At 44.7% G+C, this 141780-nt stretch overlaps 9 protein-coding genes and 2 pseudogenes across 9 annotated transcripts in view; 9 read left to right on the forward strand and 2 right to left on the reverse strand.

Moving 5' to 3' along the window:
* Positions 1–3900: 3900 nt before the first annotated feature.
* Positions 3901–20110, forward strand: LOC136653287 (vomeronasal type-2 receptor 26-like). Its single transcript, XM_066630198.1, has 6 exons — positions 3901–4598; positions 11128–11419; positions 14631–15497; positions 16278–16502; positions 17651–17777; positions 19218–20110. Exons 1-6 carry the CDS (start codon positions 3901–3903, stop codon positions 20108–20110), a joined length of 3102 nt encoding a protein of 1033 aa, XP_066486295.1.
* Positions 20111–21478: 1368 nt separating this feature from the next.
* LOC136653289 (vomeronasal type-2 receptor 26-like) lies at positions 21479–31911 on the forward strand. The gene is made up of 6 exons (XM_066630199.1): positions 21479–21621; positions 24244–24535; positions 24689–25555; positions 27808–28035; positions 29013–29139; positions 31013–31911. The coding sequence occupies exons 1-6, from the start codon at positions 21479–21481 to the stop codon at positions 31909–31911; spliced, it is 2556 nt and encodes an 851-aa protein (XP_066486296.1).
* Positions 31912–33305: 1394 nt separating this feature from the next.
* Positions 33306–43479, forward strand: LOC136653290 (vomeronasal type-2 receptor 26-like). The gene is made up of 7 exons (XM_066630200.1): positions 33306–33422; positions 34583–34776; positions 35776–36067; positions 36642–37529; positions 38044–38268; positions 40915–41041; positions 42581–43479. Exons 1-7 carry the CDS (start codon positions 33306–33308, stop codon positions 43477–43479), a joined length of 2742 nt encoding a protein of 913 aa, XP_066486297.1.
* Positions 43480–47366: 3887 nt separating this feature from the next.
* On the forward strand, positions 47367–58821 carry LOC136653291 (vomeronasal type-2 receptor 26-like). Its single transcript, XM_066630201.1, has 5 exons — positions 47367–47446; positions 48477–48768; positions 50761–50988; positions 55763–55889; positions 57920–58821. The coding sequence occupies exons 1-5, from the start codon at positions 47367–47369 to the stop codon at positions 58819–58821; spliced, it is 1629 nt and encodes a 542-aa protein (XP_066486298.1).
* A 1652-nt stretch (positions 58822–60473) lies between these two features.
* LOC136653292 (vomeronasal type-2 receptor 26-like) lies at positions 60474–73273 on the forward strand. Its single transcript, XM_066630203.1, has 6 exons — positions 60474–60624; positions 62872–63158; positions 63811–64698; positions 66525–66752; positions 68006–68132; positions 72375–73273. The coding sequence occupies exons 1-6, from the start codon at positions 60474–60476 to the stop codon at positions 73271–73273; spliced, it is 2580 nt and encodes an 859-aa protein (XP_066486300.1).
* On the reverse strand, positions 71894–72010 carry LOC136654587 (5S ribosomal RNA; annotated as a pseudogene).
* Positions 73274–80434: 7161 nt separating the features above from the next.
* Positions 80435–91216, forward strand: LOC136653293 (vomeronasal type-2 receptor 26-like). Its single transcript, XM_066630204.1, has 3 exons — positions 80435–80722; positions 89369–89495; positions 90318–91216. The coding sequence occupies exons 1-3, from the start codon at positions 80435–80437 to the stop codon at positions 91214–91216; spliced, it is 1314 nt and encodes a 437-aa protein (XP_066486301.1).
* A 1804-nt stretch (positions 91217–93020) lies between these two features.
* On the forward strand, positions 93021–105242 carry LOC136653294 (vomeronasal type-2 receptor 26-like). The gene is made up of 3 exons (XM_066630205.1): positions 93021–93159; positions 101631–101741; positions 104344–105242. The coding sequence occupies exons 1-3, from the start codon at positions 93021–93023 to the stop codon at positions 105240–105242; spliced, it is 1149 nt and encodes a 382-aa protein (XP_066486302.1).
* On the forward strand, positions 101935–102054 carry LOC136654510 (5S ribosomal RNA; annotated as a pseudogene).
* Positions 105243–129227: 23985 nt separating the features above from the next.
* On the forward strand, positions 129228–133870 carry LOC136653295 (vomeronasal type-2 receptor 26-like). The gene is made up of 3 exons (XM_066630206.1): positions 129228–129305; positions 130933–131059; positions 132972–133870. The coding sequence occupies exons 1-3, from the start codon at positions 129228–129230 to the stop codon at positions 133868–133870; spliced, it is 1104 nt and encodes a 367-aa protein (XP_066486303.1).
* Positions 133871–141329: 7459 nt separating this feature from the next.
* The window catches only part of LOC136653296 (vomeronasal type-2 receptor 26-like), a 900-nt gene continuing 449 nt past the window's right edge, over positions 141330–141780 (reverse strand). Inside the window, exon 1 of the mRNA XM_066630207.1 lies at positions 141330–141780. This exon is cut by the window's right edge and continues 449 nt beyond it. Coding sequence (XP_066486304.1) covers positions 141330–141780 — 451 coding nt within the window.

Consider the following 141780-nt stretch of genomic DNA (forward strand, 5'->3'; position numbering starts at 1 on the left):
CTTCCAGTTCCTGTATAAATATTATCAGAACGGAGTGCTAATCATTGGAGAAATTGCTACTCAGTTTGGCAGCATGATTGATGCAGCGTCTTTCAGGGAACACCCTCGAATAATATATTCTGATGAAATTTTGTAAGGAAGCTAATACCTTCCTCAGTAGGAGACCAGTAATAGTATGCAGTAGGCCAGGTCATAATCATTGCATGCATGGTTAGAAAACAGACTGTATATGACTTTTGTGGGGAGAGATGCATCAGTGCTTATTAACACACTCATTACTATCACATACTACCCTGAAGGTGCCCAATCTCATGTGATCTCAGAAGCTAAGCAGAGTCAGACCTGGTTAGTACTTGGATGGGAAACAGCCAGGGAATACTGGGTGTTTAAAACTTTTGTTTTCTGTTACATGACATTCCTGGTATTTTTCTTTTTTTTATTATTGTATCCTCTACTTGTTCTTCTGTCATAGCTTGTAATTCCACATACTTCATCCCTTCCCCACATTCTCATATCCTAGACTTCTCCATATGAAGCCTCTTACACACAACTAGATTCTCTGTTCTGTATTTCTCCTCAAGATATTTGTATGTTCTTAATCTCTGTCAGTTATCTGCCAGTAGAGGACAGAGCGCAACTACATTATATCCTTTGAACATCATGGGTCAACTTTCAACAACAAAAATTTATGTTCTTGTGATTGTTATTTGTGAGAGTTCCTACTTGATAGGATACTGCAATAGGATAGGTTATCTACTTGATAGACAGAGCTGAACTGCTAGCATGTTCAAGAAGTCAGGAGCAAAGAACTATATTGTTAAAATTTCCTGGGTTTTGCAAGAATCTTCTGAGGATTGTCATAGGCTTTAGTTTAGATGACCCATACATATAAATTTAATTCCTGAGCCATCAGGAGACCCTCATTGTACTTCTCTGACCTTAGAGATTATGATGAGGAATGTTGGGAATTGTTAGTATCTTAAGCTAGGAAAAATTACAGTACTTGAAATAATTTATCTGACTTCACTTCCCTTGTTATCTTTGCCATAGACATTGAGTGTCAGTTTGGTTATGATGTGTGGCTGCAACAATGAATGCTGTGGAATATATTTCAAAGTGCTCCTTTGATGAATGGCTGTCTCATACTGTAAACATGTAACTTTCCCTTTAGTGGAAGGCCAAAAAACTATCAGCATATTCTATCCCTGGTATTTGCTGTCAAGGAGATCAATGAGAATCCTAAGATTCTACCAAACATCAGCCTGGGGTTCCACATTTATGATAGCTTCACAAATGCAAGGACAACTCAGTAGAACACCCTGAAGCTTCTTTCCAGCTGGAAAACCATGGTCCCCTACTTCAATTGTGCAAAGCAAAATAATCTGGTAGCTGTCATCAGGGGAATAGACTCCGAAATCTCACTTCTGATGGCTACCCTGTTAAGCATCTACAAGATTCCACAGGTACAATGTATGGGCTATAAAGCTTACCAAGCCACTACAATGTTCAACTTTGAAAGATATGTTTGGGGTGTTTTTTCATTCTTGTTTAAGGAAGATAGTGATGGGAAAGCGATAGAGACCATAAATGATCGGTTGGTGTTGCTCTGCTCAAGAATGATGCAGGTGTCATTTTCATGATCTCCTTTTAGCAGTCTTGTAGTATATCTGTCTATAATATGGATGATTGATACCAATTGTTGGTTCACAGAAGGCTACCATTAACCCATTTTTGCCCAGCCCACAGGTGTACACATTTGGTCCCTGTTGCATATATGTAATGTTGGGTAGAAATGGCTCAAGTAATGTGATTGTGCCCTGCTATTTCAACACATAGCAATTGACAATGTAGCCACTGAGGAAGAAAGCAAAAGGCCCAATCCTTCTTGCACAATGAAGGATTGCTGGCGCTGGCTACTCTCTATCCGGCAGGGGAATTTTGGCTGCTGGAGGTCTCCTTGGGATAAGGAAATATTATTATTATTATTATTATTATTATTATTATTATTATTATTATTATTATTATTATTATTATACCGCTTTTCAACAGAATTTGACCACTTGTGCCAGGGTTATTCTGTTGTGGGGTTTACCCCTTTGTGGAGCTACTCCCTTACTCCCTTACTCAGGGAAGGGAACAAAAGTCCCCTTCTCCTGAGGTGCCGCCTGTGGCTGCCTTGGGCATGCAATATGTGGCCATGTGCCCTGGGCAGCTCAGGATTGGGCTCTCAGACCTGTGCCAGTGATTTTGCTAGCTCATGTCTGAATTGATCTTTGCAGGTGGATTGGACCGAGGAAGGTTGACAAGATACAGTACACACTGGTGCTGCTGATCCTTCCTTGTCTCCAACACCTGAAGTGCTGTAATGGAAGATCAGAAGATCACTGGGTAGATGATGTGGTGTTGACAGTGATTCCCATGCTTTGACAGCTGGTTGACAGCTCTGGGAAGGGAAGGGCTAATGTCCACAGCTGTAATCAATTAAGGCCAATTGAGACTTTGACTGACATCTGAGCTTCATTTGAATTTGATGGGTCTTTGCATGGACTAAAGAGATGGCTCACACCTGAGCCTGATTTTGGATAATAATGACCTGCAACACACACACACACACACACACACACACACACACAGAGAGAGAGGAGGGGACTGCCAGGACTCTGCTGGAAAGGAACACGGAGGAAGGGACACAGAGGGAGAGGGCATGGGGATGTTGCTGGATTGGACTGGAAAGATTGGACTGTGTTTTGAAGCCGCTGCAGACTTTACTAAGTGAAGTGAAGTTTGGGAGAAAGGAAAGCCTCTGGACAAGAGGAATTGCAGGAAGTGTTTGTATCGCAATAAATTTTGCTATTTGCTCTCAAACTGATAAGGGCATTCAGCAATTCCTTTGCATGCTGCAGCTGCCATTTCTGGAGAAAGGGATGTGTTAATTAGCCAAAAAGTGGGCATTGGAAGGGAGACTGCACTGGCACTGGAAAATTGGATAGGATTGGGCCCTAAGAGTTCTGAGAAAGAGTTCTTCTATACATGGAAATTAGAGCTAACTCATATTCACACCTTATTGGCTCCCTGCTGTGTCATAATACCTCATTAGCTCTCAGAAGAATCAGTCTCATTGGTCATTTTTGCCCAATGTTGCATATACGCAACAGGGATCAAATATGTACATCTGTGGGCTGAGCTTAAAGAAATCTATGCTTTGTTACATAAGGCAGTTTTGTTTTCATTTTCTGGTTATTTGGCTATAAATATAATACAGATATTTCAATATGGTTTGTTTCACTGTATTCTGCATTAAATTACCCATCAAATGATATATAGTTTAGCAAGATACAGGTCCAACCTTGTTATACATGAATTTTTTGTACACAGATTTGACGCAAAATGAATGGCCACTGCAAATGAGAAGGAATGTGCTGATCCCTGGAGAAGGGGAAAAAAATCATCCCTTTAAAAGCACAGTTTTAAAAACTGCTTTTTACTGTTGTAGAGTGATAATCGTGCAAGTGATTACAGGTTTAACTTAATTATCCACAGATTTTTCACGGGGGGTGGTGGTGGAAGAATCCACAGATTTTTCAATCTCAACGAGATGAGAAGTACCCTTTGAATTAAAAGAAAAACAGTCATTTAACAATAGCCTGATTAATGTAAGAGAGGGCTGCCGGCTGACGATCCATCAATCATTCTCTCTCCAGGCACAAGGCAAACCCCTCCCTTCCCCCTAAGCACGTGAACAAAGGCTAAATGGCAGTGCTTATCACCTTCTCCATTCTTTCCCCCTCACTGGGGCTCCTGGTGAAGGGAGGAATTGTTGCCTTCCGTGATGCATGAAAAGAAAAAAAATATAGCTATGTGACTGAGCAATTGACACAGTAACTGGTCTATTTTTCAGACATGGACGACTGCTTCAAATGCCCTGAGTATCAATTTCCAAACTGGAACAAGGATCAATGCCTTCCAAAGAGAACGAACTTCCTATATTTCAGCGAACCTTTGGGGATCATTTTGCTTTTCTTGGCTTTGTCTTTTTCTCTGCTCACAGCTTTGGTACTTGGAATCGTTGTCAAGAACCAGAACACTCCCACTGTGAAAGCCAACAATCGGGACCTCACCTACTCTCTCCTCATCTCTTTACTGCTTTGCTTCCTCTGTTCTCTGTTGTTTATGGGCCGGCCTCAGACTGTGACCTGCTATTTACGACAGGCTGCTTTTGGCATTATCTTCTCAGTGGCTGTTTCTTGTGTCTTGGCCAAAACTGTCACTGTGGTTCTTGCCTTCATGGCCACCAAACCTGGATTCTGGATGAGGAAATGGTTGGGGAAGAGACTAACAAACACCATTCTTCTTGGTTCCTCCCTCATTCAAGCTGCTATTTGTGCTGTGTGGCTCTGCACTGCTCCTCCATTCCCAGATTTAGACATGCATTCACTGGTTAAAGAAATCATAGTGGAATGCAATGAAGGATCTGTCATTATGTTTTATTGTGTTCTGGCCTACCTGGGAATTCTGGCCATTGTCAGATTCACTGTGGCTTTTCTAGCCAGGAAGTTGCCAGACAGTTTCAACGAAGCCAAGTTCATCACTTTTAGCATGTTGGTGTTTTGCAGTGTTTGGCTGCCCTTCATTCCAGCATATCTGAGCACCAAGGGGAAATCCATGGTGGCTGTGGAGATTTTCTCCATCTTGGCCTCTAGTGCTGGTTTACTGGGTTGTATCTTTTTCCCTAAATGCTACATAATAATTCTGAGACCTGATTTGAATAGTAAGGACCAGTTAATCAGGAGGAAGTAGTAAGAATTTAAGTTAGTTAAGTATAGCTAGTTAGTTAAGTATAAACTTATACTTAACTATACCCTATGCTATACCCTAGCATGTATTCACTGCTGAAACAGAGACGCCTGCGTTGGCTCGGTCATGTCGTGAGAATGGATGATGGCCGGATCCCAAAGGATCTCCTCAATGGAGAACTTGTGCAAGGAAAGCGCCCTACAGGTAGACCACAGCTGCGATACAAGGACATCTGCAAGAGGGATCTGAAGGCCTTAGGGATGGACCTCAACAAGTGGGAAACCCTGGCCTCTGAGTGGCCCGCTTGGAGGCAGGCTGTGCAGCATGGCCTTTCCCAGTTTGAAGAGACACTTGGCCAACAATCTGAGGCTAAGAGGCAAAGAAGGAAGGCCCATAGCCAGGGAGACAGACCAAGGACAGACTGCACTTGCTCCCGGTGTGGAAGGGATTGTCACTCCCGGATTGGCCTTTTCAGCCACACTAGACGCTGTGCCAGAACCACCTTTCAGAGCGCGATACCATAGTCTTTCGAGACTGAAGTTTGCCAATACAATAAGTATAAAAGAATAGTTTCCATCTATTGCTTTACTCCAGGTTTTAATTTTATATTTATCTGGAAGATCAACTTACCTTTGGCCTGTAGTGCTTGGATAATAACATCCTTTCTAAACACCCTTCTGCAGGTCCAACAGCACCACCAGCAGACACACTGCAGCCTGCATGGGGGTGGGGTCTCAGAGATCTCCTTCATGTAAGCAGACATGTCTTCCCTTGTTTGGTAAGCCTCCTCTGCCACAATGAGTCCACTTGGACCTGCACCAGGAATTTTGCTGGCACAAGTCTGAGTGGATCAAGGTGGATCAAGGCTGCAAAAGGGGATAGTTTTTGCCAATTAAAGCTCTCACCTGGCAGTCCTGGACTTAGACTCATTTCTTCCTCTGATTCAAAAGAATTTCTAGCCTGACTCAAAAGCCCCGGCTAGCATTTTTTTCCCTTAACACTACAGATTTATTTGGAAGCCTGGCTTGAAATGATGACTATTTCATTCTCTGAAGAACATTGTAATTCCAAAGCCATCTAGGACACAGCTGTTTGGGCACTTAGTTATGACTGAGACTGTTCCAAATAAATTGTTGAGAGTTAAAGCTAGAAGATGATGATGCAGCTGGACCACATGCTAGAATGATCACAGGCTAGGTTGACCGCAGGATGATGTTCCTGCTAGACCACATAGATGTTCAGTCCAAAATGTGGACTTGGAGATACCCAGCAAAAATCAAAACTTCATTCTAGCCTGGTGTTTCTCAACCAGTGGTATGGGTACCACCAGTGACACTTGAGGTGGTATCTGGTGGTACTTGGCTGGGCTCGGGAACACGACACAAATGGTGGTAGGAGGCTCAGCTCAGTGGGCAGAGATTCAAGGCTTGCTTTCCTGCACTCAAAAAGCCTTCCTGCCCACCCTAAGCCTCTTAACCGATGTACGTATGTCCTATTGCATCTGGTCTCCCAATCCAGAAGTAACTGGCAATGATGTCAACACCAATTACTTCCAGAGGTACTTCAAATAGGGGACCATGTGAAGTGGTAAGGCACAGGACAGATGTTGAGAAACACTGTTCTAGCCTTAGATCAAGATGGATTCAATGTTCCACGACAGATGTCAAGAGTAATGGTCCAAACAAAGAGGGTAGGAAAGGAGGTTTAACAGCCAGGGCAAGGCCCAGCACCTGTCCTCCATCTTGTATGCTAGTCTGTGTGTCTCCCAGACCCTGGGAGCTGCCTGCTTTCTTGCTAAGCTGTTCCCAGGGGAAGCAACAAGAACTTGGAGCTGAACCAAGGACCTCGGCCATTGCCCCTACCAATATTATGAAGACTGGATGATAAGAATGGGTGAATCCCCCGCACCCCCAACTCTGCTCAGGTTCCATGTGCGCCGAATACATTGCACCTGCTGGGCAGCCCCCTCTCCCTAATGGTGGGAACATCTTTTTCTGGCATCAGTCTAACTATTGCTAGTTGCACGTGACTTGATGGGAACCCTGGCAATGGCCATTGCCAGGCCATTAAATATATCATTTTAACAGAGAAGGGACACAGGATGGAGCAAAATCAGAGCATTGCCCAGGGGAATCTGAAACAGTGTTTTGCAGTTGCGAGAAAGTAAGGGAAGGAGAGAAGCAGCAGAGGAGGAATGGAGAAAGACCATTAGCACTGTGCGCACTATCGGCCATTGCCCCGCCCCACCTCGTGCGGGTAGGCTGAGGAGGCAGGCTCCCATTGGGTCGCGCAGTTTGGCGCGGTGGGGGCTGAGCTCACATGGGCAATTCCCGCCCGCAGGAGCTCAGTCCGGGCAGCAGCAGCAACCCCACCCGCCCTCCCTTTGCACAGTCTGAGATTAGCTGGTTGCTCTTGCAGGGCCGGGTAGGAATTTTTTGCCGGCACCTTGATTGGCCGTAGGTGTCAGTTTTTTCACCTACCCCAGACTGCTGTATTGAGAGGTGTGGTTCTGACAGGTTCTCTTTCCTCCAGTCACTTGGCGTGATGTGTGCAGGGCAGGTTAGGTAGGGCAACTTGGTGTCCATCCAGGGCAGCAAGGTCAAGGGGGCGAGCCAGAACTGCCCACATGATGCCTAGCCGGCTCAAAGAGGTAGGCTGGCAAACCCCCCTGACTGGTCTGGCTATGCTTGCATGGTTTGCCCAGTAAGCCAGCTGGCCAGCTCCCCTGCCCCCTTTGGGGGTGACGTAGACAGGCTGTACCCAGTCGATCGACTGGTGGCAGTCCGAGTCAGTTGGTTCGCCCTTGAGCCCCAGGGGAGGTAGCCGGCTAGGTCCGTTTCCCCCAATTTTAGGCCCCCACACGCCGGGGGGCCCCACACGCCCCTGGCCCCATCTAGCCCTGCTGCTGTTTTGTGTTGTTGTTGTTAATAAAGTGGCCCTAGTTCAACCCAAAAAACTTCAGCCTGGCGTCTTATTTGGGGGGTCAGGGGTAAAGAAGCAGGAGAATACTGAGATTCCAGCTGCCGGAAAATATAGTGACAGAGATGCAGTTCTCTGATGCCAGAATCAGGACTGCAGATAAGGAGTTGTCATGAATAAGTCCATGTTAGACCTAAGTTGGCATGAGAAGCCTGAACCAAACTAAGAAAGTGTAACTGAAAGTTGCTACCAGTTCCCCGCTGCAGGAATGTTTGTAAATAAACAAAGAGGAAGGAATGTGTTGTCTCTCCTTTGATGGCCAGGAAGGACAGATAACAAGAATTATGACCAACTGGAGTGCTAGCACCTTAGCAGACAGAGTGTTGCCTTATCAGGGGTGATTGAGTGCAGCTGTGGATCTTCAGCTGGGAGGGGTAAGAACTATGAAGGGTTAGCAACCAGGCCAACTTCGAGTAGGTTCTGTTCATCAAGGGTTCTGATTGGACAGTCTAATAATTATGAAGTCACCTCAATGCTATTAGCATAAAAGGTATAATAAGGAGTGCCGGGGGGGGGGGGTGTAGTTGTTCCCTCTTGGACAGCGAGTTGGGTGCAATGCCCTGCACACGTGTAAGCTCCTTTGTCCATCATGGGCACCTGGTCCCATAGGTAGCCCTGGAGCTAAAAGATCAGTAAAGAGTATCTGACCCAGGTGAGAGATAGGTACTAATAGAGATAGCCAGCTAGCTTTATTATTTTATTGCTGATATGTTTCCTTGATGTTTATGCCTCTAGCATTTGCTGCCTTATTGTAGAGTGTGTAACCTTATGTACTTAATAAACTAAAATATCTTTTACTAAGTTGCTTCATTGTCTGTTGGGAACAAAGTTTCAGAATCCTGCCAAGCTGTTCTGCAAGCTACCAAGTGCTCGTTGAGGTCTAGTAACTTGAGGACTGAGATTTTAACTGGAGAAAGAGCTCAGTGCCTGCAAGGGATAGCATTAAGCCTAGAAGGTCTCAGTGCCCCTGGACTGAGGCACTGGCACATACAGGGTGGTGGCAGTACTACCGGGCAAGGAGCCTTGAGGGTTTTAAGCATCAAAACCCAGGAATCCTAAGTCCCCAACCCCCTTTGTTTATGACAGCAGTGAACCTCTTGGGGGGGGCATGAAATCCACTTCACCATTTGCGGTGGGAGGGTCAATCTATCCTGCTGTCCCATCACTCCTAAATGATGCCCTAAGCTGTCACAAGGAGATTAAGTAGCGACAGAGGTATTGAATGATCAGTTCAGGAAATCAGATGCTGTAGTCCTGGCTCTAATGTTGGCATTTCCTCTATAAAAGTTAAATATAGAATAAGTACATAAAAATAGCCCAATCATATTCCCCACCGCAACACCCCTGGCCAACCAGTATGCAGAATGGCAATGTCAATGACATGGATGCTACACTAGTAGTGGTGATTGCCACCGCCCACTTCCACAGTGCCTTGAGAAAGTCCCCAGAATGCCTTGTAGCGCCAATCACAACCTTTTTGTGGCCAGCAAAAATCAGATCATGACTCACTGGTGGGTCACGACCCACAGTTTGGGAACTGCTGCTCTAGTTCTTTACTGTAAGGCAGGGAGACAGGAAATTCATTATCAATATAATTTCTACTAACTTACGAAGGCTTTTGTGGCTGGATGAATTTAAAACACAATTTAACATGTTGCTCAAGTCTTTAAACCACAGATTAAAACACATTATAGAATCTAGTCGCATTATAGAATCTAGTCACATTATGGGACTAGATCCTATAATGTGTCTTAATCTGTGGCTTAAAGACTTGAGCAACATGTTAAATTATGTTTTAAATGTCATTTCTGTCTTAAATATGCCAGTCTCCCCCATCTCTGCCTCCATTCCAAGGCCTTACTGTTGTGTTTGTTTGTATCAATCTGGGGTATACTGAGCCTATACATCATGGACTACAAGTGAGACTCCTCAAACATGTTTGTTTTTCCCCCCTTCTTTATTTTCAAGAGATCTTGCTCACACAATACTCTGGGGAGAAGATTTTCAGCCCCCTAATTTTCTCAAGTACTGCAATTCATCCTTCATATTTCTTAACCCCATGTGGATATTCTAAGGCCATAGTAAATGATAAAGATTGGACGTTTACATAAAAAGATTGTGAAGATAGGGAAGTGTTCCATATTCACGTCTGATCTTGGGCAGTTTCCCTTTACCAAAAAAATCTGGAGTCATTTGAAGGAAGCATGTTATATCAAAGTTGATAGTGGACAATGGACTGAATATTTGGAGTGAAGATGTGCCCAGGGATGGCAGGACTATTTCTTCTGCAGCTATTCTTTCTGCAGCTGCAGATGACTCCAACTGAGAGCCAAACAGATGCTGCTCTGTGTACCGGGACCAATTCCTTTCCGTTCCCATATAAACATCACCAGACCAGGCACCTCATCATTGGAGCAATTGCCACTACATTTGGCTATGTGTCTGATGCAATATCTTTCAGTGAACACCCCAGAACAACATTTGGTGATGAAATTGTGTAAGGGAATGGATGTTTTCCTCTTTAGTGCACAGAAAGCCATGTACAAAGGAGCCAGGAATTCTATTTTAGAATCCCCTGGATTTTTCACCTCCCACCCACCACAAAAAATTAAAAATAAATAACATGCAAATAGGATGATCCAGATGAAACTATCCACTGTTCAGATGCATCAACTTCAATGAGAGTGAAAATCCTATGGTTATGGGTTTCTTAGCGGCGGACCTTCCCAGACCCATGCCCTGGGGCAAAGGTCCGTGATGGCACCCCCTCTTGGGCTGTTTATGCCCCTATGCATAAATCTCCCCCACACACACTCACCTGAGGCTCACGGAGCCTTACAAGACCCAAGGCTGCATCGGGGAAGCCTCTCTAAGGTTCCCTGATGCTATAAACCGTGCTTCTGGAAAATCAGAAGCACAGTTTCCAAGACCGTCGGGAGCCTCAGACAGGCTTCTGCAGGGTCCTACAGTCTTGTGCCCAGGGCATTTGCCCCATAGAATACAATGGTAGGTCCGCAACTGGGGTTTCTCCCCAATGAAGTCAAGAGATTGACATGCTTCATTTTAGCTAAACTGTAAACACAGATTTTATTTCTGAGGCATCAGGAGACCTCATTGTAGTTCTCTAACCTTATATATTCTGATGAGAAAAGACTATGAAGTGTATCTGTTTGCTCCAAGGCTGCAGCACTTGAAATGATTTAATCTGACTTTACTTGTTTTCTTCTACTTTGAAGTTAAATGTCAGTCCTACAGTCAGGTGACTGTGATCATGTCTGCTGTGGCATACATCTTAAGGAGATCCTTCATGAAGAGATGAATATCTGTCTCAGATAAATGTAACTTTTCATTTAGTGCCACACCAAAGAACTTCCAACATATTCTATCCTTGGAATTTGCTGTCAAGGAGATCAACAAGAACCCTAAGATTCTACCAAACATCAGCCTGGGGTTCCACATTTATGACAGCTTCACAGACGCAAGGGTGACTCAGCAGAACACCTTGAAGCTTCTTTCCGGATGGAAAAGGATGGTCCCCAATTTCAACTGTGACCAGCAGAATAATCTGATAGCTGTCATCGGGGGAATAGACTCAGTAATTTCCCTTCAAATGGCTACTATGTTAGGCCTCTACAAGATTCCACAGGTACAATGAAGGGGTGATTTATGAACTTTATCTTTCATTCTCTTTTTAGGAAGAGATGGCTGTGCAAGATAAATAATGTTACTCAGTTCAGGGATGATCATTGCCATGATTCCCTTTTCCCAATTTAGCTGTATTTTTCTCTCTCTTTCTCTCTAATAATATGGATTGTTCATACCTATCAGGCTCAAAGCTGGCAAGCATTATCTGAAGAGAAATGACAACACTTTCAGTGGGGCACAGGGCTTTCTTCCTTTTACAATCACAGTGTTCAATGAAATGCATCCAAAGAAAGTGAATCTATTGAAATCAATGAGAAAGGTTGGTGTGCCTAAGGGTACAATCCTATCCTGTGCTGGAACAGGCAAGCCAAGAGGCTTGTGCTGCATCCAGCGCAGGATAGGGGCGCAGAGTGGCTTAGCCAGAGGTAAGGCACATTTGCAACCCTCCTGGGCTGGCGCAAGGGACTTGAGCCGGCCCAAATACTTCTCTGGATTGTGCCCTAAATGAATATCCATGAATTTCAGTGCCACTAAATAGGCACTGAATATTGATTTCTTTGGATATCAATATTCGTGGATATTCATTTGGATATGACCCACTGAGTTAAGGGCCAGCACTTTATCAAAATGTGTACAAATTTGCCTACCAGCTAAGGTTAGAAATGGGACCTCCTTGGTAGTTTCACCTACTTCCCTCTCCTTTGATTTAAGAACTGCTCCTTGGTTAGAAGACTTTCAACAAGTTGTTTCTTTTTCAACACGTCTTCTGATTTCATTGTAGGGATTGCAGTGTTTGACATATACTGTTGTTTTTATTATTTATATGTATGTATTGGCAACCTTCAGTCTCGAAAGACTATGGTATCGCGCTCTGAAAGGTGGTTCTGGCACAGCGTCTAGTGTGGCTGAAAAGGCCAATCCGGGAGTGACAATCCCTTCCACACCGGGAGCAAGTGCAGTCTGTCCCTGGTCTGTCTCCCTGGCTATGGGCCTTCCTTCTTTGCCTCTTAGCCTCAGACTGTTGGCAAAGTGTCTCTTCAAACTGGGAAAGGCCATGCTGCACAGCCTGCCTCCAAGCGGGCCGCTCAGAGGCCAGGGTTTCCCACTTATTGATCATTATATCTTATGTGCTTCTTGGCCCTATCCTATCCTAGCTCCCTCCCCCCCCCCCCCAAGGATGCAGTGGGACCAAAAGGGTGACCACTGCATCCAATGGTAGGGGTCTTTTATGAAGGTCTCATCTGAGTAAAGGAAAAATCATTCCCTTACCCAGGGGTGAGCGCAGACCTAGGAGGAGAAACTTGGACCTGCACTAGCTAAATAGCTGAGGTTTGGGATGAGGGCTGGGAAGAAGTTTAGATTTGGTGGCCTCCCCAGATCCAATTTTGCCCACTCCTGCCCTTGACCCCACCTCATTTCTCACCCCCCCATCCCCATTCCACCTCTTCCACTGACTTCCCTGCTGCAGTGAGCAGTGGGAGAAGCAATGATATATGCAGGGTGGTGCAGGCTCCCCCACTGGCACTCCTGGCAGTGCTTTGAGTAGTGTGCTCTCAGAATACCTTTTACAAATGATACTGAATGCTTGACATCAGGCAGTGTCAGTGGAGGACCTTTCCGGATATTGCACAGTAAGTAAAATACTTCTCCTATTATTTTTTGCTACTGATTGTTGCTGTTTGGCTTTAACATTTGTATTGGATTGTATATGATGTTTAGTTTTTTTTTTCTTTTTCTTTTTATAGTTTTAAGAATGTATATTGTATGTACTTTTAATAGCTTATTGTGAGCGGGTTTAGGTGCCCTTTTGAAAGAAAATGGGGTAGAAATTGAAAAATGAATAAATAAGAATTTGTGTGAGGGTGCCTTTTCTTTCCCCTACTGACAATGTAGCCATAGGAGAAAGTGGAAAGATGTTTCACTATACCATGGGTCTCTAAACTTTTCAGCTGAAGGGCTGCATCAAATATCTGGCACAGTGTCAATGGCTGGGGAAAAAAATTAAATATAAAATTTAAATAAATACATTAGATATGGAACTTAGATGAATGAATGAATGAATGAATGAATGAATGAATGAATGAATGAATGAATGGGCTCAAATGCCCAGGATTTCTCCAAGCACCTACACACCCCCAAAGTGTAATCACACACTTAATAGACCCCCGTTTCCCCACCCCACAAGCACGGTTGTGTTTGGTCAACTGGGCCAGAGGCTCTCAGGGAATCACAGGCTGGCCGCGGGCCAGATAGAGGCTCTCCACGGGCCACATCTGGCCCCCGGGCTGGGTTTTCGAGACCCCTGCTCTACACATATCAAATGAAAAGGGTTATCAGGGAAAGGTTTGTTGATGGTATACCGTTAGCCATAATGGCATGCTGGGTGAGATAATTTCAACAGTAACAAGCACAAATGACACAAACAAGTGTGACATCACAAGCTTTACTGATGACTTCTGCAGCACTGGAAAACAATGTTGGATGTTTTGCTATCTAATCATCTGCTCTGCTGAACCCACACCCTGGGCAGCATCAGAGCATATTTGCTCTTTTTGTCATGTGACTGAGTGTGACACACTGCCTAAATGTGTCTCTTCTCTTACAGCACTGATGATCCACAGTAACTGCATAAGTTGTCTTTCAAAGTATATCATTTTTTTCACTATAGCACTGGTTCTCAAACAAATTTGAAGACTGGGATAAGTCTTTGCAGGGGCAGAGTAGAAAGCAGCGACATGATCCCCCAAATTGTGCCACTGCATGGGACATAGAGGCTTTATAGTAACTCACCCAAGTTCCTGCCAGCATCCTGGGGGTGCGGGAATCACTACGGAGCCCTCTAAACTCTGGAAAAACACAATTGCAACCCACTTCTGTTTTCATGATCACAACCCGGACGTGGGTCACATTTGCGTTTTCACAGAATTTAGAGGTGTGGGGAGCCCTGCAGGGGGTTCTTCAGGGCTCCCCACACCCACAGGATGCTGGTAGGGACTGGGGTGAGTTACTACAAAGCCCCTATGTCTCCAACAGCAGTATGATCCCAGGGATTGTGTTGCTACCTTCCCCTTTTCCCTCCTCCTTTAGGGGCAACAGCAAGGATTCTCAGGCTGATAGGTAGTAACCCACCAGTTTGAAAACCACTGCACTACAGCATCATTTGCTTTCATAATTTCAACTCCATGTTGTGAACATTAGGTTGTTTTCCATAGATTGCATACTGTATATTTGCTCCAGTGATGAATGTTAAAACTCAGCTGCCTTCCTTTTACCGGATGGTCCCCAATGAATCACACCTGTACAAAGGCATTGCCCAGCTCCTTCTGCATTTCCAGTGGACATGGGTTGGAATTGTCACAGCAGGAGATGACAATGGGGAGAGCTTTGTTCAGACCTTAACAGAAATCCTGTACCATCATGGAATCTGTATTGCCTTCTGCGAAAAAACACCAGTCATATCCCATGCATTAAAAATGTTGCAGTCTTTAGAATCTATTCAGACCAAGGCCAGTTCAATCAACAATTTAACAGTCAAAGTATTTGTTGTAAATGCAGAGACTCAGACCACAGCATGGCTGATATGGTACCTATATTTGCATTTGGTATTTGAAGATACTAGAGAAATATCTATAGGTAAAGTGTGGATCATGACAGCCCAATGGGATTTCTCATCAGAGTCTATGCAGCGGAATATTGACATTCAAGTCTTCGATGGTACCTTGTCTTTCACAATTCATTCAAATGAAGTGCCAGAATTTCCCAAGTTTCTTCAGCTCCTACATCCTAACTCAGAAGAGGGGGACAATTTGATCAGACTTTTTTGGGAAAAGGCATTCAGCTGCTTTTTTTCGGATTCCCATGAGATCAATGAGAGCAACGATGGTTGTTCTGGTCAAGAAAAGCTGAAGAACCTCCCTGGGTTAATATTTGAAATGAACATGACAGGTCAAAGCTACAGCATCTACAATGCAGTCCATGCCATAGCACATGCTTTGCATGAAATACAAACAATGAGGCCAAAAATCAGAAGGATGGTGGACAGAGTTAGATTGGGAACTATAGATTTTCATGCTTGGCAGGTAACCTTTCCCCCCCCCCCCCACTCAGAGTATCTCTATAGTTCTGAAGAGTTAAATGTTTGATAGCTTTTAGTTTATGAAGTATGCCAGAATATACAAATCGCTACGCACATCATTGTGCTTTCTTCCATTTTAGCACTTAAATATCTCCCATGACCCAGAGATATCTCGACAGCAACTGTTACCCTGCACGTGCCTGATCTTGTCTGATCTTGAAAGCTAAGCAGGGTCAGGCCTGGTTAGTACTTGGATGGGAGACCGCCTGGGAATACTGGGTGCTGTAGGCTTATACCATAGTCTTTCGAGACTGAAGGTTGCCAACCAACCATCTCATAGAAGAGCTACGGCCCAATCCTATGGGACATCTGCACCACCAGAAATCATGAGCAGTGCCTCTTGCCCAGTTAGATCCACCATCTCTTTTTTTTCAATGCCCAGTTAGCATAGCCTTGACTTATTTTTACCTCTTCATGTTTATCTTCAGACTTTTATGAAACTTTCTTGTTCACTCCATATATAAATGACAATGTTTTCCGGCTCATGAATTTTATGATGGTAGTGACACCATTGAGGATTCATTCTCTGCAACTTAATCTTATGTATTATAACATCTTGATAAATAAAGAAAACATGAACATTTTTTTAATTGCTTGTCTCTCTGTGTGTTCACAGTTACACATAATACTTCAAGGAAGAGATCACAGTAAAATAGAGTGAGAATGACCAAAGAAAGTATTATTCATCATCTTGTAACCTCTGACTTTCCCTCTTTCTATCTAGCTTCACCCTATCCTGATGAATTTCTCATTTAACAACAGTATTGGGGATATGGTGTTTTTTGACGAAAACAGGGAATTGGCTGCTGGATTTGATATTACCAACTGGGTGACTTTTCCAAATGGATCCTTCTTAAGGGTGAAAGTTGGAATGGTTCCACAGGCCTTACCTGGTCAAGAGTTCATAATTAATGAGGAGGCCATCACGTGGCACAAGAAGTTTAATCAGGTGAGCTCTACTCTTAAGTAGCAGAAACCACTGAAGCAATTTGAGAAGAAAGCCATCCAGTTATTAATTAAAAAAAAAAATCATGCAGGCATGTTTGTGTATGTCTTCTATGATGTGGTTCCTGTACTAGATGCTGTACATGTTAGTGAGAAATACTTTTGCCGTTTTTCAAAGAGACGTTCAAAATCTGTCACCTAGAATATTGCATCAGGCAGTGGGCTTGAATCACAGCCATGCTTCATTGTTAGGCTTACTGCAACAGTGTAAACTTGCAGTTAGTGAAGTTGGTTTCAATGAAGTCTCTGCAAAATCTGGTACCCCAAAGAAGAGCCTACACTGCTTGCTTTGACAATCCAGACCGGCAACACTGATTTTCTCAGTATTAGCTTGCATCGGACAGGTAGCCCAGTCCTAACAGGGCCTTATGCTGGGGATGCCTCAGTTTAAGCCTTGGCCTACCCTTGCCCAAGGTGCTCCAACAGTGAGCAGCTCACTACTGATGATGTGGGAGTGGAAGGTCTGCACCAGCAGCGGTAGACCACTGAATCTCAGTGTGAGCAGGAAGGTTGTTGGAGGGAGTGGTTCAGGGGAGGATCAGGGCAAGGATTAGGCTGGATCAGAACTGCCAGGAGGCAGATCTCCATCACAGCAGGATGATTCACGAGATCTTATGCTCTTTGCCCAGGCCAGACACTGCCCATTGGATCTAGCAAATTTATTCCAGCAAAATAGACAGCAATAAGGAGATAAGGGGACCAGGGAGGAGTAGAGTAGGTAAGTAAAAAGTTTACTTTAATTACCTCTCCACTATTGCCTGGTCCCCAGCCAAGGAATAAAGCAGTGTTAGGATTCCTGCATCATGCAGGCTGGACAAGGATAGGATTGGGCCCTCAGAGAATTACACAGATACATAATGTTGGATCTTGTTTGGTTATTTCTTTTTACCATCTTTAATTAGGTTTTCACATCTTCTTCATTTTTGTAGGCCCTTTGTTCATCTATCCAAACTGAGAAAAAAAAAAAAGAAAACAACTGACATCTGAATTCTTCTCCACTCCAGGAGAACTACTTGGCTGTTAAATGTATGCAGGATAAATTTATTTTTTCCAGATATAAAACCATACATATTCTCTTCCATTTGTGCATAGGTGCGACCCATTGCGGTGTGTAATGACAATTGCCTTCCAGGCTACAGCAGGAAAAAGAAGGAGGGGGAGCCATTTTGTTGCTATGATTGTGCTCCGTGTCCAGATGGGAAGATTTCCAATCAGAAGGGTAGGTGGTGTCATAAGCACTGTTTTATATGATACACCCTGTAATACATTTCATGGGTGACCAAATCGCGACTTTTGCAGCTCTTTGACATATTGTGTGCTGCTCTCTCAATATGTTGACTGAGCTCCATCTCTGCATCACAGTTAATATAAAAAAGTAAATAAGAAATTTTCAAGTTTTATAATGATTTACTGGGTATAAACTGAGAACCACTGGATTCAAACACAAGTTTAATGTTTGTGGCGAGTAAATATATTCAAGAATTTAAATGCTTTTTAAAATATTGCGGTTCTCAAACATATGAAGTTTATAGTATGAAGTCTCCCAACTGGAGACTGCTGTGTTTGGGAAAAACTTTCCCTGTCTTGACTTGCGCTTATTGTTCTGGTGCAGCGTCAAATATTTTTCAACTCGATCCCTGAACAGGGATGCTCTGGGCAGTTGGATCTATTTCCCAGCATCCCAACAGGCTGTGAAGCAGGATGCCTGGGCAGATGAGACCCTGTGCAGTGATTGAGTTGCCAGAACAGTAAGCACCGCTCATGGGGTGAGGGCTTTTTCCAAACCGTAGTGTCGGCTTGTGGGCCGATGTTTGGAGTGCCCTGATCTAGATGCCTTGGAGAGAGAGGTGGGATATGAGGAGATTTTATCATCTAACAAAAAGTGAAGGGGGACTGTAAATTTTGGGAGAAATGAACTGTGTGTGCTAAGAAAAAAGAGCCACACCGTCAAAGTAAATTGATACATGAAAGAGGGGTCAATAGGGATGTGCCTGAGCAATTGGCAGTGCAATCCTAACTTGCACTGGAACAGGCAGACCAGCGGGTTTGTGCTGTATCCACAGCAAGTTTGGGGCTGACTGCGGGCCAGCCCGCGGCAAGGGGAAATAATTTCCCTTACCCCGGATAACACTGCAACAGCCCAATGGGCTATTTGGATATGCGCCACCAATAGAGCTTTTGCAAATCCGAGCAGCCTGGAACTGCCCTAGGATGCCTGGGAATCGGGCTAGAATCCAGCATAAGTGCCGGATCCTGGCCTTGCCTCCGGCTCCCTGCCCACCCACAGGCCCATCCACTGTCTGCCTTTCCTCCACCCCAAAACGCCTCCACCCCACCTCCTTCCTGCACTTCCCACACACTCCCAGACCCCCATGCTGGCCTGGAAAAGCTGGCAAAAACTCACCCATCCCGGAGCCTACAGCGACACAAGGAGGCTGGAGCACATCCTTGCACCAACCTCCTAAATCAAACAGAGGTGCAAACATGCTTTACGGAAAGTTTGCAACCCTCATGAGCCGGCGCAAGGTACTTGAGCCGGCCCAAGTTTGCTTTAGGATTGTACCCTGACTCAGTTTGTCAATTGAAAAACAGAAACAGACCTGCACCAATTCCCTGGACTCTTGAGCAATGGTCACAAAGTAACCGGTTTATTTTTCAGACATAGACGACTGTTTCAAATGCCCAGAACATCAGTTTCCAAACAGGAACAAAGATCGATGCCTTCCAAAGAGTCTAAACTTCCTGTCTTTAGGAGAACCTTTGGGAATCACTCTGACTTTCTTGGCTTTGTTTTTTTCTGTGCTCACAGCTTTAGTGTTTGCAGTTTTCATCAAGAATAAGGACACTCCCATTGTGAAAGCCAACAATCAGGACCTCACCTACTCTCTCCTCATCTCCTTATTATTCTGTTTCCTCTGTTCCCTATTATTTCTGGGACGGCCTCAGATAGTGACCTGCTACCTACGACAAAGTGCCTTTGGCATCATCTTCTCAGTGGCTGTTTCTTGTGTCTTGGCTAAAACCATCATTGTGGTTCTGGCCTTTATGGCCACCAAACCAGGATCCAAAATGAGGAACTGGGTGGGGAAAAGACTGACAAACTCCATTCTTCTTGGTTCCTCCCTCATTCAATCTGTTATTGGTGCTATGTGGCTCTGCACTGCTCCTCCATTCCCAGATGTAGACATGCACTCTCTGGCTCAAGAAATCATAGTGAAATGCAACGAAGGCTCAATGTTCTACTGTGTTTTGGGGTACCTAGGATTTCTGGCTATTGTCAGCTTCACTGTGGCTTTCCAGGCTAGGAAGTTGCCAGACAGTTTCAACGAAGCCAAGTTCATCAGTTTCAGCATGTTGGTCTTTTGCAGTGTCTGGCTGTCCTTCATTCCAGCATATCTGAGCACCAAGGGGAAATCCATGGTGGCCGTGGAGATCTTCTCCATCTTGGCCTCTAGTGCTGGATTACTGGGTTGTATCTTTTTCCCTAAGTGCTATATAATTCTTCTGAAGCCTGATTTGAATACTAAGGACCAACTCATGAGGAGAAAGTAGTAAGAATTAAATGATTCTGCCTATTGCTTTAATCCATTTTCTAAATTGATCTTTATCTGGAAGATCAGCTTATCTTTGGCATCTAGTGCTTGATTACTAACAACCCAATTCTATCTACACTCCCCTTCTACTAGTGCAGCCATACCACTGAAGCATGAGGTCTCCTCCAGGTAAGGGGACATTTGTTTTGTTTCCCAAGGGTAAGCCTCAAAGAGTAAACCTTCCATTGCCTCAATGGGTCCACTTGGACTTGTGCCAGTGATTTTGCAAGTCTAAAGCAGGGGTGGGCACACATTTTGGCAGGATGGCCACATCATCTCTCTGACACTGTGTCAGGGGCCAGGAAAAAATTAATTTACATTTCAAATTTGAATACATTTACATAAATGAATATATTAGAGACGGAACATACGAATGAATGAATTTTACTGAGCTTATTTATAATACACTTGAGAACTATAATACAGATATGCAGAACCACATATGAACTGTTTGCCACACACATCTCTTGCACTGTGAAAACATATAGACCAAACCAGAAACACATGGAGACATAAGTTGTTCAGAGGCAGTGAGGAGGGGTTTAAAATAATGCTCAGGGAAGGGCAGAAAACACATGGAGACTATAAAAGGCCTTGCTCTAATTTGGGCTGCATCTCGCATCTGGTGGTCACAAAGCTTCCTGGATGACCTTGGGCCAGTCACTTTCTCTCAGCCTCACCTATCTCACAGGGTTGTTGTGAGAACAAGGAGGAGCAGCTGTGTAAAACCGCCGTGAGCTCTTCAGAGGAAGGGCAGTATAAAAATGTGAAAAATAAATAAATAAGCCAAGAGCTTTTCTTTCTCCATACTAGGCCCACTTGTTCTCCTGCTATTTCTCTCACTGGGCTGTATTGGGCCTACACGTCATGCCTGTCCTACTATGTTACAGTGATCTCCAACCAACATATTTTTTTCTCTTTTTTCTCCCACCAGTTCCTCTTCTGCAGGTCATGTCTTGCACACATAATACTCCAAAGAGATGACATACAACCCTGTAATTTTCTCAAAGTAGTAGGATTTTACAGCCAGCTTACCAAACCCCATGGGCATATTCTAAGATCACAATCAATAATTAAGATTGGAAGCTTATGAACATTATCCTGATGTAATTCAGTGCTGGGGCGACTGAACAGGCCAGGCTATACTCATCGGCTCTTGGAGAATTTCCTTCAAGCAGGAGAACATACAGCCATTGATGTATCAATGGAAATGGTGGGTCAGGGCCTGAATAATCTTTGTAGCAGGATTATTTCCTTTCTTGCTGCTCTTTCTGAGGTTGCTCAGATGCCTCCAGCTGACAGCAGCACCTACAGTATTATGTGCACCATGACAGATCCCTTCCAAGTTCCATATAAATGTTACAAGACTGGACTTCTAATCATTGGTGTGATTGCCACTCAATTTGGCTGTGTATTTGATGAAATACCTTTCCGTGAGCACCCCAAAACAAATTTTGTTGATGAAATTGGGTAAGGAATTCCTTTATTTTATTTTATTTTTCTAGTATATTCTGCATAATAGACCAGATAACGGTCAGTGTTACCCAAGCTGAATGATGGAAGGTGACAGAATAACCAGGGTAATATGCCATTGGGGCAAAAGCTTAAAAGCCATACTGCTAAAGTGTAAAGGCATACAGAAGAGTAAAAGCTTGGTAGTCTCACAGAAAGGCTGTGTTAATAAGAATTATTTAGAAGCTATTTTGTTAGTTTCACAGAAGCTGAGACCTTGGGGTTTCAAAGGCTGTGTTAATACACTTTGGAATTTAGAAAAGATAGTGCAGCTAAGGCAATGAAGAAGATAGGCTTCATCTTGGCAGAAGCACACATCTTACCAAGGACATCACAATGCTGAGAACACACATATATGGAGACATAGTAGTCATTAGAAGTAAGTTTTAACTGCTTGATTTTAGAAAAGCCTTAAAAGCAGACAAAAGCTTTAACACTGCAGGAAGGCTTATCAGTTGGCAATGTTTCTTGGCAGACTAACAAAGCATCTAGCTAGCTAACTGCAGACACCTGCAAGAGATGAATTCTAGAAGACAGAAGACAACACACATTTTAATTAGAGAAGCAAGAGCATCCTTGAGTATCAGGAAACTTCTGCTTTTAACGTCTCTTTGTTTGAATTGCAACTGAAATGGAGGCAAACCATAGGGGACTGAAAGTTACTTGAAAACTTTAAGAGAGCAAAGAAGCTAGCTGAAGCCTTAGTTCAAAGAGATTACACTTCAGCAAGTACTAGGCAACCACTGAAGAGGGAACAGGTCACTTCTTAGCAAGGATATACACCACTATATCCCTTAATATCAATGTACTCAAGGTAACTGGTCACAATAGTTATAGAGAATTAAGACATAGAATTTTAGTGAAACTGTTAAAGGAAGTTTAAAGGACTTTGCTTCGCAGAGGTTTGCAGAGGACCTCACAGTGTTTTACTGAAACCAGGAGAAGGAATGCAGAAGGGATAAGATAGGTGGCTCAAGCAAGGCCATGCTAAGAGTTTGAAGGGGATGCATGCCAAGAAAAGGGTCTGAAGTTCTGCCAAAAGGGTCAGTCCTGGATAAAATAATATTATAGCATCCCCTGCTAGTTCTTGAAAACTTTGCAATTCAAATTGTTTAATTTGACCTTATTTGGAAACCTGTAACTTGAAGCTCACCTGTCAGGTGTCTCTAAGGCTATCTACAGCCTATTAAGAGTTAGCCCCATCTATGGTGTCAAACTTCAGCCGAAGGGAAGTTCAAACCTTCAAACAAAGAACCCAGAATGGTATAAAGGGTCCGGTTAACACTGATACTGGCTCTCAATGCTTTGGACATTAGTTCCATGAGATGCCTGTTGCTAGCAACAAAATAAAGCTTGCAAACTATCACCCTTGTGTACTGAGTCTTGCTTTTCGAACCTTGCAACACTGAACACTGATAGTGTCCAATCCACCCACCACATTCTTCCTAGCCTGTATCGTTGTTTCCTCATTCAGTCCTGGGCACTGTGCTTCATTTGGTCCATTATATCAGTGGCACCACTAGGGTTAGCATCACTCAGTAGGGGAGGTCAGTGTGTCATCTCCCCCCCAATATATCTCCTCCCATGCAGTGGACATCGCAATGCCCCAAGCGGTGGACGTGGTGATGCACCATCGCCTTGCTTCTGCTGGTTGGCTATAATTTTTGATAGAGTAGAGATATTTCAAAGCAGTTTGTTTCATTGCATCAAATTATATATAGCATGATGGTATTATTTGAAAATAACAAGATTTTAAAATGTTGGCCAGTAGTGGTGTCACAACCCCATGCACATTCCCCCCCCCCGCACCTCCATAGTGATGCCATTGCCATATATCCTTGGATTTTTTATAGGGTCAAGTTTGAATCATATTCATCTTTAAATCCTTTATGAGTCTGAATAAGTTTGAATCATATTCATCTGAAAATCCTTTATGAGTCTTTCTTGGTTGCCCCTAGTGTAGCTTGTTTTCTGATAACTTCCGCAACCTAAAAGCTAAGAACTATATTTTTGCAGGTACCTTCTATTTTGCAAGGCTTTCTATTTCCTCCCTTGATTATAGCCTCTGAATGAAATCATCCATCCAGTGCTGATCAATTCAACACCTGTTTCTGTTGATGGGAAACTTGTATTGGTAATTTATTTGGGGGGGGGGGGAGGTGCAAGTTAATCTTGCCCAGGTCACAAAATAGGCTGGCATTAGCCCTAGCAACAGGAGTGTCATGTACTTCCCTTAGAATGCTAAACCCACTATATTTGTTTGCAAATTTCTTAGGAGAATCTATTCATAAATTGAATCTGAAAGAGCATTGCGTTTATTGAGGTTGGGGGGAACTGAGCAAGGCATTAAAAATGTCCACATAGTCACATGCTATATAGCATGAGTACTGCTTGTCAGATTTTGTCAGATATTTGTCAGTTTTGGGCTTCTGTTTTTTCTTGGACTTTGAAGTCATGTTGACTTAAACTATGACAATATATACAGCCAAGATGATGCATAATGTAGCATGCTCTCAGACAGATGGTTCATGTACAACCAAATCATGCACACTCTTAAATGTAATGCAATTCTTTCCTTAGTGTGGTACTGAAAAAATATCAGCATGTCCTATCCTTGGAATTTGCAGTGAAGGAGGTCAATGAGAACCCCAAGATTTTGCCCAATGTCACCCTTGGGTTTCACATTTATGACAGCTTTGCAAATGCAAGGATGACCCAACAGAACACCCTGAAACTTCTTTCCAGCTGGAAAAGGATTGTCCCCAACTTCAGCTGTGACATGCAAAATGGTCTGATAGCAATCATTGGGGGACTTGACTCTGATATCTCCCTGAACATGGCTGCACTCTTAAGCATCTACAAGATTCCTCAGGTACAATGAATGTGTGAAATTATATTCTCTTTCAATCTTGTGCATGTGCGTGGAGTGGAGCATATTTTACACATCAGCAGATATCCACAGAGAATAATTATGATTCAGTATATGTTCTACTCATTGTAACAATCTTCTACTTCATTTTCTTAGATTGCCTACAGTATTTTTGCTCCAGTGAAGAATCCTAAAATCCAGCTCCCTTCCTTCTACCGAACAGTCCCCAATGAAGAACTTCAGTACACAGGGATTGTGCATCTGTTCCTGCATTTCCTCTGGACATGGGTTGGGATCATAGCAGCCGATGATGATGATGGAGAGAAGTTTGTGCAAGTTTTAAGGAAAATGCTTTATCAGAATGGAGTCTGTACTGCCTTCAGTGAAAAAACACCAGTCTTATCCCATACTTTAGAGATGCTGCAGGCATTTGAATCTATTCAGAGCAAGGGAAGTTTGATAACTAATTCCAAGGTCAAAGTTCTGGTTGTAAATGCAGAGCCTCAGACGACTGCATGTTTGATTTGGTTAATATATTTCTATTCAGTAAGTGAAAATAGTGCAGAGACTTCTATAGGTAAAGTGTGGATTATGACAGCTCATTGGGACTTCTCATCACAATCTGAACACAGGAACTTTAATATACAGGTGTTTGATGGTGCCTTGTCTTTTGCAATTCATTCAAGCCATGTCCCAGAATTTACAAAGTTCCTTCAGATCCTGCACCCAAACCCAAAAAAGAGGGAAGATTTTATTAGGGTCTTCTGGGAGAAGGCATTCAACTGCTCACTTTTGGACTCTTCTGAGCACGGGGAGAGCAACAATATTTGTACTGGTCATGAAAAGCTGGAGAACCTCCCTGGGTTTGTGTTTGAAATGAGCATGACTGATCAAAGCTACAGCATCTACAATGCCGTCCATGCTATAGCACAAACTATGCATAAAATGTACACGTTCAGGCCAAAGCTCAATACAATCATGGACAGAGTTAGAGTGGATCGTCCATTTTTTCAGCCTTGGCAGGTAATTCCCCCCCCCCTCCCCACTGAAATCATCTTTCTAGTCATGAAGAGTTTAATCTTTGATGGCCCTCAGTTCATGGAGTATGAGAAAGCAGAACCACTTCCAGTGAGTACAAACTGCAGGAGAAGAGATTCCAATTGGACATCAGGAAAAAAATTCCTGATGGTAAGGGCAGGTCGGCAGTGGAACAGGTTGCTGAGGGAGGAGGTGAACTCTCCGTCACTGGAGATCTTCAAGAAGAGGCTCAAGAAGCACCTGTTGGAGATGCTCTATGAGGAGGAGCAGAGGGTTGGACTAGATGACCTTGGAGGGACCTTCCCTCTATGATTCTATGAGATGCCAAAAGACCCAAATCTGCAAATGTCATTGTGGAGCCCCCCCTTTACCTATTTTTCCTCCACGTGATTTCTCATCTCCACTTGTTAAGGACTGTACAGAAATGCTAGTGTTGATACGTTCCACTCCATTTGCACATTTGTAGAAGTAGCTATGGAAGCTTCTGCACTTTGGAATATCTTAATTCCAAAGATACTTTGGAATATCTTAATATGTGTGAGAGCTGATGTAGTTACTTTCCACAACTTTATCTCCTCTCTATGTGCTCTCTATGTGCTACTTCCACAAGAAGGAGAGGCATTATGGAATCCTTTCCTTGAGTTTAGAATGTTATGCCACCAAAAAAAAAAAAAAATGATGTTGGAATAACATATTTGCAGACCCACCCTGTGTCTATGCTGTCATCCAGGCTATTGGAGTACAGCTGATGCTCTCCAAAATCTGTAGCGTTTATTTCTCTACAGTTCTGTAAAGTCTAAAAAGCAACACTGCATCAAGCCTAGAATATCAGGTAGACCAGGAATGAACTTGAATAATGCAATCCCCTGCACTGTTATTAAAATACATGGTATATAATACATTTCAGTACTTTTTTGTTCGTTAAACTCTCCAGAACAAAACAGGAATGGTGACAAACAGAACCTTAGCATTATACATAATGGTGCGTGAGACCTCCAGAGCCTCCTTGTGCATTCCAGATGTTGGTCCCTTGCTCGATGATGTGTCAGCCTCTTCTGGCTACCCAATGTTCTAGCTCAACATTCTCTTCCTCTCCATCACCTCTTCCTTTTCCTATCTGCTGAGAGGGAGGAGGAAATGGAGGCAAGTGGGTGGACAGAGATGGGAGTCCCTTAGCATTCTGCTGAGGCAACTGCTTTAGTTGGCCTAATGCCTGGGCCACCCCTGCAACCAATCAAGAGAAACCATCCATCGTGTGGGAGCAGATTTATGCACAGTCCATGAGGGTACAGATTTGTGTCTGAACGTACATGCAAATCATGATGCTCCTGCAAGCTCCCTCTCAAGGTGTTACAATCAGGGGTCATCCAATTACATTGATTTACAGATTTCAGAGGAAGAAAAGGAAGTATTTCTTCATAAAAGTGCATGCAGGCCGTGCCTTGTCATCCACAGGGGTTCCATTCTGGAACCTGTAGTGGGTTAAAAAAAAAAAAAAGTGGATTCCAAATCAGTGGAAAAATAGCTTTAAAGACCCACTTCCAGGTTTCTTGCTCCTCCATTGTCACCCCAGACAGCATTGGTATAGATGCTATGCTGCATTCAGTCCCTGGACGGGGTGAATAATGGAATCCAATGGAATGAAATCATTCAATTATTCACCCCATCTAGTGGCTGAATTTTATAGCATCTATATCAATACACTCTGGTGCGACAATGGAGGATCAAGAAATCTGGAAGTTAGTCTTTAAAGCTAACTTTAACCCCAAGAAGCTTGCAACCAGTGCAGTTGGTAGGCAATTGGATGTTGGTGCTTTTTGCCTTTGCATTTAAAGGTGGACCCCGGTATCAGTGGTGAGTCAAATTGGCGGATGCTAAATCATTGGATACCAAGGTCCCGCCTTGATCATTCATTTGTGTAATTTTCTGCTGAAAGATGAAGCAATATCCACTAGCTGCTGGGGGGCCACTAGCTATGATGGCTTTGAAAGGTGATTGGATGGATCATAGACTGGGTCTAGCAATAGTTTCTAGTCATGACAGCTATACACTGACTATCCTGAGTTTCAAAGGTGGTATGTCCTTGAATGCCAGTTACAGGGGAGCAATGGCAGGAGCTGCTTTTCTGTTTTGTCTGTGGGGTTCCAGCCAGAGGGGAGCTCAGAAGATAACAAGATGTGGACTGAATGTATTTTTGCATCATTTTGTAAGCTCTGCATTTTCCTCTTTCCCTTTAGCTTCATCGTTTCCTGAAGAGCATCTCATTTAACAACAGTGCAGGGGACACGGTGTCTTTTGATGAAAACAAGGAACTACAGGCCGGATTTGATATTATCAACTGGGTGACTTTCCCAAACCGATCCTTCTTAAGAGTAAAAGTAGGAAGGATGGATCCGCAGGCTTCAGCAGGCCAAGTGTTCACCATTAATGATGAAGCCATCACATGGCACAGCATGTTTAATCAGGTGAGATGCAGCAACATGTGGTGCAGGGGCGGAAGATGAGGCAACAACACCCCAACAGGGTTCTTTGTAAAGCTTCACCACTGCTGCTGAAGCTGTGAGTGCGCAAACAATCATAGCCCATGCACTCTGAAGTGCTATTGCAGTGGGAATAGTGGTGGTGGCACTTTTCTTTTCTTTCTTTCTTTCTTTCTTTTTTTTAATAAAAAAGTGGTGGCACTTTCCAAAGAACTCTGGTGGGGTGTCACTGTCTCACCTTCCACCCCCACAATGCACATAGAAGACTGACTGACTTACTGAGGAGAATGGTGTCTCATGGTTAGCACTCCAGCACTCACTTCTGCTTTGCTTTCCCTTCTTTATTGGGTCAGAAGCTGAGCAAGGAGGGAACTTGATAGTTCTATCTGCCGCCACCATCTCAGGCTAAAGAGAACTGGCAGGGGGGAGCGTCTTGGAGAGCACAGAACCCCAGGTGTTCTTGTTGCAATCAAGGAGATGAGGAGATGGTAGACGTGGATCCAAGTAGACCGATAAGGAAGGCTGGGGCTTGACACAGGGTAAAAGAACGAACTTCAGCCTGCCAAATCCCAGTACTGGATACAGCGTGAGCTGTGTGGCCTTGCTGCGCCACCACTGGATAGGATTGGGGTTCAGTCTCAACAGTGGGCTTGAATCAGATGTCCAGGAAAAAATTCAATGCTGAAGCTAGAGATATACCTAATGGATATCTGCCTGACGCACCTCCATAAGGCACAGTGCTTCCCCCAAATGACTGTACTATCATTTTCAATGTATAGGTAATGAGAAACACCTACAATCACTTGCAGCAAATTGACTGGTGTACCGTCAAGCTTATCCTTACCTTCAGCTCATCCTCAGTTACACCAGCTCCAACTCAGAGAGGCAACCTGAGTGTTCATTACTTCTTTTCCCCCCCAGTTAGATTATTCATGCATATTTTCTCTTTCTTTTCTGCATAGGAGCTACCTGTTGCCATGTGCAACAACAAGTGCCATCCAGGCTACAGCAGGAAAAAAAAGGAAGGGGAGCCATTTTGTTGCTATGATTGTGCTCCATGTCCAGATGGGAAGTTTTCAGACCAAATAGGTAGGAGGCCATGACATATTGGTGTCTATCACCTGTTTTCCTTTGCTCTCCAATTTCATTAGGGAAATGCCAATCTAGTCATGACACAGAACTCTATAATGATTCATATCAACCAAGGGCTGGTTTGTACAATGATTGTCCTATCTGATCCCCTTTGCACCATCTCTCAGGGGCAGCATGCCATAAATTTGGAGTCTTCCCTCATGTCTCTCCAACAGCCCAATCCTAAAGGTGTGGCACCCACCTTATTCAAGTCCCTACTCAAGAATTGCACACTGTCCCCTTTTATCCATCTCCCACAGGATGGTGAACATGTTCCTGTTTTTTCCAGGCTAGATGGACCCTAGTGGCTTGGCTTTGATTTCTACTTTTATTATCTTTGATTTTATATTGTGTGTGTGAGTGACATTGTGAGCCACTTTAGATCCACCTTGAGCAAGAAAACACTTTTCTGATAAATAAATATTTTCTCCAATAAATAAATTAAAAAAAATGGACAAGGGTGCAATCCTAACCAGTGCTCCATATGGCCAGGCCGCAGCACAGGTTACGAGGCTGCTGTAGGTCACCATAGGGTAAGGAAATATGTTCCCCTTTACCCCATGTCAAGACCTAGCCTACCTTATTGGGCTACTCTGATCTGCCCCAGCTACTTAGCTGGCACAAACCCAAGTTGCCTGTGTAAGGCTTCCCAACTCGGGAGTGGGGGTTAGGATTCAGCATGTGCTGCCACCACAGACCCTGCTCCCTCAGGGGCTCAAACCTCCCCCACCCAAAACTGCCCCCTCCTCATCCCTGGAATGCCTTCTTGTCACCATCTCTCACCCCATGTGCCACCTGGCACAAGCAAATCTCCTTTGGAATAGTGCAGGGGTTGAATCTGGTCCTGGCCAGCTAGCATGGACCACCTAGCCCAGATAACTCCCAAGTTGGTGAAAACATGACTTATAGAATGTTTGTGGAAGTCAACTCAGAAGCCAGCTCAAGGGGTCTGTGCTGGCTCAACATTTAGTCTGGATTAGGCTGTTAATAAATAACTGCCTTTGGGCGCAATCCAAACCGGCGCTGGAGCAGGTTCGTTGGGTGCAGCAGCTCAGCCACTGGCAAGGGGAAGCTCTTCCCCTTACCCGTGGGTAAGGGCTGTGCACCCCAATGGGTCTCCTCAGACCTGCACCACCTCTGGAGGTGGCACATGTTCGAGGAGTGTGGAGCAGCACAAAGCCACTCCGCTCTCCCTGGGGACAGGGGTTGGGATTGGGCATAACTGCCGGGTCCCAGCCCCGGCCCCAGCTCCCCATGCACCTGCCCCCGGGGCTGCCCTCCCCTCATCCTCCCCCCATCCAGAAACACCTCCCACCCCCTCCCCATGCCCCCCACGCCTTCCTTTGCCGCTTATGTTGGCACGAGAGTGCCAATACAAGCGTCGATGCGGCTCCCAGTCACGGAGGCGCAAACGTGCTTAACGGCACATTTGCAAACCTCCTATGCTGGCCCAAGGGACTTGGGCCAGCATAAGGCGCACTTTGGATTGCGCCCTTCATGTTTTAATGGAGAACAAATGTGATGTACTCTGTTGTACTCCGACTGGGGATACCAGAGTACACATTTCATCGATAAGAAAGCACAGTGGGTGACTTGGAGTCATTCAGTTTGTATATATATATTATATTTATTGCCACCTATTGGAAAACATGACATTGATTTCGGGCAAAACACCATAATCTACAAAGCAACAGAGGAGGAAGTGCGTATTTTGGGAGATAAAAATGTGAGTGATAACAAATAGTAGCATTACTTTGGAAGCAAATTGGTATTTGGTAGGAAAAAAAATGTGCCTTCATGATTGGCATGGCAACTGGTCTGTTTTTTTCAGACATAGACGACTGTTTCAAATGCCCTGAACATCAGTTTCCAAACAGGGACAAAGACCAATGCCTTCCAAAGATTGTAAACTTCCTTACTTTTGGAGAACCTTTGGGAATCATTTTGACTTTCCTGGCTTCATCTTTTTCTCTGCTCACAGCTTTGGTGCTTGGAGTTTTCATCAAGAATAAGGACACTCCCATTGTGAAAGCCAACAATCGGGACCTCACTTACTCTCTCCTTATCTCCCTATTACTCTGCTTCCTCTGTTCTCTGTTATTTATGGGTCGACCCCAGACTGTGACCTGCTTTTTACGACAGACTACTTTTGGTATGATCTTTTCAGTGGCTATTTCTTGTGTCTTGGCAAAAACCATCACTGTGATTATGGCTTTCACAGCCACCAAACCAGGATCCAGGATGCGGAAATGGGTGGGGAAAAGACTGACCAACGCCATTCTTCTTGCTTCCTCCCTCATTCAAGCTGCTGTTTGTGCTGGATGGCTCTGCACCGCTCCCCCATTCCCAGATATTGACATGCACTCTCTGAATGATGAAATCATAGAGGAATGCAATGAAGGCTCAGCCACCATGTTCTACTGTGTTTTGGGGTACTTGGGGTTACTGGCTTTTGTCAGTTTCACTGTGGCTTTCCTTGCCAGGAAGTTACCTGACAGTTTCAACGAAGCCAAGTTCATCACTTTCAGCATGTTGATCTTTTGTATTGTTTGGTTGTCCTTTGTTCCATCTTACCTGAGCACCAAGGGAAAATACATGGTGGCTGTGGAGATTTTCACCATCTTGGTCTCTAGTGCTGGTTTATTGTCTTGTATATTTTTCCCTAAATGCTACATAATTATTTGGAGACCTGCGTTAAACACAAAGGATCAGGTCATAAAGAAAACATAGCAGGACAATGTACCTGCATCGGTGTTTTTGGTTTATTTTTAATTTGATTCTCTTTCTGATGCTCTGAAGGGAAGCACTTGCATTGCTGAAGGTTGAGCTTTTTGTGAATGGATCACTATTTTTCATTATTTTATTAAGTTAAATGGTAACTTTGAGCAGCAAAGCTTATGTCTCAATCATATCTCCATCATCATTAGCCCTCTGTAGGATTGGACTGCCTGTCACACTAGGGGCATAGTCCTAACCCCTTATGTCAGTGCTTTCCAGCACTGACATAAAGGCAATGCAGCTCTGAGGCAAGGGAACAAACATCCCCTCACTTTGAGAGGCCTCTGTGAGCTACACCCAACTGCAGGGTGCAGCACACATCCCATTGGCACCACTATGCCAGTGCTGGAAAGTACTGCCACAAGGGGTTAGGATTGCACCCTAGGTGTCATAATTTTTTCAGTCCTAAATGAAGAAATTCTGCAAAACTTAACTCTAACCTGAGATAGAGACTGGAACAAGGCTGTCCTGCTCCTTCTCCTTGCTCATCTTTTGTTCCCTTTTTCTTTCATTACCCTATAATAAACTTTTGCATATTATTCTGAGACTGCCTTGGTTTGAGAAATCAGTAGTTTGTTACGTGTCCTCACTCTGCAGGTGCTCCTTTGAGAGTGTTTCTGATAGAGATCCATGAGACTTCTTGACTCAGGAAGTGATGGCAGCATGAATGCACTCACAGTGGCGGCTGGGGTGATTTGTTTCCACACTGTCCAATGAACACTCGAGACAACCGATATGGGAGAAAGGGCAACTTTATTTCATGTTACCAAGAGAAGCAGAGGCTGAGACATGCAGCATCCAAGGCAGCGAAAGCCCCTGTGGTGCGGGGAGGGACCTCTGGGCGGTACCAGAAACCTCTGCCCCCAGGCGGGCATGCACCCGACTCCAAGTTGCGCCCCGCTACTGGGACGGCGCGTCTCATCCATGTCTGTCCCTTAAGGGGAAGGCAGCCGGACCGCAGACTGCACCACCTCGAGCCACTGAGCCTCTGAGGTGTGCCCCGCGGTCCCGGCCCAGGGCCCCGTCTACGTCCTTGTGCTGCCAAGCCCCTGAGGACTGAAATAGGGTTCTGCCCTGCCTATGCCGCCTGAAGGTGCATGCCAAAGTCCCATTCACGCCTCCTAACTCGCACCACCTGCCACAAGGAGGGGTCAGCCTAGCGCTTGACCCCCCCCCGCTCCCAAACAGGGGAAGAAGCAACAAGGCCGTCCTGCAGGTCCTTAAGAAAGATGTCTGCGCCTTTATCCGACAAATGAACACCATCTCCCCTGTACAGGTAAGGTAGTGAGAACACAATTGCAGGATGCATTACAACCCTGCCACCAGCGTGAGACATAAAGCCACCAATGCCCTTGGTGATTTTCCTGCGCATCCTTTCAATCTTAGCACAGCAGAAGGCCCCTCGCCATACACGACACTGTAAGAGGTCCAACCAGACCAAGGTGGTACCAGGCAGCCAACGCGTAAGGGTGATGATGCCCTCATGGGCTCTTCTCATCAGAGCCAGACATCAGAGCCAGACATCAGAGCCAGACATCCTGCAAAAGTCATTCTCGCCCAGGTGGAGCACCAACCAAAGGCAATGTTTTTGAAGTATATCTGTTTATACAACCTCCAGCAGGGGGCTCACTCCAGGAGCTTAACTGTGGGTTAAGTCCTACCTGGGACTTAAAAAAAAAGGTAAAAAAAAAAAGCCTGCCTGGGACTGAACTTTGAGGAGTTTTGCAGCCTCAACTGGCCCCCCTTTTGGCAACTGGCAACCAACTTTTATATTTTGCAGCCATGGAGCACCTCCCCACCTAAAAAGAAAAAAAAAATCTTCCTTGTAGGGATTTGAACCCCTAGCCTCTGGCTCAACAGACCAGCACTTTAGCCATTGAGCCATAAGAGCTCTTAGGCTCAAAGTGTTTGTAACTAATACTTGAGGCGCTGATGGCCACCAGCTGGGCTCAACACCTTATATATTAGTTCCGAACACTTTAATTATAGGCTTTCCTATAACCCAATGGAGAGAGTTTCCTATATCCCAATGGAGCCCCTCCCCAACTAAAAAAAATGGGGTGTTTCACTCCAGCTGTGGCAGGAGTGCTTTTGCTATCAGGGAGCTCACACAGGATGGACGTGTGTGTGTGTGTGTGTGTGTGTGTGTGTGTGGTTATTGACTATATCTAGTTGTATCTTATTACTTATTTCTCCGATAAAAAATGTTAAATAAATAAATAAATAAAAGATTAACAAGTTGTGAGTTCCTGCACTTTTTTTTTTTTTTTTTTTACAAAAAAAGCACTGCGTTGAACACACAATACTCTGGGGAGATGATAATCAGTCCTGTAATTTTCTCAACTACTACAGTTGCTCCTCTGTATTTCTATAGTTCCTCCTCCTGTGGCATATTCCAAGGAATCAGTCAATAACAAAGACTGAAGGCTTAAAAAAACACTTCACGAAGGTGGAGATGCTCAATCTCCTGTCTCATCTTTGACAGTTTCCCTTTAGCAAACAAATTTGGAGCTGCTGGAGGAAAATATATAAATGCTGATGGTAGATGATGCACTTGGTATTTGGAGTCCAGATTTGCCCAGGGATGGCAGGGCTATTTCTTTTCTGGTTGTTCTTTATGCAGGTGCAGATGTCTTCACCTGATAGCAAACCAGACTCTGTTATGTGTGCTATGTCCGATTCCTTCCAGTTCCAGAATAAATATTATCAAACTGGGCTACTGATCATTGGAGGGATGGCCAGTCAGTTTGGCTGTATAGTTCATGCAGTAACATTCAGTGAACACCCCAGATGTTTGATGTTTGATGCTGACATTGCGTAAGAAAACTATTTTTTTCCTCTTTATAGCTCAGTAAACCAGATCACAATAATTGGATGAATGTCACACTTGTGTCTTCAGTAAATTGTCAGTACTTTTTTTTTTTTTTTGAAGCTATATAGAGGCTCCTTAATAGGTTTATTAAAATGCATTTCCATTCTTCTGTTTCATGATGTCCTTAATGTTCTCCACATTTTGATTTATTCCACCACTCCCTCTTTTATCATGAACTTCTCACTGTGAGCCTTTTTATGCATTTCTGGATTTCTTTGTCCAGATTTTCTTCACATAATATCTGGATGTTTCTCCTTCAGTTCTCAACCTGTGTCATTTACCATTTTCTGTCAATTGCAGTCAGATTGCAACTAGTTTCTGCTATTTATATTCCTTGTATGTCATGGTTCAACTTCCATTAACAAAAACTTCTGTGCTTTGATTATAATTTGTGAAATTTCCTACTTGATAGATACAGATAATTGTCTGACATCTTTAGTAACAAAGGAACTAGGAACTATATTTTTTAATCTCTCCAGTAGTTTGGGTCTCCTACCCATGGGCAAGAATAAAAATAAAATATATAATAGTCAATAGGATGATCCATACGAAGCTATGTGCTCTTCAGATGCATTGATTTAAATGGGAGAAAGAAAACCCCATGGTTAAGCATTTCCCAACTAGTAAACTATAAGGATTGACAAGAGTTCAGTTTTAAATGACCTGTAGTATTTATGTCTGAGCCATCAGGAGACACTTGTATTTGCCTGACCATAGAGACTGTGAAGAAAAATGTTCATGAAACATATCTGTGTGCTAAGAGAGACTGCTGTGCCTGAAATGATTTATCCCACTTTGCTTCTCTAGCTATCTTTGACTTTGAAGAGATGTTAATCTCAGTCCTGAATGGATCTGTGACTGTGATGATGTCTATACTATTGCATCCATCTCAAGGAGATCATTCATGAGTAGCTGTCTCATAGTACTGGTAATTTTTCCTTTAGTGCAGCACCAAAGAACTACCAACATGTTCGGTCCTTGGTATTTGCTGTCAAGGAGATCAATGAGAACCCTAAGATTCTACCAAATATTACCCTGGGGTGCCACATTTATGACAGCTTCGCAGATGCAAGGGTGACTCAGCAGAATACCCTGAAGATTCTTTCAGGATGGAAAAGGATGGTCCCCAATTTCAGCTGTGAACAGCAGAATAAACTGATAGCTGTCATCGGGGGGATTGAACCTGACTTTTCTCTTCAAATGGCTACTCTGTTTGACCTGTACAAGATTCCACAGGTACCTTTAAACATCTACTTAAGAAATTCTCATTTTAGGAGGAGAGTGATGTGCAAGTGATAGAAAAGAGAAATGATTTTTTGATGGTGCTGTGCTCAGGTGTTATTGTCATGATCTCCATTCAATGTTTTTGAAGTATATCTGTTTATAATAGGGATGATTCATATCTTTTTTTGCCCAAAAGATCTTTGCCTGAGCTCAAAACGGGCATTACCTGAAGAGAAACAGCAACAGTTTCAGTGGAGCATGGTGTCTCCAATGGAATGCATTCAAAGAAAGGGAATCCTGATTAAGTGATATCCTATTCCCCTTCTTGGCCCCAATCCGCCTTTCAGGCCCACTCAGACTTGCACCAGCAATGCAACTGTTGCAGAGCCAAGTAGACCTATGCAAGCAGCGAAGGCTTACCCATGAAGAAGGGAACACATACCCCCTTACCTGGAGGACACCCCTAGGCCTAAATGTCTGCCTGATTAGAGCAGCTGCATAGTCACAGGGAGAGTTAGGTAGGATTAGGCTGTTTCACTTTTTATTTTGCATAATTTCAGGTTCAACATGGACTTGTCTTCCATAGATTGCCTATTGTGCATTTGCTCCTGTGATGAACATTAAAGCTCAGCTGCCTTCGTTCTACTGGATGGCCCCCAGTGAAGCATACCAGTTCGAGGGCATTGTCCAGCTCCTTCTGCGTTTCCAGTGGAAATGGGTTGGAATTGTCACAGCAGATAATGATGTTGGGGAGACATTTGGGCAAACCTTAATGCATATGCTTTACCAGCATGGAATCTGTACTGCCTTCCATGAAAAAACACAGATGACTTCCCATATTTCCGAGATTCTGTACTCATATGAAACCCTCCTGATCAAGGCCACATCCATAAACAATTACAAAGTTAAAGTATTGGTTGTATATGCAGAACTTCAGACGAGAGTATTGCTGATATGGTACATTTATGTCTCTACTTTCTCGGAAGATATTATAAGGATTCCTACTGGTAAAGTGTGGCTCATGACTGCCCAATGGGATTTCTCATCAGAGTCTACACAGCGGAATTTTGACATCCAGGTCTTTGAAGGTGCCTTGTCATTTGCAATTCATTCAAAGGAAGTGCCAGAATTTCCAAAGTTTCTTCAGCTCCTCCATCCTAACTCAGAAGAGGGGGACGATTTTATCAGACTTTTTTGGGAAAAGGCATTTGGCTGCTTCTTTTCTGATGCTCAGATCAGAGAGAGCAATGATTTTCTGATCAATGAGAGCAATGTTTGTTGTACTGGCCAAGAAAAGCTGGAGCAGCTTCCTGGGTTAATGTTTGAAATGAGCATGACTGGCCAAAGCTACAGTATCTACAATGCTGTCCATGCCATAGCACATGCTTTGCATAAAATTCACACATTCAGGTCGAGACTTGGTACAATGATGGAGAGAGTTAGATTTGGTCCTACAAATGTTCATGCTTGGCAGGTAATGTTCAGTCCTCTCCCCCATTCCCAATTCAAAACATCTCTGTAGTCCTGAAGAGTTAAATTTTTGATAGCTCTCATTTCATGAAGTATGTCCGCAGACCAAGATCTAGAAGTACCATTGTGCATTTCTTCCCATTTAAATCTTAAAGGTTTCTCATGCCCAAGATATTTTCTATACAGAAATTAAAGATTTTCCCATGCTGCCTTTCCCTCTGCAAGTATGGAAGTTTTTGCCAGGTGTTGATTAGTAAAGGAAACATGAATATAAGTTTATGGTTTAACAGGCAATATGAGAAATATGATAGTGAGTGCCGGCGACAAAGTAATATGGATGCGCATCATTCACCCTTCAGTAGTTAAGACTCTATGCTGATGCATTGTGTTTTTATTTTCATATTGTCGATTGCAAAACACACAGACACACTCACACACAGAGATCAATGTAAAACACCGAACTGGGAATAAACAAATAAACTTGTTCCTCACTATGTTCCTCACTCCTTCATCTCTAGCTTCACCCTATGCTAAAAAGCTTCTCATTTAACAACAGTGTTGGGGACACAGTGTTTTTTGATGAAAACAGGGAATTAGGTACTGGATTTGATATCACCAACTGGGTGACTTTCCCAAACCGATCTTTCTTAAGGGTGAAAGTGGGAAGGATGGATCCACAGGCCACAAGTCAAGAGTTCACCATTCATGAGGAGACCATCACATGGCACAGTACGTTTAATCAGGTGAGCTCTGACTTCTGTATCTAACAGTGCAATGCTGAGTTACACTTCGGTCGGCGCAAGTCCCTTGTACCGGCCCAGGAGGGTCACAAATGTGCCATAAGGCATGTTTGCACCTCCTCAGGAGTGGGCAAGGCCGGTGCGCAGTGGCATGCTGGCCTGCGGAGTCTCCGAGTCTTGTGTTGGACAAGCTCGGTCAATGCATTACTCTGGGGTGGGCGGGGAGGAGGCAGGAGGGAGGCGTTCCGGGGCAGGGGAGGATGGGCACTGAGTGGCCCCGGAGCAGGCAGGTGGGGAGTGGAAGGCGGGGCTGGGATCTGGCAGTTATGCCGGATCCCAACTCCCGTTCCTGGGGAATTGAGAGTGGCTTCAAGCCACTCCGCTCTCCTCAGACATGTGCTACCTCAGGAGGTGACGCATGTTCTAGGAGACCCATAGGGGCCAGTGTGCCATAGCTCTGTCTGAGCTGCTTTCAGCCCCTCTCCTGCACTAGATACAGCACAAGCTTCTTGGCTAGCCTGTTCCAGCGCAGGATAGGATTGAACCCTAAGATGGAAAATTAGTGAGAAGTGTACTAATCAAGAGTACCCTTGATGACCCCCTCACCATGCCAGATAATTCCATTCAATATTGGCTGAGGATATGCTGCCAACGTATGTAAAATGGCAATCTGGTGGCAATCCCTTCTTTTTAAAACCTCCCTGCCCCTTTTTTCTCCTCAGACTTGTGCCAGGTAAAGGGCTGTTGCAGGTTCAACGAGACCCAGTGTGGAGCAGGAGGCTTATGGAAGGGTAGGGAGAAATCATTCCTCTCCACCTGAAGCCTTCAGATTCTTCTCTTCCTCCTGGATATAGCACACTCCTTTTTGGCATGACTGCATCAGCGGGAAGGGAACGGGATAGGATTGAGCTCGGAGACTTTAAGCTCAATGAAATCTACACTCTAGTAAAATTGTAAAAAGTCCTGTTCTAGGTACTAGAAGTCTTAGTATAAAAGTCCCATTTGTTCATCCTATGTTGAAGAGTCCATGATGTAATGAGAGAAGAAAAAACAGTCAAGTATTATATAGAAATAAATACTGCAAACATGTTTGTACATGCTTCCCAAATTTCCCAATAAATGTCCTATTTCTGAGGCTTCCAGCCTTCATTTCAAATACAGGATGAGGAAAAATATATGTATTTTCATGAATATATATTGATTGATACACAATGTATTTCCAATGTAAGTTTTATGTTGTTTTAAGTGGATTAAAAACAAGCTACAAAATATTATAAAATACACATATTATTATTAACATATTCCTAAGAAAAGCCCACATAACCCCCCAAATCTGCTGTTCTTTGCAAAACGAATGCTTTTCATAGACAAGGTCACAAGTGTACCTGTCACAAGTATAATTTCATTCCCTGTCACAAGTGTAATTCATTCAGGCTCACTCTATATACTCTATATACACAGGTCTATATAGACACACAAAGCTGGTCTTATACGGAGTCCCACCATTGGTGTATATAGTGAATATCCTCTACTCCAGTGTTTCCCAACCTGGGAGTCACAACCTTGCCCTCTCCCAGGGCAACCAAAAACACTGCATTCCTGCTTAATGGAAGTGGCAACCTGCGGTGACAGTGGTATGGAGGTGACAGCACTTCCTGGTTCATGGTGCTGCTGACACAGAAAAAAGGGGTTTTGGACCTCCAGGGAGTGGTGGCAGGAGACACTGCAAAGCTTGGGTTCTCATTGCCACCACCAGGTAAGTCCAAAAACTTGCTTAGTTTCTTTGGGGTCAGTGGCAGTAGCATGAACCCGGAAGTGACGTCACCACCCCTGTCACAACCTGCAAGAACCTAGTGGTTGCCCAACTTTTGAGTAAAAGTTGGGAACCGTTTGTCTGCTCCGAGATCATCTCTTCCAGTCCAGCCATTACAAACTCAGACTCATGTGACTTCAAAGAATGAATGTCACTGTGCTGCGGACCTCTCACAAAATCCCACCTCTCTAATTTGTATCAAATTGCATAAAACTGCTGCTGCCTATCTGCTACCAAGCAGATAGCATAAAAAAAGAAAGAAAGAAAGGAATAAAATAGAAGAATAAAAACGCCACATTCTACCCTGCATCATCCTCCACCTTGCACTCACACTGATGGACTCCAGATTCTGTTGACTTGTTTTAAAAAGAGGTTCAAAATTTGTCACCAAGTATGTCACACCTTACCGGAGGCAGGTTCACCATGTTTCAATTTTAGGCTTACCACAAGAGTGCAAACATACAGATATTAAAGTTGGTTCTCATTCTGTCCTTACCAAAGTGGAACCACCTACACTGCTTATCCAGACCCAGGAACATTGCGTTTCTCAGTACTTGTTGCACAGGACTAAGAGGATTACACTGACACATAATGTTAGAAATAGTTTGATTCTCCATTAGTGCACTTTTTGACACTGAATTTCAACTCTTCACTTCTTTTGGTCCTAAATTCATTAATGCAAAGTGGGGAAAACTCACTTTTGATCCCAACCATACAATGATAGTTCTCACCAATCCCTCTCCACTCCAAGAGAAGCAAAGTGGGTGTTCTAGCTGTGTAGAAAATTCTATTATTTTAAAAGATAGACCATAATTATTTACTTCTCTTTATAATAGGTGCTCCCCATTGCAGTGTGTAATGACAACTGCCTTCCAGGTTACCGCAGGAAAACCAAGGAGGGGGAGCCATTTTGTTGCTATGTTTGTGCTCCATGCCCAGATGGGAAAATTTCAGATCTGAAAGGTAGGTGACATCAGAAGCAGTCTTTTGTATGATACACACTATTGTATAGTATATTAGTTTCCCTTAACTACCAGTTTAGCCCTACAAAACTGTCCTCAGCTGTCTATCATAATGAACACAGGAAGCACCAACTAAGTCAATAATCACCAAACTGTTCCTGTTTGCAGAGCTGCCCTTAGGAGCTGTGGGACCTGAAGTGGTGGCACGTGGAAGTAGGTGGGAGTCATTGCGCTGCCACCAACTGCTTTGGGGGGGGGAGTTGGTCAATCAGATGTAGGAGTGGGCTGAAGGACCGTATGAGGGTCAAGATCCACTTGTCACAGCAGCCTCATGATGCTGGTGTGATGACACATAAGAACATAAGAACAACCCCGCTGGATCAGACCATAGGCCCATCTAGTCCAGCTTCCTGTATCTCACATACATGCATGCGCGCGCGCACACACGCACACACAAAAAAAAACACATATACATGCCCCCAAACACACATCCTTGAGTGATCTGCACAGAGTTGTCCAAGCGGCTTTAAACACAAGGGAGTTTTTTCTTTCCCTCGGAGTGAAATGACATGGTGGATGCGCAGCAGGTGAGAGGTTAAAACACACACACAAACACAGACAGAAACACACACACAAATCCCTCATGGATTTTCAGTGGAGCTCTCAGCAGGGCTTTGAGCAGGAAAGCTGCCCTGCTTCCGCCACAACTTCCTCTCCTGCAACCCAGGAAAGGGGAGGAGACAGCAAGTGAGTCTTTCACCCCCTCCTGAGAGAGAAATATGTGGGCTTTGAGGGTGGGCAATAAGAGCCAGACTGTAAGTGGGTGGGAGAGGAACATGTGCACAAAATGAAGGAGGAAGTGTCTGGAAACACGGTAAGCATATACATTGATAGATTGAACAGTACTGTACATTTTGGAACAGGACTAATTCCATACAGTACTGAACTCTACTGCACTATTGTACCAAGTGTGATGGGAGGCGACGGAGCTCCACAATCCGGATCTGCAGATAACTGAAACCGCAGACACCAGATCCACGTATATGGGGGCACACCTGTGCACCTAAAACATTAACGTATCACCCCTGTACTATCTGTCAGCATTGTGATCATGGGGAAAGCCTGCCCTAAGTATCACATTGTTAGTGTGGGCAATATCAATAGTTTTTTACAGAGGGGGATGTTTGATAGAGATGCAGGGAAGAACCTCCTGTGGTGGCACTAAACACACTCCCAGAAACATCCCTCTCCTTGTCTCTATAAAGTAAAAATATTCCCGCTCTACCAGGACGTGAAAATAAATTTACATTCTCTAGAACCTCAGGGACAAACCAGAGAGATGGCATGGATTGGAAGCTGGGACATGATACACGATGAGTTTTATCATCTAATAAAGAGTGAAAAGGAAGTGCATGTTTTGGGAGATAATAATCATGAGTGCTAAGTAAAAACAGACTCATCCTTGAAACAGATTAATACATAAAAAAGGAAAATATTGATAGGAGTGTGGAATTGACTCAGCAACTGTTCTATTTTTCAGACGCATATGACTGTTTCAAATGCCCAGAACAGCAGTTTCCAAACAGGAACAAAGATCGATGCCTTCCAAAAACTCTAAACTTCCTCTCTTTCCAAGATCCTTTGGGGATCACTTCGACTGTCTTGGCTTTGTCTTTTTCTCTGCTCACAGCTTTGGTGCTTGGAGTTTTCATCAAGAACAAGGACACTCCCATTGTGAAAGCCAACAATCGGGACCTCACGTACTCTCTCCTCCTCACTTTGTTACTCTGTTTTCTGTGTTCTCCGTTATTTATGGGGCAGCCTCAGAGAGCGACCTGCTATCTACAACAAACAGCTTTTGGCCTCATCTTCTCAGTGGCTGTTTCTTGTGTCTTGGCAAAAACCTTTACTGTGGTTCTGGCCTTCATGGCCACCAAACCAGGATCCAGGATGAGGAAGTGGGTGGGGAAAAAACTAGCCAACTCCATTCTTTCTGGGTGCTCCCTCATTCAAGTGGCTATTTGTGCTGTGTGGCTCTGCACTGCTCCTCCATTCCCAGATGCAGTCATGCACTCTCTGGTTCAAGAAATCATAGTGGAATGCAATGAAGGCTCAATTATTATGTTTTACTGTGTCCTGGGCTACCTGGGATTTCTGGCTTCTGTCAGCTTTACTGTGGCTTTCCAGGCCAGGAAGCTGCCAGACAGTTTCAACAAAGCCAAGTTCATCACTTTCAGCATGTTGGTCTTTTGCAGTGTCTGGCTGTCCTTCATTCCAGCATATCTGAGCACCAAGGGGAAATCCATGGTGGCCCTGGAGATCTTCTCCATCTTGGCCTCTAGTGCTGGATTACTGAGCTGCATTTTTTCCCCCAAATGTTATATAATTATTCTGAGGCCTGATTTGAATAGTAAGGAGCAGCTCATCAAGAAGAAATAAGAAGAATTTGTTTCAAATAATTGCTTTTCTCCATTATATAATTTGATCTATATCTGGAAGCAATTTCAGAGGTTGTTTTTCTATTATTTCTCCCTACTCTTAAGAACTGCCTCTACCACAACTTCCCTTTTTCTGGAGAAAAAGTTTAATGTGTATATTCAACAATCATCTTTTTGGTTCTCTCATTTTTAATTAGTATAATATATTTACTTCTACTTCAAGCTCAATCCTAACGATAGTTTCACACAGTAATCCAGTAGGGCTGATACAACCTCTGCTGTGTCCAATGCATGAAGAGATGCTGCTGGAGGTGTCCTGGGGGAAAGGGGACATTCATCCCCTTACCCGAGGAAAAGCTGCACTCTTGTCTATGGAGCTACCTGAATCCACACTAGCAATAATGCTAGCATAAGTCCGAGTGTCACACTATTAGGCCAGGGGAGGGGGGTGGAACATGATGATTGCTGCGACAGCCATCCCCACCCATCCTGGGCCTGAAATGCCCCTCCCCATTATCCCCCACCCTATTATACCTCCTCCACCCCCACCTCCCAGCAGATTGCCTACCTGGTCTGGCAAGGACAGGACTCTGACATTCAAGAGGATCCCAGTGTAGGCCTTGTCACCGGCACCACAGGCCTCACAAATGTGTGCATTTGTGACAGTGCACAAGGCTGTTCTGCCAGTGCTAGCCAGGAGGGCGCTGAGCCATTAATGTATTCTAACCATGCCTCTCTACATAGCAATTTGTTTCATCAGCATCAAAAGCTTTATAATGTATTTTATTTCAGTATATTTATTTCTACAATTTATATTGTTCATTTTTTCATAATAATCCTTTTAATAAAATTATTTGGAACTTACTGGACCTTATCAGGCCTGGCTGATAGTAGAAGGCGTATTCCACTGCTGGCAGCTGCAGAAAATGTGCTAGAAAGCACATTCCAGCAGCATGCTCAGTACTGTGCTGCTCAAGGCTGAGCCTTCTAGCCCTTGTCACCAGAGCTCCAGCACCACAGGAGGAGATAAGCCAGTGTGGGAGTTGGGAGAGGGCCGAACAGGGCAGGGAGGGGATGGAACTGGATGGGGGGGGGTCGGTGTGACAGGGAGGGAATGGGAGGGGGTGGATCCGGAGATAATGGTGCACACTGGATCCTCCCTCCATTTTCACTGTCTCCTTGCCCCTTTCTCTCCTCAAACTAGTGCCAGCTAACAGTACAATCCTGGAGCAGAAGGCCGCTCGCTGTGGTGCCAAAATGGTGGCTATGGCATCCAAGCACAACTGGGCAGCCTGCGTCGGCTCCTCAGGAGAAGGTGATATTCATCCCCTCCCCCAAATAAGGGAAGTAGCTCCAACATGGGGCTACTCAGTTCTGTGGTTGTTCTCCAGCTGGCACAGAATTGAAGAATCACATGTTGGACCACACGATTCAAATCAGGGCTCTGGATCTGGTAGGGCCGAGCTTTACTGGTCCTGCCCCCTCCCACACTCCTCCCTCCATCCCTCCTTCCCACACTCTGCCCACCCCGGAATGCCTCTCCCCTGCCTCCCCCCACACCCCCACTCATCTCTCTGATGCCAGGCTGTTCAGGCAACCACCGGGCAGTGAAATGTGGGCCCAGTGCCAGAGTTGATCCAGCACGGGCTGCACTGGGCTAGCTCTGGCACAGAGCCCATGGTAAGGGCTTCCAAATGTGCCTTACAGCATGAATGAAGAGATTCTTCAAAATCTGACCCTAGCCTGAGATGGAGATTGGTACAAGCCTCTCCTGCTCCATTTCTTGCTCTTCTGAGTTTGTCGTCTCCTTTTGCTTTCATTAGCTTATAATAAAAGTTTGCATATTATTCTGAGTCCTCCTTTGAGAAATCAGTAGATTGTCACATCTCTGCGCTGTGCAGGCGCTACTTTGAAAGTGATTCTGATAGAGACCTGTGAGGCTTCCTGACTCAGGAAGCAACTGCAGCATGAATGCACTCCCAGTGGCAGTCTGAGTGATTTTGGATGGGCTCCTCCTCTTCCGGTTTGCCAGACATAAAGAGGAGGAGGCTGCCTTCTCTGGGATAATTTGGAAGTGATGTCACAAGTTTGCAGCATCCCCTTCTGGCCTGGCTCCTAGGGTGAGCCTAGACAACCAGGGGGATTCATTCACGGGGAGTCTGCAGGTTTTTGTACAAAAAATGAATATTCCCACCCTGCCATTCCGCCTCAGTCAGGTAGGATTTCCTATACCAATTGGAGATTCTAAACACTAAACAAGATCATACCCTTGGAGACAGCATTGTAATATTATAGCTTTTTAATTCAAGGCAGGTGAATGAGGTAGACGACTATCAAAGTCACTTTTGTCCTAAATATGCCAGCTCCATTTCTCTTCCATCATCCCAAGGCCTTGCTGTTCTGCTTCTCTCTCTCTCTCTCTCTCTCTCTCTCTCTCTCTCTCTCTCTCTCTCTCTCTCTCTGGATTGTATAGCGCCTACACAATGTATACATTCTGCTATGTGAGGTCCAACCAGCAGCACATCTGCCCTGCAGCAAGATGTGTCACCTGCCGAGTGCCATTTGCAGAAGGGAGCAAAAAGGCGCCCAACCAGAGGTGTGCTCGCTGAGGTGGTGATCGCTCTCCTTCTCCCGCATGAGTGTGCTGGGAGTGGCATTGTCCCCACGCACCTGGTGCTGGCTGCTTTCCCTCCAGGAACTGCAGCTATTTGGCAGACCTGCGCGGACCGACCCTTCTGCCACTGCTCATTGGCAGGCGCTGTAACGAATGAGGTGATCAGCTGCAGAGCTTCCTGGGAGATGTAGATCTTCAGGAGGATGGCCTGCTCTGATGGGGGCTGCTGGGTGGAGTGTGAAGGTGCATTGTAAGGACGGCGAATGCGCAAAACTCTGCCATTCTGCTTATCGGTGCAAACAGCGTGCAGCCTGATCCTCGGCACCACTCATTGGCAGGCATTGTCTTTCTCAGCCCCTTGCATCCTGATGGCCCAACATTCCTCTGTGGGTTCCAAGACTTCAGGTGAGCACTGGCAGCACCTTTTGCCTGGAGAAAGTGCAGTCTATGAGAGGGGCCGAGAGGCCAAGTCCATCCAGAGGCATAAGCGGATTGCTAAAGATATCGCTGGCTGGGGGGCCACGTGCTGGGGGGCACTTTCAAATCTGTGGGCAGTTTCTCCCCTGGGTGGATGCAGCTTGCCCCTCCAGAATAGAAATGCAATATGATGCTGCCACTGCTCAGCCCTTTCCCCTTCACCTCCCCCAGTTTCCTGGATGGGGCTTTGCTTTCCTTGTGCCTTCCAACACCGTGTGCGGGGGGAGGGGGGCAGGGCATTTCAGAAGATGTGTTTCAGGTGTTTTGAAAGGGGTGCAATTTCAGTGCTTGCCATGGCTGCCATTTTCCCTAGATATGCCTCTGGGTCCAACAAACATGTTTATTCTTTCTCTGTTGCAAATGATTTTGCACACACAATACTCTGGGGAGATGGTCTTCACCCTGTAATTGTCTCAAACACTACAGTTCCTGCTCTGTATTTCAGCTGTGGCCTATTCCAAGGACTCAGTCAATAACAAAGACTGAAGGCTTACAAAAACACTTGGTGAAGGTGGAGGTGCTGCATCTCCTGTACGATCTTTGACTGCATCTCTTTACCAAATGAATCTGCAGCTGCTGAAGGAGATTTATTGATGCTGATGGTGAATTTGGAGTATTGAGTATTTGAAGTCCCGATTTGCCCAGGGATGGCAGGGCTATTTCTTTTCTGGATGTTCTTTCTGAAGGTGCAGGTGTCCTCACTTGATAGCAAACCAGACTCTGTTATGTGTGCTATGTCCGATTCCTTCCTGTTCCAGAGTAAATATTATCAAACTGGGCTACTGATCATTGGAGGGATGGCCAGTCAGTTTGGCTGTATTGTTCATGAAGTATCATTCAGTGAACACCCCAGAACTATGTCTGATGACGACATTCTGTAAGAGACCTTATGTTTTCATGCTTATTGTTCAGTAAACCAGGTCATAATCAGTGGATAAATATCACAGAAACATTTGCGTCTTCAGTAAATTGTTAATACTTTTTTTAAGCTATATCAAAGCTCCTTAACAGACTTTCCATTCTTCTGTTTCCCGATGTCCTTGATGTTTTCCACATGTTGATTTATCCTCTTCTTGCCTTCAACTTGTTCTTCTGTCACACCACATAAATCCATATATTTCCCACTCCCACCACTGCCTCTTTTATTATGATCTTCTCACTCTGAGTCCTTTTATGCATTTCTGGATTACTTTGTTAAAATCTTCTTCACATAACATCTGGATGTCAACCTTCCCCCCTTCTCATCCTGTGTTTCATCCTTTTGTCAATTGCAGCCAGATTGCAACTAGTTTCTGCTATTTATATTCCTTGTATGTCATGGTTCAACTTTCATAAACAAAAACTTCTGTCCTTTTGACTCTCATTTATCACATTTCCTACTTGATAGATGCAGATAATTGACTGACATCATCATCAGCAAAGAAACCAGGAACCATTTTGTAAATTATTACTAGTAGTTTGTGTCTCCTGCCCAAGGCCAAGAATAAAAATAAAATTCATAGTAGGCAAATAGGATGATCCATATGAAAGTGTGTGCTTTTCAGATGCACTGATTTAAATGGGAGAAAACCCCATGGCTAAGGCTTTCCTTCCAAGTAAAACATAAGGATTGACAAGTGTTCCATTTTAAATGAGTCATACATAGTCATGTCTGAGCCATCAGGAGACACTTGTATTTATGCCTGACCATAGAGAGTCTGATGAAAAATGTTCATGAAACACATCTGTGTGCTATGAGTGACTGCAGCACCTGAAATGATTTATTTCACTTTGCTTCTCTTGTTGTCTTTGAAGAGTTGTTACTGTCAGTCCTGAAATGATGTGTCACTGTGATGATGTATATTATTGCATCTCAAGGAGATCATTCATGAATAGTTGCCTCATGGTATATGTAATGTTTCCTTTAGTGTAGTGCCAAAGAACTACCAACATGTCCTGTCCTTTGTATTTACTGTCAAGGAGATCAATGAGAACCTAAAGATCCTACCAAATAACACCCTGGGGTTCCACATTTATGACAGCTTCACAGACGCAAGGGTGACTCAGCAGAACACCCTGAAGCTTCTTTCCGGATGGAAAAGGATGGTCCCCAATTTCAGCTGTGACCAGCAGAATAATCTGATAGCTGTCATCGGGGGGCTGGACCCTGACTTATCTCTTCAAATGGCTACTCTGTTAGGTCTCTACAAGATACCACAGGTACAATGAGTGTGTCAGCTGTGAAGCATTCCCAGACAGTGCAGTATTTACTCTTAAATATCTACTTAGGAAATTCTCCTTTTAGAAGGAGAGTGATGTGCAAGTGATAGTTAAGAGATGTGATTTGTTAATGGTGCTCTGCTCTGGGATGAGGCAGATGTTATGCCATCATCTCCATGAAATGTTTTGAAGTATATTTCTTTGTAGTATGGATGTTTCATATCTGTCTTTGCATGGAAGTTATTTGCCTGAGCTCTAAGGAGCTATTATCTGAAGAGAAACAGCAACATTTTCTGTGAAGCATGGTGTTTTCGTCCACAGTCTCCAATGAAATGCATCCAAAGAAAGTGAGTCCTGATTAAGCAATATCTTATCCCCCTTCTCGACCTCAATCTGCCTTCTTGGGTCCACTCAGACTTGCACCAAAAATGTCACTGGTGCAAAGCCAAGTAGACCTATGCAGGCAGGGAAGGCTTATGCCTGTGCAAGGGAACACATGATCCCTTACCTGGAGTTGATCTCTAGGCCTAAATATCTCCTTTGGGGTACAGCATGTGTCCAATTGGAGCAGTTGCACAGTCACAGGGATGTAGGATTACGCTATTTTTTTTTTTTTGCATTCTTTGTATAATTTCAACTGTGAACATTGAGTTAATTTTCCATAGATTGCCTATTGTGCATTTGCTCCAGTGATGAATGTTAAAACTCAACTGCCTTCCTTCTACCGGATGGTCCCCAATGAAGCATACCAGTACAAAGGCATTGTCCAGCTCCTTCTGCATTTCCAGTGGAAGTGGGTTGGAATTGTCACAGCAGATGATGATGTTGGGGAGACATTTGGGCGAACATTAATGGAAGTTCTTTACCAGCATGGAATCTGTACTGCCTTCCGTGAAAAAACACAGATTGTTTCTCACACTTTTCAGATGGTGTATTCATATGAATTCATCAAGAACAAGGCCAAATTCATAAACAATTCCAAAGTCAAAGTATTGGTTGTTTTTGCAGAACCTCAAACTAGAGCATGGCTGATATGGTACATTTATTTCCATTCTTTCTTGGAAGGGATTCCAAGGATGCCTATTGGTAAAGTGTGGATCATGACTGCCCAATGGGATTTCTCATCACAGTCTATGCAGCGGAATTTTGACATCCAGGTCTTTGATGGTGCCTTGTCATTTGCAATTCATTCAAAGGAAGTGCCAGAATTTCCAAAGTTTCTTCAACTTCTCCATCCTAACTCAGAAGAGGGGGACGACTTTATCAGACTTTTTTGGGAAAAGGCCTTCAGCTGCTTCTTTTCTGATGCTCAGATCAGAGAGAGCAATGATTTTCTGATCAATGAGAGCAGTGATCGTTGTACTGGCCAAGAAAAGCTGGAGCAGCTTCCTGGGTTAATGTTTGAAATGAGCATGACTGGCCAAAGCTACAGTATCTACAATGCTGTCCATGCCATAGCACTTGCTTTGCATAAAATGCATACCTTCAGTTTGAAACGTGGTACAAAGATGGACAGAGTTAGATTTGGTCCTGCAGATTTTCATGCTTGGCAGGTAATGTTTTATCCTCTCCCCCACCCCCATTCATATGGTATCTGAAGTCAGGAAGAGTCAAATTTTTAGCAGCCTATGGGACCTGTGGCTTGAAGGTGCATCTGCATAGATACATGTGGACTGAGGAAGGGAAACAGAACATTGTTTTGTGAGGACCTGACAATTTCCTCCATTTAATTTGCAATTTGTGCCTCCAAAAATCCATATTTTGCAGCAGTTTCATAATATGACCACCTGGGAGTCCCATTTAGGTTGGGTGGTTAAGACTCTTTGCTAACCACAAAGAGTGTGTTTTTGTTTTTATTTTGTTATTTGCAACAGAGAGAGAGAGAGAGAGAGAGAGAGAGAGAGAGAGAGAGAGATCATTATAAAACACCAGATTGGGAATGAGCAAAGAAACTTTTGTTCATCACTCTGTAACCTTCTTCTCTAACTCTAGCTTCACCCTACGCTGAGGAGCTTCTCATTTAACAACAGTGTTGGGGACACAGTGTTTTTCGATGAAAACAGGGAATTGGGTGCTGGATTTGATATTACCAACTGGGTGACTTTCCCAAACCGATCCTTCTTAAGGATGAACATTGGAAGGATGGATCCACAGGCCTTACCGGGTCAAGAGTTCATCATTCATGAGGAGGCCATCACATGGCACAGTACGTTTAATCAGGTGAGCTCTGACTTCGGTGTCTAAGATGGAAAATTAGTGAGAAGTGTAGCAATGTAAATCGCTGATGACCTATCATCACACAAGCTATAAGAGTAGCCTTTTCAGCTATCATGCAATAATATTGTGCTCCTGTGTAATGATTACAATATTGTTAAGCATCATGAAACAGAACAGATTCCCTATGCACATGTAAGACTGTGACAGCCCCATAGCTGCCAAAAGAGCTCATAGCGCTCCATCAGTTGCCATGTTCTGTGTGATACTGCAGGTTTCAGAAATGCCATAAAACCACCACTAGTTCCCACTGTGCGCACTGCACCAGGTAAGGCAGCAGTGGGGGCAGACGTGGATGGGGCAAAATTGGTTGGGGAAGGGGAAGGAAGAGGGGGCAGGAATGTGGTGGGAAGGGATTGATCCAGTGGGAATGGTGGCAATCTGGAGGCAGTTCCTTCATCTCCTTGTCACTTTTTTCTCCTCAGACTTGCACCAGCTAAAGAGGGGTTGCAGGTTGCAGGAGAGCCATTGTGGAGCGGGAGGATTATGGAAGGGTAGGGAGATATAATTCCGCCTTCCCCTCTGATGCCTCCAGATCCCCGGCCCTGCTGGATACAGCATGCTCCTTTTTGGCAGGGCTACATTGTTGGGATGGGAAAAGGATAGGGCTCTGAGACGTTAAACTCGATGGAATCTAAGTTTTTTTTAAAAATTGTAAAAATTTTATTTGTTCTACGTTTTAAAAGTCTTAGTTTTAAAAGTCTCATTCATTCATCCCAAGTAGAAGAGCCCATTGATGTAATGAGAGAGGGAAAAACATTCAATTATTTATTAAAACTAAATAATGCATACAGTTCATAAATGCTTCCCAAATTTCCCAATAAATGTCCTGTTTCTGAAGCTGCCACTCATCATTTCACATACAGTAAGAGAATAGAAATTTACTGATGAATTGATGGACAATATTTTTTTGTCCAGTTCCATGTTGTTTTAAGTGGATTTAAGCCCTCATATCAAACCCCCAAACCTGCTGTTCTTTGCAAAACAAATGCGCTTCATACACAAGGTCACTTCCCTGACACAAGATTAACAGCACAATCCTAAATTGGCCAAGAACTTAGTGGTTACTCAACCTTTGAGTAAAGATTGGGAACCTCTACTCTGATGATGTCTTCCAGCCCAGCCATTATCAACTCAGACTCAAACTGCAAAGTGTAACTGCAAAGTGTGACTTTGTTACTAAGCTGTGAGCCTCTCTGAAAATCCCACCTCTCAAATCTGTAACAAATTGCATAGAACTGTTGTCACCAAGCACACTAAGTGGGTGACATGACAAAAAAATATGCTCATGAATTAAGAACATAAGAACAGCCCCACTGGATCAGGCCATAGGCCCATCTAGTCCAGCTTCCTGTATCTCACAGCGGCCCACCAAATGCAAGGAATCCGGTCTCCTTTTTGTGACCAGAACACAAATTGACCCAGTCAATATGAGGATAATTGAAGTCCCCCATGATTACAACCCTGTCCCTCCTTGTCACCTCCCTGATAATAATAATAATAATAATAATAATAATAATAATAATAATAATAATAATAATAATAAAAACTTTATTTTTATCCCGCCCTTCTCCCAAAAAGGGACCCAGGGCGGCTAACAACATATAAAACAGATTAAAACATAATTTCACAAACAGATAAAAACATATTAAAAAACACATTAGCAGAACCCATAAAAACAGTAGTCAGAAGAGTCGGAATAAAAGAGCATAAAACAGCAGTTCTTAGAGGAATCGGGCCTGTAAAAAAGCAACTAAAAGATATATAAAAGATGTTAAAAAGGCCATAACGTCAGAAGGCTTGGTTAAACAACAAGGTCTTCAGGCCTCGCTGAAAGGTCTCAAGAGAGGGAGCCATTCTCAAGTCAAGGGGAAGGGAGTTCCACAACGTTGGTGCCACTACTGAGAAGGCCCTATTTCTTGCCGCCGCCCCACGTACCTCCTTAGGCGGCGGCACTTGTAAAAAGGCCTTCTCTGATGACCTGAGAGGATGAGCCGGATTGTACGGGAGTAGGCGATCTCTAAGATAACCTGGCCCAGAGTAGTATATGGCTTTAAAGGTCAAAACCAGCACCTTGAATTGGGCCCGGAAACGAATGGGCAGCCAATGTAGCCCCCGGAGAAGCGGGCTGACAGAGTCAAACCGCCTAGCTCCAGTGACCACACGGGCCGCCACATTCTGCACTAATTGCAGTTTCCGAACCATCTTCAGGGGCAGCCCCACATAAAGCGCGTTACAATAATCTAACCTCGATGTCACCGTAGCATGGATCACCGTGGCCAGGTCTGCACGATCCAAGTACGGACGCAGCTGGCGCACCAGCCGAAGCTGAGCAAAGGCCCTCCTAGCCACAGCCACCACCTGGGAATCCAGGAGCAGCTGCGAGTCCAGGTGGACCCCCAAGCTGCGGACCTGCTCCTTCAGAGGGAGTGCAACCCCATTCAGAGCAAGCTGATAATCCAGCACCTGCATCGAGGATTTCCGAACCAGGAGAGCCTCTGTCTTATCCGGATTTAATTTCAGCTTGTTAGCCCCCATCCTGATCTGTTTCCTCATTTCAAGGTCCCCTTCCGGTTTCTGATCTGGAGGACGATAGTACAGCCCCAGTATTACATCACTCCTCAGGCCTGGTAATTTAAACCATAGAGATTCTATGGGGTCGGACCCACCTTCAATCTCTACTTTGCTGCATTCTATCCCTTCCTTAACATAAATGGCCACCCCACCTCCAACACGCTCCTCCCTGTCCATCCTGTAGAGCTTATAGCCCGGGATTGCGGTATCCCACTGATTCTCCGCATTCCACCAGGTTTCCGTTATGCCCACTATGTCAATGTTTTCCCTTGGCACCAGACATTCCAGTTCTTCCATCTTTGCTCGCAGACTTTGGGCATTTGCATAAAAGCATTTGTACATGGAATGCCCCAGGATGGGCTGCTTATTAGCTCCTTTATCCCTGCATCCTCTCATTGTGCCAAACCGTCTATCACATCCCATCACGCTACCTTTCCCAATTTCTTCTCCTACTCTGCCTTTGTCTTGTTGTTCTTTAGCCTCCCCATCCTCGTCCCATAGGGATGAGGAGTCCGGAACCGGATGCCCCTCGGCTCCTGTCGGCTTTCCCCCAGGGATCAGTTTAAAAGCTGCTCTGCCACCTTTTTAATGTTATGTGCCAGCAGTCTGGTTCTATTCTGGCCCTGCTTGTCCCAAAACGTTCCCCAGTGCCTAACGAATCTAAACCCCTCCTCCCTACTCCACCGTCTCATCCACACATTGTGACCCCTGATCTCCGCCTGCCTAGCTGGCCCTTTATTGGGTTAATTTAAACCAAGTAGAAAAACTTGCTTTCCACTTTATCCTCCTCTGTTTTATTTATTTTTCCAAGTGCCTGTACCTTGGGCTCCTACTCACAAGTAGGACTCTGCTCCTGCTCAAAGTAAACCTATGTACGCACGGACATATTTATTTTTATTGCCCTCACCTAGCTCCTGTGCCCAGCATGCTGGACTTTAGAATCCCTCCCTCAGGTTAGATTAGGTGCTAGCTTAGGTAAAGCTAAAGGTAAAGCTAAATTTCAGTGTTGATCTAAGGTTGATTTAAGGTTAGAAGACAAAGAGTTAGAAAGAGTACACTTACCTTCTCCTTCTCTTCCTCCTCTCCTCTTCACAACTCAGGGAGTCTTTCCTCTCCTTCTCCAAAACTCAGAGGTCCACTTGCCTTCCCCTTCTCCTCGCACAGATGCTAAACTCGCGGTGCCTTAACTGCCACTTTGTTCCAGAGGCACTTGGTGTCCCAGAGGCCATGCGCGCTTCTGCAGAGAGTTGCAGAATCCTACCCTGAACCATCTTCCATCACGCAGCCATGCTGATGGAATGCGGGTGCTGGTACCTTGTTTATAAAAGAGGTTCAAAATTTGTCACCAAGTATATCACTCTTTACCTGAGGCAGTACTTCTTGGACAGGACTAACATCCCAAGCCTGAGCTGCCCCTGTATCCAGCAGGCACAGGGAAGCAGCCACAGGTCTCTTTGGGGGAAACTCAAAGCCCCACAATGGAGCTTCCCAAATCTGCACTGTCTATTTGATTTTGGGCATGGCACAGAGTTCAGGATATTGCAGAGCAGACTCTGCCAGCCCAAACCCCTTCCAAGACTGGTTCCTTCCCCTGACCTTGTTCCACCCACCCCTAGAGGCCTCATCATTTCCTGGCAATTGCACGTACCCAGCGGGGGCACATCCTCTTCCAGCTGGCACTGAGCCTGCAGCCTGACTGGTGCGGACCTAGCGCCAGTGCTGCCTGCTCACCAGGTGCCATAAACGTGCTTTATGGCATATTTACAGCACCCAGCACTGGCACTAGGTTAATATAAATTTGGGTCCTAAGAGCATGACACTCACTCGTAACATTAGAAATGAATTGATTCTTCTTTATTACATTTCGTTTCAACTCCTCACTTCTTTAGGCCTTTTCTTCATCAGTGCAAAGTGGAAAAAGCTCACTTCTGATCCCAACGATGCAATAGATCTCACCAGTCCCTCTCCAATGCTCTCAAGATGTTCCAAGATGCAATAGTTCCAAGATCTCAATGTTCCAAGATGCAATAGTTCTCACCAGTCCCTCTCCACTCCAAGAGATGCAAATTGGGAGTTAAAACTATGTAGAGAATTCTATTCTTTTACCAGATAGAAGACCATAAACATTCTCTTCTTTTAACAATAGGTGGTCCCCGTTGCAGTGTGCAATGACAACTGCTATCCAGGCTATAGAAGGAAAAAGAAGGAGGAGGTGCCATTTTGTTGCTATGATTGTGTTCCGTGTCCGGATGGGAAAATTTCAGATCGGAAAGGTAAGTAACATCAGAAGCTGTGTTTTGTATGATACACTCTATTATATATTACATTAATTTTCCTTTTGCTGCCGGTTTAGTCCTTCAAAACTGTCATGAGACAGAGTCTGTCATAATGCACACAGGAAGCACCACCTAAGACAAAGATCACCAAACTGTCCGTGTTTTCAGGACCAACATTAGGAGCTGTGAGGCCTGGAAGTAGGTTAGTGGTGATGTGATGATGTCCTTGCATTGCCACACTCTACTTCTAGGGGGGCGCATTTGGGTCAATAAGATGTAGGGGTGGGATGAAGAATCTTCCAAGGATGAAGATCCGCTCACCACACCAGCCTTATGACACCTTGGCATGGAGGATTCTATTCTAGAGCATGAAATGAAGAGTGAAGTGCCAACTGTGGCTGGGGGCTGTCCAGCCGCAGACCTCCGCAACCCTGCACCCAGGGCAAAGCTCTGTGATGGCGCCCTCCTGCGGGCTATTGCCGCCCCCCCTCATAGAAATCCACCCTCCCTACTCACCAGAGGCTCACGGAGCTTCGTACAACCTCCTCCCATGCCGGAGAAACCTCTGTGAGGTTTCCCGGCACTATAAACTGTGCTTCCGGCAAACTGGAAGCAATTTTTGCCCGTCAGGAGCCTCAGAGAGACTTCTGCAGGGTCCTCGTGGCTGGCGCCTGGGGCATTTGCCCCAGCAAACCCAACTGTAGGCATGCAACTGGGGCTGTCTGTTCTCTGCCCTCACACAGGACCCCCTCAGGCGCAAAGCTCAGTTGGCCCTAATTAGTACAATAAGCCTAAAGTAAGCCCTGCTGTTTGCAGTTGCAGTTCTTCACTGGCAGCAGACAATGAACCAAGCAGCTTTTCAGCATGCCAGTGATGGTCAGCTAGCTTTAATTGAGTGAGGGGGGGACGGACGTTTGTCCAAATCTAACATTAAGTATGGTATTCGAAGAAGGATAGAGGGGGCTTGACCACCACCACCCCAGTGATGAAGGAAAAGATTTCCCATTAAAGCAAGGGGGGACCAGGATATGTGCAATCTGCATGGGAGAATATTGTTTGGAATGACACGAAGGGTGCAATCCTAACCCCTTATGTCAGTGCTTTCCAGCACTGACACAAGGGCAATGCAGCTCTGAGGTCAGGGAACAAACATTCCCTTACTTTGAGGAGGCCTCTGTGAGTGACACCCAACTGCAGGATGCAGCACACGTCCCATTGGCACCGCTATGCCAGTGCTGGAAAGCACTGACATAAGAGGTTAGGATTGCGGCCTAAATAGTTTAACTATCCTACCAAATTCTACCTTCACTGCCATCATTTCACAGTAAATGAAGTATTTCTCAAGCTTTCCTAGTAAAGGTCCCAAACACTTCTTAGGATACTTCTCAGTCTGACATTTATTGAGAAATCTCAAGGCCAACCAAGTGCCTTTGATGAGTCTTCACCCTTTTTTGCATACACATTGCAGGAGACTTCTAAGCATGCTACTAAATTCCCCAAACAGCCCTTTTGACTTGAGTATATATTGGTATACCTAAAGCATTAACATATGGCCTCTGTGCTATTAATCAGTCTGCAAAGTGATCATGCAGAAAACCTGCCCCAAGTATCACATTGTTTATGTGAGCAATATTGATAGTTTAGCACGTTTGATAGTGATGCATGGGTCATCTCCTCCGTTGTGGCACCTGACAGATCAACCACACTCCCAGCAACTTCTGTGCATGCCTCTCCTTATCTAGCTGTTTATTGGTAAACTGAAAATAATCCTGTTTTACCAGGATGAGAAAATAACTTCACATTATCTAGAACCTGAGGGACAAAACAGAGAAATGGAACAGATTGGGAACTGGGACATGTTGAGTTCTATTGTGTAATAAACAGGGAAGGGAGAAATGCACATTTTGGGAGATAATAATTTCAAGTACTGAATAAAAACAGCCCCAACTTTAAAAAGATTGATACATGAAAAAAGAACAATATTGATAGGAGTGTGGAATTGACCCAGCAACTGTTCTATTTTTCAGACGCAGACGACTGCTTCAGATGCCCAGAACATCAGTTTCCAAACAGGAACAAAGATCGATGCCTTCCAAAGAGTCTAAACTTCCTCTCTTTCCAAGATCCTTTGGGGATCACTTTGACTGTCTTGGCTTTGTCTTTTTCTCTGCTCACAACTTTGGTGCTTGGAGTTTTCATCAAAAACAAGGACACTCCCATTGTGAAAGCCAACAATCGGGACCTCACGTACTCTCTCCTCCTCACTTTGTTACTCTGTTTTCTGTGTTCTCCGTTATTTATGGGGCAGCCTCAGAGAGCGACCTGCTATCTGCGACAAACAGCTTTTGGCCTCATCTTCTCAGTGGCTGTTTCTTGTGTCTTGGCCAAAACCTTCACTGTGGTTCTGGCCTTCATGGCCACCAAACCAGGATCCAGAATGAGGAAGTGGGTGGGGAAAAAACTAGCCAACTCCATTCTTTCTGGGTGCTCCCTCATTCAAGCGGCTATTTGTACTGTGTGGCTCTGCACTGCTCCTCCATTCCCAGATTTAGACATGCACTCTCTGGCTCAAGAAATCATAGTGGAATGCAATGAAGGCTCAGTCACTATGTTCTACTGTGTTTTGGGCTACCTGGGATTTCTGGCTCTGGTCAGCTTCACTGTGGCTTTCCTGGCCAGGAAGCTGCCAGACAGTTTCAACGAAGCCAAGTTCATCAGTTTCAGCATGTTGGTCTTTTGCAGTGTCTGGCTGTCCTTCATTCCAGCATATCTGAGCACCAAGGGGAAATCCATGGTGGCCGTGGAGATCTTCTCCATCTTGGCCTCTAGTGCAGGATTACTGGGTTGTATCTTTTTCCCCAAATGCTATATCATTATTCTGAGACCTGATTTGAATAGTAAGGACCAGCTCATCAGGAGGAAGCAGTAAGAATTTGAGTCAAATTATTGCTTTACACTATGATATAAACTAGTCTTTATCTGGAAGCAATTTCAGAGGTGGTTGTTTTATTTTACTTTTTCCTACTCTTTACAGTTTCCTCTACCAGGATTCTTTTTTTTTTTCCCTCTAGGAAAAAGTTTAATGTGTATATTTAACAACCAGCTTTTTGGTTCTCTCGTTTTCTTCTGCTCACAGCCCAATCCTAACAAAAGCTCCACAATAGCTCCACAAGTACGGCTGATGCAGCCTCTGCTGCATCCAGTATATGAAGAGAAGCTGCTGGACGTCTCCTTGGGGGAAAGGGTCATTCGTCCCCTTATCCCAGGAAAAGCTCCCCCAGCGCCTATGGTGCTACCAGAATCCACGCTAGCGATAATGCTGGCATAAGTCCGAATGTCACACTTTTAGGCTGGGGTGGGTGTTTGGAACATAATGATTGCTGCGACCGCCATCCCCACCCATCCTGGGCCTGAAATGCGCCTCCCCATTATCCCCCACCCTATTACACCTCCTCCGCCTCCCAGCAGATTGCCTACCTGGTCTGGCAAGGGCAGGACTCTGACATTAAAGAGGCACCCCAGTGTAGGCCTTGTCACAGGCAAATGTGTGCATTTGTGACAGTGCACAAGGCTGTTCTGCCAGTGCTAGCCAGCAGGACATTGAGCCATGAATTTATTCTAACCATTCCTCTCTACATAGCAATTTGTTTTATCAGCATCAAAAGCTCTGTAATGTATTTTATTTATATTTATCTCTATAATTTATATTATTCGTTTATTTCATTATAAATATTTTCATAAAATTATTTGGAACTCACTGGACCTTATCAGGCCTGGCCCTGAGTAGAAAGCACACTCCACTGCTGTCCGCTGCTGGAAAAGAGCTAGAAAGCAGTTTCTGGCAGCATGATCAGTACTGTGCTGCTCAGGCACTAGCAGGAAGGCTGGAGCCTTCCAGCCCATGTCGCCATAGCTCTAGCCATGCGAAGGAGCAGATGAGCCACTGTGGGAGTTGGAAGCGTGAGAGAGGGCTGAACAGGGCAGGGAGGGGATGGGACTGGATGGGAGGGTCGGTGTGGCAGGGAGGGAATGGAAGGGGGTGGATCTGGTGATGATGGTGCACATTGGATCCTCCCTCCATTTCCACTGGCTCCTTGAACTGGTGCTAGCTAAGAGCCCAATCCTGAGCTGCCTGGAGTGCGAGGTTGATGTGGTGCCAAAACAGTGGCTGTGGCATCCAAGCACAACAGGGCAGTCTCTGTCAGCTCCTCGGGAGAAGGCAACATTCATCCCCTCCCCTGAGTAAGGGAAGTATCCCCCCCAATGCGTGCCATTTGTGCCCTGAGTGCCATTTGCAGAGGTGGTGTGCTTGCTGAGGTGGTGATCGCTCTCCTTCTCCCACATGAGTGTGCTGGGAGTGGCATTGTCCCCACGCACCTGGTGCTGGCTGCTTTCCCTGCAGGAACTGCAGCTAGTTGGCAGACCTGTGGGGACTGACCCTTCCGCCACAGCTCATTGGCAGGTGCTCATTGTAACCAATGAGGTGATCAGTTACAAAGCTTCCTGAGTGATGTAGCTCTTTGGGAAGGGGGAACTGCTCTGAGGGGGCTGCTGGCTGCAGTGCAAAGGTGCATTGTAAGGATGGCGAATGCGCAAAACTCTGCCATTCTGCTTATCGGTGCAAACAGCGTGCAGCCTGATTCTCCACCCCACTCATTGGCAGGCATTGTGTCTTTCTCAGCCCCTTGCATCCTGATGGTCCTACATTTCTCCGTGGGTTCCAAGACTTCAGGTGAGCACTGCCAGTCCCTTTTACACGAGGAAAGTGCAGTTTATGAGAGCGGCCGAGAGGCCAAGCGGGAGGGCACCAAGAGGCAGGAGTGGATTGCTGAAGATATCACTGGCTGGACATGGGGGGCATGTTCAAATCTGTGGGCAGTTTCTCATCCTGGGTGGATGAATCTTGCCCACCGGAACAGAAATGCCACATGGTGCTAGAGCTGCCCACCCCTTTCACCTCCCCCCATTTCCCTTAGCATGATATTGCTTTCCTTGTGCTTTCGACAGGGTGTGTGTGTGGGGGGGGGGGGATTTTGAAATATGTGTTTCAGCTTTTTTGAAAGGGGTTCAATTTCAGTGCTTGCCATGGCTGCCATTTCCCCAGATATGCCTCTGGGATCGACAAATATGTTTATTCTTCTTCCGTTGCAAATGGGTTTGCACACACAATACTCTGGGGAGATGGGCTGCAGCCCTGTAATTTTCTCAACTACTACAGTTCCTCCTCTGTATTTCTAAACCCTGTGCCATATTCTAAGGACTCAGTCGATAACCAAGACCGAAAGCTGAAAAAAAACTTGGTGAAGGTGGAGGTGCTGCATCTCCTGTATGATCTTTTGACAGCTGCCCTTTAGCAAACCAATCAGAGCTGCTGAAGGAAATGCTGTATTGATGCTGATGCTGGATGATGCACTGAGTATTTGGAGTGAAGATTTGCCCAGGGATGGCAGGGCTGTATCTTCTGTGGTTGTTGTTTCTGAAGGTGCAGATGTCTTCAACTGGCAGCAAACCGGACCCTGTTACGTGTGCTATGTCCGATTCCTTCCTGTTCCAGTATAAATATTATCAAACTGGGCTTCTGATCATTGGAGGGATGGCCAGTCAGTTTGGCGGTTTACCTCATGAAATATCATTCAGCGAGCACCCCAGAACAATGTATGATGATGACATTCTGTAAGGAAGCTAATGTTTTCCTGTTTAAGTAAACCAGGTCATAATCAGTGGATGAATATCACAGAAATATTTGTGTCTTCAGTAAACTGTCAATACTATTTTTCTATTTCATGATGTCCTTGATGTTTTCCACATTTTGATTTATGCACCTCTTGCCTTTGGTAAACTCTACTTGTTCTTATGTCCCATCACATAATTTCATATATTTCTCCACTCCCACTGCTCTTGTATCATGATCTTCTCACCCTGAATCCTTTTATACATGTCAGGATTTCTTAGTTTTAAGGTTTAGATGTCCATGCTCCCCCCATTCTCATCCTGTGTCATTTACCATTTTCTGTCAATTGCAGCCAATTGCAATTACTTTCTGCCATTTATATTCCTTGTATGACATCTCGACTTTCATTAACAAAAGTTCCTATCCTTCTGACTGTCATTTATGAGATTTCCTACTTGATCGATACAGATAATTGTCTGACATCATCATCAGTAAAGGAACTAGGAACCATTTTTTTTTTAATCTCTCCAGTAGTTTGTGTCTCCTCCCCATGGGCAAGAATAAAAATAAAATACATAGTAGTCAATAGGATGATCCATACAAAGGTATGTGCTCTTCAGATGCACTGATTTAAATGGGAGAGAAAACCCCATGGTTAAGGCTTTCATCCCATGTAAACCATAAGGATTGACAAGTGTTCAGTTTTAAATGAATCCTACATATTTATGTCTGAGCCATCAGGAGACACTTGTATTTGCCTGGTCATAGAGAGTCTGACTCCTGAAGCCTGGCAAAATCCGGAGAAAATTCGGAGCCAGAGTCCCTGAGGCAGTTCATGGCTGAACACAGTCACGTTCTGGCAACTCCTGCGATGCCGCTGGAACCAATCGTATTGGCTTCTGCCTTTCCATTAGACCATTTCAGCGACGTGGAGAGGGGGGAAGTTGCTGCATGGGTAACGGTCTATCCTCCATATCTACTTTATCCAAGCTTTGCACACTGGAGAGGACACTCTGTTCCAGAACACTATTCAGAGCGCAATACCATAGTCTTCCGAGACTGCAGGGTGCCAACAAGAGAGTCTGAAGAAAAATGTTCATGAAACATAAGTGAGAGACTTATGAGACTAAGGGAGCCTGCAGCACCTGAAATGATTTATTTCACTTTGCTTTTCTTGTTATCATTGACTTGGAAGAGATGTTAGTGTCAGTCCTGAAATGATGTGTGACCTTGAGGATGTATTGTATACTATTGCATCCATCTCAAGGATATCATTCATGAAGAGATGTAATGTTTCCTTTAGTGCAGTGCCAAAGAACTACCAACATGTCCTGTCCTTGGTATTTGCTGTTAAGGAGATCAATGAGAACCCCAAAATCTTAACAAATATCAGCCTCGGCTTCCACATTTATGACAGCTTCACAGACGCAAGGGTGACTCAGCAGAACACCCTGAAACTTCTTTCTGGATCGAAAAGGATGGTCCCCAACTTCAACTGTGACCAGCAGAGTAATCTGATAGCTGTCATCGGGGGGCTGGACCCTGACTTTTCTGTTCAAATGGCTACTCTGTTAGACCTCTACAAGATTCCACAGGTACAGCAAGTGTGTGTGTTGTGAAGCTTTCCAAGCCAGTTCAATTTTCCCATTAAACATCTACTTAAGAAATTCTCTTTTAGGAGGCAAGTGATGTGCAAGTGATAGAAAACAGAAATAATCTGTTAATGGTGCTCTGCTCAGGTGTTGAGGCAGATGTAATGTTATGATCTCCGTGAATTGAAGTATATCTTTTTTTCTAGAATGGATGATTCATATGTTTCTTGGCATGAGAGATCTTTGCCTGAGCTCAAAAGAGAAATTATCTGAAGAGGAACAACATTTTCAGTTGAGCATGTTTTCATCCACAGTATCCAATGAAATGCATCAATAGAAAGTGAATCCTGATTAAGTGATACCCCTTTCGGCTTCAATCCGCCTTCTTGCGTCCGCTCAGACTTGTACCAGCAATATCGCTTGGGCAAAGCCACGTACACCCATGCAGACAGGGAAGTCTTACCCCTGAGCAAGGGGACACATTTCCCTTACCTGGAGGAGAGCTCTAGGCCTAAAAGTCTCCAGCAGTATAGATTGTGCACCACACTGGAGCAGCTGCATTGTCACAGGGAGAGTTAAGTAGGATTAGGTTGTTTCACATTTTTGTTTGCATAATTTCAGCTTCATGTTATGAACATGGATTTGTTTTCCGTAGATTGCCTATTGTGCATTTGCTCCTGTGATTAACATTAAAACTCAGCTGCCTTCCTTCTATCGAATGGTCCCCAATGAAGCATACCAGTTCAAAGGCATTACCCAACTCCTTCTGCATTTTCAGTGGAAGTGGGTTGGAATTGTCACAGCAGATGATGAAGTTGGGGAGACATTTGGCCAAACCTTAATGAAAATGCTTTACCAGCAAGGAATCTGTACTGCCTTCCATGAAAAAACACCGGTTATGTCCCATACTTTTCAGATGGTGAACTCATATGAATTCATCAGGATCAAGGCCAAATTCATAAACAATTCCAATGTCAAAGTATTGGTTGTATATGCAGAACTTCATACGAGAGCATGGCTGATATTGTACTTTTATATCCATTCTTTCTTGGAAGGGATTCCAGTGATGCCTATTGGTAAAGTGTGGATCATGACTGCCCAATGGGATTTCTCATTAGAGTCTATGCAGCGGAATATTGACATCCAGGTCTTTGATGGTGCCTTTTCTTTTGCAATTCATTCAAATGAAGTGCCAGAATTTTCAAAGTTTCTTCAATGCCTCCATCCTAACTCAGAAAAGGGGGATGACTTTATCAGACTTTTTTGGGAAAAGGCCTTTGGCTGCTTCTTTTCTGATTCTCAGATCAGTGAGAGTAATGATTTTCTGATCAGTGACAGCAATGATCATTGTACTGGCCAAGAGAAGCTGGATCAACTTCCTGGATTAATGTTTGAAATGAGCATGACTGGCCAAAGCTACAGCATCTATAATGCAGTCCATGCCACAGCACATGCTTTGCATAAAATGCACACATTCAGGTCAAGACTTGGTACAATGATGGACAGAGTTAGATTTGGTCCTGCAGATTTCCATGCTTGGCAGGTAATGTTTTATCCTCTCCTCCAGCCCCAATTGAAAACTTCTCTATAGTCATGAAGACTTGAATTTTTGATAGCTCTCATTTCATGAAGTATGTCCGCAGTCCAAATCCTGCAACTACTATTTGCATTGCTTCCCATTTAAACCTTAACGGTCTCCCATGTTCAGGGCATCTTTCATACAAGAATAAAACAGTTTCCCGTGCTTCCTTTCCCTCTGCAAATATGGAAGTTTCTGCAGTGTGTTGCATTCCACCATTTTGGAGTGACTAAGTACATGTGGGAGGCCTATAACTTCTATCTACTTTCCCCAGAATGAAACCTGCTATTCCCAGTGGTGGTATCTGATAGTGGAGCTATCCAGATGAACCTAAGGTAGAGGCTATACAATCCTAGAGGGCTCACAGTCCAGTCCTGAGCTGCTCAGAGCGTGCGGCTCCCATGGTGCCAAAAATGGCTACCACGGCATCTGGACAGTGCAACTGGGCAGTCTTCAGCAGCTCCTCAGGAGAAGGAGATTTTGGTCCCCTTCCCCTGGGTAAGGAAAGTAGCCCCACAATGGGGCTATTTGATTTTATGGCAACCCCATAGACTGGTGCAGTATGAAAGAGATCTGTGTCGGGCTGTGCAGCCCGACATGGAGCTCAGCATCCAATGGAGCTGAGCTCCACTGGTCCCACCCTTCACCTGTCCTGCTCCCTCCCTTGCCTCACCTCCTCCCTGCCCTCTTCCTGCCTCCCCCTGCACCAGAATGCCTGCTCCCTGCCTCCCCCCATGCCCCCATTCATCCCCTTCACCGCTTGGTAGTCCGTTCGACCTCTGAGCAGCAGAGGTCCATTAATCCATCCATGCTAGCCCACTGCCGGCTGGTACTGAGCTAGCACCGGCTCTGGACCAGTGCTGAGGGCTGCAGACGTGCCATATGACATGCTTGTCACACACAGCACCAGCAGCGGACTGGCTCTAAGAGCTCAGGATTGGGTTCTCACTCATTTTACTTTGCCAAGAGTGTTCAATTTTTTAAAATCTGTTAATGTTTTTCTTCAGACTTGACTTGATGGCTGCAGCCACACAAATGATGGTTACATGTCCGTTCCATTTAATGCCACATATTATGACATCTCGATAAATAAAGGAAACATGATCAAAAGTTTATGGTTAAACCTGCCTGAGAAATATGACTTGAAATACAGTACGGTGCTGATTATCCACCCTTTGGTCAACTGACATTTCACTTTATCCAACAATGGTGACAGTGTTGTGGTGCATGCAGGCTATTAGCACCTCCAGTCATCTAGAGACAGAGTACAGAAGCACTTTCTTTTAGCCCTTTAGTGGTTAAAATAACAATAAAGAGCTCTTACTCCTATTAAATGCATGATGGGGGGATGTCAATAGTTAAGGCACCTTCCTGCCTTGCCTCTTTCTGCAAATTGGAGCTTCTGAATTTCATCTGGCAGAAGCTGAAACCTAGTAGCCTCTGGGACCTGTGGGTTGAAGGTGCATCTGAATAGAAAGATGTAGATACAGGAAGAGAAGCAGAAGAATACTTTTCAAGGAGTCAACAATTTCCTCCATTTAATATGCAGTTTTTGCCCCCAAAAATCCATATTCTGCAGCAGTTTTCATAATCTGATCACCTGGGAGTCCCATTTAGGTTGGGTAGTTTATACTCTGTGCTAACCATATTGTGTTTTTATTTTTTACTTTGTCATTTGCAACAGAGAGAGAGAGAGAGAGAGAGAGAGAGAGATCATTGTAAAACACCAGATTGGGAATGAGCAAAGAAACTTTTGTTCATCACTATGTACCCTCCTTCTTTAACTCTAGCTTCACCCTACGCTAAGGAGCTTCTCATTTAACAACAGCATTGGGGACACCGTGTTTTTCGATGAAAACAGGGAACTGGGTGCTGGATTTGATATTACCAACTGGGTGACTTTCCCAAACCAATCCTTCTTAAGGGTGAAAGTGGGAAGAATGGATCCACAGGCCTTACCGGGTCAAGAGTTCATCATTAATGGGGAGGCCATCACGTGGCACAGTATGTTTAATCAGGTGAGCTCTGATTCCTGTGTCTAAGATGGAAAATTAGTACAGGGAGCAGGAAGGTAGAGAGAGGGGGTCAATCCAGTGGTAATGGTGGAAAACCGGTAGCAATCCGTTCCTCTTCTTGCCCCTGCAAACATGTTTATATATGCTTTCCAAATTTCCCAATAAATATCCTGTTTCTGAAGATGCCAGCTATCATTTTAAATACAGTAAGGTAGATAGATAGATAGATAGATAGATAGATAGATAGATAGATAGATAGATAGATAGATAGATAGATAGATAGATAGATAGATAGATAGATAGAATGTCAAATTCCCTGACACAAGATTAATTCATCCAAGATTACTATATATAGACACACAAAGCTTACCTTATACTGAGTCCCACCACTGGTGTATTTAGTGAATATTCTCTACTCCAGTGTTTCCCAACGTGGGAATCACGACCTCGCCTCCCCCCTCATTCCTGCATAAGTTGAGTGGTGACCTGAAGTGGCTGTGGAATGGAGGCAAGAAGCTCTTTTGAGTGCACGCTACTGCTGCTGCTGTCACAGAGACAATGGGTTTTGGATTTCTAGGGAGAGGTGACAAGAGACACTGCAATGCTTGGGTTCTCATTGCCACCACCACCACATAAGTCCAAAAACTCTCTTTTTTTCTTTGTGGTTGGTGGCAGCAGCGTGAACCTGGAAGTGCCATCACCACCGAGCTACCAACCCTGTCACAACCTGCAAGAACCTAGCGGTTACCCAACTTTTGAATGTATCACATCTTATCAAATATATCACATCTTACCTAAGGAAGGTTCACCATATTTCACTTTTAGGCTTACCATTACAGTGAAAGCATAAAGATATTAGGGTTGGTTCTCATTCTGTCCTTACCAAAGTGGAACCCCAGGGAATCACCTACACTGCTTATCAAAGACCCAGCAACATGGAGTTTCTCAATACACATGGAGTTTCTCAGTACACATTGCACAGGACTAAGAGGATTACATTGACACATAATGTTAGAAAAACTTTAATTCTTCTTTAGTCCACTTTTTGATACTCAATTTCCATGCATCACTTCTTTAGGCCTTTTCTTCATCAATGCAAAGTGGAAAAAACCCACTTCTGATCCCACCCAGACAATGATAGTTCTGACCAACCCCTCTCCACTCCAAGAGATGCAAACTGGGTGTTAAAGTTGTGTAGAGTATTATATTATTTAACCAGTTGGAAGACCATAAACATTTTCTTCTCTTTGTAATAGGCGCTACCCATTGCAATCTGTAATGACAACTGCTATCCAGGCAACAGCAGGAAAAAGAAAGAGGGGGAGCCATTTTGTTGCTACGATTGTATTCCGTGCCCAGATGGGAAGATTTCAGATCGGAAAGGTAGGTGTCATCAGAAACAGTGTTTTCTATGATACCCTCTATTTTATATTACATTAGTTTTGTGTGTTTTTTTAACTGCCTGTTCAGTCATTCAAAACTTGTCATGAGACAGATGTCCATTATAATGCACACAGGAAGCACCAACTAAGACAAGAATCACCAAACTGTTCCTGTTTACAGGGCTAGCCTTAGAAGCGGTGGGGTCAGAAGTTGTGGCACTTGGAAGTCGGTTAATGGTGATGTGATGGTATCCTAACATCATGACCAAACTGCTTCTGGGGAGGGATTTGGGCCAATCAGATGCAGGAACGGGTGGAAGGATCCTCTAAGGGTAAATATTCGCTCACAGCGACAGTCTCAGGATGCCTCGGCATTCAGGATTCCATTCCAGAGCATGAACTAAAGAGCAAAGTGCCAGCTGCTGTTTGGAGCAGTCACTTCCCTGACCTCACACAGGGCCCCGTCAGTCACAGGGCACAGCTGGGTCGCAACACTACAATAGGCCTAATGTCAGCCCTGCCTATTAGTTCTTCTCTGGGAGCAGGCAATGAGCCAAGCACCTTTTCAGCATGCAAGTGACGGTTAGCTTAATTGTGTGAGGGGAGAAGTTTGTTGAAATCTAAAATTAAGTACAGTATTAGGGGAAAGACAGAGGGAGCACCACCATCATCACCCCAGCAATGAAGGAAAAGCACTCTTGAAAGCAAAGGTTGGGGGGACCAGGATATGTGCCATCTGCATGGGAAAATATTGTGTAGAACGACACTAAATATTTTTAATAAGCTACCAAATTCTATCTTAACAGTCATCATTTCACGAAAATGAAACATTTTCTAAGTTTTTCGAGTAAATGTCGAAAACACTTCTCAGGATATAATCCCTTCTGACATTTACTGAGACATCTCAAGGCCAACCAAGTGCCTTGATGAGTCCTCACCTCTGCAATGCTCCTCCATTCCCAGATGCAGACATGCACTCTCTGGCTCAAGAAATCATAGTGGAATGCAATGAAGGCTCAGTCACTATGTTCTACTGTGTTTTGGGGTACCTGGGATTCCTGGCTCTGGTCAGCTTCGCTGTGGCTTTCCAGGCCGGGAAGCTGCCAGGCAGTTTCAACGAAGCCAAGTTCATCACCTTCAGCATGTTGGTCTTTTGCAGTGTCTGGCTGTCCTTCATTCCAGCATATCTGAGCACCAAGGGGAAATCCACGGTGGCCGTGGAGATCTTCTAAATCTTGGCCTCTAGTACTGGATTACTGGGATGTATTTTTTAAAATAAATAAACAGGGAAGGTAGAAATGTATATGCAATCTGCATATGCAAATGCAACTTTGGGAGATAATAATCATGAGTACTAAATATAGATAATCCTTGAAATAAATTAATTGAAGAAAAAAGAAAATATTGATAGACTGAGAAACTGTCACAGAAACTGGTCTATATTTCAGATGCAGGTGACTGTTTCAAATGCCCAGAACATCAGTTTCCAAACAGAAACGAAGATCGATGCCTTCCATAGAATCTAAACTTCCTTTCTTTCCAAGATCCTTTGGGGATCACTTTGACTTTCTTGGCTTTGGTTTTTTCTCTGCTCACAACTTTGGTGCTTGGAGTTTTCATCAAAAACAAGGACACTCCCATTGTGAAGGCCAACAATCGGGACCTCACTTACTCTCTCCTCCTCACTTTGTTACTCTGTTTTCTGTGTTCTCTCTTAATTATGGGGCAGCCTCAGAGAGCGACCTGCTATCTACGACAAACAGCTTTTGGCCTCATCTTCTCAGTGGCTGTTTCTTGTGTCTTGGCAAAAACCTTTACTGTGGTTCTGGCCTTCATGGCCACCAAACCAGGATCCAGGATGAGGAAGTGGGTGGGGAAAAAACTAGCCATCTCTGTTCTTTCTGGGTGCTCCCTCATTCAAGTGGCTATCTGTGCTGTGTGGCTCTGCACTGCTCCTCCATTCCCAGATTTAGACGTGCACTCACTGGCTGAAGAGATCATAGTGGAATGCAACGAAGGCTCAGTCACTATGTTCTACTGTGTTTTGGCTTACCTGGGATTTCTGGCTTCTGTAAGTTTTGCTGTGGCTTTCCAGGCCAGGAAGCTGCCAGACAGTTTCAACGAAGCCAAGTTCATCACTTTCAGCATGTTGGTCTTTTGCAGTGTCTGGCTGTCCTTCATTCCAGCATATCTGAGCACCAAGGGGAAATCCATGGTGGCCGTGGAGATCTTCTCCATTTTGGCCTCTAGTGCTGGATTACTGGGTTGTATTTTTCCCCCCAAATGTTATATAATTATTCTGAGGCCTGATTTGAATAGTAAGGACCAACTCATCAAGAGGAAGTAGTAAGAATTTGTTTCAAATTATTGCTTTCCTCAGTTTATAAAAATATAAATTGATCTTTATCTTGAGGCAATTTCAGAAGTGGTTTTTCTGTTATTTCTCCTTACTCTTAAGGGCAACCTCTACATTCATCCCCTTACCCCAGGGAAAGCTCCAGCTGTATCTATGGAGCTGGTTGAAACCACACCAGTGATATCTTTGGCACAAATCCAAGTGTCACACTTTCAGGCCTGGGAGGGAGGAGAGAATGTGGTGATTGCTGCAGCCACCATCCCCACCCACTTCTGGGCCTGAAATGCTCCTCCCCCTTATCCTCTACTCTGTTATCCCCGCTTCGCCCAGCAGAGTCTACCTGCTCCAGCAACCACAGAACTCTGAATCATAGGGGCAGACCAGCATAGGTCTTGCCATGGGCACCACAGGACTCCACCCTGCTGCAACCTTATGACACATTGCGATGGTGCACAAGGCTGTTCTGTAGGTGCTAGCCAGCAAAGTATTGCGCCTTTAACATATAGTATTAGGAGGAAGATAGAGGGGGGTACCACAACCACTACACCAGTAATGAAGGAAAAGAACTCCCCTGAAAACAAAGGAGACCAGGATATGTACAATCTGCATGGGAACATATTGATTGGAATGACACTAAGGGTGCAATCCTAACCAACTTTCCAACACCGAGGTAAGGGCAATGCAGCTCTGAGGTAAGGGAACAAACATTCCGTTACCTTCAAGAGGCCTCTGTGTCTGCCCCCCAACTGCAGGATGCAGCACATGCCCCATTGGAGGAGATATGTCAGAGCTGCAAAGCTGTTTAGGATTTGGGCCTAAATAGTTTTAATAACATACCAAATTCAATCTTTACGGCCATCATTTCACAGTAAATGAAACACTGCCCAAGCTTTTTTGGTAAATGTTCCAAACACTTCTTAAGATACAATCTCTTCTAACATTTACTGGGAAATCTCAAGGCTAACCAAGTGTCTTTGATGAGTCATCACCCTTGTTTTCATACATGTTGCAGGTAACTTCTAAGGCAGCGGTCTCCAAACTGGAGACTGCTATGTCTCAAAAAAGCTGTCCTGAGTGGAGCTTACAGTTCTACAGTGGAGCATGATTTTCAAAGAGAACAGGTCACAGGGATGCTCTGGGCAGCCATGTCTGTTGCTCAGCATCCCAGAAAGCTGTGTCACAAAACATCCAGGCCGATGCGACTGCCCAGAGTGTCCCCGTCACCAGTTTGAAAACATGCAGCACCATGGTGTAACAGTAAGCTTCGCTCACGGGCGGGGAAGGACTTTCTCCGAACCCTGGATCCAGCCCACGGGCTGGGGATTGAACAGCCCTGTACTAACACGTGTTATTGAATTTTCCAGGATTGTGGTTGGCAACCTTCAGTCTCAAAAGACTATGGTATAAGCCTGCAGCACCTGGTATTCCCAGGCGGTCTTCCATCCAAGTACTTACCAGGCCTGACCCTGCTTAGCTTCCGAGATCAGACGAGATCGGGCATGTGCAGGGTAACAGTTGCTGCCACTTAGAAAATAACTTTACAATATCTACAACCTCAGGGACAAACCAGAGAGATGGCATGGATCAGGAGCTGGGAAATGAGGGGTTTTATGGTCTAATAAACAGGAAAGGGGGAATGCAACTTTGGAAGATAATAATCACAGGTAGTAATTAAAAACAGCCACATCCTTGAAACAGATTGATACATGAAAAAAGGAAAATATTTATGAGACTAAAGAATTGATACAGAAACTGGTCTATTTTTCAGACACAGACGACTGTTTCAAATGCCCAGAACATCAGTTTCCAAACAGAAACAAAGATCAATGAAAAAGGACACTATTGATAGAATTGAGAAATTGACACAGAAACTGGTCTATTTTTCAGACGCAGATGACTGTTTCAAGTGTCCAGAACATCAGTTTCCAAACAGGAACAAAGATCAATGCCTTCCAAGGAGTCTAAACTTCCTCTCTTTCCAAGAACCTTTGGGGATCACTTTGACCGTCTTGGCTTTGTTTTTCTCTCTGCTAACAGCTTTGGTGCTTGGAGTTTTCATCAAGAACAAGGACACTCCCATTGTGAAAGCCAACAATCGGGACCTCACTTACTCTCTCCTCCTCACTCTGTCACTCTGTTTTCTGTGTTCTCTGCTATTTATGGGGCAGCCTCAGAGGGCAACCTGCTATCTACGACAAACGGCTTTTGGCCTCATCTTCTCAGTGGCTGTTTCTTGTGTTTTGGCCAAAACCTTCACTGTGGTTCTGGCCTTCATGGCCACCAAACCAGGATCCAGGATGAGGAAGTGGGTGGGGAAAAAAATAGCCATCTCTGTTCTTTCTGGGTGCTCCCTCATTCAAGTGGCTATTTGTGCTGTGTGGCTATGCACTGCTCCTCCATTCCCAGATGTTGACATGCACTCTCTGGCTCAAGAAATCATAGTGGAATGCAATGAAGGCTCAGTCCTAATGCTTCTTTGTGTCCTGGGCTACCTGGGATTTCTGGCTCTGGTCAGCTTCACTGTGGCTTTCCAGGTCAGGAAGTTGCCAGACAGCTTCAACGAAGCCAAGTTCATCACTTTCAGCATGTTGGTCTTTTGCAGTGTCTGGCTGTCCTTCATTCCAGCATATCTGAGCACCAAGGGGAAATCCATGGTGGCCGTGGAGATCTTCTCCATCTTGGCCTCTAGTGCTGGATTACTGGGTTGTATTTTTTCCCCTAAATGTTATATAATTATTCTGAGGCCTGATTTGAATAGTAAGGACCAGCTCATGAAGAGGAAGTAGTAAGAAACTGTTTCAAATTATTGCTTTTCTCCATGATATAAATTGATCTTTATCAGGAAGCAATTTCAGAGCTGGTTTTTCCATTACTTCTACCTATTCTTAAGTGCTGCCTCTACCACGACTTCCTCTTTTCTAGGGAAAAGCTTAATGTGTATATATGACAATCATCTTTTTTGTTCTCTCATTTTTAATTAGTATCATTTGTTTTCTTCTAGTTACAGCCCAATCCTAACAACAGTGCCACACAGCGATCCTGTAGTGTTGGTGCAACCTCCACTGTGTGCAGTATATGAATAGAGGCTGTTGGAGGTCACCTTGGGCAAAGGGGACATTCATCCCTTTACTCTAGGAAAAGCTCCACCAGTGTGTATGGAACTACTTGAGTCCATGCCAGCGATAAAACTGGCACAAATCTGCTGTACTTTCAGGCCCAGAAGAAGGGATAGAATTGCTGCAACTGCCATTCCCACGCCCTCCTGGGCCTTAAATGCCCCTCCCCATCATCCTTCACGCTACTACACCTTTCCGCCCCCTGTTGTCCAGAACAGAGCCTACCTGCTCCCAGAAGCACAGGAATCATAGAGGCAGGCCTGCGCCAGCCTTGCCACTGGCACTGCAGGCCTCCACACTGCCACAACCTTATGGCACAATCGTAATCTCGCAATCCACCCTCTCTTTGTAGAGCCCCTCCCCCATTTTATTGCAGGAGGTAGGGGGAGGATCATAATGTGCTCTGAGTCACTTGCATCTTCCTTTAATTCTTATGATCACATTTTTTGGGGAGTGTTTTTACCATGATCAGTCAGTACAAAACCCCATATGTGTTTGAGCCCATATAAATGCATTATGTATGTATCTCCAGAATTTTTGTTCACACTCTGAAACATACTATTGATTGGATCTGAACATTTGAACACACAAGGACAGCGTCAGTGGGACTCTTACAATTACACTACAGAATTTCTTCAAAAAGATCCATCTTAAATCAAGAAAGGATGTCCACAGTGAACACTTCAATTGGCACTTACCATGCTCATTATGAGCTATAGATGTCACATCCAACCATACACCACACAACTTGCTCATGCCTACACAAGTTGGTTCACACAGCACTATACAGAGTATCTCTAAGAAGACCTCAAGATGGTTGGGATCAGGTTTGTGAATAACGAGGAATGTGCAGGCTAACGAGTCCCACCTACGCGGTCTATCTTATTTTATAAGATAGTAGAAGACGATAAATATTCTCTTTATAATAGGTGCTCCCCATTGCAGTGTATAATGACAACTGCTATCCAGGCTACAGCAGGAAAAAAAAGGAGGGGGAGCCATTCTGTTGCTATGATTGCGCTCCATGCCCAGATGAGAAAATTTCAGATCAGAAAGGTAGGTGACATCAGTGTTTTCTATCATACCCTCTATTGCATATTACATTAGTTTTCCTTTTACTGCCAGTTTAGTCCTTCAAAAGTATCATGAGAAAGAGACTATCATAATGCACACAGGAAGCAACAACTAAAACAAAGGTCACCAAACTATCCCTGTTTTCAGGGCCAGTATTAGGAGCTGTGGGGTCTGAAGTGGTCATACCTGGAAGTAGGTTAGTGGTGATGTGATGATGTCCTTGTGTTGCCACCAACGGCTTCGGGGGGGGGCATTTGGGTCAATAAATATAGGGGTGGGTGGAAGGACAGTATAAGAATGAAGATCCGCTCACCACACCAGCCTCATGACACCTCAGCAAGGAGGATTCCATACCAGAGCATGAAATGAAGAGCAAAGGGCAAGCTGCAGCTGGGGGTGGTTCATTCTCTGCCTTTGCACTGGGCCCCCTCAGGTGCAGGGCCTATTTGGCCCCAATTAGTACAATAAGCCTAAAGTGAGCCCTGCCTGTTTGGAGTTGTAGTTCTTCCTCACTGACAGCAGACAAGGAGCCAAGCAGCTCTTCAGCTTGCAAGGGATGGTTAGCTAGCTTCATTATGTGAGGGGAGAAGTTTGCACAAATCTAACATTATGGTATTAGAAGAAGGACAGAAGGGGCACCACCACCACCGCAGTGATGAAGAGAAAGAACTCCCCTGAAAGTAAGGGAGGACCAGGATATGTGCCATCTGCATGGGAAAAGATTGTCTGGAATGACACTAAATAGTTTCAATAACCTACCAAATTCTACCTTTACGGCCATCATTTCACAGGAAATGAAGCATTTCTCAAGCTTTTCTGGTAAACAACCAAAACACTTCTCAGGATACCATCTCTTCTGACATACATATTGCCTCTGTGCAATTAATCTGTCTGCAGTGTGATCATACAGAAAGCCTGCCCTAAGTATCACATGGTTTATATGGGAAATAGCGATCGTTTGGCAAGTTTGACAGCGATGCTGGGGGCACCTCCTCTGTTGTGGCACCAGACATGTGAAACATGCTCCCAGAAACTTCTGTACATCCCTCTCCTTATCTATCTCTTTATTTGTAATGTGAAAATGATCCTGTTCTACCAGGAAGAGAAAATAACTTTATATTATCTATAACTTGAGGGACAAACCAGAGAAATGGCACCAATTTGGAACTGGGACAAAATGAGTTTTATCATGTAATAAAAAGGGAAGGGGGAAAAGGACAGTTTGGGAGATAATTATCACAAGTACTAAGTAAAAGCAGCCACATCCTTAAAACAGATATATGAAAAAGGACACTATTGATAGAATTGAGAAATTGACACAGAAACTGGTCTATTTTTCAGACGCAGACAACTGTTTCAAATGCCCAGAACACCAGTTTCCAAACAGGAACAAAGATCGATGCCTTCCAAAGAGTCTAAACTTCCTCTATTTCCAAGAACCTTTGGGGATCACTTTGACTTTCTTGGCTTTGTTTTTTTCTCTGCTCTGGTGCTTGGAGTTTTCATCAAAAACAAGGACACTCCCATTGTGAAAGCCAACAATCGGAACCTCACGTACTCTCTCCTCCTCACTCTGTCACTCTGTTTTCTGTGTTCTCTGCTATTTATGGGGCAGCCTCAGAGAGTGACCTGCTATCTACGACAAACAGCTTTTGGCCTCATCTTCTCAGTGGCTGTTTCTTGTGTCTTGGCCAAAACCTTCACTGTGGTTCTGGCCTTCATGGCCACCAAACCAGGATCCAGGATGAGGAAGTGGGTGGGGAAAAAGTTTGCCATCTATGTTCTTTCTGGGTGCTCTCTCATTCAAGTAGCTATTTGTGCTGTGTGGCTCTGCACTGCTCCTCCATTCCCAGATGTTGACATGTACTCTCTGGCTCAAGAAATCATAGTGGAATGCAATGAAGGCTCAGTCCTAATGCTTCTTTGTGTACTGGGCTACCTGGGATTTCTGGCTCTTGTCAGCTTCACTGTGGCTTTCCAGGCCAGGAAGCTGCCAAACAGTTTCAACGAAGCCAAGTTCACCACCTTCAGCATGTTGGTCTTTTGCAGTGTTTGGCTGTCCTTCATTCCAGCACATCTGAGCTCCAAGGGGTGGCTGTGGAGATTTTCTCCATCTTGGCCTCTAGTGATGGATTACTGGGTTGTATCTTTTTCCCCCAATGTTATATAATTATTCTGAGGCCTGGTTTGAATAGTAAGGACCAGCTCATTAAGAGAAAGTAATAAGTGGCTCCAGAGGACAGTGTCAGAATGAGAGCCCAGGTCTACTCAGCACATAGTTCCGTGCTTCAATTCTGGGCGGGAGCCCAGGTCTGCCCTCCTGGAAGAAGTGACTGGGATCCCAGGTCTATCTGGCAGGTAGTTCTGGCCTTCAAGTCTGGATGGGAGTCCAGGTCTACCTGCCTGGAAGAAGTGGCCCCAGGAGGCAGTCTTAGAATGGGAGCCCAGGTTTAGCAGGCAGGGCAATGCAACTCTGATGTAAGGGAACAAACATTGCCTTACCTTGAGGAGGCCTCCGTGATTGTCCCCCAACTGCAGGAAGCAACACATGCACTACTGGCACAGCTACACCAGTGCTGGAAAGTTGGTTAGGACTGCGGCCTAAGTGACACAAAGTGGAGAAGCTGTCATCAGGAACAGGAAGGACAATGGGATGGATATTCCCTCCCTGAACACAATCCCCACAACTGCACCATCCAGAAACAGCTTTCAAGGAAATGAGCAGGAGGAAGAGGCAAGTAGTCATTGCACAAGTAGCCCCTTCTACCCACTTACACACCTCCACTTTCCATCTAGGCCCTACACTGGTGGGTATTAGGATCAGTAGATCCAGTCCTCCGTTCCATCTTGGCCAGGAAAAAGAAAATGATTGTGAGCAGAAGGAGTGCCTAGTGCCTTGATCTGGGCTTCAAGTCTGGGCAGGAGCCCAGTTCTACCCAGTCAGTTGGAATTAATGTAGTGTTCGTGTGTCCCCCAAACACAAACATTTGATCCGTCCCTGTGACCCCCCCCAGAAGGTGACACAGGTTAGCAAGGTTAGTATCACCTTACTAACACCTTATTGGTTCCATGCTGTGTGATAATAGCATTGGCTCTTTGAATAATCAGTCTCATTGATCCGTTTTGAGTTAGGGAAATTTTTTTTATTACATAAGACAGTTGTATTTTGTTTTCTGGTTTACGGAGCATAACGGAAATATTTCATTCTACTTTCTTTTTCATTGCTTTCTGCTGTAAATTACACATTCAGTTGTACATAGCATGACTGTATTATTCCTAACAACCACAAATTTCACAATTTTGGTCACGAGTAGTGTCACCCCCCAAGGGTGGTACCCGGGGAATACCACCCCCCTCACCCCGCTAGCTGGTATTAGGATCAGCAGATCTAGTCCTCCATGCTGTCTTGTTCAGCTAAAATGGAAATGCTAGAGGGCAAAAGGAGTGCCTTACCGAGGGCCTTGTTTCTCTCCCTGGGCAGTGCCACACAGAAATGCCCTCTCCTCCATGCCCCTGATTTTTACGGTGCTCAGAATCCTGGCAGGTACAATGATTATAGATGTCATTGATCAATCAACAGCAAGACAAACACCGATCATGGCGGATCATACAGGATGATATGGAGCAAAAGGGAGCCTAACCAGTGTTTCTCAACCAGTATTACAGGAACCACCATTGGAACTTGAAGTGATGCCTGGTGGCACAAGTGGGACCCCTGGACACCTGCTGTTCAATATGTGACACAACAAACAGCGGTACAAGGCTCCAAATCATGATTTCTACACTCAAAAAACCATCCCATCCACGCTGAGCCCCTTACAGGTGTTTTTCTGGGGTGCGTCGGGCCTCCCCAACTAGAGGTAACTGGTGATGATTCACCATTAGTTACTTTCAGTGATATATCAAACATGGGAACAATGTGAAGTGCTACAGCTTCTTGACCTGTTGGCTAAGATCAAGTGTAGATACTGTAATATTATAGACTTTTCCTGCAAGGCAGGTGGGTAAGGAAGGCCACTACTAAAGTCACTTTTGACCTAACATCCATTTCTCTTCCTTCATTCCAAGGTCCTGCAGTTCTCTCTCTCTCTCTCTCTCTCTCTCTCTCTCTCTCTCTCTCTCTCTCTCTCTCTCTCTGGGTTGTATAGAGCCTGCACAACATGCACATTCTGCTAGGTTACAGGTGAGGTCCAACAAACATGTTTCTTCTTCTTTTGCCAATGCTTTTGCTCACACAATACTCTGGGGAGATGGTCTTCAGCCCTGTAATTTTCTCAAATAACACAGTTCCTCCTCTGTATTTCTAAACCCTCTGGCATATTCCAAGGAATCCATCATTAACAAACACTGAAGGTTAAAAAAAACACTTCGCGAAGGTGGAGATGCTCAATCTCCTGTCTCATCTTTGACAGTTTCCCTTTAGTGAATGAATGGAGAGCTGCTGAAGGAGATATGTTCTGTGGAGGTTGATGGTGAAAGATGCACTGAATACCTGGAGCCTGGATTTGCCCAGGGATGGCAGAGCTATTTCTTTTGTGGTTGTTCTTTCTGAAGGTGCAGATGTTTTCCACTGACAGCAAACCAGACTCTGTTATGTGTGGTTTGGATGATTCCTTCCTGTTTCAGAATAAATATTATCAAACTGGGCTTCTGATCATTGGAGGGATGGCCAGTCAATTTGGCTGTATATTTCATGCAGTAACATTCAGTGAACACCCCAGAACAATGTTTGATGATGACATTGGGTAAGGAAACTAAGGTTTTCTTCTGTACAGCTCAGTAAACCAGGTCATAATCAGTGGACGTTTGTCACATAAACGCCTGTGTCTTCAGTAATTTGTCGGCACTTTTCTTTTTTTTGTAAGACGTATTGAGGCTTCTTGACAGGCTTATTAAAATGTATTTTCATTTTTCTGTTTCATGATGTCTTTGATTTTTTTTTCACATTTTGATTAATCCTCTTCTTGCCTTTGGTAAACTTCTGTCACACAACGTAATTTCATTTATTTTCCCACTCCTACCATATCCTCTTTTATCATGATCTTTTATCATGAGTCCTTTCATGCATTTCTGGATTTCGTTGTTCAGATTTCCTTCACATAACATCTGGATGTTCCTCCCCCTGGTTCTCAACCTGTGTCTGTCACCATTTTCTGTCAGTTGCAGCCAGATTGCAACTATTTTCTGTTGTTTATATCCCTTGAAGGTCATGGTTCAGCCTTCACTAACAAAAATTTATGTGCATTTGACTATCATTTATGAGATTTTCTATTTCATAGATAGAAATAATTGGCTGACACCTTCAGCAACAAAGAAACCAGGAACTAGTTTGTGTCTCCCACCCACAGGCAAGAAAAAAAAATAGTAGTCAATAGGACGATCCGTACAAAGGTGTATGTTTTGCATTTATTTAAAAGGGAGAGAAAACCCCATGGTTAAGGCTTTCCTCCCAAGTAAGCCATAAGAATTGACAAGTGTTCAGCTTTAAATGAATCCTACATATTTATGTATAAGCTATCAGGAGACACCTGTATTTCCTGACCATAGAGAGTTTGATGAAAATGTATATGAAACATATCTGTGTGCTAAGAGAGACTGCAGCACCTGAAATGATTTATTTCACTTTGCTTCTCTTGCTATCTTTCAAGAGTTGCTACTGTCAGTCCTAAAATGGTGACTGTGAGGATGTATACTATTGCATCTGAAGGAGATCATTCATGGCTGTCTTATGGTATAGGTAATGTTTCTTTTAGTGCAATGCCGAAGAACTACCAACATGTCCTGTCCTTGGTATTTGCTGTTAAGGAGATCAATGAGAACCCGAAGATCCTACCAAACATCAGCCTGGGGTTCCACATTTATGACAGCTTCACAGATGCAAGGGTGACTCAGCAGAACACCCTGAAGCTTCTTTCCGGATGGAAAAGGATGGTCCCCAACTTCAACTGTGACCAGCAGAATAATCTGATTGCTGTCATCGGAGGGGTTGAGCCTGACTTTTCTCTTCAAATGGCCACTCTGTTAGGCCTGTACAAGATTCCACAGGTACAATGAGTAGTTGGGCCGTGAAGCTTTTGCAGACAGTTCAATATTTACCCTTAAACATCTACTTAAGACATTCTCCTTTTAGGAGGAGAGTGATGTGCGAGTGATAGAAAAGAGAAATGATCTATGGATGGTGCTCTGCTCAGGGATGGGGCAGATGTTATTGTCATAATCTCCATTCAGTGGTTTGAAGTATATCTGTTTGTAGTATGGATGATTCATACCTTTCTTGGCCTGAAAGATCTGAAGAGAAGCAGCAACATTTTCAGTTGAGCATGGTGCTTTCATCCACAGTATCCAATGGAATGCATCCAAAGAAAGTGAATCCTGATTAAGCAATATCTTATTTTCTTCTTGGCCTCAGTCTTCCTTCCTGGGCTGACTTGCACCAAAAATGTCACTGGTGCAGAGCCAAATAGACCTATTCAGTCAGGTAATACTTATCCCTGAGAAAGGGGACACATGTTCCGTTTCCTGGTGGACCAGTGGTGTAGGTGGGGGGCCAGCAGTGGTCTGTCCTGTGTGCCACCCTTAGGGGGTGACACCACTAGTGACCAAAGTTGCTAAAATTGTGGTTGTTATGAATAACACCATCATGTTATTTACCATTTGATGTGTGATTTACAGCAAATATCTCAATTCTATCAAACACTATGGCCAAAAAACCAGAAAACAAAAAATGCAAAATTTCCTTAACTCAGAATGGACCAATGATACTGATTATTCAAAGAGTCAGCAAGATGTTATTATATCACAGCATGGAACCAATAAGGCGGGGTTTTCAAACTGGGGCATTGCGACGTCCCAACCTCAGGGTCCTGGCCTCTGCCCCCTTAAGGCACTCCACTTTCACTTTTTAAGCTTCAGGGAGCCCTGCAGACATTCGCTCAGGGGCTCCCTGCACCCCACGGAGGCTGCTGCAGGGACTGGTGAGTACATCCCAGTCCCTGCAGCCACCTTAGCAACGCGATCCTGGTAATCATGTTGCTGCCTCCCCCCCTCCCCACAAGAACTTACAGGGTCTTGCCACTGCAAAAAGGTGTTAGCAAGGTGACACCCTGGGCAGGGTGACACCAGGGTCGAGTCCAGTGTGTTTGTGTTTGGGAGTGGGCATGAGCACCACCTTAACTCCAGGTCAACAAGGCAGGTAGACCTGGGCTCCTGCTTGAACTTTGGCCTCTGTGGTCAAAGTTTACCAGGTGGGTAGACCTGGGCTCCCATCTAGACTTGGAGCCCAGATCAGCCTGCTGGGTAGACCTGGGCTCCCATTCCAACTGGCACCTAATTTCACTCCCCATACTGGTGGGTGCCCTTAACTGCTGATTTAATTTTGTCATATGGGGGGGGGGAGTGAAAAGATTTATGGGCCGTGGGTGTCAGATGACATAGCTATACCATTGCTCTGGCCTAAAAGTCCACTGTGGGCGCAGTGGGTGCCTAAGTGGAGCAGCTGCATCATCACAGGGAGAGTTTGTTAGGACTGGGCTGTTTCACATTTTTTGCTTGCATAATTTCAGCACCGCCTTGTGAACATTGACTCGTTTTCCATAGATCGCCTATTGTGCATTTGCTCTTGGGATGAATGTTAAAACTCAGCTGCCTTCCTTCTACCGGATGGTCCCCAATGAAGAACATCAGTACAAAGGCATTACCCAGCTCCTTCTGCATTTCCACTGGAAGTGGATTGGAATTGTAACAGCAGATGATGAAGTTGGGGAGACATTTGGGAAAACCTTAATGAAAATGCTTTACCAGCATGGAATCTGTACTGCCTTCCATGAAAAAACACCTGTTCTTTCCCATACTTTTCAGATGGTATACTCCTATGAATCTATCCGGACCAAGGCCACATTCATAAATAATTCAAAAGTCAAAGTAGTGGTTGTAAATGCAGAACCTCAGACCCGAGCATGGCTGATATGGTACATTTATATCCATTCTTACTTGGAAGGGATTCCAATGATGTCTATTGGTAAAGTGTGGATCATGACTGCCCAATGGGATTTCTCAACAGAATCTATGCAGCGCAATATTGACATCCAGGTCTTTGATGGTGCCTTGTCTTTCGCAATTCATTCAAAGGAAGTACCAGAATTTCGAAAGTTTCTTCAGCTCCTCCATCCTAACTCAGAAGAGGGGGATGACTTTATCAGGCTCTTTTGGGAAAAAGCATTTGGCTGCTTCTTTTCTGATGCTCAGATCACAGAGAGCAATGATTTTCTGATCAGTGAAAGCAACGATCGTTGTACTGGCCAAGAAAAGCTGGAGCAGCTTCCTGGGTTAATGTTTGAAATGAGCATGACTGGTCAAAGCTACAGCATCTACAATGCCGTCCATGCCATAGCACATGCTTTGCATAAATTGCACACCTTCAGGTCAAAACGTGGTACAATGATGGACAGAGTTAGATTTGGTCCTACATATTTTCATGCTTGGCAGGTAATGTTCAACCCCCCTGCCCCCAATTCAAAACATTTCTGAAGTCCTGAAGAGTTAAATTTTTGATAGCTCTCATTTCATGAAGCCTGTCAGCATACCAGGTCAGCAGGAACCATTGTGCATTTTTTCCCTTTTGAAATTTAAAGGCCCTCCTGCTCAGGGTATTTTTCATACAAGAATTTAACAGTTTCCTGTGCTTCCTTTTCCTCTGTAAGTATGGATGTTTCTGCAGCGTGTAGCATTCCACCAATTTTGGATGGGTGAGTATATGTGGAAGGCCTAGAACTTCCATCTACGAGGGTCACCCAGAAAGTAATGCACCACATTTTTTTTCTTCAACAATTATTTATTGAACACAATGAAACTTACACACAGGAAAGAATGATGTTTCTTCTACACTCCCTATTTTTCCATGTAATCTCCATCCAGTTCTATGGCCTTCCTCCAGCGAGACACAAGGGCATGTATGCCCTGTCGGTACCACTCCTTGTTCTGGTCACGAAGCCATTTCTGCACTGTGCGAATCACCTCTTCGTCATCCTCAAAATGTCTTCCGCGAATGGCATCCTTTAATGGCCCAAACAAGTGGAAGTCTGAGGGAGCTAGGTCAGGGCTCACAGTCCTGGACAAGAACGCTTCCCCCTCATCTTCAAAATGTTTCAGCAACTCAGAAGAAATGTTTTTTCTGAGAGATTTGTGGTCCACCGTAAGACAGCGCGGAACCCATCGTGCACACACTTTTGAGTAATCAAGAGCATGGATGATTCCATCCACACTTCCTTTGCTGATTGACAGCTTCAGCGCCAACTGCCTAGTCATTATGCGTCGGTCCTTGCGAATGAGCACATCAGCAAGCTGCGTCTTGTCAGGTGTGACAGCCGTGGATGGCCGCCCCGAACGCTGCAAATCTTGGAGCTCTGCCGAACCGCCTTCTAATGGCCTCACCCTCTGTGCCCAGTGACTAACCGTACTTCTGTCGACTGCAGATTCTCCATAAACTGTACACAAACGTTTGTGAATGTTCCCAACAGTTTCTTTCTCCGCAGTGAGAAATTCAATGACGACATGCTGCTTGTAACGTAAATCACTTACAGACGCCATTTCGAAACACTGCTGCAGCTACACTATCTGTCTGAAGAAACCAAAAATTTGTGTGCACACTCCTGAAAATTCAAATAATGTATATCTAAAGTTTTGCATTTGTACCATTACTGTAGGCTGAGAAAAAAAATGTGGTGCATTACTTTCTGGGCGACCCTCGTACTTACCAAACGATAAAAGCTGCTGTTCCCAGTGGTTGCATCTGGTGGTAGGAGGTGGTTCTACACACGTATATGTTAAGGCAGCCATCCCACACTGACATTTGGAACCCTGTAAGTATTTGCAGGGGAGGGAAGGGGACAGCAACATGTTTGGGACGATTGTGGTGCTCTCAGGGAGGGAAGGGTTTTTTTTTTCTTAACTAACTCAGGGTCACTATGGCTCTCTGGAGGTTCTGGAGAGCCTCCAACCCTGTCTCCAGCCCTCCTGGCATCTCCAAACTGCTGCAAAAAGAAAAAAAAGTCCTGTTTTTATCACAGAAGAGGAAGCTTTTTTTGTTTTGTTTTTTTACAGGAGTTTGAAACTGCTAGGAGGGTTGCAGAGGGAGTTGTAGGCAATGCAGACCCTCAGAGAGCCTTGGTGGAACCCAGGTAACTTAAAAAAACCCTTCCCTCCCTGGTAGCAGCACAATCGTCCAGTTGTGTTGCTGCCAATTTCTCAGTCATTTCCCTTGAAAGGGACTGACCCATTTCTGGTTCCCCAGTGGGTCTAAATTTCTCACCAGTTGGCTTTTCCCAATGCTTTCGCATTTTTTAACCTGTTAATGATAATCTCCAGACTTGTAAAAAGCATTTGTGTTCGCTCTTATGTGAATGACTTTGTTTTGATTCAGCTTCGTGGATTTTACGGCTGTAACCACACTAATGAGGATTCATTGTTTGTACCACTTAATATTATGTATTATATTGATAAATATCTTGATAAATAAAGGAAACATGAACATACATTTATGGTTAAACAGGCAATATGACAAATATGACAGTGGGTGCCGATAATCCATCCTTTGTTTATCTGACATTCCACTTTAGCCATCGTGGGTGACAGTGTTGGGGTGCATGCATGCTATTAGTACCATCACCAGTCATACAGAGAGAGAACGGAGAAGCACTTTCTGTTAGCCCTTTATCAGTTAAAGTGACAGTAAAGAGCTCTCACTTCTACCAAATGCATGATGGGGGGATGTCAGTAGTTAAGGCAACTTCCTGTCCTGCCTGTTTCTGCAAAATGGAACTTCTGAATTTCATTTGGCAGAAACTGGAGCCTATGGGATCTGTCGGTTGAAGGTGCATCTGGATAGAAAGGTGTGGATTGAGGAAGGGAAGCGGAATATTGATTTCTGAGGAGTTGACAATTTCCTCCTTTAAATATGCAATTAAATAAACCTCCAAAAATCCATATTATGCAGCAGTTTTCATAATCTGACCACCTTACAGTCCCATTTAGGTTGAATAGTTACAACTGTATGCTAACCACACAGTATTCTTATTTTTAGTTTGTCGTTTGCAACACACACACACACACACACCCCCCTCCAAAGAACAGATCATTGTTAGAAACCAGAGTGGGTATTACCAAAGAAATTTTTGTTCATCACTTTGTAACCTCTGTCTTTGCTTCTTTAACTCTAGCTTCACCCCATTCTAAGAAGCTTCACATTTAACAACAGTGTTAGGGATTCAGTATTTTTTGATGAAAACAGGGAATTGGGTGCTGGATATGATATTATCAACTGGGTGACTTTCCCAAACCGATCCTTCTTAAGGATGAATGTTGGAAGGATGGATCCACAGATCTTACCAGGTCAAGAGTTCATCATTAATGAGGAGGCCATCACATGGCACAGTACATTTAATCAGGTGAGCTCTGATTCCTGTGTCTAAGATGGAAAATTAGTGAGAAGTTTAGGGGATGGGTGCAGGTTGGTGGAGGAAAAGGGTCAATCCAGTATATATATATATTCCTAAGAAAAATCTGCATATCAATCCCCCAAATCAACTGTTCTTTGCAAAACTAATACTTTTCTTATACAAGGTCAAATTCCCTGATACAAGATTAATTCATCCATGATTACTAATTATCCTATAACCTAATTATCCTAGTATAACCTAATTATACACAGATTTTTCTGTGACCTCCATGGTCATGAGGTCTGGTCTAGAGGATAGAGCCTCCGTTAGCCCAAAGATAACATCAGAAGGTCGCCTGTTCGAGGACACCAGCAGCTCCCTGAATGGCTGAGAATGGCGAGACCTTGAAGCAGCTGACAAGCTGAGCGGAGTGATTCCACCTGCTCTTGGTGTGAGCAAGAAGTGTCTTGGCTGCCCTCCATGTGAGAGATGGAGCTGCTTGTCAGCCTGCGTGGGAGAAATGGAGGCCAGAAGTGAGACCAAACCAGGAAGATCCATTCTGAAATGTTGTTGCTTCTTGAAAGAGAGAATCTCTATGATTGTAAAAATTCCCTTGAGGGATTTAGAAATGCCTGCCTATGTAAACCACCTTGAATAAAGTCAGAGGAGTAATCTGATGACCAGAAAGGCGGTATATAAATACCTAGTTTGCTATTATTATTATTATTATTATTATTATTATTATTATTATTATTATTATTATTATTATTATTATTATTATTATTATTATTATTATTATTATTCACCCACGGTTTTATCTCATCGAGATGAGAAGGGCCCTTTAAATTAAATTTTAAAGAAAAAAATTGTTTAATAATAGCCTCATTAATGCAAGATAGGGCAGCCGGCTGACCACCCATGAATCTTTTTCTCTCCAGGTACTTAACTTAGAACAGCAAGGCTTTTCTTCCACCTGAGCACGTGAAAGTACAATAATTACTTTGCATTCTTTTGTCTGGGTGAAAGGAGGGGTCACTGGTTCAGAATGAAGCCTTTCTAAGTGCCTGGAGAGAGACTGATTGATGGATTTTCTGCCTAATGACTCTGTCTTACATCACAAAGGTCATCAAGGCTGTTTTTAAATCACCAAGCAAAGGGACATTGTTTTTTAAATGGATTTGCTTTAATGCAATTTTTGCCATCCATTTGAGTTCTGAGAATACTCATGAATACTGAGACTCAAACCTGTATAGACACAAAATACTTGCTTTACTGAGTCCCACCATTGGTGTATATAGTGAATATCCCCTACTCCAGTGTTTCCCAACCTGGGACTCACGACCTGGGAGTCACAACCTCGCCCCCCCCCCCAGGGAAACCCAAACACTGCATTCCTGCTTAAGGGGAGTGGCAACTTGTGGTGACATCAGAATGAAGGTGACAGTTCTTCCTGGTTCGCTCTGCTGTTGACACAGAAAAAAAGAGTTTTGGACTTCCAGGAAGTGGTGGCAGGAGACAATGCAATGCTTAGGTTCTCATTGCCACCACCATGTAAGTTCAAAAATATTTTTTTCGTTGTGGTTGGTGGCAGTAGCCTGAACCACTGAGTCACCACTCCTGTCACAACCTGCAAGAACCTAGTGGTTACCCAACTTATGAGTAAACATTGGGAACCATTGGTCTACTCCAATATCATCTCTTCCAACCCAGCCTTTACCAACTCAGGGCCCAATCCTATACCGTGTGCATCGGTTCACCGCTGGCACGCACTGTTGCAAACGTGCCATAAGGCACATTTGCGGGCCCTATCAGCAGTGGAGCACTGGTGCTAACTCAGCACTGGCCAGCTCTGGGCTAGCACCAGGCAAGCACTGGAGCTCCGCTACTCAGCGGTCATGTGGAACACCGGCCAGTGGAGAGGTGAGTTGCGGTGTGGGGGAAGGCAGGGAGGTGTTCTAGGGCTGGGGGAGGTGGGCAGAGGGTGGGGAGAGAGTGGGGAGGAGGTTAATTGGGGGAGGGAGCAGGGCGGGAGGAAGGCGGGACCTGAGCTTCTGTTTTGGGACACCAGCCCGACATGGAGGCTCAAAATTCTGCACCAACCCAACAGTCAATGTGAAATTGAAGAGCCCCATTGTGGGACTATTCGGCTTACCTGGGGAAAGGGGATGAAAGTTACTAAGGGTGCAATCCTAACCCACTGTCTAGCACCAACATAAGGGCAATGCAGTTCTGAGGTAAGGGAGCAAACATTCCTTTACTTTGAGGAGGCCTCCATGAGTGACACCCAACTGCAGGATGTACCACACGTTCCATTGGCACAATTATGCCAGTGCTGGAAAGTTGGTTAGGATTTGGGTCTAAGTCCCTTACTAAGCTGTGGGCCACTCACAAAATTCCTCCACTAATCTGTATCAAATTGCATGTAACCATTGTTGACTAGCACGCCAAGCAGGTGACGTTAGAAAGAAAGAAAGAAAGAAAGAAAGAAAGAAAGAAAGAAAGAAAGAAAGAAAGAAAGAAAGCATATGGCACCATATTCAACCATGCACCATCTTCCTCCATGCACCCCTGCTGATGGATTGATGATACTGCTGCCTTGTTTAAAAAAAAAAGGTTCAAGATTTGTTACCAATTTTATCACACCTTACCTGAGGAAAGTTCACCATGTTTCATTTTTAGGCTTACCATTACAGTGCAAGCATACAGATATTAGGGTTGGTTCCCATTCTGTCCTTGCCAAAGTGGAACCCTGGGAAGCCACCTACACCACTTATCAAAGAGCCAGCAACACTGACAGTGCGATCCTATTTTGCACTGGAATGGGCACTGCAAGACTGGGGCTAGAAGTGGCTCAGACGGTGGCAAGGGGAAACTCTTTCACTTACTCCCAGGTAAGCCACCATGGCCCCAAATGGACTTGCAATGGCCTAGGGCACGGTTAGGATTGTGCCCCAAATTTATCAGTACTTATTGCACAGGACTAAGAGGATTACACTGACACATAATGTTAGAAAAGCTTTAATTCTTCTTTGTTACACTTTTGGACACTCAATTTCATTGCATCACTTGTTTAGGACTTTGGTTCATCAACAAAAAGTGGAAAAAACCCACTTCTGATCCCACCCAGACAATGATAGTTCTCACTGGTCCCTCTCCACTCCAAGAGATGCAAATTGGGTGTTAAAGTTGTGTAGATATTTCTATTATTTTACTAAATAGAAGACCATAAACATTCTCTTCATTATAAACATTATAATAGGTGCTCCCCATTGCAGTGTGTAATGACAACTGCTATCCAGGCTACAGAAGGAAAAAGAAGGAGGGGCAGCCATTCTGTTGCTATGATTGTGCTCCGTGTCCAGATGGGAAAATTTCAGATCAGAAAGGTAGGTGACATCAGCAGCAGTGTTTTCTATGATACATTCTATTCTATATTACAGTGTTTCTCAAACTGTGGGTCAGGACCAACTAGGTGGGTTGAGAGTCAATTTCAGGTGGGTCCCAATTCTTTTCAATATTTTAATATATTAGACTTGATGATACCATGGTATGTGACTGCACATGGGAAAATGTTACAGATCTGTACTTTTAACAGGCTACCCTGTATATGCTTTTACCAGCAATAGTAAATAGAACTTACTTCTGGGTAAATTTGGATAGGATTGCTGTTTAGGATTACTAAAAATTATCAGGCATGATTATGTCACTTCCGGTCATGACATCACTTTTGGTGGATCCTGTGATTCTCATTTTAAAAAGTGGGTTCTGATGCTAACTGTTTGAGAACCACTGGTATATATATATATATATATATATATATATATATATATATATATATATATATATATATATATATATATATATTTGTTTTACTGCCTGTTTAGTCCTTCAAAACTGTCATGAGACGTGTCTATCATAATGTGCACAGGGGCACCAACTAAGACAATAATTTCCAAACTGTCCCTGTTTACAGGACTAGCATTATCTATCACCTGAGCGACAAACCAGAGAAACAGCACAGATTGGGAGCTGGGACATGATGAGTTTTATCATGTAATAAACAGGGAAGGGGGAAATGCACATTTTGGGAGATAATAATAATGAGTGCTAAGTAAAAACAGCTGCATCCTTGAAACTGATTGATACATGAAAAAAGAAAAATAATGATGGAACTGAGGAATTAACACAGAAACTGGTCTATTTTTCAGATGCAGATGACTGTTTCAAATGCCCAGAACATCAGTTTCCAAACAGGAACAAAGATCAATGCCTTCCAAAGACTCTAAACTTCCTCTCTTTCCAAGATCCTTTGGGGATCACTTTGACTGTCTTGGCTTTGTCTTTTTCTCTGCTCACAACTTTGGTGCTTGGAGTTTTCATCAAGAACAAGGACACTCCCATTGTGAAAGCCAACAATCGGGACCTCACGTACTCTCTCCTTCTCACTTTGTTACTCTGTTTTCTGTGTTCTCTGTTATTTATGGGGCAGCCTCAGAGAGCAACCTGCTATCTGCGACAAACAGCTTTTGGCCTCATCTTCTCAGTGGCTGTTTCTTGTGTCTTGGCCAAAACCTTCACTGTGGTTCTGGCCTTCATGGCCACCAAACCGGGATCCAAGATGAGGAAGTGGGTGGGGAAAAAAATAGCCATCTCTGTTCTTTCTGGGTGCTCCCTCATTCAAGTGGCTATTTGTACTGTGTGGCTATGCACTGCTTCTCCATTCCCAGATGTTGACATGCACTCTCTGGCTCAAGAAATCATAGTGGAATGCAATGAAGGCTCAGTCCTTATGCTTCTTTGTGTTCTGGGCTACCTGGGATTTCTGGCTCTGATCAGCTTCGTGGTGGCTTTCCAGGCCAGGAAGCTGCCAGACAGTTTCAACGAAGCCAAGTTCATCGCCTTCAGCATGTTGGTCTTTTGCAGTGTCTGGCTGTCCTTCATTCCAGCATATCTGAGCACCAAGGGGAAATCCATGGTGGCCGTGGAGATCTTCTCCATCTTGGCCTCTAGTGCTGGATTACTGGGTTGTATCTTTTTCCCCAAATGCTATATCATTATTCTGAGACCTGATTTGAATAGTAAGGACCAGCTCATCAAGAGAACATAGTAAGAATTTGTTTCAAATTATTGCTTTTTTCCATTATATAAATTTATCTTTATATGGAAGCAAATCAGAGGTGGTTTTTCTGTTACTTCTCCATACTCTTAATGGTTGCCTCTACCATGACTCCCCTTTTTCTGGGGAAAACGTTTAATGTATATATTTAAAAATCGTCTTTTTGTTCTCTCAATTTTAGTTACTATCATTTGTTTTCTTCTACTTAAAGCCCAATCCTAATGATAGTTCCTCACAGCGATCCAGTAGGGCTCAAGCAACCTCTGCTGCATCCAGTGCAGGAAGAGATGCTCCTGGAGGTCAACTTGGGAAAAGGAGATATTCATCCCCTTATCCCAGGAAAAGCTCCCCCAGTGTTTATGGAGCTACCTGAATCCACGCTAGCGATAATGCTGGCATAAGTCCGTGTGACACACTTTTAGGCCAGGGGGTGGTGGTGGAGGAGAAAGATGATGATTGCTGTGACCACCATCCTCACCCATCCCGGACCTGAAATGTCCCTCATCATCATCCCCAACCCTGTTTCCCCTCCTCCGCCCTCCAGCAGATTGCCTGCCTGCTCTGGCAAGCACAGGACTCTGAGTCGTAGAGGCAGCCCAGTGTAGGCCTTGTCACCGGCAACACAGGCCTCACACTCCACAACCTTACTGCGCATTTGTGACAGTGCACAAGGCTGTTCTGCCAGTGCTAGCCAGCAGGGCATTGGGCCATTAATGCACGCTCACCATACCTCTATAAATAGTGATTTGTTTTATCACTACCAAAAGCTTTATAAAGTATTTTATTTCATTATATTTATTTCTATAATTCCTATAATTAGTTTTTTCATTATAATCCTTTTAATAAAATTATTTGGAACTCACTGGACCTTTCAAGGTCTGGCTGTGAGCAGAGTGCGTATTCCATTGCTGGCCGCTGCTGAGAAAGTACTAGAAGGCACAGTCCGACAGCACGCTCAGTACTGTGCTGCTCAGGCACTAGCAGGAAAGCCGGAACCTTCCATCCCATGTCGCCATAGCTCCAGCCATGCACGGGAGCAGATAAGCCACTGTAGAAATTGGAGGAATGGGAGAGGGCTGAACAGGGCAGGGAGGGGCTGAAACTGGATGGGAGGGTCAGTGTGACAGGGAGGGAATGGGAGGGAGTAGATCCAGTGATGGTGATGCACACTAGATCCTTTCCTCCATTTTCACTCCATTTTCACTGCCTCCTTGCCTCTTTCTCTCCTTGAACTGGTGCTCGCGAACAGCCCAATCCTGAGCTGCCAAGAGCGCAGAGCTACTGTGGGTCCAAAATGGTGGCTGTGGCATCCCAGCACAACTGGGCAGTTTGTGTCAGCTCCTCAGGAAAAAGGGACATTCATCCCCTCCCCAGAGCAAGGGAAGTAGCCCCAAAATGGGTGCCATTTGTGCCCTGAGTGCCATTTGTAGAGGGGAGGTGTGCTTGCTGAGGTGGTGAGTGCACAGGCAGTGGCCTTGCCCCCATGCACCTGGTTCTGGCTAGCTTCCCTCCAGGAACTGCAGCTCTCTGGCAGGCTTCCACTGAGCCTTTTACTGCTGCTCATTGGCAGGTGCTGTAACCACGAGGCGATCAATTGCAGAGCTTCCTGGGAGATGTAGCTCTTCGAGAGGGGGGTCTACTCCTCGGGGGCTGCTGGGTGGAGTGCAAAGCTGCATTGTAAGAAGGGCAAATGCTCAAAACTGTCATCCCACTCAGCGGTGCAAGCAGTGTGCAACCTGACCCTCCACCCCACTCACTGGCAGGCATTGTGTCTTTCTCAGCCCTTTGCATCCTGATGGTTCCACATTCCTCTGTGGGTTCCAAGACTTCAGGTGAGCACTACCAGCCGCCTTTGCATGAGGAAAGTGCAGCCTATGAGAGGGTCCGAGAGGCTAAGCGGGAGGGCACCAAGAGGCAGGAGCGGATTGCTAAAGGTATCACTGGCTGGGCATGGGGTGTGCATTCAAATCTGCGGGCAGTTTCTCCCCTGGGTGGATGAAACTTGCCCCACCAGAACAGAAATGTATTATGATACTGCAGCTGCCTGCCCCTTTCACCTTCACCTAACCCACAACATTCCCTTAACGGGGCATTGCTTTCCTTATGCTTTTGACATGGTGTGCGGGGGAGGGGGGGAGGTATTTTGGAAGATGTGTTTCAGGTATTTTGAAAGGGGTGCAATTTCAGTGCCATGAAATGTCATGGGTGCCATTTTCCTTAGATATTCCTTTGAGTCCAACAACATGTTTATTCTTCCTCTGTTGCAAATGATTTCGAACACACAATACTCTTGAAAATGGTCTTCAGCCCTGTAATTTCCTCAAATACCACAGTTCCTCCTCTCCATTTCTAAACCCTACAGCATATTCCAATGACTCAATCGATAACAAAGACCAAAAGCTTACAAAAACACTTTGTGAAGGTGGAGACTCTGCATCTCCTGTCTCATCTTTGGCAGTTTCCCTTTAGCAAACCAATCGGAGCTGCTGAAGGAAATGCTGTATTGATGCTGATGGTGGATGATGCACTGAGTATTTGGAGTAGAGATTTGCCCAGGGATGGCAGGGCTGTTTCTTTTGTGGTGGTTATTTCTGAAGGTGCAGATGTCTTCAACTGGCAGCAAACCGGACCCTGTTATGTGTGCTATGTCCGATTCCTTCCTGTTCCAGTATAAATATTATCAAACTGGGCTTCTGATCATTGGAGGGATGGCCAGTCAGTTTGGCTATATAGTTCATGAAGTATCATTCAGTGAACATCCCAGAACTATGTTTGATGGTGACATTTTGTAAGGAAGCTAATGTTCCATGTTTATTGTTCAGTACACCAGGTCATAATCAATGGACGAATATCACATAAACATTTGTGTCTTCAGTAAATTGTCAGTACATTTTTAAGCTATATAGAGGCTCCTTAACAGGCTTATTAAAATGCATTTCCAGTCTTCTTTTTCATGATGTCCTTGATGTTCTCCACATTTTGAAATATGCTTTTCTTGCCCTCACTGAACTCTACTTGTTTTTCTGTCACATCACATCATTCCATATATTAGCCCACTCACACCACTCCATCTTTTAACGTGATCTTCTCACTGTGAGCCTTTTTATGCATTTCTGGATTTCTTTGTTCAGATCTTCTTCACATAACACCTTGATGTCCACCTCCCCCATTCTCATCCTGTGTCATTTACTATTTGCTATCAATTGCAGCCAACTGCAATTACCTAATGCTGTTTATATTTCTTTCATTGACAAAAGTTTCTTTCCTGTTCTATCATTTATCACATTTCCTACTTTGGAAATGCAGATAATTGGCTGACATCATCAACAGCAAAGGAACCAGAAACCATTTTTTTAAGTATTTCCTGTAGCTTGTTTCTCTTGCCCATGGCCAGGAATAAAATACATAGTAGGTAAATAGGATGATCCATCATCCCATTCATGCTCATATGTTCATATGAAGATATGTGCTTTTCAGATGCATTGATTTAAATGGGAGAGAGAAAACCCCATGGTTAAGCATTGCCTCCCAAGGAAACCATATGAATTGATAGGTGTTTAATTTTAAATGAATGCTACATATTTATGTCGGAGCCATCAGGAGACACTTGTATCTGCCTGACCATAGAGAGTCTGATGAAAATATTCATGTAACATAAGTGTGTGCTAAGAGAGACTGCAGCACCTGAAATGAAATATCTCACTTTACTTCTCTTGCTATCTTTGACTTTGAAGGGATGTTAGTGTCGGCTGTCTCATAAATGTTTCTTTTAGTGCTACTCCAAAGAACTACCAACATGTCCTGTCCTTGGTATTTGCTGTCAAAGAGATCAATGAGAGCCCGAAGATCCTACCAAACATCACCCTGGGGTTCCACATTTATGACAGCTTCACAGACGCAAGGGTGACTCAGCAGAACCTCCTGAAGCTTCTTTCCAGCTGGAAAAGGATCGTTCCCAACTTCAACTGTGATCAGAAAAATCATCTCATAGCTTTCATCGGGGGGCTGAACCCTGACTTTTCTCTTCAAATGGCCACTCTGTTAGGCCTGTACAAGATTCCACAGGTACTATGAGTGCGTGGCCATGAAGCTTTCCCAACCAGTTCAATTTTTCCCTTAAACATCTACTTAGCAAATTCTCCTTTTAGGAGGAGAGTGATGTACAAGTGATAGAAAAGAGAAAAGATCTGTTGATGGTGTTCTGCTCATGGATGAGGCAGCTGCTACTGTCATGATCTCCATGAAATGTTTTTGAAGTATATCTCTTTATAGAATGGAAGATTCATATGTTTCTTGGCATGTAAGTTCTTTGCCTGAGCTCAACACAGACATTATCTGAAGAGAAACAACAACGGTTTCAGTGGAGCATGGTGTTTTCTTCCACAGTCTCCAATGAAATGCATCCAAAGAAAGGGAATCCTGATAGAGCAATATCTTACTCCCCTTTTTGGCCTCAATCCACCTTCCTGGGTTCACTCAGACATGCACTGGCAATGTGACTGTTGCAGAGCCAAGTAGACCTATGCAGGCAGGGAAGGTTTACTCCTGAAGAAGGGAACATATATTTCCACACCTAGAGGACACATCGAGGCCTAAATGTCTCTGGGTGCAATCCTAACCCCTTATGTCAGTGCTTTCCAGCACTGGCACAGCAGTGCCAATGGGACATGTGCTTCCTCCTGCAGTTGGGTGTCACTCACGGAGACCTCCTCAAAGTAAGGGAATGTTTGCTCCCCTACCTCAGAACTGTATTGCCCTTATGTCAGCGCTGGAAAGCCCTGACATAAGGGGTTAGGATTGCGCCCTCTGGCAGTATACAGTGTGTGCCTGATTGGAGCAGCTGCATAGTCACTGGGAGAGTTAGGTACGATTAGACTGTTTCACATTTTTTGTTTGCGTAATTTCATGTCGTGAACATTGACTCGTTTTCCGTAGATTGCCTATTGTGCATTTGCCCCTGTGATGAATGTTAAAACTCAGCTGCCTTCCTTCTACCGGACGGTCCCCAACGAAGCATACCAGTACAAAGGCATTGTCCAGCTCCTTCTGCATTTCCACTGGAAGTGGGTTGGAATTGTAACAGCCGAGGATGATGCTGGGGAGACATTTGGGCAAAACTTAATGAAAATGCTTTACCAGCATGGAATCTGTACTGCCTTCCATGAAAAAACACCGGTTATGTCCCATACTTTGGATATGGTGCACTCATATGAATCCCTCCTGATCAAGGCCACATTCATAAACAATTCCAAAGTCAAAGTGTTGGTTGTATATGCAGAACTTCAGACAGGAGCATGGCTGATATGGTACGTTTATGTCCATTCTTACTTGGAAGGGATTCCAAGGATGCCTGTTGGTAAAGTATGGATCATGACTGCCCAATGGGATTTCTCTTCAGTGTCTATGCACCAGAATTTTGACATTCAAGTCTTTGATGGTGCCTTGTCATTTGCAATTCATTCAAAGGAAGTGCCAGAATTTCCAAAGTTTCTTCAACTCCTCCGTCCTAACTCAGAAGAGGGGGATGATTTTATCAGGCTTTTTTGGGAAAAGGCCTTCAGCTGCTTCTTTTCTGATGCTCAGATCAGTGAGAGCAATAATTTTCTGATCAATGAGAGCGATGTTCGTTGTACAGGCCAAGAAAAGCTGGAGCAGCTTCCTGGGATAATGTTTGAAATGAGCATGACTGGACAAAGCTACAGCATCTACAATGCCATCCATGCCGTAGCGCATGCTTTGCATAAAATGCATACCTTCAGGTCAAAACGTGGTACAATGATGGACAGAGTTAGATTTGGTGCTGCAGATTTTCATGCTTGGCAGGTAATGTTCTATCCTCTCCCTGCCCCCAATTCAAAATATCTCTGTATCCATGAAGAGTTAAATTTTTGATAGTTCAAATTTCATGAAGTATGTCAGCCGTCCATGATCTGTAAATACCATTGTGCATTTCTTCCCATTTAAACCTTAAATGTCTCCCATGCTCTGGGGATGACCAAAGAAACTTTTGTTCATCACTATGTAAGCTCCATCTCTCCTTCTTTAACTCTAGCTTCACCCTATACTAAAGAGCTTCTCATTTAACAACAGTGTTGGGGACACAGTGTTTTTTGATGAAAACAGGGAACTGGGTGCTGGATTTGATATTGCCAACTGGGTGACATTCCCAAATCGATCCTTCTTAAGGGTGAAAGTTGGAAGGATGGATCCACAGGCCTTACCTGGTCAAGAGTTCATCATTAATGAGGAGGCCATCACATGGCATAGTACATTTAATCAGGTAAGCTCTGATTCAAGTTAGAGAGCCTGTGAAGGGCAAGGAAGCTTCCTTCCGTAAATGGAAGTCTTGCCCTAATGAGGAGAGTAAAAAGGAACATAAACTGTGGCAAAAGAAATGTAAGAAGGTGATACTGGAGGCCAAGCGAGACTATGAGGAACGCATGGCCAGCAACATTAAAGGGAATAATAAAAGCTTCTTCAAATATGTTAGAAGCAGGAAACCCGCCAGAGAAGCGGTTGGCCCTCTGGATGGTGAGGGAGGGAAAGGGGAGATAAAAGGAGACTTAGAGATGGCAGAGAAATTAAATGAGTTCTTTGCATCTGTCTTCACGGCAGAAGACCTCGGGCAGATACCGCTGCCCGAACGGCCCCTCCTAACCGAGGAGTTAAGTCAGATAGAGGTTAAAAGAGAAAATGTTTCAGACCTCATTGATAAATTAAAGATCAATAAGTCACCGGGCCCTGATGGCATCCACCCAAGAGTTATTAAGGAATTGAAGAATGAAGTTGCAGATCTCTTGACTAAGGTATGCAACTTGTCCCTCAAAATGGCCATGGTGCCAGAAGATTGGAGGATAGCAAATGTCATGCCTATTTTTAAAAAGGGAAAGAGGGGGGACCCGGGAAACTATAGGCCGGTCAGCCTAACATCCATACCGGGTAAGATGGTGGAATGCCTCATCAAAGATAGGATCTCAAAACACATAGACGAACAGACCTTGCTGAGGGAGAGTCAGCATGGCTTCTGTAAGGGTAAGTCTTGCCTCACAAACCTTATAGAATTCTTTGAAAAGGTCAACAGGCATGTGGATGCGGGAGAACCCATGGACATTATATATCTGGACTTTCAGAAGGCGTTTGACATGGTCCCTCACCAAAGGCTACTGAAAAAACTCCACAGTCAGGGAATTAGAGGACAGGTCCTCTCGTGGATTGAGAACTGGTTGGAGGCCAGGAAGCAGAGAGTGGGTGTCAATGGGCAATTTTCACAATGGAGAGAGGTGAAAAGCGGTGTGCCCCAAGGATCTGTCCTGGGACCGGTGCTTTTCAACCTCTTCATAAATGACCTGGAGACAGGGTTGAGCAGTGAAGTGGCTAAATTTGCAGGCGACACCAAACTTTTCCGAGTGGTGAAGACCAGAAGTGATTGTGAGGAGCTCCAGAAGGATCTCTCCAGACTGGCAGAATGGGCAGCAAAATGGCAGATGCGCTTCAATGTCAGTAAGTGTAAAGTCATGCACATTGGGGCAAAAACTCAAAACTTCACATATAGGCTGATGGGTTCTGAGCTGTCTGTGACAGATCAGGAGAGAGATCTTGGGGGGGGGGTGGACAGGTCGATGAAAGTGTCGACCCAATGTGCGGCGGCAGTGAAGAAGGCCAATTCTATGCTTGGGATCATTAGGAAGGGTATTGAGAACAAAACGGCTAGTATTATAATGCCGTTGTACAAATCGATGGTAAGGCCACACCTGGAGTATTGTGTCCAGTTCTGGTCGCCGCATCTCAAGAAAGACATAGTGGAAATGGAAAAGGTGCAAAAGAGAGTGACTAAGATGATTACGGGGCTGGGGCACCTTCCTTATGAGGAAAGGCTACGGCGTTTGGGCCTCTTCAGCCTAGAAAAGAGACGCTTGAGGGGGGACATGATTGAGACATACAAAATTATGCAGGGAATGGACAGAGTGGATAGGGAGATGCTCTTTACACTCTCACATAATACCAGAACCAGGGGACATCCACTAAAATTGAGTGTTGGGCGGGTTAGGACAGACAAAAGAAAATATTTCTTTACTCAGCGTGTGGTCGGTCTGTGGAACTCCTTGCCACAGGATGTGGTGCTGCCGTCTAGCCTAGACGCCTTTAAAAGGGGATTGGACAAGTTTCTGAAGGAAAAATCCATTATGGGGTACAAGCCATGATGTGTATGCGCAACCTCCTGATTTTAGAAATGGGTTATGTCAGAATGCCAGATGTAGGGGAGGGCACCAGGATGAGGTCTCTTGTTATCTGGTGTGCTCCCTGGGGCATTTGGTGGGCCGCTGTGAGATACAGGAAGCTGGACTAGATGGGCCTATGGCCTGATCCAGTGGGGCTTTTCTTATGTTCTTATGATTCCTGTGTCTAGAAAATTGTGTCCTCTGATTGTGTCCCCCTGTGTTCCCCTGATTCCTGTGCCCCCCTGATTCCTGTGTCCTCTGTCCTGTGACAGAAAATTAGTGAGAAGTGTACCAATAGGAACTTCGTTGACCCTCGTCACCATGCTAGACAATTCCATTCAACACTTGTAGAGGATATGCTGCCAACATATATAAAATGGCAACCTGGTGGCAAACACTTCTTTTTTTTAATCTCGCTGCCCCTTTTTTCTCCTCAGATAAAGAACTGTTGCAGGTTTGAAGAGACTCTTTGTGGAGCAGGAGGCTTATGGAAGGGTAGGGAGAAATCATTCCTCCCCCTCTGAAGCCTCCAGATCCCTCTTCCCCCCTCCCTCGGATACAGCACACTCCTTTTTGGCATGACTGCATCAGTGGGAAGGGAAAAGGATAGCATTGGGCTCTGAGACTTGAAACTCAATGGAATCTACATTCTAGTAAAATTGTAAAAAGTCCTGTTCTAGGTACTAGAAGTCTTAGCTGTAAAAGTCCCATTTGTTCATCCTACGTTGAAGAGTTCATGATGTAATGAGAGGGGGGGGGGGAAACAGTCAAGTATTAAATAAAAATAAGTACTGAAAACATGTTTGTATATGGTTCCCAAATTTCCTATTTCTGAGGCTTCTAGCCTTAGAATACATATATTCCTAAGAAAAGCCCTCGTATCAACCCCCCAAATCAGCTGTTCTTTGCAAAATGAATGCTTTTCATAGACAAGGTCACATTCCCTGTCACAAGAGTAATTCATTCAGGGTTAATATACAGAGGGTACAATCCTAACCAGGTCTACTCAGAAGTAAGTCCTATTTTTTCAATGGGGCTTACTCTCAGGAAAGTGTGGTTAGGATTGCAGCCACAGACACACAAGTTTGCTTTATACAAAGTCCCACCATTGGTGTATATAGTGAATATCCTCTACTCCAGTGTTTCCCAACCTGGGAGTCATTACCTCACCTTCCTGCCTGGGCAAAACCCTACATTCCTGCTTAAGGGGAGTGCTGACCTGCAGTGACTGTGGGGTGGAGCTGTCAGCACTTTGTGGTTCGCACTGCTGCTGCCATAGAAAAAAGGGATTTTGGACTTCTAGAGAGTGGCGGCTGGAGACAGTGCAAAGCTGGGGTTCTGTCACAACCTGCAAAACCTAGTGGTTACTCCACTTTGGAGTAAAGGTTGGGAACCATTGATCTACTCCGAGATAATCTCTTCCAGCCCAGCCATTACCAACTCAGACTCAAGTGATTGCAAAGTGTGACTCTCTTACTAAACGATGAGCCTCTCACAAAATCCCACCTCTCTAATCTGTATCAAATTGCATGTAACTGTTGTTGACTAGCACACCAAGTGGGTGATGTGACAAAGAGAGAGAGAGAGAGAGAGAGAGAGAGAGAGAGAGAGAGAGAGAGAGATTATATGACACCATATTCAATCTTGTTCCATCCTCCACCATGCTCCCATGCTGATGAATTGCTGATACTGCTGCCTTGTTTTAAAAAAAAGAGATTTAAAATTTGTTATCAAGTATATCACATCTTACCTGAGGAAGGTTCACCACGTTTCACTTTTAGGCTTACCACTACAGTGCAAGCATAAAGATATTAGGGTTGGTTCCCATTCTACCCTTACCAAAGTGGAACCCCAAGGAGCAGCCTATACTACTTATCAAAGACCCAGTAACATGGAGTTTCTCAGTATACATTGCTCAGGACTAAGAGGATTACACTGACATATGTTAGAAAAGCTGTGATTATTACACCTTTTGACACTCAATTTCAATGCATCACTTCTTTAAGCCTTTTCTTCATCAACGCAAAGTGGAAAAAACCTACTTCTGATTCCACCCATACAATGATAGTTCTCACCAACCCCTCTCCACTCCAAGACTGGGTGTTAAAGTTGTGTAGAGAATTCCATCACTTTACCAGATGGAAAAACATAAGTATTCTCTTTATAATAGGTGCTCCCCATTGCAGTGTGTAATGACAACTGCTATCCAGGCTACAGCAGGAAAAAGAAGGAGGGGCAGCCATTCTGTTGCTATGATTGTGCTCCGTGCCCAGATGGGAAGATTTCAGATGAGAAAGGTAGGTGTCATGAGTAGCAGTGTTTTCTAATACAATCTACTGTATATTCAATCTACTGTATATTACATTGGTTTCTCCTTTACAGCCAGTTTAGCCCTTCAAAACTGTCCTGAGACAGATGTCTATCATAATGCACATGGGGAGCATCAAGACAATATTCACAAAGCTGTCCCTGTTTGCAGGGCTGGCCTTAGCTGGCAGCAACTGTTACCCTGCACATGCTTGATCTCATCTGATCTCGGAAGCTAAGCAGGGTCAGGCCTGGTTAGTACTTGGATGGGAGACCGCCTGGGAATACCGGGTGCTGTAGGCTTATACCATAGTCTTTCGAGACTGAAGGTTGCCAACCACCAACCTTAGGAGCTGTGGGGTTGGAAGTGGTGGCACTTGGAAGTAGGTTAGTGGTGATGTGATGACGTCCTTGCATAGCCACCAACTGCTTCGGGGGGGGGGGGGATTGCTCTACCAACTGCTTCGGTAGAGGATTTGGGCCAATCAGATGTAGGGATGGGTGGAAGGATCCTCTAAGGGTGAAGATTTGCTCACAAGCAACAGTCTCATGATACCTTGGTATGGAGGATTCTATGGCGGAGCATTAACTGAAGAGCAAAGTGCCAGCTGTGGCTGGGAGCAGTCACCTCTCCACCCTCACACAGGGCTCCTTCAGTTGGGCTGATCAGGCCAATAGGCCTAAAGTGAATCCTGCCTGTTTGTAGTTCTTCTCTGGGAGCAGGCAATGAGCCAAACATCTTTTCATCATGCAAGCGGTGGTTAACTAGCTTAATTGTGGGAGGGGAAATGTTGCCCAAATCTAACATTAAGTATGGTATTAGAAGAAAGATAGAGAGGGCATGACCACCACCACCCCAGTGATGAAGGAAAAGAACCTCCATGCAACAAGGGGGGACCAGGATATGTGCAATCTGCATGGAAAAAGATGGTTTGGAATGACACTAAGGGCGCAATCCTAACCCCTTATGCCAGTACTTTCCAGCACTGGCATAGTGGTGCCAATGGGACGTGTGCTGCATCCTGCAGTAGGGTGTCACTCACGGAGGCCTCCTCAAAGTAAGGGAATGTTTGCTCCCTTACCTCAGAGCTGCATTGCCCTTAAGTCAGTGCTGGAAAGCACTGACATAAGGAGTTAGGATTGCGCCCTAAATAGTTTAAATAAACAACCAAATTCTACCTTTACGGCCATCATTTCACAGTAAATGAAATCCCAAGCTTTTCTGGTAAACGTCTCAAACACTTGCCTGGCTGCAATCTCTTCTGATATTTACTGAGAAATATCAAGGCCAACGAAGTACCTTTGATGAGTCCTCACCCTTGTTTCCATACACATTGCAGGAGACTTCTAAGGCATGGTATTGATTTTCCCAAAGAACCCCTCTGACTTCAGTATACACTGGTATACCTAAACAGGGCCTAGGAGGGAGGGGTAAAGAGGGTAATTTGTACCTGGGCTCAGGGGCAGAAAGGGGGCCCAGGAGCCAAAGAAGGAGGCCCAGAAATTTCCTGGGATCTTACTTTTTCCAGCCTCACCCAGACTCACTGCCCACATAGGATGCTGGGGGTAATATATCGTGGGAACATGGCGCTGATTACTGCTATAAGCCAGGCCCAGGAATGCATATATTCCTTTAAAAGACACATCTGGGAGAAAACTGACCTGCTACAGTAGCTCTTTGGCTTGTGGATCTGCTAACCAAGAAGGAATGTATAAGAGCTTAGCGACACAGCTGTAGGACTGCAGCTACTGCGGAGGTCGGTTTTGGTGCACACAGGACACTTTCCATTGTAGTGTGAGTCTAAGTACAATAATACTAATCTCCTGCATTAATTTTCTATATTTGAAAGATATCAGAGAAACTTGAGCGTGTTTGGTTTTCCGTATTACTGTATCCAGCTGCCAACACTGGGTAGGCAGGTAGACCTGAGCACTGCGTTGGGAAGACTGGTAGACCTGGGCTCCAAACACTATTCTGGCTGTTGCCACTTTCCCCTGCCTGGTTTGCCCCCATTCTGCCCACCCCCATCACCACCCTCCAATCATTATCACCCCCTCCTTCTTTGGGAAGGGGCCCAAAAGAAACTTTATACCCCCTGATAAAATCCGTCTCAGAGGCCCAGTACCTAAATCACTAATATATGGCCTCTGTGCTATTAATCTGTCTACAATGTGATCATACAGAAAGCCTGTTTATATGGGAAATATCAATCATTTGGCATGTTTGATAGCGATGTATGGGGGAACCTCCTCTGTTGTGGCACCTGACAGGTGAAGCACACTCCCAGAAACTTCTATACATCCCTCTCCTTATCTGTCTCTTTATCTATAAATATATTCAAGTTGCACCAGGATGAGAAAATAACTTTGTATTACCTAGAACCTGAGGGAGAAATCAGACAAATGGCATAGAGTGGGAGCTGAAACATGATGTGTTTTATTGTCTAATTAACAGGGAAGGGGAAATGCATATTTTGGGAGATAATAATCATGAGTAATAAATACAGATTATCCTTTAAACAAATTAATTGAAGAAAAAAGAAAATATTGGTAGGATTGAGAAATTGACACAGTAACTGGTCTATTTCTCAGATGCATATGACTGTTTCAAATGCCCAGAACTTCAGTTTCCAAACAGGAACAAAGATCGATGCCTTCCAAAGAGTCTAAACTTCCTCTCTTTCCAAGAACCTTTGGGGATCACTTTGACTTTCTTGGCTTTGGTTTTTTCTCTGCTCACAGCTTTGGTGCTTGGAGTTTTCATCAAAAACAAGGACACTCCCATTGTGAAAGCCAACAATCGGGACCTCACGTACTCTCTCCTCCTCACTTTGTTACTCTGTTTTCTGTGTTCTCTCTTAATTATGGGGCAGCCTCAGAGAGTGATCTGCTATCTACGACAAACAGCATTTGGCCTCATCTTCTCAGTGGCTGTTTCTTGTGTCTTGGCCAAAACCTTCACTGTGGTTCTGGCCTTCATGGCCACCAAACCAGGATCCAAGATGAGGAAGTGGGTGGGGAAAAAACTAGCCATCTCTGTTCTTTCTGGGTGCTCCCTCATTCAAGTGGCTATCTGTGCTGTGTGGCTCTGCACTGCTCCTCCATTCCCAGATTTAGATGTGCACTCACTGGCTGAAGAGATCATAGTGGAATGCAACGAAGGCTCAGTCACTATGTTCTACTTTGTTTTGGCTTACCTGGGATTTCTGGCTTCTGTAAGTTTTGCTGTGGCTTTCCAGGCCAGGAAGCTGCCAGACAGTTTCAACGAAGCCAAGTTCATCACCTTCAGCATGTTGGTCTTTTGCAGTGTTTGGCTGTCCTTCATTCCAGCATATCTGAGCACCAAGGGGAAATCCATGGTGGCCGTGGAGATTTTCTCCATTTTGGCTTCTAGTGCTGGATTACTGGGTTGTATTTTTTTCCCCAAATGTTATATAATTATTTTGAGGCCTGATTTGAATAGTAAGGACCAGCTCATCAAGAGAAAGTAGTAAGAATTTGTTTCAAATTATTGCTTTCCTCAGTTTATAAAAATATAAATTGGTCTTTATCTGGAAGCAATTTCAGAAGTGGTTTTTTCTGTTATTTCTCCTCACTCTTAAGGGCAACCTCTACATTCATCCCCTTACCCCAGGGAAAGCTCCAGCTGCATCTATGGAGCTGGTTGAAACCACACCAGTGATATCTTTGGCACAAATCCAAGTGTCACACTTTCAGGCCTGGGAGGGAGGAGAGAATGTGGTGATTGCTGCAGCCACCATCCCCACCCACTTCTGGGCCTGAAATGCCCCTCCCCCTTATCCTCTACTCTGTTATCCCCGCTTCGCCCAGCAGAGTCTACCTGCTCCAGCAACCACAGAACTCTGAATCATAGGGGCAGACCAGCATAGGTCTTGCCATGGGCACCACAGGACTCCACCCTGCTGCAACCTTATGACACATTGCGATGCTGCACAAGGCTGTTCTGCAGGTGCTAGCCAGCATAGTATTGCGCCTTTAACATATTCAAACCACACCTTATAAATACCTCAGTTTCACTTTGGTTTTTCATGTCAGGACGTTGCGACATTGTTTCAATGTCAAGTTCATCACTTTCAGCATGTTGGTCTTTTGCATTGTTTGGTTGTCCTTCATTTCATTTTACGTGAGTATCAAAGGAAAATCTATGGTGGCTGCGGAGATCTTCCCCATCTTGGTCTCCAGTGCTGGTTTATTGTATTTTTCCCCCTACATCTTGCGTAATCATGCTGAGGCCTGGGCTGAACACAAAGGATCAGTTAATAAAGAAAAAGAAAGAGCAAGACTATGTGCTTGCAAAGTCTTTAAAATTTGAATCTCATTTTTGATGCTCTGAAAGGAAGTACTTTTGGGTACTTGCATTGGTGAAGCTTGAGAGTCTTCTGAGTAAATCACTCTTATTTTATTAAGTTAAAATGATAAATTCGTTTAAGCACCAAAGCTTATGTCCCAATCCTGTCTCCCAACATCCTACATGATGCAGCTCCACTATTAGAGCACAAGCTACATGCTGTGGTGTGTGTGTGTGATGTGTGTGTGGTGGCAAATAGACAGTCCAGGAGGTGTAAATACATGCATTTTTTTTTACTAGTCTCTCCACAGCCTGCCAGGCTGTTAATGGCTCTCTTTGGATCTACACTAGTTATTTAAGTAGAATGAGTCCTAGTTGAGGCAGGGGGCATTTCAGGCTGGGAAAACAGATAGGATTTGGCATGCTCTAGTGCCATGCAAATCCATCCCCTCCTGCACATGAGTTCCTCCCTGCCTGACCCCCCCAATCCTGCCTAAACCACCCATGAACATACCCAACCACCAATTTAAGTGCTCTGATGTGGTGTTTGGGAGCTGTTGGTGCATGTACATGACCTCCAACTATTTGTGCCAGTGGTCCTGAAGCGCTTCATGGTGAGGTGGAATTTGTGATACTTTTGGATGATCAACCATCATTAGCCCTCTGTAGGATTGTGCTGCCTGTCATACTAGGCCTCATAATTATTTCAGCCCTAAATGAAGATATTCTGTAAAAATTTTCTCTAACCTGAGATGGGGATTGGTGCAAGGCCCTCCTGCGCCGCCTTCTTGCTCATCTGAGTCTGGTGATCCCTCCTTCTTTCATTACCCTTTAATAAATTTTTGCATATTATTCTGAGTATGTCTTGGTTTGAGAAATCAGTAGATTGTCACGTCTCCTCATTCCGCATGAGCTACTTTGAAAGTGCTTCTGACAGAGACCTGTGAGACTTCCTGATTACAGCATGAATCCACTCACAGTAGCGGCTAGGGTGATTTTCAATTGGCTCCACCTCTTCCCCGTTTGCCAATATGAAAAAGAGCAGGCTGCCTCTTCTTGGAGAATCCGGAAGTGATGTCACAACTTTGCAGTATCCCCTTCTGGCCTGGCACCTAGGGTGGGCCACCTCTATCCCCCACTTGCCATGCTACTGATTTTGCCATTTCACTATTCAGTGTCATGATGTTGCACAGAGAGAGACAGAGACAGAGACAGAGACAGAGACAGAGACAGAGAACAAAGGTGAACAAGAAGAAAACCAAACTGCTGTTTCCATGTCCTCTTCCATTGTGGGTGGTGCAGAAAGAAGGACTGGGCAAGCCATGGGGCAGCCAGAAGTACTCCTTGTTTATCAAGGGCTCAAAGTGGCACAAAGTGGTAAGCTGTCATCAGGAACTGGAAGGACAATGGGATCCCTAGGTTCTATCTCCCTCCCTGGACACAATCCCCACCACTGCACCATACAGGAACAGCTTTCAGGCAAATGAGTAGGAGGAAGAGGCAAGTAGTCATTGCACAAGTAGCCCCTTCGGCCCACTTGCACACCTCTGTTTCCCCTCGAGGCCCTGCAATGGTGGGTATTAGGATCAGCAGATCCAGTCCTCCATGCAGTGTTGTCCAGCAAAAAAGGAAATGCTTGTGGGCAAAAGCAGTGCCTTGCCCCGTTTCTCTCCCTGGGCCATGCCACAGAGAAATGTCCTCCCCAGCATGTCACGTACCCAGAATCCTGGCAGGGAAAAACATTGCTGATGTCATTGATCAATCAACAGCGAGGCAAACACAGATCCTGACGGATCATGCAGGATGACACAGAGCAGAAGCAAAACATGATCCTAGACCAGGAGTGGGCAAAACTTGGTCCGGGCACCATTTGCAGACCTCAGGGTCCCCCAATTCGGCCCGTAGGGAGTCCCAGTCTCCAATGAGCCTCTGGGCCATCAGAGACCTGTGCTGGCCCACGACCGCCAGTTGCAACTGCCAGACACAAGCTGCGGGCTGAGTTAGAGCCAGGCCTTTTATAGTCTCCATGTGTGTTCTGCTTTTCCCTGAGCATTATCCCCCCATTGCCTCTGAACAACTTTTGTCTCTATGTGTTTCTGGCTTGGTTTGTATGTTTTCATTTTGCAAGCGGTGTGTAGCAAGCAGTTCTTTGTTCTCATGCCTGTATTATAGTTCTACAAGCCTGTATTGTGTATCCCTGTATTGTACATGCCTGTAGTTTTGTTCTCATGTGTAGTATAAATAAACTCAGTAAAATTCTTTCATATAAGTTTCGTCTCTAATATATTCATTTGTGTAAATTTATTCAAATTGATTTAAATTAGTTTTTTTTCCCCCGCCCAGCCCCTGGCACAGTGTTGGAGAGATGATGTGGCCCTCCTGCCAAAAAGTTTGCCCAACCCTGACCTAGACAACCAGGGATATTCATTCATGGGGAGTCTGCAGGTTTCTGTACAACAAATGAACATTCTCACCCTGGCCACATTCAGATAGGATTTCCTATCCCAGCAGGAGTTTCTAAACACTAAATAAGACTGTACAGTTGGAGAGGGCAGTGTAATATTAGAGCTTTTTGCTGCAAGGCAGGTGGGTGAGGAAGACCACCATCAAAGTCACTTTTGTGCTGAATATGGCAGCCCCATTTCTGTGCCTTCATTCCAAGGCCTTGCTGTTCTGTTGCTATTTCTCTCTCCCTCCGTCCCTCCCTCTGTCTGAGTTGCACCGACCTTATAAAATGTGTATATCCTACTAGGTTACAGGTGAGGATGAAGCAATATCTGCCCTGTTGCAAGCTATGGCGCTTGCCCTGGGCACAAGGCCGAGTGGACGGGGAGGGTGGTGAACTCATCTCTGAGGGAGGGGGTGCTCCCACCTGCCTTGAAGCAGGCGATGGTTCGCCCCCTCCTGAAGAAGCCCTCCCTGGATACCACTAATTTAAATAACTTTCGGCCAGTCTCAAACATCCCATTCCTGGGCACGGTGATTGAGCGGGTGGTGGCGTCCCAGCTTCAGAGGGTTCTGGAGGAAACGGATTATCTGGACCCATTCCAATCTGGCTTCAGGCCAGGGTTCGGGACGGAGACTGCCTTGGTCGCCTTGCTGGATGACCTTCGCCGGGGGATGGTCGGGGGAGTGCAACCCTGTTAGTCCTGCTGGACCTCTCGGTGGCTTTCGACACCATCGACCATGGTGTCCTTCTGGGCCGGCTGGCCGGGTTGGGGCTTGGAGGCACTGTTTTGAAGTGGTTCCACTCCTTCCTGCTGACAGATCCCAGAACATGGTGCTGGGGGATGCCTGTTTGGCACCCCGACCTCTTAGGTTTGGGGTGCCGCAGGGTTCCATCTTATCCCCCATGCTTTTTAACATCTACATGAAGCCGCTGGGAGAGGTCATCCGGGGGTTTGGAGTGGGTTGCCATCAGTATGTTGATGACACCCAGCTTTATCTCTCCTTTCCCCCTGATTCTGAGGAGGTGGTTGGGGTCCTGGATCGCTGTCTGGAGGCGGTTAGGGGCTGGATGTGGGCGAACAAGCTGAAATTAAATCCAGATAAGACAGAGGTGCTCTTGGTTTGGAAATCCATGGCTCGGGTGCTGGACTATCGTCCTGCTCTGAATGGGGTTGCACTCCCTCTGAAGGAGCAGGTCTGCAGCTTGGGGGCTCTCCTGGATCCACAGCTGCTCCTGGAGTCCCAGGTGGTGGCGGTGGCCAGGGGAGCCTTTGCTCAGCTTCGGCTGATTCGCCAGTTGCGACCATACCTGAGCTGCATGGACATGGCCACAGTAACCCATGCCCTAGTGACATCTAGATTAGATTATTGCAATGCGCTCTATGTGCGGTTGCCTTTGAAGACGGTCCGGAAATTACAACTAGTACAGAACGCGGCTGCTCGTGTGGTTGCTGGGGCACATCGGCTTGACTCTGTCGAGCCATTGCTCCGGTGGCTACACTGGCTGCCGGTTCTGTTCCAGGCCCAATTCAAGGTGCTAGTTTTGACTTTTAAAGCCCTTTACGGCTCGGGTCCGGGGTATTTGAGGGACCGCCTCCTTCCCTACAATCCTACAATCGCAATAAGGTGATTGGCTTCAGAGCTTCCTGGGAGACCTATGGATAGGGGGCTACTCTAAGGAGTCTGCTGGGTAGAGCGCAAAGGCCCAATGCAAGGAGGGCAAGCACATGAAAACCTGCTATCCCACTCAGCAGTGCCAACAGAGTGCAACCTGACCCTCCCCTGCTCATTGGCATGAAAACGGGTCCTTCTCAGCCCTGTGCAACCTGATATTCCTCTGTGGGCCCCAAGCCATCAGGTGAGAACTGACAACCACTTTGGCCAGGGGGATGCAGCCTATGCAAGGGGATAAGAGGCCGAGCGGGAGGGCACTGAGTGGCAGGAGCCAATGGCATCACTGGCTGGGCATGGGAGTTGCTCTGGGCTCTGCGGGCAGTTTATCCCCTGCGCAGATGGAGCTGGCCCTACCAAAACAGAAATGCAACATGGTGCTGCAGCTGCCCGCCCCTTTCACCTTCACCTCCCTCAGTTGCCTTCTGCCATGGTGCATGGGAAGGGGGGGGATTCTGGAAGATAAATTTCAGGTACTTGGAATGGGCTACAATTTCAGTGCTTCCCTGGGTGCCATTTTCCCTAGATACGCCTCTGGGTCCAACAAACATGTTTATTCTTCTTGCACACACACAATACTCTGGGGTGATGGTCTTCAGCCCTGTAATTTTCTCAAATATCACAGTTTTCCACTGTATTTCAAAACCCTGTGCCAAATTCCAAGGACTCAGTCAATATCAAAGCTTACAAAAACAATTGGTGAAGGTGGAGACGCTGCATCTCCTGTCTGATATTTGACAGTTTCCCTTTAGCAAACAAATCTGGAGCTGCAGAAGGAAATGTTGTATTGATGCTGATGGTGGATGATGCGCTGAGTATTTGGAGTCCTCTTTTGCCCAGGGATGGCAGGACTATTTCTTCGGTGGTTGTTCTGGCTGAAGGTGCAGATGGCTTCAGCGGTCAGCAAACCAGGTTCTGTTACATGTTCAATGGCTGATTCTTTCCTGTTCCAGTATAAATATTCTCAAGCTGGGCTTCTGATCTTTGGAGGGATGGTCAGTCAGTTTGGCTGTTACATTCATGAAACAACTTTCAGTGAACACCCCAGAAAAATGCTTTTGGATGACATTGTGTAAGGAACCTTATGTTTTCCTGTTTACTGTTCAAAAAACCAGGTCATAATCATTGGAAGAATCTCACATAAACTTGTGTCTTCACAGAATTGCCGGCACAAGCCCCCCCCCCCTTAATGCTTTGAGGATTCTTTACAGGCTTATTAAAATGCAATTCCATTTTTTTATGTTTCATGGTGTCCTTGATTTTTCCCACATTTGGATTTATTCTTGTCTTTGGTAGATTCTACTTGTACTGTCACATCACATAATTCCATTTCCCCACTCCTACCACTCCCTCTTTTATCATAATCTTCTCACTGTGAGTCCTTTTATGCATTTCTGGATTTCTTTATTCAGCTTTCTTTCACATAACGTGTGGATGATCCTCCCCCTGTGTCATTTACCATATTCGATCGGTTGCAGCCAAGCTGCAACTATTTTCTGCTGTTGTATACAGCAGAAAATAGTTGCAAACTGGCTTGTTAGTGAAAGTTGAACCAAGACGTTCAAGAGATTGCTTCTCTTGTGACCTTTGACTTTCAATAAATGTTAGTGTCAGTCCTGAAATGATGTGTGACTATGACGATGTGTACTATTACATCCATTTCAAAGAGATTGTTCATGAATAGCTGTCTCATGGTATATGTAATGCTTCTTTTAGTGCAGTGCCAAAGAACTACCAACATGTCCTGTCCTTGGTATTTGCTGTTAAGGAGATCAATGAGAACCCTAAAATCCTACCAAACATCACCCTGGGGTTCCACATTTATGACAGCTTCACAGACGCAAGGGTGACTCAGCAGAACACCCTGAAGCTTCTTTCCGGATGGAAAAGGATGGTCCCCAACTTCAGCTGTGACCAGCAGAATAATCTGATAGGTGTCATTGGGGGGATTGAGCCTGACTTTTCTCTTCAAATGGTTACTCTGTTAGGCCTCTACAAGATTCCACAGGTACAATGAATGGGTGGGCCATGAAGCTTTCCCAGCCAGTTCAATATTTACCTCTAAACATCTACTTAAAAAATCCTCCTATTAGGAGGGGAGTGATATGCAAGTGATAGAAAAGAAAAAAGGATCTGTTGATGGTGCTGTGCTCCAGGATGATTCAGGTGTTATTGTCATGTTCTCCATTCAAAGATTTTGAAGTATATTTGTTTGTAGTATGAATTATTCATATCTTTATTGACCTAAAAGATCCTTGCCTGAGCTCAAAACAGGCATTATCTAAAGAAAAGCAGCAACATTTTCAGTTGAGCATGGTGTTTTCTTCCACAGTATCCAATGGAATGCATCCAAAGAATGTGAAATAATAATAATATACCTTTCTTTTCATTGGATTTCTCCTGCAACTTTAATTCAAGGCAATTTATATGCCAGGCTTTACTTAATCCCCCTGTAGGAATTTTTACAATTGAAAGTTTAATCTTTCCTAGAATGCTTTCAATCCAGGTAGAATCCTTCACAGTCTAGTATCTTTCTGGTTGCATTCACCTCTATGCTCCTTTCTTTCTCACCAGCTGGGATGACTCAACTCATCATCAGCGGCAGCTCTTGGATGTTTTCAGCAATCTCCCAGATGTTCTTTGAGCATCCTAGGTGGAAGCTCAACCACTAAGCCAGACCTCTTGATATTAAGTGATATTCCCTTCTCAGTCTCAATCCGCATTCCTAGGTCCATGCAGACTTGCATGAGCAATATCACTGATGAAAAGCCAAGTAGATCTATATAGGCAGGGAATGCTTTACCCTGAGCAATGTCAGGAGACTACTAGGACTAAAAGTTCCCAGCGCGTACAGCGTGACTAATTGGAGCAGCTGCATTGTCACAGGAAGATATAAGTAGAATTGGACTGTTTCAATTTTTTTGTTTGCAAAACTTCAACTACAAGTTGTGAATACTGCATTAATTTTCCACAGATTGCCTATTGTGCATTTGCTCCAGGGATGAACGTTAAAACTCAGCTGCCTTCCTTCTACTGGATGGTCCCCAGCGTAGCATACCAGTACAAAGGCATTGTCCAGCTCCTCCTGCATTTCCAGTGGAAGTGGGTTGGAATCGTAACAGCCAAAGATGATGTTGGGGAGACATTTGGGCAAACCCTAATGGAAATGCTTTATCAGCATGGAATTTGTACCGCCTTCCATGGAAAAACACCCGTTGCTTCCCATACTATTCAGATGGTGTATTCATATGAATTCATCATGATGAAGGCCGAATTCATACAAAATTCCAAAGTCAAAGTAGTGATTGTAAATGCAGATGTTCAAACCAGAGCATGGCTGATATGGTACATTTATGTCCATGCTTTACTGGAAGGGATTCTAAGGATGCCTGTTGGTAAAGTGTGGATCATGACTGCCCAATGGGATTTCTCATCACAGTCTGTGCACCGGAATTTTGACATTCAGGTCTTTGATGGTGCTTTGTCTTTTGCAATTCATTCAAAGGAAGTACCAGAATTTCGAAAGTTTCTTCAACTCCTACATCCTCACTCAGAAGAGGGGGAGAACTTTATCAGGCTTTTTTGGGAAAAGGCATTTGGCTGCTTCTTTTCTGATGCTCAGATCAGTGAGAGCAATGATTTTCTGATCAATGAGAGCAATGATCGTTGTACTGGACAAGAAAAGCTGGAGCAGCTTCCTGGGTTAATATTTGAAATGAGCTTGACTGGCCAAAGCTACAGCATCTACAATGCAGTCCATGCCATAGCGCTTGCTTTACATAAAATGCACACATTCATACCAAAACTTGGGAGAATGATAGACAGAGTTAAATTTGGTGCTGCTGATTTTCATGCTTGGCAGGTAATGTTCTATCCTCTGTCCTGCCCCCAATTCAAAACATCTCTGTAGTCATGAAGAGTTAAATTTTTGATAGCTCCAATTTCATGAAGTATGACAGCAGTCCTGGGTCAGCAAGTACCATTGTGCTTTCCTGCCCTTTTAAATCTTAAAGGTCTCCCATGCTCAGGGTATTTTTCAAACAAGAATTAAATAGAGGGAAAGTATGGAAGTTTCTTCAGTGTGTAGCATTCCATCAATTTGGAATGGATGAGTATGTGTGGGAGGTCAGGTACCTCCCAGTGTTGTAGCTACTGATCATGTAGCCTATAGCCTGGTGCCAAGCTCAAAATGATGCCCTGGAAGTGACGTTACATCCAGGCTTTTAACAAAGTAAAAATGAGATAATATTTGCCTCCTCCCCCCAGCAGCTCGCTGTCCACCTGCTCTGTCGGGGGGGGGGGGTAAAGGGGGCCCAGAAGGTAAGGAGGGGCCCAGAAATTTCCTGGGATCTCACATTTTCCTATCTACTTAGACTTGTTGCCTGCACGGGATGCTGGGGACACTACCACAAGCATGTGGCTGCAGCTACTGGCAAGCCATATATGCTGGGCCAAGGAATGCATACATTACACTGCTTAACACAACATCAAACCTTGGAGGAAACTGAACTGCTACAGTAGCTCTTTCGCTTGTGGATCTGCTTACCATGAAGGAGTGTATAGGAGCTCAGGGAGAGCTCTTTAAAGCTCAGAGCTTGAAAGGAGCTTTGCCATTTAAAGGAATCCTGGACAGCTTCAGGACTACAGCTCTTACCCCTACCAAATGCATGATGGGGGGATGTCAAGGCAACTTCCTCTCCAGCCTCTCTCTGCAAAATGGAGTTTCTTAATTTCATTTGGCAGAAGCTGAAACTTAGTAGCCTATGGGACCTGTGGGTTGAAGGTGCATCTGAATAAAAAGGCTTGAGGAAGGGAAGCAAAACATTGCTTTTCAAGGAGTCGACAATTTCCTCCATTAAATATGCAATTTGTGCCCTCCCAAATCATATTATACAATGGTTTTCATAATCTGAACACCTAGGAGTCCCATTTAGGTTGGGTAGTTAAGACTCTATGCTAACCATATAGTGTTTTTATATTTACTTTGACGTTTGCAACACACACACACACACACACACACACACACACACACACACACACACACACAGATCATTGTAAAACAACAAACCGGGAATGAAACTTTTATTCTGCAGTATGTTCAGCATTCTCCTTCTTTAAGTCTAGCTTCATCCTATTCTAAGGAGCTTCTCATTTAACAACAGTGTTGGGGACACAGTGTTTTTCGATGAAAACAAGGAATTAGGTACTGGATATGATATTACCAATTGGGTGACTTTCCCAAACCGATCCTTCTTAAGGGTGGAAGTTGGAAGCATGAATCCACAGGCCTTATTGGGTCAGGAGTTCATCATTAATGAGGAGGCCATCACATGGCACAGTACGTTTAATCAGGTGAACTCTGATTCCTTTTTCTAAGATGGAAAATTAGTGAGAAGTGTACCAATGTAAACCCTTGATGACCTCCTAACCATGCTAGTTAACTCCATTCAATACTGGTAGAGGATATGATGCCAGCATAAGTAAAATACTATAGATAATCCTCATGTACAAAATTTATTTGCTGAAGTGTGTAACTGTTGAAATGAACACTGAGGGAAGACTTTTGAGCTACCATGCTGTGTAATGACTACAACAGTGTTACACATCAGAGCAGAGCAGATTTCCTATGCACGTGTAAGACTGTGACAGCCCAAAGGCTGCCAACAGAGCGCATAACTCTCCATCAGTGGCTATTTTTGTGAGTGCTGCTGCAGCAGTTGAGACAAAACCACCACCAGTTCCCACTGTGCCTGACAGACCAGGTCAGTCAGCAGCTGGGGGTGAATTGGATAGGGGGCAAAACTGGATGGGGATGGGTGACGAATGGGGACAGGGAGGCAGTGGTAGGGAGTCAATCCAGCAGCAATGGTGGCAATCTAGTAGCAATCCCTTCTTTGTAAAACTTCCCTATCCAGGAAGAAAACGTTTTTCTCCTCAGATTTGTGCCAGGTATAGAGCTCTTGCAGGTTCGAGGAGACCCACTGTGGAGCAGGAGGCTTACGGAGGGGTAAGGGGAAATAGTTCCTCGCCCTCTGAAGCCTCCAGAACCCTTCCCCCACTGAATTCAACACACTACTTTGACATGACTGGATCAGTGTGAAGGGAAAAGGATAGGATTGGGCTCTGAGACTTTAAACTCAATGGAATCTACATCCTAGTAAAATGGAAAAAGGTCTATTTGTTCTTGGTTCTAAAAGTCTTAGGTTGTAAAAGTCCCAGTAAAAGTCTCGTTCATCCCAATGGATAGAAGTGTCCATTGATGTAATGAGACGGGGGGGGGGGTGGAAACCTCATTAAAGAAAATATAAATAATGCAAATATGTTCATATATACTTTGAAATTTCCCAGTAAATCTCCTGTTTCTGAAGCTGCCAGCCATAATTTCAAATAGAGGAGGTTAAAAAAAAAATTATATTGATGAATTGATGGACAATGAATTTTTCTTCAGTTCTATGTTGTTTTTAAGTGGATTAAAAAAATTATATAATTTTTAATAATGAAGAGGCTTGTGCTGTATCCAGCGCAGGATAGGAGCCCAAAGTGGCTCAGCCAGAGGCAAAGGGAGACTTTTCCCCTTACCCCTGGTTAAGGCACCCTTGCCCCTACGGGTCTCCTTGGACTTGTGCCACATTCTGAGGTGGTGCAAGTCCGAGGAGAGCAGAGCGGCTTGAAGCTGCTCCGATCTCCCCAGGAATGGGGGTTGCGATCCAGCATAACTACCGGATCCCACCCTGCCTCCCGCTCCCTGCCCACCTGTCCCTGGGGCCACCCACTGCCTGCCTTCCCCCTGTCCAGGAATGCCTCCCTCCCACCCACCCCAGAGCCTTGCATCGGCCCAGCTGGGCTGACGCAAGCCTTGCAGAGGAAACCACCATGGAGGCTGGATTCAGCTTCTGCGTGTCAGCGTATCTCTGTGCGTCGACGCAGCTTAGTCCTGAGAAGGCGCAAATGTGCTTTATGGCACGTTTGCGACCCTCCTGGCATGGCGCAAGCGACTTGCGCTGCCCCAACTCATATTCAAGATTGCACCCTAAGAGGATTACATTGACATATAATGTTAGAAATGGTTCAATTCTTCGTTATTACAATTTTATTTCAACTCTTCATGTCTTTTCTTCATCAAAGTGGAAAAAAACTCACTTTTGATTCCACCCATACAATAATAGTTGTCACCAGTCCCTTGACACTCCAAGAGATGCAAATTGTGAGTTAAAACTGTGTAGAGAATTCTATTATTTTACCAGACATAGAACATAAATATTATTTTCTCTTAATAATAGGTGATCCCCATTGCAGTGTGTACAACTGCCATCCAGGGTACAGCAGGAAAAAGAAGGAGGGCGAATCATTTTGTTGCTACAATTGTGTTCCGTGCCCAGATGGGAAGATTTCAGATCGGAAAGGTAGGTGTCATCAGCAGCAGTGTTTTGTATGATACACTCTATTGTATATTGTATATTACATTAGTTTCCCTTTTATTGTCAGTTTAGTCCTTCAAAACTGTCATAAGAGGGATTTTTATCATAATGCACACAGGAAGCACCAAGGGCCTGATTCTATCCAACTTTCCAGCACCGAGGTAAGGGCAATGCAGCTCCGAGGTAAGGGAACAAACATTTCCTAAACGTCAAGAGGCCACTGTGTCTGCCCCCCAACTGCAGGATGCAGCACATGCCCCATTGGAGGAGATATGTCAGAGCTGCAAAGCTGGTTAGGATTTGGGCCTAAATAGTTTTAATAAATTACCAAATTCTATCTTTATGGCCATCATTTCACAGTAAATGAAACACAGTAAATGAAACAAGTAAATGAAGCCCAAGCTTTTTTGGTAAATGTTCCAAACACTTCTTAAGATACAATCTCTTCTAACACTTGCTGGGAAATCTCAAGGCTAACCAAGTGTCTTTGATGAGTCATCACCCTTGTTTTCATACATGTTGCAGGTAACTTCTAAGGTAGCGGTCTCCAAACTGGAGACTGCTATGTCTCAAAAAAGCCGTGTCCTCATCCTGAGTGGAGCTTACAGTTCTACAGTGCAGCATGATTTTCAAAGAGAACAGGTCACAGGGATGCTCTGGGCCCAGCATCCCAGAAAGCTGTGTCACAAAACGTCCAGGCCAATGCAACTGCCCAGAGTGTCCCAGTCACCTGTTCAGTTTGAAAACATGCAGCACCGTGGTGTAACAGTAAGCTTCGCTCATGGGTGGGGAAGGACTTTCTCTGAACCCTGGATCCAGCCTACGGGCTGGGGATTGAACAGCCCTGTACTAACACATGTTATTGAATTTTCCAGGACTAGAAAATAACTTTACAATATATACAAACTCAGGGACAAACCAGAGAGATGGCATGGATCAGGAGCTGGGAAACAATGTGTTTTATGGTCTAATAAACAGGGAAGGGAGAATGCAACTTTGGAAGATAATAATCACAAGTACTAATTAAAAACAGCCACATCCTTGAAACAGATTGATACATGAAAAAAGGAAATTATTTATGAGACTGAAGAATTGATACAGAAACTGGTCTATTTTTCAGACGCAGATGACTGTTTCAAATGCCCAGAACATCAGTTTCCAAACAGGAACAAAGATCAATGCCTTCCAAAGACTCTGAACTACCTCTCTTTCCAAGATCCTTTGGGGATCACTGTAACTGTCTTGACTTTGTTTTTTTCTCTGCTCACAACTTTGGTGCTTGGAGTTTTCATCAAGAACCAGAACACTCCCATTGTGAAAGCCAACAATCGGGACCTCACTTACTCTCTCCTCCTCACTTTGTTACTCTGTTTTCTGTGTTCTCTGCTATTTATGGGGCAGCCTCAGAGGGAAAACTGCTATCTAAGACAAACAGCATTTGTCATCATCTTCTCAGTGGCTGTTTCTTGTGTCTTGGCAAAAACCTTCACTGTGGTTCTGGCCTTCATGGCCACCAAACCAGGATCCAGGATGCGGAAATGGGTGGGGGAAAAAATAGCCATCTCTATTCTTTCTGGGTGCTCCCTCATCCAAGCAGCTATTTGTGCTGTGTGGCTCTGCACTGCTCCTCCATTCCCAGATATAGACATGCGCTTTCTGGCTCAAGAAATCATAGTGGAATGCAACGAAGGCTCAGTCACTATGTTCTACTGTGTTTTGGGGTACCTAGGATTTCTGGCTCTGGTCAGCTTCACTGTGGCTTTCCATGCCAGGAAGTTGCCAGACAGTTTCAATGAAGCCAAGTTCATCACCTTCAGCATGTTGGTCTTTTGCAGTGTCTGGCTGTCCTTCATTCCAGCATATCTGAGCACCAAGGGGAAATCCATGGTGGCCATGGAGATCTTCTCCATCTTGGCCTCTAGTGCTGGATTACTGGGTTGTATTTTTTCCCCTAAATGTTATATAATTATTCTGAGGCCTGATTTGAATAGTAAGGACCAGCTCATCAAGAGGAAGTAGTAAGAAACTATTTCAAATTATATCAACAAACAAATTATATCAAATTATAATATATTAAATTTCTCCATGATATAAATTGATCTTTATCTGGAAGCAATTTCAGAGCTGGTTTTTCCGTTACTTCTACCTATTCTTAAATGCTGCCCCTACCAAGACTTCCTCTCTTCTGGGGAAAAGCTTAATGTGTATATATAACAATCATCTTTGTTGTTCTCTCATTTTTAATTATTATCATTTGTTTTCTTCTATTTACAGCCCAATCCTAACAACAGTTCCACACAGTGATCCTGTAAGGTTGGTGCAACCTCCGCTGTTTGCAACGCGTGAATAGAGGCAACCAAGGGTATTCATTCATGGGGAGTCTGAAGGTTTCTGTACAACAAATGAAGATTATCACCCTGGCATGAATCCACATTCAGGTAGGATTTCCTATACAAGCTGGACTTTCTAAACACTAAATAAGATCATACCCTTGGAGATGGCATAATAATATTACAGCACTTTGCTGCAAGGCAGGTGAATGAGGAAGACCACTATCAAAGTCTCTTTTGTCCTAAAAATACCAGCCCCATTTCTCTTCCTTCATTCCAAGGCCTTGCTGTTGTGTAGATATTTCTCTCTCTGGATTGCAAAGAGCCTGCACAACATGTATGTCCTACGGGATGTCCAACAAACATGTTTCTTCTTCTTCCATTGCAAATGATTTTGCACACACAAAACTCTGGGGAGATGGGCTGCAGCCCTGTAATTTTCTAAACTACTACAGTTCCTCCTCTGTATATCTAAACCCTGTGCCAGATTCCAAGGACTCAGTCAATAACAAAGACTGAAGACTTACAAAAGCACTTGGTGAAGGTGGTGATGCTGCATCTCCTGTCTAATCATTGGCAATTTCCTTTTAGCAAATGAATTGGGAGCTTCAGAAGGAAATGTTGTACTGATGGTGGATGATGCACTGAATATTTGCCCAGGAATGGCAGGGCTATTTCTTTTGTGGTTGTTCTTTCTGAAAGTGCTGATGTCCTCAACTGACAAGAAACCAGACCCTGTCATGTGTGCTTTGGAGGATTCCTTCCTGTTCCAGAATAAATATTATCAAACTGGGCTTCTAACCATTGGAGGGATGGCCAGTCAGTTTGGCTGTATAGTTCATGAAGTGTCGTTTAGTGAACACCCCAGAACTATGTTTGATGCTGACATTGCGTAAGGAAACTAAGGTTTTCCTCTTTATTGTTCAATAAAGCAGGTCACAAACATTGGACGAATGTCACATAAACACTTGTGTCTTCAGTAAATTGTTGGTACTTTATTTTTTTTTTTAAGGTACATCTTCTTAACAGGCTTATTAAAATGTTTTTCCTTTTTCTGTTTCATGATGTCTTTGATTTTTTCCACGTTTTAATTTATCATCTTCTTGCCCTCACTAAACTCTGTTTGATTCTTCTGTCACATCACATAATGAAATATATTTCCCCAATCCCACCACTACCTCTTTTATCATGATCTTCTCACTCTGAGTCCTTATATGCATTTCTGGGTTTCTTGGTTGAGATTTTGTTCACATAAAATCTCTCCCTGTGGTTCTCAACCTGCGTTATTTACCATTTTCTGTCAGCTGCAGCCAGATTGAAACTATTTTCTGTTGTTTATATCTCTTGAATGTCACGGGTTAACTTTCATTAACCACAATTTCTTTGCTTTTGACTATCATTTATGAGATTTCCTACTTGATAGATACAGATAATTGGTTGATATTTTCAACAATCAGGAAGAAACCAGGAAATATATTTTTAATATCTCCAGTAGTTTGTGTCATGGGCAAGAATAAAAATAAAATACATAGTAGTCAATAGTATGATCCGTACAAAGGTGTGTGTTTTTTAGATGCATTGATTAAAATGGGAGAGAGAAAATGGTTAAGGCTTTCCTCCCAAGTAAACCATAAGGACTGACAAGTGTTCAGTTTTTAATGAATCCTACATATTTATGTCTGAGCCTTCAGGAGACACTTGTATTTCCTGACCATAGAAAGTCCGATGAAAAATGTTCATAGGACGTTTCTGTGTGCTAAGAGAGACCACAGTACCTGAAATGATATATCTCACTTTGCTTCTCTTGCTATCTTAGACTTTGAAGAGATGTTAGTGTCAGTTCTGAGCGGATGTGTGACTGCGATGATGTATTGTATACTATTGCATCCATCTTAAGGAGATGCAGGAATGCATCAGATGCAGGAATGAACAGCTGTCTCATGGTATATGTAATGTTTCCTTTAGTGCAGTGCCAAAGAACTACCAGCATGTCCTGTCCTTGGTATTTGCTGTTAAGGAGATCAATGAGAACCCAAAGATCCTACCAAATATCACCTTGGGGTTCCACATTTATGACAGCTTCACAGACGCAAGGGTGACTCAGCAGAACACCCTGAAGCTTCTTTCCGGATTGAAAAAGATGGTCCCCAACTTCAGCTGTGACCGGCAGAATAATCTGATAGGTGTTGTCGGGGGGATTGAGCCTGACTTTTCTCTTCAAATGGCCACTCTGTTAGGCCTGTACAAGATTCCACAGGTACAATGAATGGGTGGGCCATGAAGCTTTCCCAGCCAGTTCAATATTTGTCCTTAAATGTACGCTTAGGAAATTCTCCTTTCAGGAGAAGAGTAACGTGCAAGTGACAGAAAAGAGAAATGATATTTTGATGGTGCTGTGCTCAGGGCTGGGGCAGGTGTTATTGTCATGATCTCCAATCAGAGTTTTGAAGTATATTTGTTTGTAGTATGGATGATTCATTTCTCTCTTTGCCTGAGCTCAAAACAGGCATTATCTGAAGAGAAGCGGCATCGTTTTCAGTGGCGCATGGTGTTTACTTCCACAGTATCCAATGGAACACATTCAAAGAATCCTGATTAAGTGATATCTTATCCCCATTCTTGGCCTCAATTCGCCTTCCTGGAACCACTCAGAATTGCACCAGCAGTGTCATTGGTGCAAGGGCAATGAGAACTATGCTGGCAGTTCCCTTACCTGGAGGAGACCTCTAGGCCTAAATGTCCCGTGTGGGTTACAGCATGTACCTAATTGGAGTAGCTGCATCATCAGAGGGAGAGTTAGGTAGGATTGGGCTGTTTCACATTCTTTATTTGCAGACTTTCAACTCCAAGTTGTGAACAGATTTTTTTCCCCCATAGCTGCTTTGGGAGTTTCTTTTATGAGGCTCTTTTCTGACACATTTACACTACAGTTTAAAGAAACGTAAGAGACTTTTGCTTTTTCTCAAATTCCAAATGAAAAACTTCTACAAAAAATATCTCACCTCTGTAAGTGTGCCACAAACCATCTTCAAGGCCCCACCCTAAATCAAGGGATTTATAGGGCATTGTAAAACTTTTACAACACCTCACTGCCTATTCATTTCCATGTTCTTATTTGTCCTCCTCACCAATATTCCTATCAAATTTCTGCAAAGCCTGTTATGAAAGCTTTTGGTCACTGCAAGCTTTTTGGTTCACTATGGTGTCCCTGTTCTCCCATTAGATCCCTAAAGGGTCAACGTGACCCAAGGACATATATGCAGACACATTGAGGATGCCTCATCTTTGTGGAATGTCCCTTGTATACATGTAAAAGGCCTCTGCCTTCTGGCATTCATTTATCCTGATTTTTCTCAATTTTGACAAAAGAAAGTTAACTATTTTGGATTTTATCTTAAAGTCAGTTAAATGACTGAACTACTGTGTTGGACTATCATTCTTAATTCTGCTACCTAGCACAGGTATCAAAATTTACTTCCAACAGATTGCCTATTGTACATTTGCTCCTGTGGTGAATGTTAAAACTCAGCTGCCTTCCTTCTATCGAATGGTCCCGAATGAAGAACATCAGTACAAAGGCATTACCCAGCTCCTTCTGCATTTCCACTGGAAGTGGGTTGGAATTGTTACAGCAGATGATGACATTGGGGAGACATTTGGGCAAACCTTAATGCGAATGCTTTATCAGCATGGAATCTGCACTGCCTTCCACGAAAAAACACCAGTTGCTTCCCATACTTTTGAAATGGTGTACTCATTTGAAGTCCTGAAAACCAAGGCCAAATCCATAAATAATTCGAATGTCAAACTATTGGTTGTATATGCAGAACCTCAGACCAGAGCATGACTGATATCGTACATTTGTATCCATGCTATTTTGGAAGGTATTACGACGACGTCTCTTGGCAAAGTGTGGATCATGACAGCCCAATGGGATTTCTCATCACAGTCTTTGCACTGCAATTTTGACATCCAGATCTTTGATGGTGCCTTCTCTTTTGCAATTCATTCAAAGGAAGTGCCAGAATTTCCCAAGTTTCTTCAGCTTCTCCATCCTAACTCAGAAGAGGGGGATGGCTTTATAAGGCTCTTTTGGGAAAAGGCATTTGGCTGCTTCTTTTCTGATTCTCATGAGATCAGTGAGAGCAATGATGGTTGTACTGGTCAAGAAAAGCTGGAGCAGCTTCCTGGGTTAATGTTTGAAATGAGCATGACTGGCCAAAGCTACAGCATCTACAATGCTGTCCATGCCATATCTCATGCTTTGCATAAAATGCCTTTTTTCAGGCCAAAACTTGATGCAATGATGGAAAGAGTTAGATTTGGTCCTGCAGATTTCCATGTTTGGCAGGTAATGTTCTGTCCTCTCCTCCGCCCAAGTTCAAAACATCTCTGTAGTCATGAAGAGTTAAATTTTTGATAGCTCTCATTCGCATGGTGACTTGCCTGCCTGGTGCGAAGGTTGCGGACATCACTTCTCGTCTAGACAGGCTAGTAGACAGTGCTGGGGGAGAGGTAGCGGCTGTGGTGCATGTCGGCACCAACGACGTGGGCAAGTGTAGCTGGGAGGTCCTGGAGGCCAAATTTAGGCTTTTAGGCAGGAGGCTGAAAGCCAGGACCTCAAAGGTAGCGTTCTCTGAAGTGCTACCTGTTCCACGCGCAGGGCCAGCTAGGCAGGCGGAGATCAGGGGTCTCAATGCGTGGATGAGACGGTGGTGTAGGGAGGAGGGGTTTAGATTCGTTAGGCACTAGGGAACGTTTTGGGACAAGCGGGGCCTGTACAAGAGGGACGGGCTCCATTTGAACCAGAATGGAACCAGACTGCTGGCGCATAACATTAAAAAGGTGGCAGAGCAGCTTTTAAACTGATCCCTGGGGGAAGGCCGACAGGAGCCGAGGGGCATCCGGTTCGGGACTCCTCATCCCTATGGGATGAGGATGGGGAGGTTAGAGAACAACAAGACAAAGGCAGGGTAGGAGAAGAAATTGGGAAAGGTAGGGAGATGGGATGTGATAGACGGTTTGGCAAAATGAGAGGATGCGGGGACAAAGGAGCGAATAAGCAGCCCATCCTGGGGTATTCCGTGTATAAATGCTTTTATGCGAATGCCCGAAGTCTACGAGCAAAGGTGGGAGAACTGGAATGTCTGGTGACAAGGGAAAATATTGACATAGTGGGCATAACGGAAACCTGGTGGAATGCGGAGAATCAGTGGGATACCGCAATCCCGGGCTATAAACTCTACAGGAGGGACAGGCAGGGGCGTGTTGGAGGTGGGGTGGCCCTTTATGTTAAGGAAGGGATAGAATCCAGCAAAGTAGAGATTGAAGGTGGGTCCGACTCCACCGTAGAATCTCTGTGGGTTAAATTACCAGGCTTGTGCAGCGATGTAATACTGGGGGTGTGCTATCGTCCTCCAGACCAGAAATCTGATGGGGACCTTGAAATGAGGAAACAGATCAGGGAGGTGACAAGGAAGGACAGGGTTGTAATCATGGGGGACTTCAATTATCCTCATATTGACTGGGTCAATTTGTGTTCTGGTCACGATAAGGAAACCGGATTTCTTGACGTGCTAAATGACTGTGGCTTAGATCAGCTAGTCACGGAGCCCACCAGAGGACAGGTGACTCTGGATTTAATTTTGTGCGGTACACAGGACCTGGTTAGAGATGTAAACGTTACTGAGCCATTGGGGAACAGTGATCATGCTGCGATCCATTTTGACGTGCACGTTGGGGGAAGAATACCAGGCAAATCTCTAACAAAAACCCTTGACTTCCAACGGGCGGACTTCCCTCAAATGAGGAGGCTGGTTAGAAGGAGGTTGAAAGGGAGGGTAAAAAGAGTCCAGTCTCTCCAGAGTGCATGGAGGCTGCTTAAAACAACAGTAATAGAGGCCCAGCAGAGGTGTATACCGCAAAGAAAGAAGGGTTCCACTAAATCCAGGAGGGTGCCCGCATGGCTAACCAGCCAAGTTAGAGAGGCTGTGAAGGGCAAGGAAGCTTCCTTCCGTAAATGGAAGTCTTGCCCTAATGAAGAGAATAAAAAGGAACATAAACTGTGGCAAAAGAAATGTAAGAAGGTGATATGGGAGGCCAAGCGAGACTATGAGGAACGCATGGCCGGCAACATTAAGGGGAATAATAAAAGCTTCTTCAAATATGTTAGAAGCAGGAAACCCATCAGAGAAGCGGTTGGCCCTCTGGATGGTGAGGGAGGGAAAGGGGAGATAAAAGGAGACTTAGAGATGGCAGAGAAATTAAATGAGTTCTTTGCATCTGTCTTCACGGCAGAAGACCTCGGGCAGATACCGCTGCCCGAACGGCCCCTCCTAACCGAGGAGTTAAGTCAGATAGAGGTTAAAAGAGAAGATGTTTCAGACCTCATTGATAAATTAAAGATCAATAAGTCACCGGGCCCTGATGGCATCCACCCAAGGGTTATTAAGGAATTGAAGAATGAAGTTGCAGATCTCTTGACTAAGGTATGCAACTTGTCCCTCAAAACGGCCACGGTGCCAGAAGATTGGAGGATAGCAAATGTCACGCCTATTTTTAAAAAGGGAAAGAGGGGGGACCCGGGAAACTATAGGCCGGTCAGCCTAACATCCATACCGGGTAAGATGGTGGAATGCCTCATCAAAGATAGGATCTCAAAACACATAGACGAACAGGCCTTGCTGAGGGAGAGTCAGCATGGCTTCTGTAAGGGTAAGTCTTGCCTCACAAACCTTATAGAATTCTTTGAAAAGGTCAACAGGCATGTGGATGCGGGAGAACCCGTGGACATTATATATCTGGACTTTCAGAAGGCGTTTGACACGGTCCCTCAACAAAGGCTACTGAAAAAACTCCACAGTCAGGGAATTAGAGGACAGGTCCTCTCGTGGATTGAGAACTGGTTGGAGGCCAGGAAGCAGAGAGTGGGTGTCAATGGGCAATTTTCACAATGGAGAGAGGTGAAAAGCGGTGTGCCCCAAGGATCTGTCCTGGGACCGGTGCTTTTCAACCTCTTCATAAATGACCTGGAGACAGGGTTGAGCAGTGAAGTGGCTAAGTTTGCAGACGACACCAAACTTTTCCGAGTGGTAAAGACCAGAAGTGATTGTGAGGAGCTCCAGAAGGATCTCTCCAGACTGGCAGAATGGGCAGCAAAATGGCAGATGCGCTTCAATGTCAGTAAGTGTAAAGTCATGCACATTGGGGCAAAAAATCAAAACTTTAGATATAGGCTGATGGGTTCTGAGCTGTCTGTGACAGATCAGGAGAGACATCTTGGGGTGGTGGTGGACAGGTCGATGAAAGTGTCGACCCAATGTGCGGCGGCAGTGAAGAAGGCCAATTCTATGCTTGGGATCATTAGGAAGGGTATTGAGAACAAAACGGTTAGTATTATAATGCCGTTGTACAAATCTATGGTAAGGCCACACCTGGAGTATTGTGTCCAGTTCTGGTCGCCGCATCTCAAAAAAGACATAGTGGAAATGGAAAAGGTGCAAAAGAGAGCGACTAAGATGATTACGGGGCTGGGGCACCTTCCTTATGAGGAAAGGCTACGGCGTTTGGGCCTCTTCAGCCTAGAAAAGAGACGCTTGAGGGGGGACATGATTGAGACATACAAAATTATGCAGGGGATGGACAGAGTGGATAGGGAGATGCTCTTTACACTCTCACATAATACCAGAACCAGGGGACATCCACTAAAATTGAGTGTTGGGCGGGTTAGGACAGACAAAAGAAAATATTTCTTTACTCAGCGCGTGGTCGGTCTGTGGAACTCCTTGCCACAGGATGTGGTGCTGGCGTCTAGCCTAGACGCCTTTAAAAGGGGATTGGACGAGTTTCTGGAGGAAAAATCCATTATGGGGTACAAGCCATGATGTGTATGCGCAACCTCCTGATTTTAGGAATGGGTTAAGTCAGAATGCCAGATGTAGGGGAGAGCACCAGGATGAGGTCTCTTGTTATCTGGTGTGCTCCCTGGGGCATTTGGTGGGCCGCTGTGAGATACAGGAAGCTGGACTAGATGGGCCTATGGCCTGATCCAGTGGGGCTGTTCTTATGTTCTTATGTTATGTTCATGATGTATGTCAGCAGATCCAAGTCTGCAAGTACCATTGTTCATTTCTTCCCTGTAGAACTTACATGTCTTCCATGCCCAGTGCATTTTGCAAACAAGAAATAAACAGAGGAAAAGTAATTAAATGCTTAAATCCAATTGATGTAGCCCATGAGTGGTCACATTATTTAACCTCTTAATGTTGAACTTCAGACTTTTTAATAGCATTCCTGTTCACTCCATCTGAAAGTGACTATTTTCATTCAGATTCATGGATTATATGGCTGTATCCACACAAATGAGGATTCATTTTCTGTACCATTTAATGCCATGTATTATATCTTGATAAATAATGGGTACAGCATCAGATGGTTAAACCTGCATGAAAAAATAAGACTGGAAGTACGGTAGGGTGCCAATTATCCTCCCTTTGGTTATCTGACAATCCACTTAGCCGACATTGGTGAGACTGTTGTGGTGCATGCATGCTATTCCTACCTCCAGTCATCTAGAAACAGAATACAGAAGCACTTTCTTTTAGCCCTTTAGTGGTTGAAGTGACAATGAAGTGCTTTACTCCTATCAAATGCATGATGGGGGGATGTCAATAATTAAGGCACCTTCCTCTCCTGCCCCTTTTTGCAAAATGGAGCTTCTGTATTTCATTTGGCAGAAGCTGAAGCCTAGCTGGATCCTAGCAGCCTATGGGACCTGTGGGTTGAAGGTGCATCAGGATAGAAAGATGCAGATTGAGGAAGAGAAGCAGAACATTGCTTTCTGAGGAGCTGACATTATCCTCTGTTTAATATGCAATTTGTGCTTCCAAAAATCCATATTATTGAGCAGTTTTCATAATTTGACCACCTAGGAGTTCCATTTAGGTTAGGTAGTTAAGATTCTATGCTAACCACATTGTGTTTTTATTTTTATTTTGTTGTTTGCAACACACACACACACACACACACACACACACACACACACACACACACACACACACACACAGATCATTGTAAAACACCAGAGTGGGAATGAACAAAGAAAATTTGTTTATCACTATGTATCTTCTGCCATTCCTTCTTTAACTCTAGCTTCACCCTACGCTAAGGAGCTTCTCATTTAACAACAGCGTTGGGGACACAGTGTTTTTTGATGAAAACAGGGAATTGGGAGCTGGATTTGATATTATCAACTGGGTGACGTTCCCAAACCGATCCTTCTTAAGGGTGAAGGTTGGAAGGATGGATCCACAGGCCTCGCCTAGTCAAGAGTTCATCATTCATGAGGAGGCCATCACGTGGCACAGTACATTTAATCAGGTGAGTTCTGACTTCTGTGTCTAAGGTGGAAAATTAGCAAGAAGTGTACCAATGTAAACCCTTGATGACTCCCTTGTCATGCTAGATAATTCCATGCAATACTGGTAGAGGATATACTGCCAACATAAGTAAAATACTATAGAAAATCCTCATGGACAGAATATATCTTGTCTACTGAATAAAATAGTGTGTACAGTTGAAATAAGATTGAAGTGAACACCAAGGGAAGACTTTTGAGCTGCCATGCAACAGTATTGTATTCCTGTGTAATGACTACAACATTTTTACGCATCAGGAAACAGAGCAGATTCCCTATGCACCTATAAGATTGCGACAGCTCAGTGGCTGCCAATAGAATGCATAGGGGTCCATCAGTTGCCATTTTGTGCATACTACTGCAGGTTGCAGTAGGGCCACCAAACCACCACCAGTTCCCACCTTGCCGCCACACCAGGTAAGCCAGCAGTGGGGGCAGGGGTGGAAAGGGATTAAAGTGGGTGGCAAAGGGGAAGGAACAGGGGGCAGGGAGGTGGTGAGGGGGCCAATCCAGTGGTAATGGTTGCAATCTGGTCGCAATCCATTCCCGTCTATGCCGATTTTCCCCCTCAGACTTGCACCAGCTAAAAAGCCGCTGTGGGTTCCAGGAGACCCACTGTGGAACAGGAGGCTTACAGAAGGTCCCACCCCCCTCCTGCACCATTTGCTCTACCTGCCCTTGTTTTGCCCTTCCCCACCCTGCAGAGTCTGCACTGCCACCGGCGATTGCACTTACTCCTGGTGGTGGCACGTCCACTTCTGGCTATCGCTGGGCCTGCTGCCTAACTGGCATGGACCCAGCACTAGAGCTCCCTGCTCACCATGTGCCATAAACATGCTTTACTGCATGTTTACAGCATCCAGCGATGGCGCTAGGTTAGCGCCGGTGCTGGGCCAGTTTAGAATTGGGCCCTAAGAGGATTACACTCACTCATAATGTTAGAAATGGTTTGGTTCTTCTTTATTACAATTCTACTCCAACTCTTCACTTCTTTACATCTTTTATTCTTCAATGAAAAGTGGGTGGGGGAAACTTCTGATCCCACCCATAAAATAATAGTTCTCACCAGTCCCTCGCCACTCCAAGAGATGCAAACTGGGTGCTAAAGCTGTGTAGAGAGTTCTATTATTTTATCAGTTTGGAATCCTTCAGTCTCCAAAGACTATGCTATTGCAGTCTGAATAGCGATTCTGGAACAGAGTGTCCTCTCCAGTGAGCGAAGCCTGGGTAAAGTAGATATGGAGGATAGACTGTTACCCATGCAGCAAATCCCCCCTCTCCACGTCGCTGAAATGGACCAATGCAAAGGCAGAAGCCAATACGGTTGGTTCCAGCGGCGTCGCAGGAGTTGCCAGAACTTGACTGTGTTCAGCCATGAACTGTCTCAGGGACTCCGGCTCCAGATTTCGCCTCGAGGTTGACTCCTGAAGCCTTTTCCATAACTGGATGTAGCCACAAGGCAGTGGAGATTTGGGATCAGAGTTTTCCTTCCCTTAGATGAGCTGCCTTCCCAGGCTAACGTGTTCCACCTACCCGGTCTATCTTATTTTATAAGATAGTAGAAGACCATAAATATTCTCTTTATAATAGGTGCTCCCTATTGCAGTGTGTAATGACAACTGCTATCCAGGCTACGGCAGGAAAAAGAAGGAGGGGGAGCCATTCTGTTGCTATGATTGTGCTCCATGCCCTGATGAGAAAATTTCAGACCATACAGGTAGGTGACATCAGAAGCAGTGTTTTCTATCATACACTCTATTGCATATTACATTAGTTTTCCTTTTACTGCCAGTTTAGTCCTTCAAAAGTATCATGAGAAAGAGACTATCATAATGCACACAGGAAGCAACAGCTAAAACAAAAGTCACCAAACTATCCCTGTTTTCAGGGCCAGCATTAGGAGCTGTGGGGTCTGAAGTGGTCATATCTGGAAGTAGGTTATTGGTGATGTGATGATGCCACCAATGGCTTCGGCAGGGAGGGGGCATTTGGGTCAATAAGATGTAGGGGTGGGTGGAAAGACAGTATAAGAATGAAGATCCGCTCACCACACCAGCCTCATGACACCTCAGTGAGGAGGATTCCATACCAGAGCATGAAATGAAGAGCAAAGGGCCAGCTGTGGCTGGGGGCAGTTTGTTCCCTGCCCTTGCACTGGGCCCCCTCAGGTGCAGGGCCTAGTTGGCCCCAATTAGTACAATAAGCCTAAAGTGAGCCCTGCCTGTTTGGAGTTGTAGTTCTTCCTCACTGACAGCAGACAATGAGCCAAGCAGCTCTTCAGCTTGCAAGGGATGGTTAGCTAGCTTCATTATGTGAGGGGAGAAGTTTGCACAAACCTAACATTTTGGTTTTAGAAGAAGGACAGAAGGGGCACCACCACCACCACCTCAGTGATGAAGAGAAAGAACTCCCTGAAAGCAAGGGAGGACCAGGTTATGTGCCATCTGCATGGGAAAAGATTGTCTGGAATGACACTAAATAGTTTCAATAACCTACCAAATTCTACCTTTACGGCCATCATTTCACAGGAAATGAAGCATTTCTCAAGCTTTTCTGGTAAACATCCAAAACACTTCTCAGGATACCATCTCTTCTGACATACATATTGCCTCTGTGCAATTAATCTGTCTACAGTGTGATCATACAGAAAGCCTGCCCTAAGCATCATATGGTTTATATGGGACATAGCGATCGTTTGGCAAGTTTGACAGCGATGCATGAGGGCACCTCCTCTGTTGTGGCACCAGACATGTGAAACACACTCCCAGAAACTTCTGTACATCCCTCTCCTTATCTGATGGCTATATTTAAAAGATTCGTTCTCTGAGTCAATGCTAAACAGGACACAAGCTCTTTTAAAAGCTTAGAGAGGCTTTTATTTACAGCTATTTACAGATTCAGACACAGATTAGAAACAGATTTCAGATTCAGGTTGGATACAGAAGTTTTACCCCCTTTGGTGGTTCCTTTGTTTCTCAGAGAACCACACCCAGAACTTCTCAGTTATAGGGTGTAACAAACAACTACTCATGTGACATTGCCATGTGGTTCTGTATGTCATTTCCCTTTCCTCATTTGGCATACTATGACACTTGAGTACAAGGTTCCAGCCCTAACTGGAAGTCTTTTACCCATCTTAGGCAAAGTTCATGTCTCACAACTTTGGTTACACAAGACCCTGGAATTTTCCTTTTGGGAAAGCTATGACGCACATGTTTTTTTTTCTGCAGGTCAACTTGACATAATGGCTATCCTGTTTTTAACAGAAACACTAGTCGTGTTTTTTGGCTCTAATGTTCCTCATCTGAGAGAAGTTAGTTTAACCCTTTAAAATCTCCATCAATCTATCTCTTTATTTGTAATGTGAAAATGATCCTGTTCTATCAGGAAGAGAAAATAACTTTATATTATCTATAACTTGAGGGACAAACCAGAGAAATGGCACCAATTGGGAACTGTGACAAAATGAGTTTTATCATGTAATAAAAAGGGAAGGGGGAAATGCACAGTTTGAGAGATAATTATCACAAGTACTAAGAAAAAACAGCCACAGCCTTAAAACAGATATATGAAAAAGGACACTATTGATAGAATTGAGAAATTGACACAGAAACTGGTCTATTTTTCAGATGCAGATGATTGTTTCAAGTGCCCAGAACATCAGTTTCCAAACAGGAACAAAGATCGATGCCTTCCAAAGACTCTAAACTTCCTCTCTTTCCAAGATCCTTTGGGGATCACTTTGACTGTCTTGGCTTTGTCTTTTTCTCTGCTCACAACTTTGGTGCTTGGAATTTTCATCAAGAACCAGAATACTCCCATTGTGAAAGCCAACAATCGGAACCTCACGTACTCTCTTCTCCTCACTTTGTTACTCTGTTTTCTGTGTTCTCTGCTATTTATGGGGCAGCCTCAGAGAGTGACCTGCTATCTACGACAAACGGCTTTTGGCCTCATCTTCTCAGTGGCTGTTTCTTGTGTCTTGGCCAAAACCTTCACTGTGGTTCTGGCCTTCATGGCCACCAAACCAGGATCCAGGATGAGGAAGTGGGTGGAGAAAAGGCTCGCCATCTCTGTTCTTTCTGGGTGCTCCCTCATTCAAGCAGCTATTTGTGCTGTGTGGCTCTGCACTGCTCCTCCATTCCCAGATGTAGACATGCACTCTCTGGCTCAAGAAATCATAGTGGAATGCAACGAAGGCTCAGTCATTATGCTTCTTTGTGTTCTCGGCTTCCTGGGATTTCTGGCTTCTATAAGTTTTGCTGTGGCTTTCCAGGCCAGGAAGCTGCCAGACAGCTTCAACGAAGCCAAGTTCATCACTTTCAGCATGTTGGTCTTTTGCAGTGTCTGGCTGTCCTTCATTCCAGCATATCTGAGCACCAAGGGGAAATCCATGGTGGCCATGGAGATCTTCTCCATCTTGGCCTCTAGTGCTGGATTACTCTGCTGTATCTTTTCCCCCAAATGCTACATAATTATCCTGAGGCCTGATTTGAATAGTAAGGACCAACTCATCAAGAGGAAGTAGCAAGAATTTGTTTCTTGCTACTTAGACGCCAGTGCCCTTCCCTGCTATTGTTCCTGTGCACATAATACTCAGTGACATACTTCCACTGCTTCTGGAGCCCAGGTCTACCTGCCTGGAAGAGGTGGCTCCAGAGGGCAATCTCAGAATGGGAGCCCAGGTCTACCAAGCAGGGTAATGTACATCTGATGTAAGGGAACTAACATTGCCTTACCTTGAGGAGGCCTCCGTGATTGTCCCCCAACTGCAGGATGCAACACATGCCCTACTGGCACAGCTACACCAGTGCTGGAAAGTTGGTTAGGATTGAGGCCGAAGTGACACCAAGTGGAGAAGCTGTCATCAGGAACTGGAAGGACAATGGGATTGATATTCCCTCCCTGAACACAATTCCCACAACTGCACCATCCAGGAACAGCTTTCAAGGAAATGAGCAGCAGGAAGAAGCAAGTAGTCATTGCACAAGTAGCCCCTTCTGCCCACTTACACACCTCCACCTTCCCTCTAGGCCCTACATTGGTGGGTATTAGGATCAGTAGATCCAGTCCTCCGTTCCATCTTGACCAGGGAAAGGAAAATGATTGTGATCTGGGCTTCAAGTCTGGGCAGTTGCCCAGTTCTACCCAGCCAGTTGGAATTAATGTAGTCATGTCCCCCCAAACACAAACATTTGATCCATCCCTGTGACCCCCCCCCCCGAGAAGGTGACACAGGTTAGCAAGGTTAGTATCACCTTACTAACACCTTATTGGTTCCATGCTGTGTGATAATAGCATCTCATTGGTTCTTTGAATAATCAGTCTCATTGATAGTGGAATGCAAGGAAGCTCTTTCATTATGTTTTACTGTTTGCTGACTTACCTGGCATCTCTGGCTTCCATTAGTTTTGCTGTGGCTTTCCAGGCCAGGAAGTTGCCAGACAGTTTCAATGATGCCAAGTTCATCACCTTCAGCATGTTGGTCTTTTGCAGTGTCTGGCTGTCCTTCATTCCAGCATATCTGAGCACCAAGGGAAATCCATGGTGGCCGTGAAGATCTTCTCCATCTTGGCCTCTAGTGCTGGATTACTGGGTTATATCCCCCCCCCCAAAATGTTATATAATTATTCTGAGACCTTATTTGAATAGCAAGGACCAGCTCATCAAGAGGAAGTAGCAAGAACTTGTTCCAAATTATTGCTTTACTCCATGATATAAATTGAACTTTATCTGGAGGCCATTTCAGAAGTGGTTTTTCTGTTATTTCTCCTGCTCTTAAGGGCTGTCTCTAGCAGGACTCCTTTTATTCTGGGGGAAAGGATTGTGTATATTTAACAACCATCTTTTTGTTCTCTTCTTTTTAATTAGTATCATTTGTTTTCATCTACATACTGCCCAATTCATCTACATACATACTGCCCAATTCATCTACATACTGCCCAACGCGCAGCTATCAGGGTGCTGCTTGCGACACCGACCATTCCCTGGTGTGCAGCAGAGTGAAACTGCAAACAAAGTGACTGTACCACACGAAAAAGGAAGGAAGACCTCGCATTGATACCAGCAAGACCCAGGATCAGAGAAAAGTAGAGGAATTTGCACGAGCGCTTGAGGAATCTCTTCCAGGCCCGGTCGATGCAAACGCATCCAACAGATGGGAACATTTCAAGAATGCCGTTTACAACAACACCTTGTCCATATTTGGCAAGACCAACAAGACGGCAGACTGGTTTGAAGCCCACTCTGAGGAGTTGACACCAGTCATTGAGGAAAAGAGGAGAGCTCAAGCAGCATACAAGGCCTGTCCCAGTGAGTGCAACCTACAGGTCCTCCGAGCTGCTCGAAGCAAAGTCCAGCAGAATGCCAGGAGATGTGCTAACAACTACTGGCTCCAGCTCTGTTCCGAGATACAGATAGCAGCTGACACGGGCAACATCAAGGGGATGTATGATGGTATCAAGCAGGCCCTAGGTCCAACACAGAAGAAAATTGCCCCTCTGAAGTCTGCCACAGGCGAGGTCATCCAGGATCGGACGCAGCAGATGGAACGCTGGGTGCAGCACTACTCTGAGCTATATTCCAGAGAAAATGTAGTCACCGAAGAAGCACTGAACAACATTGAGTGCCTGCCTGTGCTGGAGGAGCTTGACAGTGAACCAACCCTAGAAGAACTTCACGTGGCCCTGGACTCCCTTGCCTTTGGCAAGGCACCTGGAAAAGACAGCATCCCTGCTGAAGTCCTAAAGTGCTGCAAAGAGATCATTGTCACTGAGCTGCATGAAATCCTCTGTCTCTGCTGGAGAGAAGGTGGAGTACCTCAAGACATGAGGGATGCAAACATCATCACGCTGTACAAGAACAAAGGCGACAGGGGCGACTACAATAACTACCATGGCATCTTTCTCCTTAGTGTTGTAGGAAAGTTGTTTGTCCGAGTTGCACTAAAGAGGCTCCAGGTACTTGCAGAGAGTGTTTATCCAGAATCACAGTGCGGATTCCGAGCCAACAGGTCCACCACTGATATGTTATTCTCCCTTAGACAACTGCAGGAGAAATGCAGGGAACAGCGACAGCCACTCTTTATAGCCTTCATAGATCTCACGAAGGCTTTCGACCTGGTCAGCAGGGATGACCTCTTCAAGATTCTCCCCAAGATTGGATGTCCACCCAGGCTCCTCAGCATCATCCGATCCTTCCACAAGGACATGAAGGGCAGTGTTGTCTTCGATGGCTCCACATCAGACCCCTTTGACATCCGAAGTGGCATGAAGCAGGGCTGTGTTCTTGCACCAACCTTGTTTGGGATTTTCTTTGCTGTCCTGCTGAAGCATGCCTTTGGAACCGCAACAGAAGGCATCTATCTCCGGACCAGATCAGACGGAAAGCTCTTCAACCTCTCCAGACTGAGAGCAAAGTCCAAAGTCCAGCTGAAATGTCTGCGTGATTTCCTCTTTGCCGATGATGCAGCTGTCACTACCCACTCTGCCAAAGATCTCCAGCAGCTCATGGATCATTTTAGCAAGGCCTGCCAAGATTTTGGACTGACGATCAGCCTGAAGAAAACACAGGTCATGGTTCAGGATGTGGACTCACCTCCCTGCATTACAATCTCTGCGCATGAACTGGAGGTTGTCCATGACTTTGTGTACCTTGGCTGAACGATCTCTGACACTCTTTCTCTCGATACCGAACTAAACAAACACATCGGTAAAGCAGCTACCACATTTTCCAGACTCACAAAGAGAGTCTGGTCCAACAAGAAGCTGACAGAACATACCAAGATCCAGGTCTACAGAGCTTGCGTCCTGAGTACACTTCTGTACTGCAGCGAGTCATGGACTCTTTGCTCACAACAGGAGAGGAAACTGAATGCTTTCCACATGCGCTGCCTCCAACGCATTCTCGGCATCACCTGGCAGGACAAAGTTCCTAACAACACAGTCCTGGAACGTGCTGGAATCCCTAGCATGTATGCACTGCTGAAACAGAGACGCCTGCGTTGGCTCGGTCATGTCCTGAGAATGGATGATGGCCGGATCCCAAAGGATCTCCTCTATGCAGAACTCGTGCAAGGAAAGCGCCCTACAGGTAGACCACAGCTGCGATACAAGTACAACTGCAAGAGGGATCTGAAGGCCTTAGGAGTGGACATCAACAAGTGGGAAACCCTGGCCTCTGAGCGGCCCGCTTGGAGGCAGGCTGTGCAGCATGGCCTTTCCCAGTTTGAAGAGACACTTGGCCCACAGTCTGAGGCTAAGAGGCAAAGAAGGAAGGCCCATAGCCAGGGAGACAGACCAGGGACAGATTGCACTTGCTCCCGTTGTGGAAGGGATTGTCACTCCCGAATCGGCCTTTTCAGCCACACTAGACGATGTTCCAAAACCACCTTTCAGAGCGCGATACCATAGTCTCTCGAGACTGAAGGTTGCCAACAAGAACTGCCCAATTCTAACAATTGTTCCACAGTGATCCAGTAGGGCTGGTGCAGCCTCTGCTGCATCCAGTACATGTTTAATGGCTGCTGGTCTCATTGGAAGAAGGGGACATCCATCCCCTTACCCCAGGAAAAGCTCCAGCAGCATGGAGTTGCTTGAGAGCCCAATCCTGAGCTGCCCAGGGTGGCACCGAGAATGGCTGCTGCCGGATCCTGCATGTCTCGGGCTATCGCAGGTGGCGCCACAGGAGAAGGGGACTTTTGTCCCCTTCTCCTGGGTAAGGAAAGCAGCCTTTTACTGCCGACCAAAAGGTTGGTGGTAAAGTAAAGGCGTTCATGTAGGGTGACATGAACGCCTTGGATCAGGTTGAGCTGAGCTCCACGGACCCGCCTCCCTCCCTCCCCCCTCCCTCCCCCAGTTACGGCTCCCGCCCGCCCTCTCTCTGCCCCCCAAGGGACTTCCTCCTCCCCGGAACACCTACTCCCAACCCCCTGCTTCCTTTTACCGTGCCGTTCAGCGGTCCATGAGACTGCCGAGCAGTGGAGGCTGGTTGCCCGCCTCGCACTAGCCTGGTGCTAGTCCAGCACCAGCTGGCACTTGGCTAGCATGGGTGGTAGCCCAGCAGTGGAGGCTCTACAAAGATTTTCTCAAAGAAAGAATGCGAAACAGAAATATAGTGGGCAAAGTTCAGATGGGATGTAGAGAACTTCTGGAGATCGCAAGATGGACTGGTAAAGGGTTGGCACTGAAATTCGTAGAAAATGTTGAAATATATAAGCTAGGAGGAGAAATCCAAAACCATAGAGGAAAAAGGAACACACAGCAAAATGTGGGATTTACCAAAAATATGATGCAGCAAGAAATCACAAATGCATAAAAAGCTATATATCAATTCTTAATTAATCTTCAGTATCACCATATGCACCTAGTTTTCTGGGTATTCAAGCACTTGTCTGACATTTCGATAGCAGTTATGACTAGTCCCAGGTTCCTAGAGGCTATAGGACAGGGCTGTTCACTGGGCCTTCATTGTTGCCTCAAATCCATCCCCTTGACGACACATTGGGTGTCACCACTAGTACTTTGGGTTGAGAGGTCAACCCAGACTGGTGGGATGTCTAACTGCCAACCTCTAATGCAGTCCCTGAACTATTGTGAGGTAGAGGGGGGGAAAAAATTAAATTCCTTACAACATTTCATCAACAAATGTTGTTTTGGGGTGTTCCCTAAAAGATATTTCATCAAATACGCAGCCCAACTGAGCAGCAATCACTCCAATGATCAAAACACCTGTTTGATAATATGTATATGGAAATTGAAAGGGATCAATCATGGTACACATAGCAGGGTCTGCTTTGTTGTCAGCTGAAGGCATCAGCATGGAAAGAAAAGCAGGAGAGGAAATGAGCCACCTCCTCGGGATATTCAGACTCTCATCCTGTATCTCCACTGATACCACACAGTTTTTCAATGGCTCTGTATTCTCCTAGTAGAGGGAAATTCTCAAAAATCAGATGAATACAGCCTGGCCTGTTTGGGGTCTGCCACCCTGATAGAAAGACATACGGATCATATTTTAGAAGCTTTCATACTTCACTATGGATTGTGGCTTTACTGTTGGTCCCTGAGGGGTTTAGTAAGCAGGAGGGGAAATTCTACTGCTTTGAGATAATTATAGGGTTGGATGTCATCTCTTTGGAGGATTGTGTGTGCAAGATGCGACCTGCTAAAGAAGAAGAAGAAAAGAAAACATGTTTGTTACAGTTTCCTGTAACTTCGTAGGAGCTCATAGGCTCAAGATGACCAGTGAGGAAAAAGTAGCAGCAGAACTGTAAGGCCTCTTAGAAGGGCAGAGTAAGTTTCTCCAAAGTCATAGTTGACAAGAACGACATGGGAAAGGTGCAGATCGATCCTCACATTGTGCAAAATTACCCAGTGAAAACAGAAAGGCACTGCAGGGCACAGGTTTTGCCTCACTGGCTTCCAAAGTGATGTCCCACTGGTGGAGAGGAAGAGGAGAGAGAGAGAGAGAGAGAGCTTCTCCATGCCTCAGTAGGCTCTTCTCTTTCTCTTTGCACTGGTCTTATGTTCATATTTTTTGCCACTTTCCCTCTCCTTTCCATGCTGTTCTAATCTCTTCAGCAGTTCTTGATGGTCAGCCAAATCTCCCTCCTTTATTTACTTACTTCATTATTAAATTTATATCCTGCCTTTCCCATGCCAAAGCAAATGCTCAAGGTGGCTTACAAAGCTTCATAAGGAAGTACAAAGTATCACAACAGGTAAAACATCAAACAAGGCATTAAAACATTATTTTTGACATTATATGTTGAAATGCAAATCAACTTTTACATGCAAATGTAAATCTAACTAGTATCATGGGGCCAATGGGGAACAAATTAGTCCAGGGAAGCTATCAAGTCACGTCCGTATTTCTGAGGAATAGAGGCCAAATATCCACTCAGCAATCAAAATGCCACACGAAACAGGTGTGGTCCTTCCAATGGCACTTTATGGCCCTGGTAGTTTTTTGAGGGCAGGTATGAAATGATACATCATTGATATCTAGGGAGGAGGTTCTGCACAAGTCTCTGGGAAAATGGGGGTGCGGTGCGTCCTGAGGAAGCCTCCATAGGACTTCTCAAGCTTCCACTTCACCAAAATAAGTGATTGGAAACCACAGTTAAACAGAGGTTTGGGGAGCCCTGTGGAGGTTCCATGGGGTTCCCTGCACCCCCTGGAGTCTGGCACCGCTGCTGGATAATGTAGAAAACTCTCCTTTGTCCCTGGCAGTGGTGCGATCCTTGGGATCATGTTGCTGCCATAGCCCCACGCCCAAGCACTTAGGTGGTCCCCAACTCCCTCAGGGGAGTTTGTGAACCACTGTTCTAGAGTCATACATGTTCTGTCATAAGAACATAAGAACAGCCCCACTGGATCAGGCCAGAGTCCCATCTAGTCCAGCTTCCTGTATCTCACAGCGGCCCACCAAATGCCCCAGGGAGCACACCAGATAACAAGAGAACTCATCCTGGTGCCCTCCCTTGCATCTGACATAACCCATTTCTAAAATCAGGAGGTTGCGCATACACATCATGGCTTGTAACTCGTACTGGATTTTTCCTCCAGAAACTTGTCCAATCCCCTTTTAAAGGCATCCAGGCCAGATGCCGTCACCACATCCTGTGGCAAGGAGTTCCACAGACCAACCACACACTGAGTAAAGAAAAACATGTCAAAGAGCCACGTGTTATGTCCAAGACACATTTTGACGATCTACTCTACAGCTAAGATTAAATTACATTAAATTGTGTATCCTTTTGTCTGAGGTAAATTTCGTATTTTTCTGCAGGCTTTATTCCTCTTTGATTGTTATAGTTGGTGGGTTCAGGGACAGGAATGCAAAGATTTGCTATTGAGGTGTAATATTCTGTTTTATTCTTTGTAAACAATTTTTCATAATAAACTTTAAAAAAACTAAATTATAAAACTAAAAGAAATCACAATTTAAGTTTAATACATAAGCAAACTAATAAAATGTGTGCATTTTTAAATACTCTTCCTCAATAGTCTGCCCTTGCTGTTCAACTCAGGTTTGAGGATAATTATGTAGCATTTGGGGAAAAAGATACAGCAGAGTAATCCAGCACTAGAGGCCAAGATGGAGAAGATCTCCACGGCCACCATGGATTTCCCTTTGGAGCTCAGATATGCCGGAATGAAGGACAGCCAGACACTGCAAAAGACCAACATGCTGAAAGTGATGAACTTGGCTTCGTTGAAACTATCTGGCAGCTTCCTGGCCTGGAAAGCCACAGTGAAGCTGACAATAGCTAGAACTCCTAGGTACCCCAGTACACAATAAAACATGGTGATTGAGCCTTCATTGCATTCCATGATGATTTCTCCTGCAAGCGAGTACATGTTAATATCTGGGAACGGGGGACAAGTGCAGAGCCACAAAGCACAGATCATGATTTGGATCAGGGAGCAGAAAAGA

The sequence above is a fragment of the Tiliqua scincoides genome, chromosome 5 (genome assembly GCF_035046505.1).
Source record: "Tiliqua scincoides isolate rTilSci1 chromosome 5, rTilSci1.hap2, whole genome shotgun sequence".
Taxonomy (NCBI): Eukaryota; Metazoa; Chordata; class Lepidosauria; order Squamata; family Scincidae; genus Tiliqua; species Tiliqua scincoides.

What these genes read in the sequence shown, in the direction of transcription:
- LOC136653292 (XM_066630203.1), top strand. Translation starts at nt 60,474, where the DNA reads ATGGCGAATGCGCAAAACTCTGCCATTCTGCTTATCGGTGCAAACAGC. An exon ending in CAGATTTCCATGCTTGGCAG is followed by an intron (nt 64,699 to 66,524) that starts GTAATGTTTTAT and finishes CTTTAACTCTAG; the next exon opens with CTTCACCCTACGCTAAGGAG. An exon ending in GAAGATTTCAGATCGGAAAG is followed by an intron (nt 68,133 to 72,374) that starts GTAGGTGTCATC and finishes TCTATTTTTCAG; the next exon opens with ACGCAGATGACTGTTTCAAG.
- LOC136653295 (XM_066630206.1), top strand. Translation starts at nt 129,228, where the DNA reads ATGGATCCACAGGCCTCGCCTAGTCAAGAGTTCATCATTCATGAGGAG. An exon ending in GGCACAGTACATTTAATCAG is followed by an intron (nt 129,306 to 130,932) that starts GTGAGTTCTGAC and finishes TCTTTATAATAG; the next exon opens with GTGCTCCCTATTGCAGTGTG. An exon ending in GAAAATTTCAGACCATACAG is followed by an intron (nt 131,060 to 132,971) that starts GTAGGTGACATC and finishes TCTATTTTTCAG; the next exon opens with ATGCAGATGATTGTTTCAAG.
- LOC136653290 (XM_066630200.1), top strand. Translation starts at nt 33,306, where the DNA reads ATGCCCTTGGTGATTTTCCTGCGCATCCTTTCAATCTTAGCACAGCAG. An exon ending in GGCACAGTACGTTTAATCAG is followed by an intron (nt 38,269 to 40,914) that starts GTGAGCTCTGAC and finishes TCTTTATAATAG; the next exon opens with GTGCTCCCCATTGCAGTGTG. An exon ending in GAAAATTTCAGATCTGAAAG is followed by an intron (nt 41,042 to 42,580) that starts GTAGGTGACATC and finishes TCTATTTTTCAG; the next exon opens with ACGCATATGACTGTTTCAAA.
- LOC136653291 (XM_066630201.1), top strand. Translation starts at nt 47,367, where the DNA reads ATGGCCAGTCAGTTTGGCTGTATTGTTCATGAAGTATCATTCAGTGAA. An exon ending in GTCTCTACAAGATACCACAG is followed by an intron (nt 48,769 to 50,760) that starts GTACAATGAGTG and finishes CTCTAACTCTAG; the next exon opens with CTTCACCCTACGCTGAGGAG. An exon ending in GGCACAGTACGTTTAATCAG is followed by an intron (nt 50,989 to 55,762) that starts GTGAGCTCTGAC and finishes TTTTAACAATAG; the next exon opens with GTGGTCCCCGTTGCAGTGTG.
- LOC136653287 (XM_066630198.1), top strand. Translation starts at nt 3,901, where the DNA reads ATGGACGACTGCTTCAAATGCCCTGAGTATCAATTTCCAAACTGGAAC. An exon ending in AAGTTCATCACTTTTAGCAT is followed by an intron (nt 4,599 to 11,127) that starts GTTGGTGTTTTG and finishes CTTTTCATTTAG; the next exon opens with TGCCACACCAAAGAACTTCC. An exon ending in GCCTCTACAAGATTCCACAG is followed by an intron (nt 11,420 to 14,630) that starts GTACAATGAAGG and finishes TGTTTTCCATAG; the next exon opens with ATTGCATACTGTATATTTGC.
- LOC136653293 (XM_066630204.1), top strand. Translation starts at nt 80,435, where the DNA reads ATGCCGAAGAACTACCAACATGTCCTGTCCTTGGTATTTGCTGTTAAG. An exon ending in GCCTGTACAAGATTCCACAG is followed by an intron (nt 80,723 to 89,368) that starts GTACAATGAGTA and finishes ACATTATAATAG; the next exon opens with GTGCTCCCCATTGCAGTGTG. An exon ending in GAAAATTTCAGATCAGAAAG is followed by an intron (nt 89,496 to 90,317) that starts GTAGGTGACATC and finishes TCTATTTTTCAG; the next exon opens with ATGCAGATGACTGTTTCAAA.
- LOC136653289 (XM_066630199.1), top strand. Translation starts at nt 21,479, where the DNA reads ATGACAGATCCCTTCCAAGTTCCATATAAATGTTACAAGACTGGACTT. An exon ending in GCATCTACAAGATTCCTCAG is followed by an intron (nt 24,536 to 24,688) that starts GTACAATGAATG and finishes TCATTTTCTTAG; the next exon opens with ATTGCCTACAGTATTTTTGC. An exon ending in GGCACAGCATGTTTAATCAG is followed by an intron (nt 28,036 to 29,012) that starts GTGAGATGCAGC and finishes TTTTCTGCATAG; the next exon opens with GAGCTACCTGTTGCCATGTG.
- LOC136653294 (XM_066630205.1), top strand. Translation starts at nt 93,021, where the DNA reads ATGGTTCCACATTCCTCTGTGGGTTCCAAGACTTCAGGTGAGCACTAC. An exon ending in GCAGGAGCGGATTGCTAAAG is followed by an intron (nt 93,160 to 101,630) that starts GTATCACTGGCT and finishes TCCCCATTGCAG; the next exon opens with TGTGTAATGACAACTGCTAT. An exon ending in GAAGATTTCAGATGAGAAAG is followed by an intron (nt 101,742 to 104,343) that starts GTAGGTGTCATG and finishes TCTATTTCTCAG; the next exon opens with ATGCATATGACTGTTTCAAA.